This window comes from Eucyclogobius newberryi, unplaced genomic scaffold (genome assembly GCF_026437365.1).
Source record: "Eucyclogobius newberryi isolate DKJ021-1_F unplaced genomic scaffold, fEucNew1.0.hap1 SCAF_9, whole genome shotgun sequence".
Classification (NCBI taxonomy): domain Eukaryota; kingdom Metazoa; phylum Chordata; class Actinopteri; order Gobiiformes; family Gobiidae; genus Eucyclogobius; species Eucyclogobius newberryi.
The window spans coordinates 24,803,819-24,947,997 of NW_027316532.1; the positions used below are offsets into that span (position 1 = coordinate 24,803,819).

General features: G+C 40.5%; 5 protein-coding genes across 8 annotated transcripts in view; 2 read left to right on the top strand and 3 right to left on the bottom strand.

Annotated features, from left to right (window-relative positions):
- The window catches only part of syde2 (synapse defective 1, Rho GTPase, homolog 2 (C. elegans)), a 75,913-nt gene extending 70,012 nt beyond the window's left edge, over positions 1–5,901 (top strand). The window contains exon 9 of the mRNA XM_072438060.1: positions 3,592–5,901. Within this exon, the coding sequence (XP_072294161.1) occupies positions 3,592–4,277 (686 nt within the window). The 3' untranslated portion in view covers positions 4,278–5,901. The remainder of the gene's footprint in view (positions 1–3,591) is intronic.
- A 20,949-nt stretch (positions 5,902–26,850) lies between these two features.
- dnai3 (dynein axonemal intermediate chain 3) lies at positions 26,851–45,770 on the bottom strand. Its single transcript, XM_072438474.1, has 21 exons — positions 45,708–45,770; positions 42,613–42,797; positions 41,608–41,712; positions 41,340–41,468; positions 40,566–40,765; positions 38,947–39,063; positions 38,689–38,882; positions 38,506–38,612; positions 36,641–36,730; positions 36,426–36,515; positions 34,818–34,937; positions 34,348–34,421; positions 34,127–34,265; positions 33,895–33,991; positions 30,220–30,338; positions 30,076–30,136; positions 29,313–29,443; positions 28,559–28,766; positions 27,547–27,638; positions 27,344–27,457; positions 26,851–26,973 (listed from the first exon to the last, which is right to left on the bottom strand). The coding sequence occupies exons 1-21, from the start codon at positions 45,721–45,723 to the stop codon at positions 26,851–26,853; spliced, it is 2,511 nt and encodes an 836-aa protein (XP_072294575.1). The 5' UTR covers positions 45,724–45,770.
- A 205-nt stretch (positions 45,771–45,975) lies between these two features.
- mcoln3b (mucolipin TRP cation channel 3b) lies at positions 45,976–57,318 on the top strand. The gene is made up of 14 exons (XM_072438205.1): positions 45,976–46,046; positions 47,616–47,833; positions 47,907–48,074; positions 48,292–48,445; positions 48,551–48,623; positions 48,698–48,794; positions 49,588–49,687; positions 49,758–49,870; positions 50,813–50,962; positions 51,035–51,136; positions 54,822–54,944; positions 55,512–55,718; positions 56,376–56,512; positions 56,742–57,318. Exons 2-14 carry the CDS (start codon positions 47,642–47,644, stop codon positions 56,779–56,781), a joined length of 1,656 nt encoding a protein of 551 aa, XP_072294306.1. The 5' UTR covers positions 45,976–46,046; positions 47,616–47,641; the 3' UTR covers positions 56,782–57,318.
- Positions 56,648–75,871, bottom strand: LOC140353585 (G-protein-signaling modulator 2-like). Of its 4 annotated transcripts, none has more exons than XM_072438203.1 (15): positions 75,601–75,871; positions 65,868–66,089; positions 65,648–65,783; positions 65,276–65,415; positions 64,448–64,571; positions 64,246–64,361; positions 63,229–63,384; positions 62,192–62,300; positions 61,848–62,016; positions 61,595–61,692; positions 61,027–61,206; positions 60,584–60,740; positions 59,190–59,372; positions 58,618–58,733; positions 56,648–57,796 (listed from the first exon to the last, which is right to left on the bottom strand). In XM_072438203.1, the coding sequence occupies exons 2-15, from the start codon at positions 66,086–66,088 to the stop codon at positions 57,626–57,628; spliced, it is 2,076 nt and encodes a 691-aa protein (XP_072294304.1). In that variant the 5' UTR covers position 66,089; positions 75,601–75,871; the 3' UTR covers positions 56,648–57,625. The 4 variants fall into 4 exon arrangements, with proteins under 4 accessions (XP_072294304.1, XP_072294303.1, XP_072294305.1 ...); XM_072438202.1 differs by lacking the exon at positions 75,601–75,871 and adding an exon at positions 69,682–69,816; XM_072438204.1 differs by lacking the exon at positions 75,601–75,871 and adding an exon at positions 67,564–67,976 and having other exon boundaries at positions 60,661–60,740.
- Positions 75,872–77,007: 1,136 nt separating this feature from the next.
- Positions 77,008–87,917, bottom strand: LOC140354166 (alpha-2-HS-glycoprotein). The gene is made up of 7 exons (XM_072439087.1): positions 87,635–87,917; positions 86,059–86,169; positions 85,427–85,514; positions 84,172–84,338; positions 83,383–83,490; positions 82,789–82,875; positions 77,008–77,585 (listed from the first exon to the last, which is right to left on the bottom strand). The coding sequence occupies exons 1-7, from the start codon at positions 87,857–87,859 to the stop codon at positions 77,037–77,039; spliced, it is 1,335 nt and encodes a 444-aa protein (XP_072295188.1). The 5' UTR covers positions 87,860–87,917; the 3' UTR covers positions 77,008–77,036.
- Positions 87,918–144,179: the final 56,262 nt, after the last annotated feature.

Sequence of the window (144,179 nt, forward strand, 5' to 3'; positions counted from 1 at the left end):
AGACGAAACCCTCCGCCGAGCGCTTTATCGCCGGGCGCATTAATCCAGTCGCAGTGTAAACCAAACTGCGGGGCGTGGCGCTGACCGTGTCTCAGGATAAATCCACCGGCTTCATTCAACACTGGTCATTTGTCTGCCCGTCCCGTCTGTCCAGCTGCTGGCACCGACTGCAGCTGTCCCCTCTCACTGACAAATGGAGAGAGGGACAGAGACTGGACTGGGGATCCTGCCTGTCCAGATAGATCACGGAAACAAAGTGGGCTCCTGACAGCTGCATAATCCGTTATATTAATGTGTGCGCTTCAATCGTTAGGGATCCCGCTGACAAATGAGTTCTAAAGCTACACATAACAAACAGAGGCCGCTAATTAGAGATGCAAGACGTCACCACAATTTGAAGACTTCTATTATAAACGATTAAGTCCTTTGCAAACGACAAAATGTCTTATTCTTGTGTTAGTTTAACAGCTCATACATCAGTCTTCCCTCTTTTTACACCGTAACATGTTTAAAATGAATGAACTTTGAACATAATCCAGCTAATAAAACTTAACTGGTATTTTGTCTTTGTTGTCGTTCAGCCCTATAACTACCGGTAATTGTATAAAAGTAGATAATCTTAGGTTAAAACTTTATTGATATGGAAGGAAATGACTTACACAGTGGCTCTCAGATTACAACATTGTTACCATACAATAACATTAATAAGACCATCAAACCCTTTTATTTAAAAGAACCATATTGTAAATAAAACATGAGCTGCATCACGTGAATAGCACAATGAAACGACAATGGGTCATAGTTCTGTTAATTATTCAAGACAAAGTTCTACAAAGTATAAATACAGGTGCATGTGATAAAATGTTGAGCACCAAAAAAATAAACCAAAAATTGCACATTGTTTGTTCATTTTGTTCATCGACAATGACAATAAAGTCTTTTGATTTATGTTTCTTTCATTCTGAACTGTAAATTATTCCGCCCCGCCCACTTTTGGCATGTCCGGTGTGAGCGGGAACGTGTGGCATGTCTTAATTGTGCATTTCATTTGACCATTTAAAACACCATTGAAAGAAGAAAATGTATGGACAAAAGTGCTGAGCTAGATTTTCCAGAATACGTTCCAAATAAAAGACTCTCAAGTCGTTTTGCAGAACATCTCGCCGCGCCACAATAGACGGACTTTATCCCCAAATCTCGCTGCTAATCCCTGTAACTTGGAACCTTAACCAGATCTGCTGAATGTTGTCTGGAGGAGCTCTGACTCTGTGTCTGGCCTGCTGTTTTCTAAATTTAACTGCATCCTCCCGCTCCCACATGCGGCCAAACCACCGCCGGCCTCGGGCATCCACCCCTCTCCGTTACATCCAGTGAAACAAGGGAGATGACGCGAGGGCGGCGGCTGAACGAGGCTGTTGTAAAGCCCATAAGTGCGGACAGCTCAATCAAGTGCAAGTGGTGCTTAAAACGATGATTGTGAGTGACTTCCAAAAGCAGACAATTGTGGTTCATAACGTTGTAGAGTTGTCAAAGCGATCGATATCCCGACACTGGATCGATAAAACTAGATGCAATTCAGTCCAACTTAATTTTCTATAAACGTGATGCTAAAGTACTGCACATAACAACAATGTGTCTGTTTTGTATTGTTTTTATGTGTTATATTTAGCTCTAGATGTCAGCTACGTTTCCAACAAATAAAACAAATACACTAAATCATAATATCGATACTCATTTGGTTTTGATTCTAAAAAATCTCACATGAACAGGACAAATTGGAACTTTTTCTTTACTAGTTAGAAAGAAATCAGTAATATTAAAGAACATACTAAAAATGTTGTGTCTTTTGTCTAAAAAAAAGTATATTTTTCATATATTTGTATTATAAAAATTGAATCAAGCCTTTTCCTTGATATTGAAATCTAGTTTAAAATGTTATATTGTATTATATTGCAGTTGATGTTTATAGGAAATTCCCGCATTAACCTCGACAAAACGTATGTCCAGGTTTAGTCTGTTTACCATTTTCTGACATCTTTCCTGTGTCGTCTTGGGTTTGCAGTGTAGGACTCTTGGACTATAATTAAAGCATTCCAGACTTAACCTTAGCCCTGAGGCCCCAAAGCTTCACCCTAGCATTTCACAACCATTACGGGATATTTTCAGCGGCCTCTTCACACCTCTCACACGCACACGGCCGCACTTACACTGCATTGTCGTCTTTTAACCTCAAGAGTGCCAAAATGTTCAGGCAAAAATACTCAAAATACTCAAAAAGTAGAAGCACCAATGGAGCTGAACAGTGACCGTCCAACACACGGGTCCAAACATGAACTTCCCATTCATTGATCAACTTTTTTTTTAGGTAAAATGTAAAAGATAAATATACATGCTTGGTGCTATAATCTGCTATGTGCTAATTAATAAATATTGAATTTATAATATTAATAATTAAGCCTATTTCTGAAACTTTTGAAACCCCAACGTTAGAAAGATTTAGCAACATTTTAAGTCATCAATGTGTTTTTTGGACTAAAAATAATCACGTCATATATTACAGTTACCACATTATGTACCGTATTTTCCGGACTATAAGTCGCACCAGCCAAAAAATGCATAATAGAGAAGAAAAGAACATATATAATTTGCACTGGAGAATGAAATAAGGTTGCAAGTGTGAAAATAACAAATAATATCACATATAAGTCGCTCCGGAGTATAAGTATATAAATATAAGTCGTACCCCGGCCAAAACTATGAAAAAAGATGCGACTTATTGTCCGGAAAATACGGTAGCTGGTTTGCCTATGTGAATTTTACAAAAAAGTCCATGGGAAATATTAATCGTAAATGTACTTTTGGAGTCTTGACGTTCTTTGAAAAGATTGTAGGACTGTCAAAATTCATATAGCGACATCAAATCTACAGCTTTAGCGTAATGTAAGTAAGGATGGCTGATATGGACACTAAATCATGTCTTAATATGCTCACCTCTACTAGAATCTGCACATAAACGCCACTTTGTCTAAACTAACAGAACGTCCTGCATTGTCTTCGGGCACAGCTAATAATTAAAGCCGTCACTGAATCATGTCTAGAATGAAATAACATAGTGTCTGTTTATAAGGATTTCTCTTGTTTGTTTTAGTTGATGAGTGTTTCGGTTTATGACCTCTTTACAGTACGACTACCTTTGTTTTGTATTGTTTTGTATGTTTGGAGTCACCTTTTTTGTCTATAACTGTTTTATCCTTTTCTAATACAGTCAGAGTGCGATAACCATGTCAACAAGTGTAGTTTCACAGACAGGTAACAGACAGTGTGGGTTGGACTGAGTGTTTCATATATCTTAACAAGGAAAGATTCAAGTTTATTCTTAAGTAGTCAGTATGTGAAAAGGAGACGTATAACCTTTGATTTTTGAAGCTGGTTTGGTGTGGTTTAAGCATGACTTTTGGCATGTGTATTGAAGTTACAACTTATAATTCAGTTACACGTTTAAAAAGCATGGTTTCTTATGTCTTTCCCTCTATAAAAGTGAATGATTTAAGTCTTCATAATCCTGTTTCTTTTGTTTCTTCTCTTGTCTAGTTGTGGACCCTCAAGCCCAGTCAGCTCAGCCCTCTGCAGAGACCGTGAGCTCCTTGGACCTGCTGTCTGCTCCTCCAATAAGGCGGAGGAAAGAGCGCCCCCAGGTGTTGAATTTCACAGAAGCAGAGATGGCAGGCGTATTGCGGCCCAAGCCCGGTCGACTGGACAGTCCCAGTAACCGTTACGCTGGCGACTGGAGCGGCTGTGGGGAGAACTACTTCCCCGTGGAGATGATGCCTCCTGCGTGTCGAGGGGAGGCAGACTACGACGATGTGGCCTCAGAGGATAATGACGGCCGAGCAGAAGAGGAAAGTGAGGACATAAACAATACGAAAGGGTCCGATGAGAGCTCTGAGTTTGTGGAGCAAGAACAACCTCTCAATCTGGAGCCAGAGGCAGAGCAGGTGAAGGAAGAGGAGCAGAGCCAGACTGAGGCAGACATCTCAGAGCCGGAGCAGCCCCCCGAGAAGCAGCAGGAGCGGCTGTGTGAGCACATCCTGCCCCTGCGCCCCAAAGAGCACAAAGAGCACAAAGAGCACGCGTACCAGGCCTACATGAAGATCCAGGACATCAGCCCTGTGCTGAGCAACAGAGTCAACCTGAGGGACCTGCAGGAGAGCATCGACACGCTCATAGGAAACCTGGAACGAGAGCTCAACAAGAACAAGCTCAATGTGGGATACTGACTCATCAGCTCAGAGCTAAAGACAGGCCTCTGCTGGTGGTCCAGGTGCTGGAGGATAAAGCCACATGTTACCATGGAGACAGAGGCAGTGTGGTGTAGGAGGTGCTGCTTCAAAAACATGAGAACGAGACTCTTCTGTATCCGACCCATTGACATTCCAAATGTTTATTCAGTGTGAGCTTTGTTGTGTTTGTGTTCCATGTTATTGTCGCTCTTCTTATTAGAAGAACCCATTGACCCCTCAGGGGTTTAAAAGGTGCCTTAATTGTGTAAAGGTGGTACGTCGGGGGGAAAATCACCCTAAAACATCATCATCTCCTTTAAAACCAAACAAATTACTTGGCAACTCTAGTTATTTATAAGCTCTATTATTCAATATCGCTTCAAATTCATCCGTGTGGAAAATCTATTTCCATTTACTCAAATTGTCAGCAACAAAAAATATCCCTCGTCTCTATGTCTTCTATAGTCACATTTTATTGAGAGCAGTGGTAATCCTGTTTTCCATCATTGTGATGGGACAATCCGATGGGGAAGAGTTGTGTTTTTGGGGTGAGTTTCCTCTGAAAAGAAGCAGAGCTTTTTTAGTGAGGTTTGAAACAGTAAATAATGTTCAACAATGATGCACTTATGAGGCAGACAGCAGTGTAGGTTATGATTATGGCGGAAGTACAAGAGAAACAGCTGCTGCCATGAAAGAGATCTATAACGTAAGATTATTTCACAAAGACCCTTCAAAAAGACTCACATTTCAGACACGACTGCATAATTCCAGGAAGTGTTGTATAAGAGCGTACGTCTGTAATCTAGAGTCGCCTTTAAGCTTCTCACAGCTTTTGGCTCGACCATCAAAAAAACAAAATGTGAAGCACAATTATTAAATGATGAGGTATTTCTTGCTGCCTAAAAATACATTTCAGCAATCCAGGGATTCAGAATGATCAGTATTTAACCTATGTATATGTACATAGTTATATAAATGTATTTGGAGTATATAATTTTTACGGTTTATTAACGCAATTGTGTATTTAAGTACCTTTGTTGACCTCGTAGTGTTAGCGTTAGCCGCTTTTTGCTCCTGTTAAGCTACATGTATATCAGTGTGTTCAAGTATGCTAGCTGTAAAATAAGTTATGCGGAAAAAAAGTTGATATTTTTGTTATTTTCTGTATATATTCAATGTACTTTTTGTTTATGGTGTTATGAAAAAGGTACAGTACGGAACCTTGCATGGTCAAAAGCTTTACTGACGCAAAAGGCCATTTCTCAGCCTTTATAATTGATATTTATATGTAAAGAAACACATTTTTTTTATTTTACTTTATTCGTATTGCAGTTATCGGAAACTTGACAAAAAATATTGTCTCTCCAACGTCGTGTCGCTTTATTTCGACGTTTTCTAAACCTGGTTTGTAATTGTTTGAATGTGAATTTTGTGTCATCCAATCAAAAAGCTATACATTCCACTGCTGCTTTGTCCTTTTGCAGAAGCTACACTTGTCCATGTTGTGTCCTTTGTGTTCTCTGGAGAATAAAAAGCCACATGAAAATTGCATTGCTCAACATAAAAACGCTTTGTATTGATCTCGTACGGTCATAATAAAGTATATTATTTTACATTGAAACATGAGCTCTCCCTGTGTTTGTTCATTTCCTAGGTCAAGGGTCACCACTGCAGTCCTTCAAATAACCCGCCTTTATAGCAATTGCTTTATTCTTTTTTTGCATGCCTTATTTTTTTACTATTATTACACTATTTTTTATTTTGTTCAGTCACTGACAATGGCAATAAGGTGTTTTCTGATTCTGATACCAGATATTGCTCTGGGACAACACATTTTCAGTAATCAAGCCACATCGGAACTAAATACTGATGATTTTTAAGTCTTTAAGCAATTATTTTGAATGTACACGTTAGACCGTTCAGTTCTAATACAAAGAAATAAAAACAACTGTTTTTGAAAGACAGAAAAAAGTACAAAAGGGACTACTACTCTTTTTGTTTTGTCATGTTGCTCTCTATGTCTTGTTCTGTTGTCCTGTGTTTTAAAAAATAAATATATTATTTTCTAGCATCAAAGTTCTATTGCGCTTCACACAAAAGTAAAACATCTTGTAAAATGTGTTATACATCTGTAGATAAAATGAAAAACAACAACAACTAAATAGCAGGTGTCATAATCTCCTATTAAATAAACAAATAATGCAAAATACAATAGTAAATGTCCTTAAACCAGGCGCTGATATCACTTACATGAGTCTGAGTGGTTTTCATCTGTCAAAACCCCCTTGATTTTTCATATTGTATCATATTCTGAGGTTAATCCCAGTTTCTCTGTTGAAATCACATTATGTTCTACTTCACTTTTGCCTCTGGTTGTCCCTGTCAGGAATTTTTAGAATGCTTTTGGTTACAAACCTTTAAAGGATCTACACAGGGTGAATAAATAATGCAATGTAAAGTGCTTTGGGAGTCTTGAAAGTCACAAAATACTGTAAATCCAGAGCATTATTATTATTATCACTATGATTATGTCACAAAATACACCATCAGGTCATTTTATTTATACTCATGGATAGAATAGATCTATAGTTACTTCTAGAGATAAATTATACAAAGCATAAATTGACGTACAATTGTTGTAACAAACGAAAAGTGCTGATTAAGAAAAGACGCATAAAACAATAAAAAGAGCCAATTAATAGCCATACGATGTTTAATTTTATTCCTTCAACCACTAAAACTTTCACAGAAGATGATCGTTTTGCAGAGTCCATCAAGTAAAGAGCAGGAATATATATTTTGAAGTGCATTGAGACCAAATTGTGCCAAGTTCCAACCAAACGCTTGAACACGGACACAGTTTGAAAAGGATGCAATATAGGATTAAAGAAGCGTGACTCACTCCTGTGCCTGGCCATCGTTTTGCACATCCTGACATTACAGTAAAGGGATTAGTCCTCTTCCTCCTCCTCCTCCTCCTCCTTCTCCTCCGCGCTCTTTGAAGTTCCCTTAACCAGAAGTAATCGACGGGCCGAGAATGAGGCGATGCAAACCTTGTTCTTGACCTACATTGTGCAGCTAATTCATTCAAATGCATTATTTTTAACGGTGATTAACGCGCAGGGAAACGGGTGGAAGATACATCCGAAACATGTAGTCCGCTGTTCCAGAGACAAAGTAAATGTACATAAAGGTACTGTAAATGGCTCTCATATTACTACTGCTCTGATACTATTACTACTGCTACGGCTTCTACTACTACGGGTACTACTACTACTACTTGTGTACAAGGGTTCAGCAGCTGCTTCATACGCTACTAACTACAAATCCTGCATTCTAGAGACAAAGTAAATGTACATAAAAGTATTGTAAATGGCTACTACCACTACTGCTCTGATACTATTACTACTGCTAGTAGAAAAAGCTTCAGTTGTAGTCATCTGGACTCAGTTTGAAAAAATAGACGTTTCGACTCTCATCCAAGAGTCATTGTCAATAAAAGAATTTAGATCGAGAACTCCGATATTAATACTGTTCTGTGGTAAGACCCGCCCATTGGGAGGAGCCTTCCTGAAGTAGAAAGAGTTGTTTGTTTCAACAGAAACTCCCCCCTTTTCCTTCAAGAAACAGTATGTGTCAATTCTAATGTATGGTAAAAAACGTCTGGTACTGAAACAAAAGTCATCCACAAGATGCAACAAGCACAGGTAGATTATAAAGTTCTCTTCAAATACAGTGCTGCAGAAAGTCTATATATATATACAATTACAACAAGGGGGGAGTTTCTGTTGAAACAAACAACTCTTTCTACTTCAGGAAGGCTCCTCCCAATGGGCGGGTCTTACCACAGAACAGTATTAATATCGGAGTTCTCGATCTAAATTCTTTTATTGACAATGACTCTTGGATGAGAGTCGAAACGTCTATTTTTTCAAACTGAGTCCAGATGACTACAACTGAAGCTTTTTCTACTATGGAACACGCCTGGACGAATGAGGGATTACACCGACATTACTACTGCTACTTCTACTATTACTTGTGTACAAGGGTTCAGCCGCTGCTTCATACGCTACTAACTACAAATCCTGCATTCCAGAGACAAAGTAAATGTACATAAAAGTACTGTAAATTGCTAATACCACTACAGCTCTGATACTATTACTACTGCTATGACTACTACTACTACTACTACGGCTACTACTTGTGTACAAGGGCTTCAGCAACTGCTTCATGGGCTACTAAATACAAATCCTTGTATAGTCCAGGTTTTGTTCCCGGTTCAGTCCCAATTTTGATGTAACAAAAGTGCAAATGTGAAGTCACTTTTTCTCAGATTCTAAAAAACACACATTGTTAGGAGCTTATTAGGAGCTACATTTCCACCACGCGTTTTATTCTAATCTTACTTCTGCCCACACAAAGCAAAACACCGACTTTTTCACATCTTCTCACGCCCACCAGAATAACTTCACCCATGAACAAATATTTTATCCACCCACATCTCGTGTTTATGTCCTGATCCTTATCTCTCCCGTTACAACATCTCAGCTCCTACAAACGTCCATTTGTTTTCATTAATGGCACTTTTAATTTGGGGGGGAACTGGATTATGGAGCTCACACTGCAGATAAATAAATCTGGGGAATTTGTGGGAATCTCCCGGAATGACTTTGTGCTGGAGGGACATTCCCGAGGAGCAGATGGATCTAGCCGACCAATAAAATCCACCGGCTGCGTTTTCTCTGTGGGCCACAAAACCAGCGCTGCCACCAGGCTCGGGTTGTAAAGATCCATTCTCAGACGACCACGGCACGGTTTCTCACTGCCTCGTACTCGGCAACGAAATCAATAAGTACATTAAGTATAAGTATATTAACTATATAAGAAACATTAGTCAAGTGGTGTCAAAGAGTCTTTTACAGTCAGTTAATTTCTGATTTGAAGAGTTGGGTAAAGCCTAAGTACAGTTATACTAAGTACAGTTACACTAAGTACAGTTACACTAAGTACAGTTGACAAGTTAAGTACATTTGCTTGAGTAACTTTTTGCTGTATTTCTCTCAATACATTTTTTTCATATTTTTACTCACTTGACAAAGTTTTGGGTATCAATGAATAATCAACTAATCTTGACTAGTTGATAATGTAATCTGGACTATACAGACTCTAAAACACATACAAAAAGACCCTTTATAACAAAGACTGCTGCATTATTAAATCAAAAAGATCTATGTCTGATTTTCAACAATAAAACACTTAATTTGTAAATATACTGTATAGAAGACATAAAGTGTGTATAACAAGTTTTTACAATTTTCTAATTTTGACAGTTGTGCAGATAAATAGTTTTACACCAATCGAGTAGCTATTTGTGGAGAAAACGTTAAAACATTTGTGGAAAATGACAGGAAATGACATCACACTAGCAACACTCATTCCAGTTTATGCATAATTTACACAAAGAAACAACTTTTTTAACTCTCGAAACATCAATTCAACAACGTAAAAACTCCTCTCATATATTTTCATTTGTCAAATTGAAAAATTGTGACATTAGATGAGTTTTTGCCCATGAGTGTTTGCCAGGTAATTTCTTAGTGTGATGTCATCAATTACAAACAGGAAGTGAAATTATAAACCTAAAAGATGTGCTATTCTGTGATAACATGTTTATATTTTTTTTAGCAAAATTCTAAATATATTTATCTCAACTGCATTTTAGTTCAATGAGTGGTCCAACCTGTCAGAGGCACTTTAAGTCACCGCATTTCAACCTTTATGTGGCTGATAACGATAAAAAAGACTCACTGTGCAAGAAATAATTGTTTGATTTGTCGACTAATGAAAAAAACAAATTGCTCACGAATCGACGACCAAAAGAATTGTCAGTTTTGTCCCTGGATGACAAAGTAAAATCACTTGAACATTTGTGTTTCTTGCACTGCTCCTTCACATACAACGTAGTTTCACAATATTCTATGCACAATCCTTTCAAAATACCACAATCGTTTCATTTGTTTTCTGTCCAATCACACTTACTCAGATGTTCTGCTCCTTACATATACAATACTTTTCCACTATTCCACTTGCATCACTAGTTTTCCTTGTACTTATATCATATTATTTTAACATTACTTGAGTGCAATTGTCAGTCTTTGGCTTTGCTCTGGTTTGGTCTGGATTCTGGATTAGACCTGTTCTGTTTGGCTTGGTTCTGGTTTAATCCTAGTTCAGCCCCATATTGTGAAATGTTTTTTTCAAGACCATCACCAACATTGTCCATTAAATAGTAGAAAAAGCTTCAGTTGTAGTCATCTGGACTCAGTTAGAAAAAATAGACGTTTCGACTCTCATCCAAGAGTCATTGTCAATAAAAGAATTTAGATCGAGAACTCCGATATTAATACTGTTCTGTGGTAAGACCCACCCATTGGGCGGAGCCTTCCTGAAGTAGAAGGAGTTGTTTGTTTCAACAGAAACTCCCCCCTTGTATCTACCGAGCTAGCCTATTCAGAATTGTAATGGAAGGGAAAAAAGATGGTTTGAAAGAGGAGTCAAGGAAGCTATTTTTGTTAAAAAAAAAAAAAAAAAAAGACCTTCTTTCAACAGAAATGGAGGGCTAAGATTCAATCTTCCTGTTATTTATAATGGTATACTGAACCCCTGGAAAGGTAGAGGACCAGGACCAGGCCATTTAGATGCTAATCAGGTACTCAGGGTGGTTGAGCCAGGGTCTCACAAAGACAAAGAGGATTCTAATAGCCCATTAGTCGAAACAGAGTCGAAACGTCTATTTTTTCTAACTGAGTCCAGATGACTACAACTGAAGCTTTTTCTACTATGGAACACGCCTGGACGAATGAGGGATTACACCGACATTGTCCATTAAAAGTATTCAGTCAAATATTTAACTACACTGTGGCGCAGACTTCGATAAATCAAAGGCCGGTCTGGCAAAAGCAATCGTCTACTTCTTATTAGACCTTGATTTAGTCTTTGTCTTGGCGTTCCCCTTTTTAAAACAATATCGTGTGTGATAAATGGTGATTTTTTTATACATTCCCCCCCAAATAAAAGCTCTAAACTGATACTCATCTCTGGCACTGCTCGTGAGAACACCGAGCAGCCTTTCAGCACTTGGACTAAATGGTTTTCAGTCTCGTTTGACGTCTCCGCTGTTCCTGCAGATCGTTTTTTTACTTTTTAGTGTTTTTTTTACAGCCGCCGTGGAAAGATTTGCGTCGTCTTTAGGGTACAGAATGTTCTCGATCCAGCCTTCTTCCCCGCGGCGCTGTTTTATGTGCATTACTGACAAACCTCTGGCGAACGAGAAGAAATGCCTCTCTTGAACGTGAGCCAAATACTTCTGTAACGGTTTAAAAATGTATATAATTTCAACAGACAGACTATAATGTTCTCGTCTGTCAGCCCAGGTTTAAGTGTGGATGGAAAATACATTTGTCTTTTTAAAGTCTACCTTGAATGAGGTCTATTTTTGTGATACGTCTCAAACTTGGAAGAGAAATGACCAGCTGCAAAGACACAGCAAAGAAAACCAAACTTTTATTCATACTGATTATTATGTTTCTTTTGTCAGTGTTGGCAGTGTTTACGTATTTCAATAACGTCTTGTCTAATCTTATGCTTGATTAAAATGAGATGTATTCATGTTCTTTTCCTGTTATGTAAAGCACTCTGAGTTGCTTTCTGCAGCAATTGTGCTCTGCAAATATTAAAAATACCCCAAATAAACCTTGGGAGACATTGAAAATCGGATTTCTGTTGTTTCAAATGCAAATATGATAAGAATGATATGAATATAAGTCTCTCGTCATCGTCCAATGGCAAAATCAAATTCCAGCAGATTTTTGCACCGTCATCAAAGCCAAAAAATCAAATTAAGTCAAACTTTTCTGCTTTCACAGTACGGCTTTGAATCAACAAGCCAAGTTACAGAGCAGGTCTGTGGAGAGGCGACACCACTCATAGAAAGAATGCATGTTTCCCAAGGTCGTTAGTAAGAAAAACAGTAAATGTAATTGATTAAATGCAAGATAGAGAGGTTTAATGCTGTGCAATAAAAGCAGGCGTTGGACTCGCAATGAGAAACGTATTGCACCTTCAATTTGAGCTTTATTTGGTGGGAAAGTGCCTTTGTTAAACTCTTTTACTCGTGTCACATCGACGTTTGTGAAGACAAGTTGAGGGGGGGAAGTTGCAATTCACTGGAGCGTTGAATTCTAAAAGATAATCCTTCCATCTTTGTCATCATTTTCAAAAAAAGGAACACGTTTTTCTGCCAGTTTAAACACTTGTCGTTTTCTGGTTTGTAAAATCATAACTCCTGTGTAAATTAGACACGTTTTGGCCCTTGTTTATGCGGTTACTGCTGTGTCACATCTGCTGCTCATGTCCAACCAGGAAGTACAATTATTAACTTCACCAAAATGGTCAAACTGGGGTTAAAATGGGTTCATATTTCTGAACAATCTTACATATAATCAATCTCACTACGTTTTAGTGAAATGTGCAGTTGAACCATAGACCACATGAAGCTGAAATAATAAGTTTAACTCCAAACTATAAAGAGTTCATTCTTAGAGCTTTTCACTGGTCTGTAGATTTGCCTATAGTCCATCACCTCCAAACCATTCCTATAAATGCACTCTCTGCACTCTCTAAGCTACATTACTACTCAGATTTCCAGCCCCTTCTTTTTTATCCATTCAAAAAACTGTTACCGTATTTTCCGGACTATAAGTCGCACTGGCGTATAAGTCTTACCAGCCAAAAAATGCATAATAGAGAAGAAAAAAACATATTCGCACTGGAGTATGAAATAAGGTCGCGAAAAGTGTGAAAAAAACAAATGATATCACATATAAGTCGAGTATAAGTATAAGTTTATAAGTATAAATAAGTATAAGTTGCACCCCGGCCAAAACTATGAAAAAGGGAAATATGGTACTTGTGTCTTAATTTGTCATAATCTATTTATGTTTCCAGGCTGAACTAACAATTTTAAGGTAAAGTCGTGTATGAGATTGTGTTAGACTTGCACCCTGGAGCGAAACCACATTTGAAGACGGCGCAGACATAATAAGACTTGTGTTTGGACCGCCAGGGTCGTCGCGCTGGGATATTGGGCGTCTGCTGCTCCGGCGAACTCCGCTGAACCTTTGTGCATTTCTAATTCTGGACCGGAGCGAGATATGAGTCACTTTAGTTAAACATCCTTGACAGCCACCTGCCCGTGAAAGCCCCCCGTCCTCCCGTGTGTGTGTGTGTGTGTCCCTGTAATCTACCCTGACCTTTGATTTGATTCACTCGCTGCGCACACACGGCCTTTGTTTGGGGCCGAGCCGCAGAGTCAACCGCGACAGTAAGATATCACTTCAGAGAGTTTAGTTTGTGGAGGTAAAGTTTAAAAAGCTGCAGCTGAGTTCTAAAAAAATACATAAAAAAATCCCATGACATTAATGCACAAAAATGTATGCAAATGGAACACACTTAAAACGTGTAAACTGTCAAAAGGGGAAACAGTTGACAGTATTGTTGCTTGGTAACAGCTGCTGCAGGTGAAAAGGTAAGATTCTAAAATTGTAGGGACAACCAGATAAGAGCTTAATGCAAAAGTATGTGATAGTGAAAAGAGTAGTCTCACCTATCCTAAGCACTTTTGTATGATGTTTCCAAAGACGTGTATTTCTCAACACAAGAAGCCGAAATGTATTCTCTTTATCAATTGGATCGTTCCACAAAAACAGTGCTCTTTCAACTTTTAACACTTTTAAAATAAAGTTATTGGAATTAGCTTGACAGTGACAGGGATGACAGTGACGACAGTGACAGGGTTGACAGTGACAGGAGTAACAGTGACAGGGATGACAGTGACAGGGATGACAGTGACAGGGATGACAGTGACAGGGATGACAGTGACGACAGTGACAGCGTTGACAGTGACAGGGATGACAGTAACAGGGATGACAGTGACAGGGATGACAGTGACAGGGATGACCGTAACAGGGATGACAGTGACAGGAGTAACCGTAACAGGGATGACAGTGACAGGAGTAACAGTAACAGGGATGACAGTGACAGGGGTGACAGTAACAGGGATGACAGTGACAGGGATGACAGTGACAGGGATGACCGTAACAGGGATGACAGTGACAGGAGTAACAGTAACAGGGATGACAGTGACAGGGGTGACAGTGACAGGGATGACAGTGACAGGGATGACCGTAACAGGGATGACAGTGACAGGAGTAACAGTAACAGGGATGACAGTGACAGGGATGACAGTGACAGGGATGACAGTGACAGGGATGACAGTGACAGGGATGACAGTGACGACAGTGACAGCGTTGACAGTGACAGGGATGACAGTGACAGGGATGACCGTAACAGGGATGACAGTGACAGGAGTAACAGTAACAGGGATGACAGTGACAGGGATGACAGTGACAGGGGTGACAGTGACAGGGATGACAGTGACAGGGATGACAGTAACAGGGATGACAGTGACAGGGATGACAGTGACAGGGATGACAGTGACAGGGGTGACAGTGACAGGGATGACAGTGACAGGGATGACAGTGACAGGGATGACCGTAACAGGGATGACAGTGACAGGAGTAACAGTAACAGGGATGACAGTGACAGGGGTGACAGTGACAGGGATGACAGTGACAGGGATGACCGTAACAGGGATGACAGTGACAGGAGTAACAGTAACAGGGATGACAGTGACAGGGATGACAGTGACAGGGATGACAGTGACAGGGATGACAGTGACAGGGATGACAGTGACGACAGTGACAGCGTTGACAGTGACAGGGATGACAGTGACAGGGATGACCGTAACAGGGATGACAGTGACAGGAGTAACAGTAACAGGGATGACAGTGACAGGGATGACAGTGACAGGGGTGACAGTGACAGGGATGACAGTGACAGGGATGACAGTAACAGGGATGACAGTGACAGGGATGACAGTGACAGGGATGACAGTGACAGGGGTGACAGTGACAGGGATGACAGTGACAGGGATGACAGTGACAGGGATGACAGTAACAGGGATGACAGTGACAGGGGTGACAGGGATGACAGTGACAGGGATGACAGTAACAGGGATGACAGTGACAGGGGTGACAGGGATGACAGTGACAGGGATGACAGTGACAGGGATGACAGTGACAGGGATGACAGTGACAGGGGTGACAGTGACAGGGATGACAGTGACAGGGATGACAGTAACAGGGATGACAGTGACAGGGATGACAGTGACAGGGATGACAGTGACAGGGATGACAGTGACAGGGGTGACAGTGACAGGGATGACAGTGACAGGGATGACAGTGACAGGGATGACAGTAACAGGGATGACAGTGACAGGGGTGACAGGGATGACAGTGACAGGGATGACAGTAACAGGGATGACAGTGACAGGGGTGACAGGGATGACAGTGACAGGGATGACAGTGACAGGGATGACAGTAACAGGGATGACAGTGACAGGGATGACAGTGACAGGGATGACAGTGACAGGGATGACAGTAACAGGGATGACAGTGACAGGGGTGACAGGGATGACAGTGACAGGGATGACAGTGACAGGGATGACAGTAACAGGGATGACAGTGACAGGGATGACAGTGACAGGGATGACAGTGACAGGGATGACAGTAACAGGGATGACAGTGACAGGGATGACAGTAACAGGGGTGACAGGGATGACAGTGACAGGGATGACAGTGACAGGGGTGACAGTGATGACAGTGACAGGGATGACAGTGACAGGGGTGACGGGATGACAGTGACAGGGGTGACAGTGACAGGGATGACAGTGACAGGGATGACAGTGACAGGGGTGACAGTGATGACAGTGACAGGGATGACAGTAACAGGGATGACAGTGACAGGGATGACAGTGACAGGGATGACAGTGACAGGGGTGACAGTGATGACAGTGACAGGGATGACAGTAACAGGGATGACAGTGACAGGGATGACAGTGACAGGGGTGACAGTGATGACAGTGACAGGGATGACAGTAACAGGGATGACAGTGACAGGGATGACAGTGACAGGGGTGACAGTGATGACAGTGACAGGGATGACAGTAACAGGGATGACAGTGACAGGGATGACAGTGACAGGGGTGACAGTGATGACAGTGACAGGGATGACAGTAACAGGGATGACAGTGACAGGGGTGACAGGGATGACAGTGACAGGGATGACAGTGACAGGGATGACAGTAACAGGGATGACAGTGACAGGGATGACAGTGACAGGGATGACAGTGACAGGGGTGACAGTGATGACAGTGACAGGGATGACAGTAACAGGGATGACAGTGACAGGGATGACAGTGACAGGGATGACAGTGACAGGGGTGACAGTGATGACAGTGACAGGGATGACAGTAACAGGGATGACAGTGACAGGGATGACAGTGACAGGGGTGACAGTGATGACAGTGACAGGGATGACAGTAACAGGGATGACAGTGACAGGGATGACAGTGACAGGGGTGACAGTGATGACAGTGACAGGGATGACAGTAACAGGGATGACAGTGACAGGGGTGACAGGGATGACAGTGACAGGGATGACAGTGACAGGGATGACAGTGACAGGGATGACAGTGACAGGGATGACAGTGACAGGGATGACAGTAACAGGGATGACAGTGACAGGGATGACAGTGACAGGGGTGACAGTGATGACAGTGACAGGGATGACAGTAACAGGGATGACAGTGACAGGGATGACAGTGACAGGGATGACAGTGACAGGGATGACAGTGACAGGGGTGACAGTGATGACAGTGACAGTGATGACAGTGACAGGGATGACAGTAACAGGGATGACAGTGACAGGGATGACAGTAACAGGGATGACAGTGACAGGGATGACAGTGACAGGGGTGACAGTGATGACAGTGACAGGGATGACAGTGACAGGGATGACAGTGACAGGGATGACAGTGACAGGGCTGACAGTGATGACAGTGACAGGGATGACAGTGACAGGGATGACAGTGACAGGGATGACAGTGACAGGGATGACAGTGACAGGGATGACAGTAACAGGGATGACAGTGACAGGGATGACAGTGACAGGGATGACAGTGACAGGGGTGACAGTGATGACAGTGACAGGGATGACAGTAACAGGGATGACAGTGACAGGGATGACAGTGACAGGGATGACAGTGACAGAACTGTTTTGCCATAGTTCATACAGGGCCACATGTTGTACATACTGAAATTAAATTGCAGTACTTGTAGATATTAATCAAGTGTGAAGAAGAAAACATTTAGATGCATGCATTATATTCTGTATAAATAAAGGTTATAATAATGCATGCTTTAAAAATCTGTAGCAGGAATGACGTGACAAAAATGCCCTTCTGTACAAAGATTCCAAAACATGTCAAGGTGAGATATTGAAGGGAAAGCTCGGGTCATGGGAAAGGCTCTCCTGAATCTAACTGTTCCTTGTTACTGATGTCACTGCAAAGTTTGGGGAGATTTTGAGTGATGGTACAGGAATGACCAAACACTTGACGCTTATAACATGATCAATATGAAACCTTGTGAAACAATATCACACTGAGAGCAATAAGCAATGCTTGAATAGTATTGAAATAGGTTGAAAATGACCGAATACATCAGAAATAGTCATAATTCATATTGATATTTTATGACTGTTCATGATTCTGAGACACAAAGTTGACACTGATTTTGTGAAAAGCCCCCCGATGAATGAATAGGTGGTTGTCTTATATCAGAGAAGCTGAAGGTTCCCAGTTCAGACCATTGCAACAAATGTGTGTCCTTAGGCAAGACACTCATCCTTGTCTATGTGAGTGATTGGAGGTTGGACGGGTCGTTAGCACAGATTGGCAGCCACATTTTTGTCAGTCACCTCCGGGGCAGCTTTGGCCATGGCTTGTAAAGCACAAGACGCGTGTAAATAGTTATGACATTGTTATCATTCAAAGGGCTTCAGAAAAGACAGTCAAACAACACTCAAAAATGCTATTTATCTCCCATCAATCCAAAGTGTATACGAAAGATGGCTTATGAAGAGGTGCAACACTTAATTTACACACTATGAATACTTTGACAAACTGGATAGCAACACTGTCAGAAAAGTGCGTTCCTTGCATCAATATACACATAAATTGTGTGTATTGATGATATGGACAGAGGGATTTCCTTTTTATAAGTCGTCGCTACTTCCTATCATTTTAAATATTCTTTTAAAGCTTTCTTAACAAATTACCTGGTGTAAAACAATGACATACACACACAATCCCACCAGATGCGAAACACTCATACGCCACCAATGGTCATAGAGTAATTCCTTCACCCATCATGTGACACAGGTTTTTACTCCAGATGCCCCTCTTTAAATGGGACAAAAAGGTGCGCGTTGTATAATAAATGCTGCGGTTCGTTCTGCCTAGTTCATTATTTTCGAACCTTTTGAATGAAATCATGAGGTAAAACTCCATAGAACCTCAAGTGCTGAGACCACATATCACATTTCCCTCTATAAAGCCCGGCATTACTGTGGCTTTTCAACAGCAACAACTGACTTCTGACATTTGTTGTAGTTGGATCCTCGAGGCTGTGGAATAAAATAACTTCCTCTGTGTTATTCTTGGCCTGGTCGGCGTGCCAAGTGTGTCTTACCTTATGAAACGTTTAGCGAATTTAAAGTTCAAATCTTTGGCTTAAAGGAGCAGCAGTAGCTCAGTTGGTACAGGTAGTTCAGTATTGCTAACTGACATTAATGATTGTCAACGGGCTTTAAATTGCAATTATTTATTCACACAAGTAATCGTAAGCAACTTCACTCACACAAGATCTTTGAATTGAACTGCTTCCGATTATAAGACGAGAGGAAAGTTACAAATACTCATAATTGATGAGACTTTTTGGGTAGTTGTACTTTTTCGGTAGCATTTTTAAACCTGTACTTGCTACATTTAAAACCACAATCATCCTAATGTACAGCACTCTCATTACTCTTTCTGTTCCACGTAACTGTACTTTTATTTTCCAGTTCTCTTTCCACCATTGAAAACTGTTTATATCATTGGACTACTTTTTTTTTTTACAATTCAGCTGATATGGAACTCATCACCTTGAAGCCCACTGAGGTAAAAAATACCAATACATTTCTTTAATAGACTTAAAAAACATTAAAAAAAGCTAAACGTTTAAAGGCACAACAGCAAATACGCAACTACAACTACTACTTTTAGTCCAGAAAACCTAAAACTGTCCAAAAGTCTTTCAAAATTTGCAGTTTCATGATTACAAACGGCTTATAAATGTTTGTTTATTAGTATTTTGTTTCGTTTTTCATGCTTCCAGGACCGGCGCGGTGGGCAGGTCTGTTGCTCTTCATTGGCATTGCCCTAAAACGTAGATATTACTTTGCACTCTCTTATTTTCTGCCCCGATCACACACTCCACACACTCATCCATCTACACTGCACACAATTTACCAGGGTCCTGAACTTTTTCCTGGTTTATTTTGGAGACTCTTTTGTTCCCATGCGGTCCTCGCAGCCCCCGTAGTTGGCAGCCCATCTGAGAGGCGCAGGATGCTGACAGATCGGCCTGTTTTGCACTGGCCCAAATGATTACGATGGGGGCAGGGTCGGGTACGGGAGGGGCCCGAGGGACATGGAAAGGTGAAAGTGAAGAATGGCGGCGCGTCTGATCCTCAAACAAGCCCCTCTGCCCATTGCTCTGTCACTCAGGACTAGACTGTTTGGTTTTAATAAGGCTAATCCGTCCCACAGGTATAAGCTGCTCATCACCTCGGCGCGCTCCAGAACGAGAGTGAAATCTCCTTTGAGGCGCAGACAGGGATTTCTACGCTTGATAGGAGGCGAAAAATGTGAAAGGTGACACTGAATACTGGCAGACAACAGCTGTGGTCCGCGGGGGATAGCGAGGCATTCTGCAGGTGGCACACTTTTGCTGGGCGTTTATACGTGAGAGCGGCTGAGCGCGCTGACGACAACTGTGTTTACAGGCAAGTGGTAGACGCCTCGTTCGTTCAAATGTTGGTGAATCAGAATGACTCCCTGGTTTTGGCTTGTAAGTCATGAGGAGGATACGCATGACATACTCGGATGCTTAAATAATGCAAGCTTAACTGATGTTTCGAGACTAAACTGAGCTAATTTGCAATTCCTATTTTGATCCAACCTTTATTTTAGTGCTTTGAGCTGAATCTTTGAGGTGAAGAGAAACATCTGGTCTTCCCAGTTCCACCAGATTTGACCAGTCTCAGTTATAAAGCAGAGTCCCAACTTACAAACAATTCCTCTAACTTGCTGACTGCTCATCACACAAGACTTCTTCCTCGTCTCTGAAAATCCCCGTGCACAATTTTGGTGTTTTTTGGACCGGTATTGAGCTCATTTACACGCCAATTTGTCTTTGTAGCGATCACAAACTTATCTAAAATGTGTCTATGTACGCACGCATGTCAGGTCTAAACTAGGGCTGAAATATCGGTACACTACACTGTTGCTTCAGAAGTTCTAAACAACGGCTCTGACAGAAGTGTTTGTTTTTCCTTCCAAAAAAGATTAACCATAATTGAATTGATTTTTAGCTTAACAGCAAACCGCCTCTGCCATAGCATGTCTCCACCACACAAGTCAAGTTTGATTGGAGAATAATGTGAAAATGTCAACCGAGGAAAGGAACCACACGTTATTACCGGAATTAAACTAAAGATACAGAAAAACGCAGGAGCTAAATGTAAATGAGCCTCTTCCGGATGGCACAGCTGTCTTCTGTCATAGCAGTAATCCGTCAATAGTAAACTTCATAAACAAACCAAAACAGCCTTCGCTTAGTCATCTCCGCTTTAACTGTTATTAGGCTGACGATGTGCAGAGGAACTATCATTTCAATGGGGTAAGGAAAAACATTTGAAGGGCTTTCCATTCCGCTATCTGATCCAGCTCAGACGAGTGATGGATCGCCGTGGTTTTGAATGCCGAGGGCTCTGGAGAAGAAGTTGCAGATGGACTGAAATTCTAGCATTTATTCAAACCCAAATACCCCTGATAGCAAAACAGTCAGAGTTTCCAAAGGGAGCGGATTGAAGTGGTTCAGTGTGAGGAAAGTAAGGAACAGTAAGTGGGGGAACAGGGAAGAATCTACTTTATAAAGGAATCATTTTTGGAACGTTTTAGAGAGTGCTGAATGTACAGTTTATTTGCAAGTGCACTTAGGGTTATGAATATAAAGGCAAAACGATGAATGATCTTTGAATCTGACTTTTCTTTCTGTTTTGTAAACTAGGAATTACACTAAAAAGTTACACAAAATTAGGGTTTTAAAAAAGATCTATTCCCAAAAGCGAATCTATACTAAAACTAATACTCAAAATATATTCTGAAGAGGGAAAAGTACTTACAAAACATGACAAACTTTGACCTTCCTCAGATAGTTTTAGAAACATCTGGATCTAACAAGTGTGAAACCACATAAAGATATAAAGAAACTATAATTTGGTATCAAAAATAGCATTTTACTGTTGAAAAATGCCTGTTTTATTATCATTGTAGTTTGAAAGGTCAGTCTCATGACACTCGTCCAAAGTTAGAATAAATGTAAATGGATATTCAAAGAGAAGCGATCTGCCATTACAGCAAAACTCTCAAAGGAAAATATTTGGCCTTCTAAGTACCGCCAGATCTAAACCAGAAATAAAACAGAACTATTCCAGGTCTAAACCAAGTCTAACTGGACTATACAATTGCACATTTTACATTTACTATTCCAAACAAGTACTACCACCAAGGAGTTCAAAATTATATAGGAATAAAGTCATAGTCCGTTTTATGGCATTGCTAAAGTTGTTTTATTGTGTTTATGCTTTGGGTGTTTAGAAAAGCACTGATAAATACAATGTAATATGTATTAAATGTGGTTATTATTTTGAACTGCAGAGGAATCCATCTGTGTAGCACCTGAAGAAGGAGGTTTTAACCCATTAAAACATGATCACATTAGCCATTAGCAAATCTACATGCTTGGAAATTACAATTCTATCTGGTTAATTCCTTCATGTACGATTCCCTATGGGATTTTAAGCAGTTTTGTGACATTCCTGGTTGCGCTGCACGTCTTATCGAACCCTTAAGGACACAGCGAGGCAATTTACCTTTGGAATCCGTTAAAAAGGCTGTCATTTTGGCATCCCTGAAATCATAACTCAGCCGACAAACCCTCCTAAATGTACGTCTTCCCAAATTCAACCGTGAAGTATGCGGCACTATATAACTCCGACAAAGACGCACAAACACCGGGGCGGTATGCTATTTGGGAGGGGGCCGCTAAAATGACAAGAATCCCAACTGTCGAGAGCTTTGAAATTAGAAAATGAAAAGGAGTCAAGAGGGAACATTCCTAAGCAGCGCCCTGGTCACCTGATCTCCTATAAGGTCAAAGTTCAACTAATGAAATTTACCGGCGGCCTCTTCTGGCTTTTTTATGAAAAGAGAAACAGCTTGCGGTTTACGGCGACGAAACTTACAGTCGATTTTACTGCGAATATTTTTAGCTACACTTGAGTTTTACACGGTCGGAGTGACTTTTTGAAATGAAAGCTGATGGAATAACAGAAGAGAGGGGTCGTAATTCAAGCGGTCAATGTATAAGCGCCTTTTGATGTGTGAAATACACCGTGTCTGGGCCCCGTGTCAGCAGACTCGGTTCGCCCCCCCCTAGCACTGCCCAGTCGGAGCGGCGAAGAGGCCGGACTGAACAATGCCGAGGAAATGGCTTAATTCGCTAGGCCAGATTTACGGCCCCTCCCGCACAGCACCTGCTCACATTGTTTCCCAGGATTTAACTGGAAAACATTTAAGGAGTGAACATTCAAAGTGTGGCGCGGGGCGATGCCTCCTGCGGACGCGCCGTTGTTTGAGGGAAAAGCTCCTTGAACTTGGACTTAGATGAAGAAATCAAGCGAGGTTATTTGTGATGTGGGGGATTATCGCGTGTTATGAGACAAGACTGTGGTTGTTTACACTGAAATGTTTGATTATTGTCTGATTTCTGGGGTTATGCGATTATTGGGATGTAATAAAAACAGTTCTGTGCATGTTTTGGTGAGGAAAAGTGTGCAAAAAAGGGTAAACTAATGTGGTAAAAACAAAAATGAGGGGGAAAATATGAAAAAGACTGAAATATTATTACTCTTATTTCCATTAATTATACTTTGTTTTCCAAATACAATATTAGCTCTTAAAATATATCAATTAACTGAGCATATTTCTCTTGTGCATTATAAATGTCATCATTGTTGTTACCGCTAAATCTGATTTTTACTGTTGATTTTGTCACAGTTTCAGTAATTTTTTGCTAAACAGAAATACATGAAAAATACAAAAGTAAGTGGGGATAACTAAAAGTACAGATATTTTCATCAACAAATTACACTAAACAAAACATAATGAAGACTAGATTCAAACTCTCAGAAACATTTGAATGTAATATTCTATTACAGAGGTCCAAACTAGACCACTATTATCATTTGAATACAAATATATACTTTTCAGCATGAGATTTTGTTGACTACTACTAGACAAAACTGAAAAGTACAGTACTCTCCCTTACAAACAAAGAAACATGCAAGAAACACACTTACTCAAGTAAAAGTACAGATACTGCACAAGATTCAAGTAAAGTAAAATAATTATATACAAATCTACTGAAATTGTTGCTGTTCAAAGTTTGTGCCTGAAAGCATAAAACCTTCAGGCACAATGTCTTCATGAACATGCTAAAACAATAACCCCTTCAGAAGGTCTCAAACATTTTAAAATATGTAATAAAAAGCATCCACTGTAAAATGGTCTGTGAAAAACCTTTGCTTTTGTCATTTGTGGCACATGTGGCTTGAGTAACAGAAATCCCTTCCCATGCCCTGACTGTTTACCGTTATGCAACATCCTCCACATCCGTTACAGCACAATAATAGCAAACCCAACACGAGGACATTCCCAGTGCGAGTTGTCGCGTTCCCAAAAGGCACATTCCTAAGTGTTCTCGGAGAAAGTGAGAGGCGAGTGAGAGGCCCAGGCTGGTGGACGGAGGAATTCCCAGGCACAGAGTGTTTTTGGAGGAAGTGGACAAGTGCAGGGGGGCCCCTTTTGTCACCCGGGCCCCGTCGCGAGCCTCTGGGCCCACATGCGCTCGGCTCTGTGCGTCCTCACATCAGCTCATTCTTCGGTGACAGGACAGGGCCCGCGTCAATGAGTCATGGCAGCGGCGTTCGCCAACTCCTCTCCACCGCACAATTCCGCTCCATTTGTTCACCCATCGTCCATATTCTTCCCTTGTAAGGCGTCTCGCACACTGTGAAACCAGCCACCGGACAGCTGCCCCCCCCCACACACAGTATAATACACAGCAGCCCCCTCCCTCACTGCCCCAGTCCCGTTTTCTGAGCAGGACACTGCAGCTGTCACTGGTGAATACAGGTTGGCTGAGCCGCTCTTGACCTGAGGCAGACCGCGGCTCCTCAGAGGGCCCGTTTCTATCGAGTGATGAAGCGAGACTAATGAAGCCGAGAGGACCTGGAAACACACACTAAACGCTGCGCTCTCATAGTACAACTACTCACTGTGCAAACTGACATTGGGCAGATTTGTACATTCATAAATAGTAAAGAGGTATTCATATATGTTGCTGTTTGTATTTGGGCTGTCTACATGGATTACTACATTTTGCACTTGGACTTTCAAAATCAAAGTGGTGCACATAGACACAAGGGCAATGAATGTTTATCTACTCTTCTACTGCAACCATTTGGACACATTTTCCTACTGGAACATAATGAAGTGCACCTTAACCTTTGTATATGTCGACTTACATAGATAAGATGTAAGAGTAACATTACTCAATAACAAAATATAAGTCGCACCAGCCAAATAATGCCAAGTAGAGAAGAAAAAAAGTATAATTTGCATTTTTGGGGGAAATTTATCACTAGATCCATTGAATTCTTCTTCCTCTGTGTCACCTCTAAACAACTCCACAAACTCCGGAGGTAGAGGAAGTGCAGATTCTTCTTCTGTGTCGCTTAGAGCCTAGAGCGCCCTCTTGTGGTTGTCAGTGTGAAAATAACGAATAATATCATATAAGTCGCACCCCGGCCAAAACTATGAAAAAAGGTGCGACTTATAGTCCGCAAAATACCGTAACTAACATTACTGCTGCATATTGCTTTACAAATGATCATTGCAGGTTATTTGTGCCAGTCCTAAGTCCTGATAAACGGGCAGTAATTCATAAAGGCGTCACTGGACACACTTGCCGAGACTTGGGACAGATGGGACCTACAGTACACATCTGTCCCAAAAAAAACCTGAAATAGTTTTGGTTTGTTTATACTTTGGGCTCTTTTTGATTTTGTCTTTTATATAATTGAAATAATTATGCCCTTTCACTAAACGTAAAGGTTAACCTCAAACTATTTATTGTTCCAAACTTAGATTGAGCACAAAACCTCAGAGGGCTTTTTGTAGCCGTGTCTTACCTGATTATATGTACACTGCTAAGCAACTCCCACCCGCTGCCCCGAGCCCACTCACTGAGGCTGAAGAGGAAGAGGAAGAGGACAGTGGTGCTTTAGACACAATCTGACACAGATGGAAAAAACACATGACGGTGGTTCACAGCACACCTGGTTTCCATGCTCTGTTACGACGAGAAAAGGATCCTTTGCTCAATTATTACAGTTGTGTTTCCATATTTTGCTCTGCATTTGTGACACAGCGTATGAACATCGCTTTTTTACATATTGTTCTTTTTTGTACCTATTTTTAGTTTAGAAAAACTACAAATGAGGACCGTTGTAATCGCAATTAACAATTTAAAAAGCTGTTATTGCTTTAGAAAGAGTAAAAAGTCCTCAACATGTTGCATATACCGTATTCTCCGGACTATAAGTCATAGTTTTGGCCGGGGTGCGACTTAAACTTATATTTATACTTATACCCTGGAGCGACTTATATGTGATATTATTTGTTATTTTCACACTTGCAACCTTATCTCACACTCCAGTGGAACTTACATATGTTTTTTATCTTTTCTATTATGCATTTTTTGGCTGGTGCGACTTATACTCCGGAAAATACGGTAACAGGAGGCTGAAAAAAATAGCCTTTAAACAAAAACACGTTCCACTGAAATGTGAAGTCAGTGAATGTACCACAGATCTGTAAAGCAACAGACAAACATCGAGACATTAAAGATCCATGAAATGACTTTGTGCCAAGGTCAGTTCCTTCAGTGCATCCTGTGGGAGCGGCTGAGAAGAGGCCACAACTGCCTGGTAATTGGATCTGTGGAGAAGGGTCCAGCCCCGCCCCATGGCTTAAATTATTAAATGGACAATTAGAGGTTGTTTTCCTTGTAAAAAAGTGTCATGTTTATTATTCAAAAATAGTGATGTGGCCTTTACAAAACAATCCTATGACAAAGTCGTGCTGTATAAACTAGAAGAGTTACTGCTTTTGAGCTGGCAGCAGACCCATGCTCTTTAGGACGCTCTCCTCCATGTTCTTATAAGCATCATACACCTTCTCTTCCTCACTCTCCTCCCGGACTTTAACGGACTTTTCAGGCTCCTGCAGGCAAAAGCACACAAGAAAGAGATATTACATTGTGTGTAAAATATAACCCTAAAATAATAATTGTAAATCTACAATTTAGCTGACGTTCCAATTGAGCTTATTGAAATGTAAAGAAATCTTTTACTACGGTTAAGAAGTAAAAGATTTAGTCCGGACAAACTGCCAAGAACTGTCAATATAGTTGTGCAGTGAGCAGTTTTCATCTATTTCAAGCTTTTTAACTCAATAAAATGTGATGTATTTTATTGCCGAGACATCTGCTGTGAGCACGCTGTCAATCAAATTGCACGGTAAAACTGTCAAGCACTTTTCTTGACTTTATTCCCCAGGACAGATTGAAAATGTCCAAAATATCTCATCTCACCGCCTTCTTCTTCAGCTCGTCCCCTCCCTTGTGGTTCGTCCATGTCTCTTCCTTTGCCATCAGATCCTTTATCCTGTTTTGTTCCAGCTCAAAGTATTTCCGCATACTTACACTCTGTCAATACAAAACAGCCAAAGTTAGGCATTCGCCGTGACGTTTCACCGCCCTCCGTTGTATTCGAACTATGCAGCGAGATGTGTTACCTCGTGCTTTATCGGTGCGTAGAAAGCCCTTGGGATTTCAAAAACACGAATCATTCCGAGGTCGTCGCACACTGCCAGGAAGTGCTGTTTGGCTACGGAGAAAAGTACAGTCTGACCAAGAACGCACGGCCAATCTTCCACTCACGTCGTTGCAAAGAAGGAATTCACAAAGATGATAATAATCTATTCATAGTCATTTTCATACTACTCGGAACAATCGCTATATAGTCAGTGTCGGAGTCGGTATCGATGCAAACAGACTTCCTTGTTTGAAAGGCCTTTGACGCTTAAAATGGTCAAGCATTTAACCCCGGACATTCCATTGTGATATGAGACCGATGCTTTATCAAACCTTTTCAAACACTTTTCGTAAACAAGGACACGCTAAATCCTAGTCCGTGGTTGTTTCCCATTAAAAAAAAAGAACGTTTTCACCTTGTTGCATTCACTTTTATGTAATTAATAAATAATACATAATAAATGAATGAGCAATTATATTATTTTAGATGTACTGAGACCTAGTATTGTGCTTTTTATGGATAAATAAAGCTTATCAAGGTGAAAATATTCATGGGTGCGTGTATATATATATTTATTAAAAACTAAGATTTCTGCCATAACGATCACCAATTCAAAACAAAATATTATAAAAGTCGCACTGGAGTATAAGTCGCACCAGCCCAAAAAATGCATAATAGAGAAGAAAAAAAAGTCGCACTGGAGTATGAGTATAAGTAAATAAGTATAAATATAAGTATAAGTTGCACCCCAGCAAAAACTATGAAACTTATGGTAGACTTAGAAAATACTTTTGGTCAAACGTCCTCAAAACGGCAAATAGAAACAGGAAAATTAAATGAATTTACATTTACATTGTTTTGTACGTCACACGGAAACTAAACTAAACACAAAACGATGTGGTCCTCTTTTCTCCCCGTGTAAACCAGAACAGCTTCCCAAATCTGGCCCGACGTGCAGCGTTGCCCTGACGAGTTGAAGGGCTTACACTTACAGGATGCGTGCCACGCCTTGATGCGGTTGATCTTGGCGTTGATGACGTGAGCCAGGGTCTGTGTGGGCTCACTGGTTTTCTCCAGCAGGTTCCACAGCTCGATGCCGCCGTCCTCTCTGCCCACGAAGAAGACAGCCGGTCGGGACAGAGACCAGCATCCCACTGTGTACAGCTGCTCTGAACAGGCTGACTGGAAGATAGGTGTGTCCTGAAGGGCGAAAAGAAAATATACTGCACATAAAAATGGTAAAATTATGCTCGTAATACATAAGATTCTGGACTAAGTTTAGCAGTTCATATATAAGTCTCTTGAATGTTTTTGTAAATTTAAATGTAAAATGAAATGCAAATTTGGTCACAAGGATTTTTTTCTGTACAAACAAAGACTTAATTCATGATGAACAGATAGTTTATTAAGGATGATTCATGCTTTATTAAGGCTAATTAAGGTCGAGTCATTATGAAGTGGTGCCCAAAATTGTGCAGCCCTAATTTGAGCATAATTATTTCATTTTTCAAAATTTCAAACATAAAACAACAAAATCGAAGAAGAGAAGAAAATAAGTAAAAAGTAAAATTCAAAAAAAGTGAAGGAGAGAGGGGGCATCCAAAGAAAAGAAAATTTAGGCACAAAAAGTCCAAAATAGGAGTCCCATTTAGGAGACCCAATATCTGTCAAATTTTGAGCGTTCAGTATAAAGTTATAGTAGTAGTACAGTTGTTCTGAAACATGTGAAACTGCACGTATACCTACCATAACTCCCTCCTTCCAGATGGCAAAGTTCCAGCCTCCTATTGTCAAGATGATATCCTTGAAGAACGGCGAGCGCTGCACCGTGTTGACAAACCAGTGATGAACGCTCAGGCAACGAAGAGGCTTTCCACCTGGAACAAGGAAACACATTATAACACATATGACCATACATCCTGTAATTTAGCAGCAATTAAGTGATGAAAATGACTGAATAATCAACATACTTATATTTTTCATTCGCTAACACGTGTTAACAATATTATTACACTGCACAGAAACAGTGGGAGCAATTGGTGTCAAGGTCATTCGTGCATACCGTATTTTCCGGACTATAAGTAGCACCTTTTTTCATAGTTTTGGCCTTTATATTATACTTATATACTTCGGAGCGACTTATATCTGATATAATTTGTTATTTTCACACTTCCAACCGCATTTCATACCCCAGTGCGACTTATATATGGTTTTTTTGGCTTATTATACTCCGGTGCGACTTATAGTCTGGAAAATACGGTAGTTCTTTTCTGTATATTTTGGCTTCAGTAGGATCGTGGGCTTGATTGAGGTACATAACTGTTGCCTGCATGGTGCCTCACAACAAGAACGCAACTGCAGTTCATTCATTTCACTCTTTTACACTTGTTTTTGTAGCGCTCTGTGGTAATGAATGATAGATTTGAAAACACAAGCGGAGTTTCAAGACGTTTGATACAAGGCTGCGAGTTCAAACGTCCTTTTATTTTCACAGGCAAAAGTGACATACTCTGTAGTCGACCCTGCTCATCCTTTTCCATTTTCCAGTCAGTGTAAACGATCTCTCCATCCTAGCAATGAGCGCGACAAAACAGAACAAAACGTCAGGCTTTAAAGTTTGTGCTATTGTCGTTTGAAAAGGTCAAAAGTTCACCTCTGTTCCAATGTAGAGCTTCGTGTTGACGTGGTTAAGTGCGGTGAGTGTTCTAGCTGATGGTATTCTGAGCTCGCTGTAATCTGGTATGACTTTTGAGCTCTCATCTCCATCGTCATCTGTGACAGAAAATGCAAAAAATACTGAAGCCTTCGTTGGAAAATAATAGTAACAGAAGCAGGGAGGAAAGAGATTCTCAACAAAGACTTTCAATAAATGTCCAGTTAGTGTAAAAGCGAACCAAAAGACCAGAAAGTAACATATATAAGTTCAAACTTGTTCCACGACTTTTGCTTATTGCTTTCCATATCTTTAGACGGGTTAGTGTTAAATAGTGTTGAATCAAATTACTAATGATATCTTGAATGTTGTTTCCCGAAAAAGTGCTGATTAAACATAAAAACATGATATTACTGCACTATTTCACATTCATCGAAACTTAAACCTCCGATAATAAATGTAGAGACACTTCATAGCCCATTTCTTACAGGCGCTACTACAAATGAAAAGGGTAACGCAGATAACGAGAAAAAGGAAAGCGCAAGGACTGAGGAGATGAGGCCTTTCCCCACACAAAAGCCTGACTTTATGGGAGACGGTGCAGCTTGATCTGTTCACAGCCTTTTATCAGCAAACCGCTCCCAGTCAAGCCCATGTCCCGGTTAAATTAGCTCGCAGAGGGAAGAAGATCACACATCCTACGAGGTTTCTTATCAAGACGGGCGTAAAGATAGCCAAGCAAAAAGATAACATCCCTCCTTAAGCAGACAGTCGCGTTCAGCAGCTCTGACTAAACGTTTGACACTGGAAAAAGAGTGCAGATTGACGACCAAAATAGGAAAAAAGATTGCTGTAATAAAATACCTTTAAATGGCAAAACATAATGAATGACAGGTCTGGTTAATGACTTCTTACATTTATGATATTTGTATTCGCAGGATTGTCGATGTACTTTTCAGGAGCTGGACAGTACACCTGGAAATTGCATTTACACTAAGACTTTCTTTCATTATGGGTCAATCCAAACTGTAATAAATCCCAAATCATAATGACAGTGTCTCGCTAAAGATGCAGGAAAAAACAACGAGTAGTCGATTTACTGCCGTGGTTAGCGAGCGTATTCGTTCTACGACCCTCCAGTGGCCGAAGCTGTGTTTACAGAGGCGGCCTTTTCACCGGACAAAGACAGGTTTCTTCTTGACCAGTCGGGACTCACACCATCATCTTCTGAAGCATAAAGAGAAGGAGCGGCATATTGCAAAGAGCTGACAGTCAGTAAGGCTAATGCGCCGTGACTATGAGGGCCTTGTTTTGGACGTATCACTTAATATAGGCCTATGAAACTGGAGGAGAGATCAGGAAGACAAAGGGGGAGATGCAGGGGGGGACGCAGGGGGGGACGCAGGGGGTGATGCAGGGGGGGACGCAGGGGGGGACGCAGGGGGAGATGCAGGGGGAGATGCAGGGGTGGACGCAGGGGGAGATGCAGGGGGGAGATGCAGGGGGGAGACGCAGGGGGGGTGATGCAGGGGGGAGACGCAGGGGGAGATGCAGGGGGAGACGCAGGGGGGGTGATGCAGGGGGGAGACGCAGGGGGAGACGCAGGGGGGAGATGCAGGGGGGGTGATGCAGGGGGGGTGATGCAGGGGGGGGACGCAGGGGAGAGATGCAGGGGGAGATGCAGGGGGGGTGATGCAGGGGGGAGATGCAGAGGGGAGATGCAGGGGGGGTGATGCAGGGGGGAGACGCAGGGGGGAGATGTAGAGGGGAGATGCAGGGGGAGATGCAGGGGGGAGATGCAGGGGGGAGATGCAGGGGGGAGATGCAGGGGGGAGATGCAGGGGGAGATGCAGGGGGAGATGCAGGGGGGAGATGCAGGGGGGAGATGCAGGGGGGAGATGCAGGGGGGAGACGCAGGGGGAGACGCAGGGGGGAGACGCAGGGGGAGATGCAGGGGGAGATGCAGGGGGAGATGCAGGGGGTGATGCAGGGGGGAGATGCAGGGGGAGATGCAGGGGGGAGATGCAGGGGGAGACGCAGGGGGAGATGCAGGGGGGAGAAGCAGGGGGTGATGCAGGGGGGAGATGCAGGGGGAGATGCAGAGGGGAGATGCAGGGGGAGATGCAGGGGGAGATGCAGGGGGGAGATGCAGGGGGGAGATGCAGGGGGAGATGCAGGGGGAGACGCAGGGGGAGATGCAGGGGGGAGATGCAGGGGGAGATGCAGGGGGGAGATGCAGGGGGGAGATGCAGGGGGGAGACGCAGGGGGAGACGCAGGGGGGAGACGCAGGGGGAGACGCAGGGGGAGATGCAGGGGGAGAAGCAGGGGGTGATGCAGGGGGGAGATGCAGGGGGAGATGCAGGGGGGAGATGCAGGGGGAGACGCAGGGGGAGATGCAGGGGGGAGATGCAGGGGGAGATGCAGGGGGAGATGCAGGGGGGAGACGCAGGGGGGAGATGCAGGGGGGAGACGCAGGGGGAGACGCAGGGGGGAGATGCAGGGGGAGACGCAGGGGGGAGATGCAGGGGGGAGACGCAGGGGGAGACGCAGGGGGGAGATGCAGGGGGAGATGCAGGGGGGAGATGCAGGGGGGAGACGCAGGGGGAGACGCAGGGGGGAGATGCAGGGGGAGATGCAGGGGGGAGATGCAGGGGGAGATGCAGGGGGGAGATGCAGGGGGTGATGCAGGGGGGAGATGCAGGGGGGAGACGCAGGGGGAGATGCAGGGGGTGATGCAGGGGGAGACATGGGGGAGATGCAGGGGGGAGATGCAGGGGGAGATGCAGGGGGAGATGCAGGGGGAGATGCAGGGGGTGATGCAGGGGGGAGATGCAGGGGGGAGATGCAGGGGGGAGATGCAGGGGGGAGATGCAGGGGGGAGATGCAGGGGGGAGATGCAGGGGGGAGATGCAGGGGGAGACATGGGGGAGAGAGAGAGTATGTGGGTGCAGTAAGAGAGAATATTTTTTTAAACTTCATTGATTATTTTACTCCCTGTTTAATATTTCAGTTCAGACTCATTTGTTTCTTTATCACTTCTATGTTATTTTTCTGGTCCTCCACCTGATTGTCTCCATGGAGATGTTATTATTTTGTTTGCAATACCCGCAAACTAAAATAAATACCCGCAATTTAATAAATGCCAAATATACGTTTAATGCCATACTGTGGAGCATTGCAGTGAAAGCAATCCCATCCTGTAGAAAAGTCTTTTCAAAGCTTAAATATGTAACGTGTATCTTTTGTAATGACATTTAGGGCTGTACTCAAAATGTCAATGTGGCAATACGCATAGTGATACATACTTTAAAATAGTGAAACACACTTTAAAATAGTGATACATACTTTTAAACAACATAAATAGCAGAGTTGTACATTTAATAACCTGCTGACTACTGCATTTGGCTGAATCTGTTGGGCTGAAAATGTGACTAATTCATGGGACAATTGTATTCTGATATTAAAATCTCTGATATCAAATTTGCAATGCATTTTCTAAAGTACTAATTGCCATTACATATCGTGATTCATTTAATTATTGTAACATAGTGCAATATATTGTTCCATGGTGCTTAGTCTGCCACCATCATCACATTTGAATGATATATTTCTCATTTACTGACTGTTTTTTGGAGGATTAACAAGAGTCGACGTCAGAAGTCAGAACTCCTCACCTGCTTGCTTCCCTCTCTTACTGTTACAGGTGTACTCTTCAAAGCACAACTTCAAAGGTGCGTACTCTCCACTGGCTTCGATCTTTGGCAAAGACACCTGACACATGACAGAGCAGAGGAAGAACCCTGATCAAATCTAAAGGCCAGGCAGGTTTTTATTAAAAATCTAATTAAGCAACAAGCATCTTTGTGTTGTGGTTTGATATCACAGGCCGTAATCAGGCGGAATTACCCGGAACAGTGGAGTCCATGTCCGGTCCAGGTGTTTGAATGTTTCAGGGGCACTGTAGGGTGACGTTTCAGCCCCTCTCGGCTTTTTGTCAGTGGCCGGTTGCAGGGTGGAGACGCGGATGTCCCAGAAGAACACGTAACTGGGCAGGTAGAGCATAAAGATTAAGAATAATAAGCACTTTAACGCGGTATAGATGTTCAGGTCGGTTCGGGTCGGCTCACCAGTCGGGAGAGCAAGTGACAATCTGAACTGAAACGTTATGCTTGTTCTCCACGGGTAATCCTGCTTTCGTCACCTAATCAGAGAGAGAGGGTTGCAAAGTCAATTACCGTCAAACCCGGCTTAATAACACTGAAAAGAGCAACGTGATCATTATTGTCCACAGAGCACTTTCAGAATTGGCTGATTTATCTAATCCAAATACATTTTACATTATAGTGAGTGACAAATACACATATGACGTAAACGCATTAAAAAATATATCTGGAAATTCCCACTTGTCAGTTTAGCACATTCTGAAAATATTGTAACCTAGGAAACAATGCGATATTATGCATAGTGTTGCTCGTATCAAGTCTGTCCACAATGAAATAATATGAACTCCTGTTATCTGGGAAACTATGCACCAGTGTAGATTAGATGTGATATCTAATTAAGACGTCTAAAAGTCTTTCCCTGGGCTCAAATGTACCTCAAATGTTTGTGGCAGCCACTGTACGTCGGTGACGGGTGCTTTGTGACTGTTCTCTAAGGCAGACAGGGCACAGTAGCGCACGACAGGCGTCTCATTCTCTTTGATGTTGTCCAGGTCCTGGAGGGAGTCGGACACACGGGGCACAGTCAGTGAAAGGAAGGGAATTGAACCAGACACCATTATCATGTGAGAATCCTCTTCTGCATCATTCATTCCATTTAATTAGGCAAAGTTGCATCTGGCCAAAATGTGTCTCACACGTGTCCTTCTGTTACAGGCTGTACAAACAGTTCATAAAGCACACGATTTGATGTTAAATGTAATTCTTCAACCTTGACATGGATGCTAATTTGACCATTGCTTTATTTGTATGATCATTGTACTGGATGAACAGAGCCTCTCTGCAGGGACAGATTGTAATTGCTCGTTTCCCTGATAAGCTTGCAACAGGTGCTTGGCGAGCGAGGCTTTCTCAGCTCGATGCGTCAATGTTAAAAGCTTTTAGCCGATAGCGCCGGCTGAAGTTTACAGTGCAAACACAAAGCTGAACTGATTTCCATGTGTGCTATCAAGGGTTTGTGTAACAGCTGTGTGAGTCCATGCTGTTGACTCTGGAGAATGAAGCACAAACAGGACAAAGAGAATAGAGGGAGGTCCAAAGGGTGGGAGAGGAAGGCCACAGAGGAGGAAGTATAGAGCTGAGTGGGAGCGGGACAGCTGCTCCACTGTAGAGCCCATAAAACACACAAAGCAAATGCGGGCTGGATGATAGAGGCATATGTGCCCGTTTCAATTAGGCAGCCCAATAGAGGGTGTCACAGGGGGTCAGGCTTTGTACTGGGGTGATAAAACACTAAAGACTGGTGCTCTGGAGATGGGTACTAAAAACATTTTTAATGTTTTGGTTTCAGAACAAAGAGGATTTGTACTTGGCCTTGTAACTTTGTAAAGAACATCTACAAGAACAGTTCTGTAAACTTGTAGAGAAGTGGTATTCAGATGGTTGGTTGGGACTATGCTGTGGTTCAGAAGGTGTGTAAGGCATATTATTATTCAAATTAAATGTCATTTACACACTTTTTAGCTGAAGCTCTCCTGAGACACAGCGCTCTAATGTGAAATGAAGTCTGGTGCACACTTAGGTCTCTCCTTGGTTTGAGAGAACGGGCAGTAAAAGCAAAATAAGTGACCCCTTGTGTAATTACTTTGCTATTATAACTAGCTGTACGGCCACCTGTACGGCCACTTCATTTCGCTTTTACATGTGCAGTGCAGTTGGCATAAGATCATTTTGAGTTTTGATTTGACAGTTTATTACAGCTTGCAGATGTTAAAAAGCAGCATTAGGGTCTCATATTCAGATTTAATGACAGAGTAGGGATGCAAGTCAACATGTACACGCACAAGTCAACATATCATCATCTGGCCCTGTCTTATTGAGCACCGCTTGTCCAAAAATACCCAACTATGCCTCTCTTATTTGAATAAACCACAGTGACATCATCGGCCGCCGCCACAGGACCTCGCGAGTAACTGAGAACACATGTACACTTCTAAATGACACAAAATGATCCTACACTTTTGAGACCGGATACTTTTACTTACAAAAGCTTTAGTGCTGACAGACCCCTTTCTCTCACCGGGCTGTATTCCTTGTAAATGTGTGACGTACGCAGAGATGTCCCATAAAACCACCTGAAAGGGACGCATAGTTCAGACGAACACCGGATGCACCGTGACATAACAGCGTAACACAATAGCAGCGGTAAAGTATGACTGAAATGTACGTAGAAGGGAAAAAGTAAAAGTTGAACCATTACCTGGCCATTTACACAGCCACCGGCCATAACGTTAGGATCAGACGGGGAAAATGCAAATGCTAATATGTTGTCGGGGCATTCTAGTAACAACTGTAAAACAAGAACCAGCAATTTAAAACACACGATTCAATACAAATACAAAGATCCTGGAGGTCAAGACAACTAAATATTGCATTAATTAGACTACCTATGTTCACATGTTCCATCAAATAGCAATTATGTTATGAGGTTTTATTCACAATTACAGAAATATTTAAAATTATGTTAAAAACGGTTTGAATTGTGTGTGTTTGTTCGCATGACAATTTCAGCCAATCATATAACAGATTGAGCTTCATATTGGGGTTTGCAGAGACTAAAACCAGTTTATTATACACCACAAAAGGCTCTCATTAATTTGCCTGTAAAGTCAAGAGTGAGATTTCTCTGTGTTTTTCATGCAGATCCATATTAGTCTGGTCACCGTGTTGTTCTGACCAATGAATGAGCTCCTTTGTTTCACAGAAATAAACACATTTGACAGTAGTGTTTGAGTTTGACTCGAGCGGCGACGGCGGGCGGTGATGAGCAGACTCCCTCTTCGTAAAGAATTGGAAAAGAGTGTTTTTTAGATCGCAGGAAATACAATATGCAGTGTCCGTGTACTGGAATTTCATATTCACAATGTTAATATCAGAAAAACACAACTGTCATTACATTATCAGCAAATCATCAAACTCAGCCTTGATGTAGATTCAGAAGTGCACAACTCTGTAATTTATAATGACTTTATGCTGTTTAAAAGTATCACGATGCGCATCACTTTATCGACACGCAAGAAGTTCGTCACAATACATCACGAAATATATATATATATATATATATTTGGAGTACAGCCCTAGTGTGTCCACAGTTTATGACAGCGAAAAGCAGCCTAAGATACCAGTATAAAACCCGTATGTTGCAGCTGTTTCCTTTATGTTTCTTTTTGTACGTATTGTATTGCTACCCAAATTTCAAAAGCGTGTGTTCCGGATAGTACTTTATTTTGTTATTCGACTCCACCAGACAGCAGTGAAACCAAAGCATGACTAATAAGCCTTGCGTCATGCAGAACTCGCGTTACCTCTGAGTGATTTAGCAGATCAGTTTTATTGATTAAGTGCCTGGGTCAAATCAATTCAATGTCTCAAATTCTCCTGGAGCAAATAGTCCTATCGGATGACAAAGCACACGTTTCAGCAAGAAGCATTAGAATTTGCTTTAATAATCACAGCAAAAATGACTGTGTATTATTCAAAATCTTTGCGGCCACCACACATCTGCATTAACTCAAACAACAGTGTAAAATGCTCTTTCTGATATATCGATACTGTTTCGTGTATGCATTTTATATGTATTATTGTATTTATAAGTATTATGTGTGTGTACAGTTTTACCTTGAGTCTGCAAACTCAGCTTCAATTGCAAAGTAGGGTTGTCAAAATTAGATACGGCGCTAAATTTAAACTAAAAACTTAAACATAAACTAAAACGAGTGTGGAAATTAGATACTATTTTGAGCAATTATTGATACTAAAACAAATTTTAAAACAAAATTTGACCTCTCCTGAACAGTTTTAGAATGATCTTGAGCTTTTCAGAACTAGTTTAATACCAAGTAAAACAAATCAAGTGCTAGTATTTTGTCTTAATATTTACCATCTATAGTCTGAAAAAAACTGCATTTTAAACATATACTTGTGCATTTCTTATAATTACTTAAATCAGATCTGTCCCCAACATGTCATTTTTCCTAACTAAACTGTCCTACAACACTAGTTCACTGCCTTTCAACCAAGCAGATGTACAACATGTATATAATTGTATTTGAATCACGATGATACCTGAGGAGTACAAGGATCTGCAAAGCTGTAGAAGAGGATGAAAGAGGGCGTCGCTGCTTTTCGACCCTCCTTCTCTGCACTTCCTGTTACAGAGACAGCCACAACACCTGAAAAGAAACACTCTTTTATCATGCACAAAATCTGATTAAAACCCAGCATCTATGAACCAAGCATGGCGTTTACCGTAGATAGTCGGGTGCCAGTTTAAGCAGCTGATTTGCTTGTCCTTCATGTGCTTCTGGTCTGTGAACGTCTGATAAAGCATTAAGCCTTCTGTGGCCTTCACGGACCAATCGCCTTCGTCCTCTGTGCCCTGGTCTTTCCAGTCGTCACAGAACACGTTCATTATAGTTTCCTGCTGAAGAACGCGGATGACCCTGAGAGAAGATGCAATTTTAGCGTGCACATATGTATTTCTTCCAATGTATTGCTTTTAATTACCTCGGAGTGACTAAATCCAAGAAGTTCTTGACGTGTTCAGACTGAAGGAGCTGTTTGCGTTCCTCGTCTGGTAAAAGTTCAGGCTCGTACTGCGTGCACATGTTTTTCTGACGCTTCCTGTAGAGATAACGAGTAATTAGCGTTCCTGTCACGATAACTACGATAGCAACTTCCAAATATGACAGATGAACAATATTTCAGGCTCAATATTTCAGGCTCAATATTTATAGCGTGTACCTTTCAGTGACATTAGTGGGACAATTTGTCTTAACTTTATGTAGATCTTTCATGCGAGTTGTAGATGATCAAATAATTAACATCCCTGACACATTATAGATACTTATTACTTAAAGGTGGTATGGACGATTTTTTTCACCAATTTTTTTTTATCATATTTCCTCGTGGCGTGGATAAATCATTTGTCCTGCCACGTAGCAATCATAAAACGCACCTATCGCTCACCTGCAGCCGCGTCAGGCTCTTCCCCACGTTTCCGCGTGCCTAAGCGCATGGATCTATCATAATATAGTTCCCTCAGTGTACGGGGCAAAATGAAGACGGAGAAAGACAGTTCGAGCTGACGCAGAAGTGGACAGAAATCTACGGGAGACGAGAGATGCGATGCGCTCCGTTGCGCTAATAAACAAACAAACGCACGTGTGTGTTGTATCGGTCCACACGGGGGAGTGCGCATGCGCACTTCCGCCTGCGTTCTCAAATCGCCGGAAAATCGTCCATATCGCCTTTAAGTGTTTCAATGTGTATTAATTGCTAGCCACATTTTTTGTACAATATGATTCACCTGGAAAATAATTGACTGGGATTGTGTTATAAAAGAGTGTCAGTGTTATTCGTCTATTGTGATATTTCCTGTAATACATCAGGTTTAGTAATAAGATCAATAGTTTGCATGTTAAACTATGTAAATGGGGTGGGGATTAAACAGACAAATATATTAAATATATGAATATAGGTTATCACTATACTAAAACTTGTATGCTCGATCCTCGATGCGGATTTCAGTACCACAATTATAACAAACAACGATAAAAAACGCTCCTTTTTGAGACAATTGATTCATTTTTCACTGTGGCCCTCAGAGGCAACCGTTGTTGTGATTTTGGGCGTTACAAAAATAAATTGAATTGAACAATAGACTTTCAGTTTCAAAACAAAATCATAATAACATAAGCCTTTATTTGTCCACACAATGGGGAAATTTCATTGTAACTTATTTACGTTACCGTGTGTTCTTATACTAGTTCTGATAAAGCTCATGATTATTTCAAAACTGTTCAGGAACGGTCACATTGTGTAATATTTTAATAACATTGATACTTCTAATGTTGTTCAAATGAGTTTCGATTGTAGTTTTGGTCTTTCTCGTAATGTGAAGCTAGGAATTTAATTATAACTATCCACAATATTAAAATTAATCGTTGTATTGCTGTAACTTCTAACACTGTAAATGATCAATAATGCGTTCTGCAGTGTTCTGGAAAGCTTATTGTGGCAAACAACAGCGCATGCATATTTAAAGGTACAAATAGCACAAGTTTAATTCTCTCTTTTGCCCACATGTTTAGCTCCTCCACACACATTCTAATCCGTTTGCCCACCACAGTGTCTGAGCGCTGCTGCTGCGGAGCCATGACGCCGCCTGCACCCCTGAGTCCCTCTGCCTCAGTCCAATGCTGAATCTGCTGTCCTGATACGACGCGCACTCCAGGTAGCCGTCTTTCACATCGGCAGCGCTGCGGTCGGAGAAACACGGGGCCGCGCCAAACTTTCGCCGCATCCGGGAAAATTTGAACCGGAGCTGGCAACACAGAAAGGAGACGGGAATAAGAGGAGGCATACCACGCTTTGAGTTAATACCGTATTTTCCGCACTATAAGGCGCGCTGGATTATAAGGCGCACTGTCAATGAATGGTTTATTTTCGATCATTTTTCACATACCGTATTTTCCGGACTATAAGTCGTTTGTTCATAGTTTTGGCCGGGGTGCGACTTATACTTATATTTATACTTATATACTTATACTCCGGAGCGACTTATATGTGATATTATTTGTTATTTTCACACTTGCAACCACATTTCATACTCCAGTGCAACTTATATATGTTTTTTTCTTCTCTATTATGCATTTTTTGGCTGGTGCGACTTGTACTCCGGTGCGACTTATAGTCCGGAAAATACGGTATAAGGCGCACCGGAGTATAAGACATATTAAGCGAAACAAAACGTGTATCACACATCGCTTTGAGGTAAGTAAGCACAACCAGAATTAATCTATATCTATATATCGTTTTTGGAGAAAATTTAAGGCTTTTATGTGCGCCTTATAGTGCAGAAAATACGGTAATGTGATTTGTGAACACTGTTGCAGTACCTTTTCTCTTGTATTCCTGACAGATTCTTCCTCTATCTCTAATTCACTGCCCAGGGAGATCCAGGGTTTAGCTTCTGGAGTTCTACATATTTCGATAACAGACTCCACCGGTGTAGGAGGTTTCGGAGGCTGCAGATGACAAACAGGGATGATTCATTTCGGCACATGTTTCATCTTTTTCAGTGCTGGAGTCGGTGAGAATGTGGGAAAAAATATAATAAACATGAAGAAAATAAACACGACACAAAACAACAAAGCGAAATCTCACATGGAGTAATTTGTCCTTGGCTTCTGGTGTGAGAACCAGATAGAAGCTCTGGCCGTGGGTGAAGTCTCTGTCATAGACCAGCAGGAGCTCATCTTCTGGGTAATCCTGACGAAAGGAATAAGACACTATTAGGATGTAATTTTTTTATATTGTTGAGTTAGCCAACATTTGTCATTTGAGTTTATTCAAGAAATGTCTTCCTTCAAGTGGACGATGATTTGCTTCTTGATTTGTAATGAGCTTTACATTTAATCTATGTAATTGCATATTAATCTACAGACAACTTTTCAATATCATTTGGGCTTTCCCACAATTCAAACTGAAGCTGTTCCTAAATACTTTGGAGTATAAACAATTGGCTGGACTGGAAATGGAGACTCTGTAGTGTTGGCTCTCTTCTCTGATTTACTTTCATTATAAGTGGAAACAAGCTCTGCATAGATTTAAGATCTGTTCTCAAAAAAATTTGATTTTCCACACAAAATATTGGTTCCATGTGGTCTTATAATGCTTTTGATATAGACCAAGATCATCTTAAAAACTCCAAATCTGTCCCTTTTTAAATATTTTTTAATGTTTGTTTCAAGCTAAAATGGATGGATTATGATATATCATTATTATATTATTAAATTAAAATATAAAAAGAGATTTTCAATTTCAGATTTTCATAAATAATAATGATAATAATAATTATACACTTTAAAAAAAAAAATCTCCACCTAGAAGACATCTGCTCTCATATTTCAGACTTTATTGGTTGAGGACATATCTAAAAAGTCTTAATGTAAAAAAATAATCACTGACTCGTCAACTACAAGAGATGTTAGTTACAGCTCTTTTACACCCAATTAGTTGAATGGAGGGCGGAGTCACTATTGTGGCCTCCTTTTTGGTTTAACCGGTTGCAGTTCCCACAATTCACTAAATCTGGTGGTCTGTGCGGTGACGTGGCAGTATCCTGAGGTCACTATCTGTCAGATTCACATGACAAAAGCCCATCCTCACCAAAACGAGCTTCTTCACGGGGCTGAAATCGGACACAGCCGCTCTGTTCCTGATGTCCTGCACGATGTCGTCCTTCTGCAGCAGCTTGTAGGGACTGTCTCCAGTGACATCCTCGTCAGCCACACAGTCAAACAGCTCCTGGGTCATGGACGTCAACACCAGCGGGAAGATGTCCCCAGGGTGTTCTTGGAGGGGGACAGAGGGATTTGACTTACAATAGTTTCCATATTATAAAAAGTAAATAAAGTAGCTAAGAACAATGATGAAAGCAGATGAGAGCCAAACGTGAAGTACTGGAAAAATATTATATAAAATGTGTCTAAATAGTTTGTACCAAGTTAATGTGGGTGTAATTTACAGGTGGCAACATTTTTTATTTTTTTTTTTTTTGATATATATATCCAGATAACTAAAGTCAGACAATTGTATGTCACTCGAACATAACTGTGATAAAACATGTATTCAAATGTGTTAGTTAAGTGATATTTTTGTAATTTTTTTACTATAATATAGTAAAAAATGTTATATTTATATATATGCTATATATGTTATATTATACTATTCTAAACGTTGATATATTTCCCACATCTGGACTCATGTTATACCACAATTTGGTCTTGATAAAAATGTTTTATGTTCAATCTAATATGACATGACTGTAATATTTGAAATAAAATTGTCCTAATATTTAAAAATATGCAAAATATGTGCCTGCATTATAAAAAAGTCCAATTAGTGTTTAGCACTAGCAAATAGAATGAGAAGAAACCCACAGTGCACATTCCAACTAGCTTCAGCAATAAATGAAATAATAACATTCATTGATTTTGTATAGGTTGTTTTATCATTGTTCATTGTTTTATGCTGCACCGTATCACCAAAGCAAGTTCTTATATTTGTGAATTCTGTTCATTGGCAATGGCAATAAACCTATTTTTGATTCTGATTCACAAAACCCAAACTAGCAGCATCTCCAAAAACACCATGCCTTACTCGAAGAAACACACATCCCATACAATGTTTTTGCAGCATTGTACAGTACGAAACGTGATTACGCCCCCGCCGTCTGATCATCAAAGCACTGCACCTCTGATCTTTCAAAGCCCCTCCCTGTAGTCTGGACCACCGCGGTATCAGCAAGATGAAACGCACTGCCAAAGTACACACTGTCCAAAAAAACCACAAATGAAGGACGCTGCAGTCGCTTAACATCCAACCGCCAACCCGACTCACAGCGGCTGTTTCTCCACCGATCTATACTCCAGAACACAAGATCCCTGAGTACTTTAGTAACCACGATTGTACGTAATGAATGCTTGTGGTGGAGCTCTTCAAAGCCCCTTCAGCAGGTTGCAGAGGGGACACCGGGTGGACTCAAGTGCAGCTTAAGTAACCACTTCCAGCTGGGTGTGTCGACTGTGCCCCGCTCACGCCACTTAGGCCTCGTGCCAAATCATTGTAGTGGAAACTCACACCCCTCATTTCACCCGGCCATGTGTCAACTGTACGCGGGAAGTAATTCATGGGAAGTATTTGCTGTAGAGACAAACGGCGTGATGTGCAATGTTCCATACAACTCTCAAGAATGTAATTAGCGGCGAGCGTGTCGAAAGATATTTTTATTCTGTGTCTGCACGTTTTCCGGTTGAGAAAGACATTAAAAGTTGGCATTTTGACCACGGGTTTATGACATGTTACAACCTTGTTATTGCAAGTGACATATTGTGGTTTTATTGGTGTTTAGAGAGTATGAGTTTATGGTTTGTTCATGGTGAATCACAATATTGACCCACAATGATTTAAGGATGTATTGGACTGGTTGATCCTACACTACACCTCAACAAAAGAAGGAATGCTGAGTGGAAATTATTTAAAATGTATAGTCAGAATAACTAAAACACTATCATAGAAAGGCAGTGGTGCTACTTATCAATTAGCTTTGTCTCACCCTTTGACTATCCCTTAACTCATGTTTACTATTGTAATATATTGTCAATCATTTATATTACATTAACTTGTTTTAAACTAAACTGAACATTATGACGTAATATTTTATACAAAGGACATTTTATTCAAATACTACTCGATTTCATCTTCTTTTTGAACATAAAACCATTGAAAGTAACCCCTGCTAAGTGCTCGAGTACCTCTGTGTGTGTTACACCAGGTAACACTATAAACTAAGTAGTTACTAAGCCTGAATCATGCTTAATAAACAATCTGTTCATTATAAATAAAGTCTTTGTTCATGCTTTGAGGTAAAGGTGCAGTTATTGTAAAGCGGTGCCCTAATCTTTTTAATTACATGCATTACACGTTGTTTGCTCTTGTAAATAATAATCATGTGTCATCAATGCAAATTTAAACAGGTATACAACTGAAAAAAATAGGTTAATTTAGTGTTAAATAGCTTTGATTGACATTTGGAGTAATAATGAAATGACACGGGGTTACCTACCATATTTATTTTTCTCTAAATGCAAAATCCATTGGATTAGCTTTCCTAAGTCACTACCCAGTATTATGTAATCACATTTAGCAAACGCTGAGTGCTTGTATCATCACTGACACTGACCTTTCACCTTTCTACCTGCTTTACCCAAGGCTTACTTGGAGGTATGAGGTAATAAAAGAGGAAAAGAGGAGGAACTGTCTACAATAGCCTTCCTGAAAAACCTCTAACGACAAAGATGAATGTATGAGCACTAATATACCTTCAAATAAATAGATAAATACAAGTGAACACAGATCGAGTGGTTAAAGGAGAAATCTCTGTGCAGATAGTGACATCTGCTGGTCACGTAGAGAAACAACACAACTGTATAGTTATTTCCGTTGACTATGAAGACTAGTTTAATACTTCACATTAGCCAACTGCTAATGTGCTAACTGTGAGGTAAAACTATATTTATATCACATCATGAAAGCAACATAACATAAGAAAGAAGCGGCTATATAGGATCATTTAAGCCAGCAACGCATAGGTATAAAAACAACAACAAAACACACACAAAACACGATTTAAAACATGAAATTAAGTCAGTGTAAATCTGAAAATGCATCATAATTAGCGCACAAAAAAGCAAAGTTTGTACCGGTATTATGACCCATAGTTTGTTGTTGAACTCCACACTTCCTACTTCACGACGCTGCAGCACGTTTGTTTGGTTGCCACGGGTTACGAAGGCGGTGTTAGATTTGATCGACACGTCTGGCAGCCAATCAAAGACCGGCCGTAAACTGACGTACCGCGTCACCTGCCCGAGCTGTTTCTGTTCAGGACTTCCCGGACCGCGTTCCTTCACAGAGCAGAGTTGTAGAAGTCTTGAAAGAATGCGCGATATAAACCAGAAATAGAAGTGAATTCGTCAGATATGATTTATAATTAATTATTTGACGCGCGTGGATACAAGTTCTCCTATTGTCCATTGCAAGTAGGTGATATTTAGCTTTTTATTTTACTCTTGTAATCTGTTGAAAGGCCTTTATCTAAACTGATTTATTAAACGAATTTGTGAATAAGTGCGTATCATGTTATTTTATTTGCGGTTGTGGAAGGAGCTGGAGGTTTCAGTATCTTCCTTGGCCTGTAAATAATTAAACACAGGTACAGCCACACACCTGACTGGGTTATTGAGCAGTCAGGTGTGCGTTCTTATTCCCACTGTTTTACTCCTGTTTCCTAGAAAATCAAAACTAACAAGAAAGCAGTTGCATGTTATGTGTGATTGATTTTGAAACTAAAGCCTTGTCAAACCAGGTGCTTCAGAAGAACACACCCAAAACAAATCCTGTCTGACACGCAGTTTCCAAACCTTGTGACCACATACACTGTTTTGTCATGTTTCCCTTTTCCAATGCTCTAAAAAAGAACATATGTTTCCACTCATGCTCTGGATAGAATGAGCCTAATGTTGTTAAGATGTTATTATCATTCTTTAATTTGCTGCATGACTTGGTTATTACGCTAAATCATAACACTATAACATACTGCAACTCAACCTGAAAGTATAAGTATGTCTTTCTGAGCAGTATTTGTGGCTCTCTCTTTCTCTTTCTCTCTATTTCTCTCTCTCCTGCAACAACAACAACAACAACAACAACAACAACAACAACAACAACAACAACAAAGTGAAAGTATTCAAAGTATTCAGAAAACTGTACAGATTAGACAAAGTAATGTTGAATCAGACACGACAGGTATACTGAATATACCTAAATCAAAATACATTTGAATGCCGGTATTCAGTATCGTGTAATGAAATACATGTTGAAAGTATTCGTCCCTTGTGTCTTTGGAGACTCTGAATACTTGGGCATAGGAGGAAAGGCAGTAGCTGAAACCTTGAGAAAACTCTCACTCTTCATACATTTTTCAACACGACGTTTCTGTGCCTCTGACCTTCATCAGGTTTCTCAAGTTTTCTAAGTTTTTTTGCCAACACTGAGTTATTTTAATGAATCACTGTGATATTATATAACCAAAATATGCCGGTCAACCAGTTTCCTGTTCCTCGGCTTTCTCGTGTGCCAAATCTCACTGTGTGTCGTATAATGTTGATGTTTTGTGTGTCGTATAATGTTGATGTTTTGTGTGTCGTATAATGTTGATGTTTTGTGTGTCGTATAATGTTGATGTTTTGTGTGTCGTATAATGTTGATGTTTTGTGTGTCGTATAAAGTTGATGTTTTGTGTGTCGTATAATGTTGATGTTTTGTGTGTCGTATAATGTTGATGTTTTGTGTGTCGTATAAAGTTGATGTTTTGTGTGTCGTATAATGTTGATGTTTTGTGTGTCGTATAATGTTGATGTTTTGTGTGTCGTATAAAGTTGATGTTTTGTGTGTCGTATAATGTTGATGTTTTGTGTGTTGTATAATGTTGATGTTTTGTGTGTCGTATAATGTTGATGTTTTGTGTGTCGTATAATGTTGATGTTTTGTGTGTCGTATAATGTTGATGTTTTGTGTGTCGTATAATGTTGATGTTTTGTCTGATATAGGGAACGTCACCTTCAGATCCGTTGCCATGGAGGAGTCCACAGACCCATATGAAGACTACACTGCCAACGGCGGCACGTGGGCACAGCAAAAGCAACAGTCGCTCCGAAGAAAAATCAAATATTATTTCATGAACCCTTGCGAAAAGTTCTACGCTCGCGGTCGAAAACCCTGGAAACTCTGCTTACAGCTCATCAAAATCGTCATCATCACGATTCAGGTGGGTTTGAGTTACTGTCATGTCCATACACAGCAACTGCAAGGGGGTTTTAACGGTTCTTATTGGTGTCTAGCTGGTCTCATTTGGACTCAGTAACCAGATGGTGGTCACTTTTAAAGAAGAAAACCTGCAAACGTTCAAGCACCTTTTTCTTAAGGATTACGTGGATGGAAGTATGAACACGCACGCCGTTTACCGAAAGGCAGACACGTACGAGCACCTCGATTATGTCATCGAACAGGTACTTTTTCTGTACGCAGTGTGAATATTCTACGCACATGCTCTTTACTTCCGTATTTTCCGAACTATAAGTTGCACCTTTTTTCATAGTTTTGGCCAGGGTGCGACTTATACTTATATTCGTACTTATACTCCGGAGCGACTTATATGTGATATTATTTGTTATTTTCACACTTGTCATGGCCTGGCTAATAACGAAAATACACCTGTTTTTGTAGTATAGACTGTTGCACAACATAACAGCTGGAAACCATGAGTATGAGAAGAATGGCACTCACTACACGTCACTGGAGTTGTGTCAAGCCTATTACAGGAACGGCACTATATATCCCGGCAACGAGACTTTTGAAATAGACGCAGAAGTGCAAAATGGTGAGCGACGTTATTCCTCAGACCTCCTGTAAACCGGTGTTCACATCGCGTACTGAGAATAAGTTGTGTGTGAATATTAATGTTGTGTTTTCATCGCCGTTACAGACTGCTATGATTTGTATCCGATGCATCAAAATGTGCACGATATTCTCCCTAACATTGAGCTGCATTTTAAAAGGTAGGTAAAACAGTTTTGTACTCCATATAATATTATGTCGTGAGAAATAACTGTGCAGCTTACGTTCGTTTCAGAATGCTCTGGGTCAACATTAAATTTGTTCTTAAGGCGATTAATTTACAGACCATGCGACAAAGGGAGCTGCCTGACTGCTATGACTTCACCGTTTTGGTAAGTAACAACAAGTGACCTCTCTGTGCATTTGTGTATGTGAACAGTACCGTACAGTACAGTAGGAATTAGGTGTATTTTTATTTATATTTTCCGTACTATTGGGCGCACTGGATTAACAGTTGTTTTTTGAGAAAATAAAAAGGCTTTTAAGTGCGCCTTATAGTCCGGAAAATACGGTATAAATAAATCAACGTCACTCACATACCGTATTTTCCAGACTATAAATAGCACCTAGTTTTGGCCGGGGTGCAACTTATATTTATATTTATACTTATGTACGTATACTTATACTTATACTCCGGAGCAACTTATATTTGATATTATTTGTTATTTTCACACTTGCAACCGCATTTCATACTCCAGTGCGACTTATATATGTTTTTTTCTTCTCTATTATGCATTTTTTGGCTCGTGCGATTTATACTCCGGTGCGCCTTATAGTCCGGAAAATACGGTAGTTGGTTTAGTTTGCTTGGACAGTACAGTTTTGTCACAATAAGACAATATGTTTTAATCGCGATACATGTGTCACAGTATTGATTGATTTGGATACATTTTTGACCTTAGAATAACAAATACAAACGTTTCCTCTTTTATTTTCATGCCAATTATAATTAAACTATTATCTCCCTGTACCTCAAAAGTACTGACACGCTTAACTCTTTTCTTCCTGTGCCAAATGTTGCTGGAGTAACGCAACGTAGCGCGTATTGTTCCGCGTGTGTTGTGATGGTCGTTTTGATTGTCCGCGTTAAATATATATCACCGTAAAAAACATTATTATTTGCAGATAAAGTTCGATAACCAAGCTCACAGCGGGCGGATAAAGATCGACCTCGATACAGATGTGGAAATCAAAGAATGCAGGGACTGGAAAGTGACCGGCGCCAGTGAGTTTGTTGCGGCAGGATTGGCCCCCGCGCGCTTTAGATTGAAAGGTGACACTGTGTTCTCCCCCAGCCGCGAGAAACATGACCCTGACGGTGCTGTTCGACTGCCTCATTATTATTACATGCAGCACTTCCTTCTGCCTGTGCCTCCGCTCCGTTCTCACTGGGATTCGACTGCAAAAGGTTAGATGGTTCCGGCGATGTCGTAGGGAAAGAGTGAGGTTACAGCGCAGTCATTAGCATCGTATTAATTAGGCAAAAACGTGAATACATTTCCCCCTTTGGCTACTCTGAAATGAAGCAAAGGCATTATGGTCCATGTAGGGTAGTGCAGTTAATTCATGAAAAACATATTGTATTAAAAAAACTACAAAGCCACTTTACTTTTTGTAAATATATATATATTAAAATATATATATACAGTACAAATATAAAACAGTTAACATGGCCAGAGAGCTAAATAAAAATAATAATAAAAAAATAAATAAATACATAAAATAAAATAAATAACTAAGTAAATAAATAAATAAATAAAGTAAGTATGCACAATGACAACATAAATAAAATGACGGCATAACAATTCTAACATTGAAGTGCCATTTAGGCCAAAGCTGATCAAATTTGTCCACTTTTCAAATGTACATAGGCTTTTAAAACAAAAGTGTCACAAAATATTACCAATTTATTTGACAGGGACCTTAAAAATATATTAGGTCAAAGGTTTCTCTATAGGTCAAATTTGACTGTAATTTTTTGTAATAATTGTGATTTCAATTATAATATCAAGCCGTCCTATGTAGTTGCTAACTTATTCATCTAGTCCCGGGGTCTGATTTATAAAGCATGTGTATGTACCAAAAATGTTGCGTACTTGAGCACGTACTTGACATGAAAATGAGCCAGAAATGGTCCAAATACTCTGATTTGTACCTTGAGGGTTTCAGAAATGAGGCAACAGATGATCTGAGCTAAATTAAATGAGAAGTTTGTACGTACATTTTAAGTAAGATTTCTATGTAAAGTTTTAGTGTTTGCAATTCAGTGTCATGTAAAAGTCTTCATTTGTTACAAGTCCATATCTCAATTTCTTAACATATTAATACAGTTGTTTTTCATTTCACACAGGAGTACAACCAATACTGCAAAAGCTACACCCTGAGCGAGGTCCCCTGGTCTGACAAGATGGAGTTTATAAATGGGTGGTACATTCTCATCATTGTCAGTGACACATTGGCGACAATTGGCTCCATCCTTAAAATTGAGATACAGACCAAGGTAAAAGGCCTAAACCGACTTGCAACATTCTGTATCATGCCGTGTCACCTGACTTTCCGTGCGTTATTCTAGGTCCTTACCAACTACGACATCTGCAGCATCTTCCTCGGAACAGGAACCATGTTTGTGTGGATTGGTGTTATTCGCTACCTGGGATACTTCAGGAAGTATAATGTAACTCATACCACTAAATCTAATGTATTAAGTATTTATATTGATATTCAGGCTTTGTACTTTACTTATATAAACAAAAACAACTTCATATGTATTGATATTGATATTCAGGCTTTGTAGTGTACAACTTCATATGTATTTATATTGATATTCAGGCTTTGTACTTTACTTATATAAACAAAAACAACTTCATATGTACTTATATTGATATTCAGGCTTTGTACTTTACTTATATAAACAAAAACAACTTCATATGTACTTATATTGATATTCAGGCTTCGTAGTGTACAACTTCATATGTATTTATATTGATATTCAGGCTTCGTAGTGTACAACTTCATATGTACTTATATTGATATTCAGACTTCGTAGTGTACAACTTCATATGTACTTATATTGATATTCAGGCTTCGTAGTGTACAACTTCATATGTACTTATATTGATATTCAGGCTTCGTAGTGTACAACTTCATATGTACTTATATTGATATTCAGACTTTGTAGTGTACAACTTTATATGTATTTATATTGATATTCAGACTTCGTAGTGTACAACTTCATATATTGATATTCAGACTTCGTAGTGTACAACTTCATATGTACTTATATTGATATTCAGGCTTCGAAGTGTACAACTTCATATGTATTTATATTGATATTCAGACTTTGTAGTGTACAACTTCATATGTACTTATATTGATATTCTGGCTTCGTAGTGTACAACTTCATATGTACTTATATTGATATTCAGACTTCGTAGTGTACAACTTCATATGTACTTATATTGATATTCAGACTTCGTAGTGTACAACTTCATATGTACTTATATTGATATTCAGGCTTCATAGTGTACAACTTCATATGTACTTATATTGATATTCAGACTTCGTAGTGTACAACTTTATATGTACTTATATTGATATTCAGGCTTCGTAGTGTACAACTTCATATGTATTTATATTGATATTCAGGCTTCGTAGTGTACAACTTCATATGTACTTATATTGATATTCAGGCTTCGTAGTGTACAACTTCATATGTACTTATATTGATATTCAGACTTTGTAGTGTACAACTTTATATGTATTTATATTGATATTCAGACTTCGTAGTGTACAACTTCATATATTGATATTCAGACTTCGTAGTGTACAACTTCATATGTACTTATATTGATATTCAGGCTTCGAAGTGTACAACTTCATATGTATTTATATTGATATTCAGACTTTGTAGTGTACAACTTCATATGTACTTATATTGATATTCTGGCTTCGTAGTGTACAACTTCATATGTACTTATATTGATATTCAGACTTCGTAGTGTACAACTTCATATGTACTTATATTGATATTCAGGCTTCATAGTGTACAACTTCATATGTACTTATATTGATATTCAGACTTCGTAGTGTACAACTTTATATGTACTTATATTGATATTCTGGCTTCGTAGTGTACAACTTCATATGTACTTATATTGATATTCAGACTTCGTAGTGTACAACTTTATATGTATTTATATTGATATTCAGGCTTCGTAGTGTACAACTTCATATATTGATATTCAGACTTCGTAGTGTACAACTTCATATGTACTTATATTGATATTCAGGCTTCGTAGTGTACAACTTCATATATTGATATTCAGACTTCGTAGTGTACAACTTCATATGTACTTATATTGATATTCAGACTTCGTAGTGTACAACTTTATATGTACTTATATTGATATTCTGGCTTCGTAGTGTACAACTTCATATGTACTTATATTGATATTCAGACTTCGTAGTGTACAACTTCATATGTATTTATATTGATATTCAGGCTTCGTAGTGTACAACTTCATATGTACTTATATTGATATTCAGACTTTGTAGTGTACATCTTTATATGTATTTATATTGATATTCAGACTTCGTAGTGTACAACTTCATATATTGATATTCAGACTTCGTAGTGTACAACTTCATATGTACTTATATTGATATTCAGGCTTCGTAGTGTACAACTTCATATGTACTTATATTGATTTTCAGACTTCGTAGTGTACAACTTCATATGTACTTATATTGATATTCAGGCTTCATAGTGTACAACTTCATATGTACTTATATTGATATTCAGACTTCGTAGTGTACAACTTTATATGTACTTATATTGATATTCTGGCTTCGTAGTGTACAACTTCATATGTACTTATATTGATATTCAGACTTTGTAGTGTACAACTTCATATGTACTTATATTGATATTCAGGCTTCATAGTGTACAACTTCATATGTACTTATATTGATATTCAGACTTCGTAGTGTACAACTTCATATGTACTTATATTATTGATATTGATATTCAGGCTTCGTAGTGTACAACTTCATATATTGATATTCAGACTTCGTAGTGTACAACTTCATATGTACTTATATTGATATTCTGGCTTCGTAGTGTACAACTTCATATGTACTTATATTGATATTCAGACTTCGTAGTGTACAACGTCATATGTACTTATATTTATATTCAGACTTCGTAGTGTACAACTTCATATGTACTTATATTGATATTCAGGCTTCATAGTGTACAACTTCATATGTACTTATATTGATATTCAGACTTCGTAGTGTACAACTTCATATGTACTTATATTGATATTCAGACTTTGTAGTGTACAACTTCATATGTACTTATATTTCACCCTGGAGAGACTCAGACACAAAAGCAGAAAAGATGTTTTAGCGAACTTTATTGCAAAGTTTATTTGGCGCTCAGACCCCGGTGGAAGGCGTAGCGATCATGGGCACTCCATGATCTGATTGAATTAGATACCTTCCCCCCGGAGCCTGGAGACTGGTGGTGGAGAGAAGGTAGAGAGAATAATAGATGCAGAGGAGGAGCAGGGGAGGTGGTGGGTCGCAGATACGGTTTGAAGCGACTGAGCCATCAGCCTGAGCGCTTAAATGCCGCCGCCTGTGCGTTGATTGGAGCGGGGAGGAGTGACTGAGAGCGTTGATTCGGGATGAGGAGCAGGTGTAGGGGCCATGACGCGGACGTCCCCCGTCCCTTTTACCATCCTTCTTGGCCGGGAAAAACTGCATAACCTCTTTGGGATAAGCGCAGAAACCTGGAAGAGTCCATGGTGAAGTGAGGGATCTGACTCTCACAGACGGACAGGCGGACGCCCGCTTGAGTGCGATGATGGCGCTGGGGAGAGGGGTCCTTCCACGGAGGCCGACGCAGATTTAGGTTAGGTCTTCCAGGTGAACTTACGCAGGCTTCCTTATTGATATTGATATTCAGGCTTCGTAGTGCACAACTTCATATGTAAGGCTTGAAGTAGTTAATTAGACTTTAATCAAACAGTTTCTTGTCCATCCATGAGTTGAGAGAGGTGCTGAGAGGTTTTATGACTTGGCAAAAAACTACTTGCGTCAATAAGACACAAGAAACGTGTAGCTACATTTGGAATTATTGATGAAAAACCCATTTTGTGTGTAAATACACTCCACCGGGATGGCCTCAGGCAGCCTCACTTTAGCTTCTTCTGGATCAAATGTAATACAAATCTCATATTTACAGGGCTTTTGCAATCTAATGACTCATCGGTAATGTTTAAAAAAAGCCAGATCAATCGATTGGAAAGACTATCATTCGTTGGCGCCCTGTTCATATGTCTGTTTGTTTTCAGATTCTCATCCTGACACTGCGGGCAGCCTTCCCGAACGTAATCCGGTTCATCTGTTGCGCTGGGATAATCTACATCAGTTACTGCTTCTGTGGTTGGATTGTCCTTGGCCCATATCATGAAAAGGTGATACTTATTCCCACATTTGTTTTTCAAATCAAACTCGAGGTGAACTTTTTGAGGGAAACTTTTTGAACTATAACCCGATAATACAAAGAATCCCATGCATTTCGGAACATGTTTGTAGAGGCATAAACTGCAGGTAGGACACAATTATTTCTACAAAAAGAGGACAAAACATTCTGTGATTTAATTTTAATTACGACATATTGTGCAGTGCTTAGTCGTTACTGAAGAATAGGCTCAATACTCAAAATAGAAAAGTTGATGCCATAATGACAAATGCTCCTTTTCTTTTTAATAGACATCAGTCGTTTAAAACTAAATAATAGTACTTTCTTTAAGTTAGCATTTGGTCTTATTCTATTATAAAAGGTCTAAATCATTCTAACACTCTTCACGAAAGGTTCAATTTTGTCCCGTCTGTGATTTTGTTTTGCTTCGATACTTCTTCAAACCAATATCTAGAATCGACACTAGTTTATGCGTCGATTAGCACCCGATTTCTGACACTTTTGATAGCCCTACCTGCAAAGCGACACGAACCTGACCCGATGTCGCTCTCCCCGTCAGTTCCGCACGCTGAACACGGTGTCGGAGTGCCTGTTCTCTCTGATCAACGGAGACGACATGTACCCCACCTTCAAGGGCATGGGCCAGAAGAGCAGTCTGGTGTGGATCTTCAGCAGGGTCTACCTCTACACCTTTGTGTCACTGTTCATCTACATGGTGCTCAGCCTCTTCATCACCATCATCACCGACACGTACGACACCATCAAGGTAGAAGACCATTCACGCCGTTAACGTTGCATTTTTGTGCTCGATTAAGGGTGTGATGGTTCGCTAAAATCACAAACTGTGTTAAGTTTTATGGTGCTATGTAATTGTGGTACACTTTTGGTAAAGAAATAGGTTGAAAAATGTATTCTACCCAATATAAAATATAGCATGCTGGCTGAGAATGTGTATAAAATGAATATGACCCATTCATTCTGACAAAAATACTACCATACCGATGTTTTTTGTCCCGATCGATGCAGTTTGTTTAGAATTCAGATTCATTGGATACTTTTGGACCGACATATTACAGATAACGGTTATTTTCCCCAAGTTATGTATTTGAATTTACTGCAAACTAAGGATAAGAAAGCAGTAAAGTCACATGTTGTGCTGTGCTCTCTTCACACTCTTCCAATAAAACTTTATGCATATTCTTTATGCAGCTGGTTGGTCCAATTAAAAAAAGCCAATACACTAAAAAGTGCAATTATCTGCCCAACACATCCACCAATCAATATATCAAGCTGACAGTCCCGAAGATATTCTACCCCTGTAACAAATAAACTTGATCCCCTGTAGTAGCCTGCAAGTTACAAACACATAACTACGGTAAAACCATATAAAATTAAATTATGTTTGTTTGTTTTTATTTTTTAGCAACAGCAAAATGGAGTTCCGACATCCGACCTTCAAAAGTTCTTGTCCGAGTGCAACGATTTGCCAAACTCGGGTGTATACCGACTTGAAGAGAACAAACAATGCTTCGTGAACTGCTGCAGTGATCCCAGACTCTGGTAAATGCAGATTTTTTTTCCATCAAGCTTAACCGCTTTCCTCGTTTTTGTCTACGATTTTGTTTTCGGGATAACTCTGTGCAAGTTGTAGATCATCAAGGCCTGTTGGATTTTGCAAAAAAAGTTCTACATGACGAGTCAAATAGTCTTTATCAAACGTTTCTGTTGAAAAAGACGTTTACTGAAGAGAGTTACGTAACATTTTTGCCCCTTTTTTTCCTCTTTCTAGGTTCAGAAATCCACTGGAGCCGTTGGTGTCGGACACGTAACGGTTCTTTGTCATGGGAACAATTTGCACATCATGTCAATGGTTACGGAATCAACCCCATTACCCTTGTTATAATAATGTGTCTTGATCATTTTATGTCAACTTCTGGGGTTAAATACTGTTTGACGCACTGACAAACTGCTGAGTGTATATAACTGCACATATCGCTTCTTAAACTGTATATATTTAAATAAATAAAATGTAAACAAATGAGTTTTATTTCTCCAAAATGTGGAGAAGTAAATCAATATAAAAGCTACAATAAAAAATCTTTTGTTTTGGTTAACACTAGCTGTTCTTTAACATCTTACAAGGAAAAATCCCATCGTTGTTGGAAGGCATTTTACAAATACTAAAAAAACTTTACGTTAAACAGTTCAAAAACATAGGCAGACAGTTTCACAGGGACATTTCTCCCCCGCAGACTGTCAACATGAGATGAGTCACATATTTCCAGTCAAAATGTAGCTTGTGTCACTCCTCAATTTAGAAGATCCTTATACAGTTTTAATAATAAAGTGAGTATAATGATGAAAAACAGCCACATCTTTGGTTTGGTTCCTCGTGCTGGGCTTTTCTGTATGGTTTGCCATCAGAGCCTGGTTTCCGGAGGCGGCAGACAGGGAACCACAGCTACAGAAAGTCATCTATTCCCAGAAGAGATGATGCAACAGAATAAAAGTCAAATCCAAAATGACTTGACTGAAACATTTCGCGACCATTTTCTCGCCGTTTCCCTTTTTTGTGCAGTACATCCTGTTATTTTAGGTCCCAAAATAGTTCAGAGCAGTGTTTGGAATTCTTCATACTTCATCCATATGGGGTCAATATGTTGCTCCTTCGAGTCAGTCTGGTTTGGGTTGTGAGACAGCAGGGGGCGCCACAACACGTTGCTCTTCCATCCGGTTGGACTGAGACCGCATGATCAGACTGAAAAAGTCCTCATCTGGAACAGTGGGGCCCTTGCTCTTGGAGGAGGAAGGCGCGGCACACCTCTGGTCGTTCAGCCTGGAGCCCTGAACACAACGTAATATACTGAATGTACTTAATACATGTACATTTGTGACAAGCAAAACAAGACACTGAGTCATGTGTTCCTCGTGAGTCATTAAAAGCTCCTTGTTATGCAATATTATGAACCGGAAGGACCAAACATTTACAGCAGGACACAGGAGAGTCTTTTAATGTTGACAGTTTATTAGTTGGTTTTAAGGGTTCAGAACTGTCTGAACCATATAGTTAAAAGTGTGTGGTAATCATTGGTGTTCTGATGGAAGACCTGGGCTCTGTTTGGTGGTTACAAGTCTTGAGCTTGTGTTTGTGCAAATGCCCTCTGTGAGGCAACAACAAAGGACCAACTGCTATGCAAATCATTTTATTCCTTTCAAATCGACCTTTTAAACTGAACTGAAAAGTCAGCTTTGCTCTTGTGTTCCCTGATAGTTTGGTGTTGTATGTTTCTATATTTTTGGTGATTTTATTATTGCTACGTTGACATGGCCAGAGCGATGCAAACTTAATTGCCCTTTTGACATAAATAGAGCTGTGATTGATCACATATTTTTATCTGCTTTTTTCTGCTCTCAACTATTAGTTATGATGTTGTTCCTTCAATAAAACATATCTGGAGGAAGTAACCCTGTAATAAGAGGACTAATTTAGATCATTTCAGATTTTAAACATATACAAATATGAAGCTTATCTCTATCATCCATAGCAATACATCATTAGAAGAGGGCATTTGATATTTAAAGCTATAGTTATAAAATACAGGTTCAATTCCCCTTTTAAAGGCTATAAAAAAGCAAACTATAGGCCATATGAAATGTTTTCTCACCTGGCACTTGACTAGCATGTCGAAGAAGACTTCATCAGTCTCAGGCTGATCAGCACTGGCCTCGAGATGATCGTATAGAGAACGTGTTTGAGGGACCTCTGCACGGGAGCTGGGGACTGGGGAGGACAACAGAACATACGTCAGTTTAAGATTATGGGTATATGTATGTATGTATGGGATTGTTTTTATATACCTTTGACAACTCTATTTCTCTTCTTTCGTTAGATTTGATTAATTATTGCACCTTTTTATAAATTATTGCAAAATCTTTCAAGAAATTTTGGATCGCGAAGCCCCCTCTCAGGATCCGTATAATGAACATGTATATATCTATTTAATCACACAATGAAGCACAAAAAGGCAGAGATGGCACTTTATACCCCTGTGATTACACTCAAAGTTTCGATCTCTTTGAAGTGGTTGTGAATAGTTTTAAATATATACAAAATACTTGATATTCTAAGTTTGCCTATCTCTAAATCAACTGTTCTATTCTATTCTATCTATCTACCTCAGTCTAGAGTAGTGTCAGATATTGATATTATTTAGATGTATGTGTCATGAGGCCTCACCATGTGCTGGCGCTGGTTCTGCTGAGGTGTCCGGTGTATGAAGCGGGCTGGAGGTGCTGAGACGTAAGCCGGGAAAATGGCTCAGGCTGGCTCGCTGGTCGTCCAGACGACGGGCCTGGGAGCTGGCCACCAGCTCCAGGAAATGACCGGGATCCTGAGATGAGGCTTCGCGATCCAAAATAGCTAGAACGATTTTGTGAAATAATTTATATAAAAAAGGTGCAATAACTCATCGAATCCAACAAAAAAATAGAAGTAGAGTTGTCAAAAGTATTTATAAAAACAACCTGATACTAAACTAATTTGAAAAGTAGACACTCTTTTGAGCAAATATTGATTAGAAAAAATGTAATCCCATGAGGCTGAGCAAAATAATAATGTCTGTTTGCCGTAACCCGACCGACCCGGTATGAAACTAGCCGACTGGAAAAAAAAAAAAAAATCAGCATTTTGTTAACAAACGTCAAAATCTCAAAAATTATTTGCCGACTCACCGACCGGTCTTTCCTAAAATGCCGTGTTGAATATTTTTATCACGTTGGTAAACCTATCTTTCATCCCAAAGAACTGATAACGCATTGCACGACGCATGTATGTCTTCATATTCAGTTCTATACATGCGTCTGTAACAGAACAGGGTGCGCATTAGTGTCGATATATTGCCTTTTACAAGTTAGTATGCCTCTATCGGCGCCACTGAAATGTCCATAGTACATGTCATGCTCTATCACGGTGTGAAATCTGACTTACGCAATGCATTCTGGGATTGAAACACGCCCAGCAGTGTCATCACAACAAACATGGCGGCACCCGTGACCCCGCATGTTCCCCCCGCTCGCCTTCGCTACCAAAATAAAGGATGACGGCGTACAAAAGTCGATTGAAATATCTTAAAATCGTGAGATTTAGTCTCCCGATCAGGTTGATAGACGTTTTCTCTCATGGACTGTTGAAGCCTGACCCCTGGTGGTCACTCCGACTCAAAAAATGGCAAAATTTGGATCTTTTTTAGTAAAAGTAAAAAAAATAAGAATTTGCCTACCGTCCGACCCTCTTAAAAAATGTTGACTCGGGTTACAACAAACAGACAATTTATTTGGGGTAGCCTAAACAGGATGAATTTTGACATTTCCTGAACATTTTTAGAATAATCTTGAGCTTTTTCAGTTCTAGTACACGGACATATGGTAACATAACATCACAAAAGTACTATTACTTTCTAAATAGATTTTTTTAAATTTGACAACACTACAACAGACCAGCAACAACAGACATGGACAAACTATATTCACATGATAAAAAGAAGGGAAACTCCTAGATTGCGAGATGTGGAACAAAACCATTCAGTTTGAAATGGCGTTGAACACAGACCAAACACAAGGGGGGACACTCACATTTATTTTCTGCTACAGGTGGGGTGGAAAAGGGGGAGGACTGGACAGGGGGGGGGCTCTGGCCATCCAGAGTGCACCTTTGGTCATCCATTCTGCTGCCCTGGAAACGGTAGAGCAGGTCAAAGAAGCCGTCCTCGCCAATCGTGTCCCGTGAGCTCTGAAACAAGAGGCGCGTTATTCAGGACAAAAGCCAAATGTGTATTAAGCAAGAATACTCATTTTTGGGGTAATCTCAAGGGCAATAGTATAATTATATTCGAGCAATATATCAAATAGATCCTTTTTTGATTTATTTTTTTAGTATAGATGTTTTACTTTTGCATCTCTCTGAAACAACTACTGCAATACTATCCATCACACACCTCTAATTCAAAATAGTATTCAAAATTCTACTCAATACAACAGAAAGTAGTGTGTTTGTATTAGCTGGACTCTCCTTGTACCTTTGTTATGACTGGTGTGCCCGTCTCAGAAGGCGAGCGCTCCACCCTGATTTCTGGTTCACCTTTCACAGGCGATTTGTTGTTTTTCTGCTTTTTGCTTTTTAACCGGTGAAAGAGGAACAGCTTTGTGGACGCTTTGATGGTGTTCGCTTTGGAGGGCTTTGGGAAAACATCTTCATCCTGTAAATGTAAAACATGTGAAAGTATGATTTTAAGTTATTTAAAGTTGGGATATCTCACAGATTGGGATGTCTCATAGATTATATTGTAAAAGCAGCACTTGATGACAAAATCAGACCACTGCTTGTTGTCTGGATCTAACTGCAAAGCCAGCATAAAGAGCTCGATAAGTAGCTAAAATAAGTTTTGGGATAAGAGCGGGTTGGCTGCTTCGCTTTGCCATCCGATTAAGCTGTTCTATTAATGTGCACGCGCATGAATACTAGCCCATGTGCTGAAGGGTTTGTGAAAGGTAAGAAAGATAAGAGCCAGTTAGACAGATTTGAATGTCCACCTCCTCCATTCACAGTATGAAAATCAGCTTCAGACTAAATGAATAAATACTTACCGAGTGTTCAGATGAGTTCTCAGTTAAAGCTTTTACTGGAGTATGGTTGGAATTGGCGTTTTCTGTGCCTTCTTTACTTTTTTCAGGACTCTTCACCCCTTGAATAAAGAAACCAATTTCATGTTTGATTTTGAGTGTACCGGTATATAAAAAGGTATAAATGGTAGGAGATACAGTTTCTTAATAAAATAAATAAAATAAATAAAATAAATAAAATAAATAAAATAAATAAAATAAATAAAATAATAAATACCTGGGATATTAGTGTAATCCGAGTAAAGCGGAGGTAGTGCGGAGCTATTTGTATTCGCATTTGAATGGTAGATGTTCAATTTATTGTTGGAATTTGACTTGAGGCCCACAACTAGTCGCAGGTCAGACAGGTTCATCCTCGCAGTCACCTCGCTGCTTTTGTCTCCAGTCTGCCAAAAATAAATACACAAAAGAAAATTGGATATACGCTTGAAAGTTTCCAATTGAACAAGTGAATGTGGTGTGTTTTTGGAGTTCGTCTCGTGTCCAGCAGATGGCGGTGTGCCCTCAGTGGAAAATGAACGTTTGAACACGCTGTCAAAAGGTAAACATGTAAACAATCACCTCTTTGGCGATTTCCAAGTGCTTCTCAGCAAAAAACATGGCTTGCTCGTGATTCCCCAGGGCCGTGTGGGCATTTCCGAGACTCCAGTAAGCTCTTCCTTCACCCACTCTGCAACAGACAATGACGGGCTGAGCAGAGATTCATGCAAATGGAAGGGCTGCAAGATTATGAGGGGGAAAAAACATCATCATAATTGACATGACAATTATTCAAAGGATTATTAAATATCATGGTGCATCAGCAGACTTAACTGATGAAAGTAAAAGACTAACCTAGCACAAAAAGGCTGTTATGAGCGTTTCTGCGAGTAAAAATGCTCAAACTTTTATACACAGAAACAAATGTGCGCATGAAGAGAGTGAATTATATTTTTATGTCCATATGCTATTTTGTGATCTTAGGTTAATATGTTATTTTTGATTAATCACAGAGCTCAGTTGCAGTATTGCATTGAAAATACCAAAACCACATTAAACTTTCACCCCAAATATTTGTTTTGCAAGTACCATCAGACCTTTAAACCAGGTCTAAAACTGGATTAGATTACAAGAGTTGTTTTTAACAAGGAATAATATGCATAAAATGTACTTTAAATTAAATACTAGACCTTGATTACAACTAGAAGAAGCCATCAACAGTTTGAGAGTGTATAAAAGTGTATAAAAGTGAATTTGTACTAGTGGACAATGGTAAAGACAATATCTCTTTTCATTAGTTTCCTTTGAAATTAAAATATGACGGAATTATCTTTGTTGTCTATCGAGGTAGATACTCATCTTTACCACCACATAAAAAAGAGCACAAAGACAAAATAGCACATAGACAAAATAGCACAAAGACAAAATAGCACATAGACAAAATAGCACAAAGACAAAATACAAATCTGCAGTTTACTTAAGCCTAAGGGCACCAACTGCCAACTACAACAAGTAATTTGGCTAAGGCCCACCCATTACTTCAACAACACACACTCATTAACTTCAAAGTGACTCGAGGGGGGAGAAGCGGACAACAAATGTCACGTCGGCCCAGTTACCGGTCGTTAAGGTCCTGTGCTATGACCAGATGCTTGAGGTGGTAGTCAATGGCCCTCTCGTAGTCGTGCAGCAGCGTGTAGGTGTTTCCCAGGCTGTAGCAGGCTTGGGCCTCCACTGCCCTGTCCTTCAGAAGCCTGGCCAGCTGCAGCGTCCTCCTGGGGGCAAAGCGGAGGAGGAAGAGGGTCAAACCAGAGTCGTGAATGGGTGTAGAACAAGGATGATGCTAGTCCAAAGACCCGTGGAGCAGCAATTACAACTTTAGTGTGTGAACTGCTTCTTAACAAATCCCATCATGTAATAAATTCAGCTTGTATTTTGATATGAGTATTTTAAACTTGACACTTAAGATTTTCCCTTCCTTTCCCCCCTTATTTCAAATGAATAATTACTTATGTTTTACCTTTAACAAGATAGTTTTCGCATATATAATTAAATATTTGTTCCGTTTACATGTTTACTAGTCATGCAGAGCTGTCAACTTATTAAGGAGGCTATGCGTGAGATTTTACTAAAGTAAGACAGGCTATGAGTGAGATCCTCCTACGCATTTTTAAGCACTGTGTACATAGGAAGAATTGAGCAATTTTTGACCCCCCTCCTCCCCTAGATGCGTGCATACTAAATGGATTTTGACATTTATTTTTTAGCGTAAGAAAAGGCCATCAGCGCGTGAGAGCGTGAGGCAGGTCATAAATGCGTGAGAGTTGACAGGTCTGGTCATATGGTCTCCCAATAAATACTTTTTAAATATGTTTTTAGTATTTTCATCAAATCTCAAAATAAATCCCCTGATACTACAGTAACTTGTGATGTCATCAGGAAGCAAACTTAAAATGAAAACTTCAAGTCAAGGCAGAATATTGAGTCTCTACTTCAGCTATAGGAGAGTGGGAATGAGTCATATTTTTTTTAAAAAGGAAGATTCAAAAGAAATGTTAATGGAAAGTAAAACAGCAACTGGAAAAGACAATGAAGACATGACTTTATTACTTAAAATGCTGATATCACATCCTTACTTGTAATGACTAGCTGCCACATCAAACTGGTTGAGAAATATGTGAGCGTTGCCAAGATTACAGTGCGCTCTCCTCTCCGCAGACCTGTCTCCAAACTCCTTCGCAATGAGCAGCCGCTATAAAAAAAAGAAAAAAGATTTATATATTTAAACAAAAATCTGCATCTTTGAGTCTTGGTTTGGTAATGAAATTTGTCACTTACTTTTTCATGAGCTGCTACGGCTGCTTTAAAGTCTCCCAGCAGATAGTAGGTGTTACCTAGGTTACCGTAAGTCCGACCCTGGGCCGATCGGTCGCCCAGTTCCTTCACCGAGGTTAAATTTGACCTGCGTTTGAAGAGCACAGACAGGAATTGATTCAGTAAATACATTTGAGTTTATAATGTGCTTGTTTTAAACCCTTTTTGCATCATTGTTTTTAGGTGTAAAGTTACTTGTTCCAGTGACATTTACTTTAATTGCATGCACAGTAACTTAATAGTAAAAAGGTATACTTTTTGGTTACTTTCTATTTAGATGACTAAGATGATGTGTCAAAACAGCAAGTTTGGATTAACTTAAGAACTCTTTATAACCCGTCATTAACCTTTAGCTTGACATTAGAGATCCACAAATATGGATTTCTTCACGGCCGTTGTTGATAGTTTGAATCAAGAGAAAAGAGGGAACGTCAGCACTGCTCATGTATTTAGGCCAATAAGTATGGTACATTTTGAACGCATCCATAGCTCTATTCTTCAAAAAACTGGAAAAGTGGGCACATTTTTATGCACTTATTCTTTAGGCAGCTGGTTGGCCCAAACTAAATATCAGCATATGTTGGCTGATTTAAGGTCGATGCATAATGCTAAAAATGACAAACGTAGGCCTGATATATTGTCAATCTGTGTGCAAACTAAACGAACAGTGAAAATAGTATTATTGAAGCTAGTAAAATGACATCCATGTCGAGAATAGTGAGAATAGTGCATGAAAAAGACAGTACATAAAAACACAGTACATAAAAGCACAGTACAAACAGGTGAGCTCACTCGTAGTACTGTGCAGCTTTCTTCAGAGCCGCTCGCGCCTCCTCAGGAAACTCTCCCGGCTCTGCTCCACTCCAGCAGATGCTCTTCCCTTTGGCATGGTACACATTCCCAAAATTATACAGCGCCCGAGCCTGGCCAACCTGCACAGCAGACGGAAACCAGAGTGACCAGTGTTGTAATTACATGCCTAAAATACACTGACAGCAGACTTGTTTTCTTGTGGCCTGACAAACTTTTTCTAATGTTGGTGGTACATCTGTTCAGAACCAACTGCACGTAACCAAAGTGTGGTTTCAGCGCATGCCGGCCATATGTGACTAAAAATGCATTCTACTACAGACAAGACGATATTACAGCGTTTCTATAACTCACCTTGTCGTACATGGCTCTGGTGATGTCCAAATGTCTCTGGCAACAAACCACCGCTTCGTCGTAACGCCCCAGAAGCTTCAGAGTATTCCCAAGGTTTCCACTGGCTTTGGCTTCACCGAGTTCATCTCCGATTGTCCTGAAAAGTAAAGCAAACAGTGCACGGGTTATTTACTGATTCCTATTAAACAAGTGTGCTTTTGTTGAAGGCTGAGCACATTACCTTGTGAGAGTGAGGTCATGGCGGTGATATTCCAGAGCTTTGTTATATTCCTGAAGGTGAAAGTAAGCGTTGCCCAGCTGACTGTAAATGGCACTGAGGATCTGAAGGTCCTCCGTTCCCACTTGGATGGCAGATTCGAAGAAGGACACTCCCGCTCTGTAGTCTCCCGATTTGCACAGCCGCTCTCCCTCTAGAGCCAGGTCCAGACAAGACTTCTCCATTCTGCAGGAAACGTGAAAATATTAGCACAACACATTCGGCGCAACTGCCAAAAAGTAAGCACACTGGCAGCGGTCTTTAGGTGCGCCATGTCATGTACACGCAGCGGGGGCCGGGCCAAACAGTGCTATCTTTGGTGTGTACGGGTCAATTAATCTGTGAGCTCACCTACTCTTGGTTAAACGCACTGTCCACATTCAGAGGGACAAGTGTGTTTTGTAGTATTAGTAGTAACATAGTACCGTATTTTCCAGACTAGAAGTTGCACCAGCCAAAAAATGCATAATAGAGAAGAAAAAAACAGACATAAGTTGCACTGGAGTATGAAATACGGTTGCAAGTGTAAATAACAAATAATATCGCATATAAGTCGCCCTGAAGTATAAGTATAAATATAAGTATAAGTCGCACCCCGGCCAAAACTATGAAAAAAGACTGCGACTTATAGTCCGGAAAATACGGTAGTAGTGATCGCAGTAACAGCAAAGTTTAGGTCCACATTGTAACGTTTCTAGTTATTTCCACAGATATGTTATCACTTTTTTTTACTGAATATTCAACAGTATGCTATCAAAACGCGTATCTTGACCCTTGACCTGGCCCTGCTGCGGTCACCTACTTGAAGATGAAGAAGTTTAATGTCATACAGTCAATCTTTACAGAAGAAGCAACAACATCTGGACAGGAGTAGGCGCATGAACGACACTGCATAAACTTTTACGAACAAAAATGTGGCACCGAGAATATCCTGCCAAAGCGAAAACCCCAAATAAACCTCAGCGTTTCCTGCCCCGAGCACTGAGGCCTGGAACTCCAAAATTAGTCAGGAATGAAAATGTGTGCAGTGCATTTGACCATGAATACAGGGTTAAGTCTGTGTCTGTGGTAAAGCGTAGAATCTCATGCCACCAACAGTCAGCCACTAGTACAGGAAAAAACTCATTAGCTCTATTACGTCACATATCTATAAGAAAATAAACATGATGACATGACACATTTGATATTTAAAGCTCAATAGCGTACCAATAGTAATAGAGTTTGATTTTAATAAGGATACATAAACAGAAGACTTAAAAAAAACTGAACTTAGAATGCAAAAACTGAACTTAGAATGCATTTTACTCACAAAAATGGTTACACACAGAAAGCATTGTATTATGTAAGAAACAATAACCAAAAGCAGCTATGTGTGATTGTGTGTCAACCTTGGAGTGCCCCTCGAAGACACTTTTTGTCTCTCACGCACAGCACACTTCCTCTGTCTGCTGCACTTTAAGTCCACTAATGAGTAGGGTTATGGAAGAGGGCACAGCTCTGTCCCATCATTACATAGGCCAGGGGTCGATGTAATTACTGTGCTTATAAGGAACAGATTTAGTCTAAGTAACTTACCTCATCTCTAACTTGATTTCAAACAGTACAGCTTATATACACGCTGATGCCTACACAGATGACACCCGCGGCTATCATGACGTACCTGTTGCCTTTCCTCATTCTGATGCACTTCAGGCACTTGGGCAGGTAGATGGACATTTTGAGCCTGTAGATTATTCTCTGAAGTAAACAGAGGTCCGTTAGCGTGTCAAACGTCACCCTGCGCTCCCTCCTGTACATACACATAACGCACCGCGCCACAGAGTCCAAGTCTGACAGATGAAAAGGCTGCTTTCTATTGCCTCCAATATGCTTTCCCTGACCGACGCTAGCAGCGAAACAAAAGGTTTAATCCGCTCTGGTGAATGCGTCCTCAGCAGCCTGTGTCCAGAACAACAGTTTAGATGAATGCAGAGTCAATCCAAGTGGTTACCGGGCAAAAACACTGCAAAGTAACAACAGAAGTGTCCAAGCGTCTCCCTTTAGCCGATAGCTACAGCTCTGTCCCTTAGCCATTGGTAACCCATGTCTCTAAGCCACCTGATGGTGTGTCACTTTCAATTAGTCCAGGCCTCAGTGGTAATTATAGTCACTATAAGTGGCTCCCGTGAACTCTAAAGCCATTTGCTTAACACTCCATGAAATAATCATTTGGAAGCAGGTTTGATGGACGCCTAGTGTGACCTTTATTGAAGAAAATGATTGGAAATTAATCTATTTTTTAATTATTATTTTTTTCAAGGCATTTATAACTATCTTGTTTGCAGATGATATACTGTTCACTGTTGTTTTGTAATATAATAAACAGACAACTCAAGATTTAGGCTTTTTGTCATTCATAATTAGTGGCTGGTCCAGGTAAATCCACTTGCCTGACATTAACTAAAGTGTGGGCAGTTCCAAAGTGCCCTCTGGGTGAATAAGCCTGGTACCCTGGTCACATAACCTCAAAGCTCCGCCCTCAGCTGACCAAATCTCATTCGATTGTCGTGAGATTAGTAAAACTATCCCAGTGATTGCATCTACTTTTCAGAGGGCAGTATATTTGTAGCAGTGAATGGTATTTAATAGCTTCCGTGGAATGTCCGACACTTTTGTTTGGTCACATTCTTCACACAAAACCTGTTGTTTAACTTCCTGTCTGAAACTACAATGAAACGTTTATTATAGCCTTTCCTATGAAGTAAGTGAAGACTTGACTGTTGGCTGTCAATGTGTGAACCGAGGACTTTCACTGACTTGACAAGGCTTGTTTGCAATGCCTCACATTACAAAGAAGTGAAGCAATCTCTACCACATAATAACAGCATCCTGCAACCTGCAATCAAGCCTTATCCTCACGTGTGTTTTGGTTGTGATGTGAAATATTTAAATGGGGCCGCTTTAGGCCTCCTGCACAGCATCATTAACCCTGGGACAACATGGTTTCACGTTACAGATACAAAGAGCAAAGGCCCAGCAAGTCCATCGTTTGCTTGACATTTAAATGCTCACACATGAGGAAGCATTCGTAAAAACAGCAAAGAGGAAGGAAATTGTCCCATATTATCCCAAAGTTCAGTAACTATTGCTCTTTAAGTGGACTGTGCAACTTAGTCATGTCTTTAAAGTTTTGAAAAGCAACAAATGACATTTACACATTCAGCAAAAAATGAAGGAGAAGATTGAGTTTTGGATCTAGTCAGGTTAAGACTCCCATTTCACAAAAATAGTGATTCTGTGTTATATTTGAGAATAAAAAAATATACATATATATAATCAACGAAGTATTAACTGGTCAGACAGTAATTATTTGTGAGAACAATTTACAATAGTATAATAATAAAGCCTTACACTTGTGGCAGGTGTGGCCACATAATGTTGTGGTCATTATTCGGTCAGTGCGCACTCTGTGGTGTTAAGTTATAAACCAGCAGCCCTGGGGCAAACTGACAGAAGCGAGGCTGCCAATCTGCGCCATCTGCCCTGCCAACAACCAGCAACACACACAACTTTCACACTAGGCAAGGTGGCTAAGTGTCTTTCCTGATGACACGACGACAGCACTAGGTCTAAGCGGGAATCCAACCTCCGACCTTCGTGTGGGTGGACGAGGGCTCTGAGCCACTGTGGCCCAAACACATTTCCACCGCAATTTTACTGTCCCAAAAACATGGCTTTAAATTAGACCACCATATTTTAAAAATCCTTAACAAATATTTGCACGTCTTTGTGAGCCTACCTGCGCCTTATTCGCATTAAAAGCTCCTTGTCCAGCGCACAGTGCAGCAGGACTATCCCGAACATGACGTGGGCGCCTCAGTCCACAGCTCCAGGACCACAGAGAAGGCGAAGGCAACATTTTCCAATAACGGATAACCTCAACATCCCTCTACTTCATTATCAGGAAACACCGAGCGAAGCCATGCCTGGATGGTGACTAACAATGAAGGAATCCAGACGTTACGCTATCTGCGGCGCTCTTATCTGTGAAACTGGAGGAGTGGAGCGAGCGTAAACATGGATGCTCACTATCGTATGTACACAAGAGGCATCCCGTTCTCAAGCGGGAGCAGGCGACAGGAACAGGTGAGCACTTGGATACACTTCGAACCAGGAACATGGATCATGTTCAGTTTCAACTGTCGCTTGAGAAAGAAAATGCATAAACATAAGCAAAGCAGGTTTTTTACACATCCCCTTGAAACTAGGGTTGTCTAAGTGTTGATACCCAGAAGCTACAAGATACTGATTTCAAGTATTGAAACCAACAAAAATGTATATTAATTCAGAATGAATAAGATACACAGGAAGTAAATTTATCATATTTTAGCAAAAATAACAATGTACATTTTTGTTGCTGTATGTTTAATAAAAAATAAATAGAAAAAAAGAAGAAATAATTTGGCCTGAACCATTGTCTGACAAAAAATTCAGTATTCTCACAACTAAGGGTGCAACGAATGATTATTTTACTGGTCAAACTCAACTTAGATCGAGCTAAAACTAAACAAAGGGTCAAACCAAAAACTAAACCAGGATTTTGACCCTTTGAACTCATTGGTTAACATATTCATAATGATTTATCCTTTATTGAGTTTTGCATAGTCTGAAGAGAAAAGTGAAATAAAAATAAAATAAAGCTTGACATATCCATCTTGTCCTAGTGCACTGTAAAAACGTCTCCTTGAATCTCTTCCGTTTATCGCTGCTGTAATACGTACATGAGTCATGGGAGCAAAACTACAACAGAACCCCATTGTAAGACAAGGAGAGTGGGAAATTCTGGGGTGGGACATTTCTTTAGGGAAAAAAAGAAAAATTCTGTGAGTTTCCGCAGTCGTGTGTTTTGAAGGGTGGTTGTGAAGTTACGAGTATGAACGGCACATTTTCAGTTTGGAATATGTCAAAAATAAATCAGCACGGTCCCTCAAACATAGTGGGTGAGTAAATAAATAAATAAATAAATAGGGATGTTAAGACTGTTCAGTTACTTGTGAATATTCAGGTTGCAATCTAATCTAAAAATAGAAGAATTAAGTTTCTTCAATTCAATCTATTCTGCAGAAAAGTAAACGTTAATGTGATGTGCTCTTTAATCTGGCTGTTTATTAGGGATGTATTGATCTCCAAATCTCTCTGTACCATATTCTGCCAGCCAAAGTCTTCACTTATTCCAACAAAATAAGATGTAAAGTGATTCCTTGAGGTTATCTGCACTGAAACGGAGCAAAGGATCATGGTCTATGTAGTTCCATCGATTTCTAGGAACAAAACAATGCATTTAAATAAAGGAGTTTATAAGTAGATATATTGTGACAGCTCGTGATATTATTGCGAGACTTCTCACAATACGATATCACAATAATCCGGTTATTGTCACATTGCTGTACGGTTTATGTCACGTTCAGTATGATAATTTGACGTCCTTTTCGTAACAAAGGTGTTTTCTTAGAAGAGATAAATAATAATAATGATCATTTCTAGTCAAAAAATTATTGCTATTGTAAAATTTAACCAAAGAAAAGGTTGAAATGTGGCGACTGAAGGCTTCTAGAAAGATAATATTTACAAAATAAGTTTATTATCAATGAAAATTATTTCTTCTTTTTTTTCATTTTGATTTATTAATGCACCATGTTTGTTATGAAATAAAGTGTTTTAGGGTCTGTATAGCCCAAATAACAATGATCAAAATTTGTCAATAGCTCGTTGCAGCCTTTATTAGAGGAAACACCTTTTAAAAGCTGTTCAAAGTCTCACTGAGCGTCTCACTGAGCGTCTCACTGAGCGTCTCACTGAGCGTCTCACTGAGCGTCTCACTGAGCGTCTCACTGAGCGTCTCACTGAGCGTCTCTGCTTGTAAAACTTCACTTGAACGACTCTGGCAGAGGGTGAGGAAGATTTTCCGGTGACCGCACTCGCGCGGACCGGTCAGCTCCCGCTCGTGTGATGTGGTCGGATTGCGTCAGATTGCAAAAAACCTGTTCGAAAAGAGCGGCGATCGAGCGAGCGCGCGCACACGCCCCGGGGGAACAGCTGTTTGTGGAGTTGGGACATCACCGTCTGGCAGAGGTTCTCACCAACTCGCAACGCAATTTGAAACGAGAAGTTCAAACCACAGAGCGTTTACTCATTTCTTGCTCAGCTAAACCGCATGACGAGTAAGACAAAACAGGGTAAGACAGAAGGTAAACAAATACTAAAGGTACGTGGTCAAAGGAAGGGCGATATGGACCAAATATAATAATCATACAATATCCAAGCCATGGATATTGTCTTGGTTGAGATTAAAGTATTGTAAAAGAGAACATAAATCACAAAATCAATATAATAACCCTTGTTTGAGCGATTCCTTTGTGTTTAATACTTTTTCTAACGTACTTTTATTGCTTGCAAACCTGAAACTGCACAGACCTCCACCAAGGCAAGATGTAAAAAAATTTATAAAACCACACACACAATAAGTACCTGTTGTACCTGTGATAAATTAGTAGTGTTGCTCAATACCAATTTTGATACCACAATGATACAGTAAAAATGCTCTATAACGGACTGCCATTTTATAATAACAGCACGTTCTTTAAGTTACGATGTGATTTTGAGTCCAATAATGTGCAAGATCATGCTACAAATGTCCTGTTTATGGGATTATTTTGTCTCATACTTGCTTTTTTTGTTAGATTGTATTTGGCCTTTTCAAAAGCAAAGTAAAATTGGCTAGTAATGATTTTATGAACATAAACTATACAGACAGATTCAATATTCGATTCTGATATTGACTTTATTATATACACCGCTCTCCTTACAAAATACAACAAATATACTGATCACAAATACATTAATTATCCTAAAATGCACAAGAACTACTAAAGGTAATTAAACACTCATTTTGAAGAGCAAATATCACAATAAATATTTTTTTACCACCGACCCTAAAAAAAGGCCTGATAATACAAGTAAAACCTTTTCTAAATGAACAATATTTTTAAAAAGAAACCTGAGCCGCAATCAATGAAAAGTAGAATGTAAACATTTTAAGGAGTTTATATCTATAGAGTAATTTACATATTTAAATAAACTCTCTACAGCTCAAGTCTTATGCCGCAAAAACGTTATGAAAATGTGTCCACTCATGCAAAGAAAAAAGGTACTATCATAAAAATACAACATAAATCTGTTCAAATCATATATACAGTCCATGGTTTAAATGCTTTGACCACAGCTACAGTGTAAACGTATATAAAAAGGCTATTCTGATCATATAAACAATAGTAAGTCATGAAAGTTCACCTGGTTCCATAGTTTAGCTTGTGCTGCTTAATAAACGGCCCACATAAAATCCTACTGTTACATATTAAACACACATTTGATGAATTAACCAAACAATCAAAACCCAATTACCCAAAACAAACCCAAAATGTACTTGTGAAAAGCATAATAGTAATTTAAAAACCCTCGCCTTGCCATACGCTGCAAGAAAAGTGCTTTCCTTGGAGTGAAAATGACAACATCTGGTCATCATAAAAGCCTCGACATGGTGTCTGAACGCAGAGCTAACCCAGAATGTAAACGCCCTGCAGCCTCTCCCTCCCAGTACAATTAAATAATGCGCTCCGAAGAATCTGCATTAAAAAAGAAACGCATAGCAAACCACTGCCAGGACTTAATGTGAAGTCATTTAAAGAGAGCCCCATGTGGAAAAACTATAAGAATGAGCCGCGCTGTCGTCATTACGTTCAGTACCCAGTGTGTATGTGTCTGTATTCCGTGTGTCGTTTGGTCCTTTTTTGGGTTTATTTAATTGCAAAATGTAGAGGAGAAAACAACTCGATCATTCTCCAAACCCGTTTTCTTGTGACAGTCGAGACCTCACCAAACTGCCTGTAGCGTTGCACATTTTTCTTACTCTGGCCCAAAACCGTTTTAGTTGAACAATGTGTAGCAGAAATTATAATGACATTGCACTTTCTGAGTAGTTTTCGAAATACACACTTTTACTTTACGAGTAATATCTAGTTTGAAGTAACAGAATTCTTAAAAGTTTAGGTTTCTTCTTCACATTGTGACAAAATCTGTAGTGAAAAAAGCTTTATGTTGACAATATTACATGCGTTTCTTCAAATGCAATTAAGTTTTCCGGTCTAACCTTTAAAATTATCAGATTTTGTGCATTATTTAATCTTCAAATTGTAAATCAGAACCAAGTTGTACTCACGATACTAAAATGTCAAACTTCGATACCAATTTCGATACCACAATGACAATGAAAATAGCTGTTTTTGGGACATAAAATAACAGTACTTTCTTTATGTTGCTATGTGGTTTTAAACTAGTTCTGATAACGCTTAAGATCATTCTAAAAGTGTTCAGGAAAGATCACATTTTGTACAGTTGAAGTGATTTTTTGTATGAAGACTTTTGTATCAAGACCCACTGTTTCAACCCTAGCTTTAGTATCAGATAGTATCGGATTTCTCGATACTTTTGACTCTTATGAGCAAGTCTTTTATTTTACTTCTACTTGAGTAATATTATTTTAAAGTAACGTTACTTAAATACATTTTGGCTGCTTTAGGTCTTTCAAGAAGGAATGTCACGGTTTCTAATTTTAGTGTAACAATTATTGTGAGGGAAAACACGACCAAAACAACAATTAAGTCCAGCATTTTCTTCTCCTTCTTGTTTTCTTAACAGATTAGCGCTTCTCAAGATGTGACCTGCTTTATCGAAATAAAACATTCTGAATGATCAATTTGACAAAATACAAAAGCACTTTACATTTAGATTTACTTTTGTTTGAGGAAAAGCTGAGCAGAAAGGACATCATTGTACTTCTAAAACCGTCATACTGCTTTTAACTGAACTAAAGAAGGACCTAATTCAGTTTAAAAAGTTGTCGCTTTTCGATAAATTGAAAACACTCAATTTATTATCTTAAAATGTCACAATTATCTTTATTAATGTGTCCTCAGGATTATATTGTAACCTAATAATCACAATTATTCATTAGCCTAATAATCTTGGCATCCCTACTTTACTGTCAAGTCCTAAACATCACACTTTAATAAGAAAGCCAAAAGCCAAATATTGCCTTTAGTAACAACCCATTTCAATTAAAAGAGATCCTTCCGGCAATAAAACTAACATAAACTCAATTATAACATCATGTAATTACATAATCCAACTGTCATTTCCCTTTCATGCAGTAGCCAAGAACTACAGGAGGCTTCCGTAGAAACACTGCATCCACTGAATTGATCTTTCCCAACGTGGATAAAATAAAATAAATTCAAAATAATAGTGTTTTTTTTTTCATTGAACAGACCTGGGGGATTTTTTTCTCTCGCAACAATGACAAGTCACGATAAATATTTACAAATGAGTCAAGAAGAGACAAGCCAACACACGATCTTGCTCAACAGGATGCCAGATGGTGGGAATATTACATTTGTATTGGCACCTTCCCGTGTAAACGTAGCGTACACTTAGGACAAGCTTGCAAAAATAAATATAAAATAAATAAAAGAATTAACGACAAAAAGCTGGGTTTGACACTTGACTGGCCAAAGTTATTAAGCTCAAAAAACTAAAGACGCAAAAACACAGCGAGGAAAACAAGCCTGACAGACAAACGTTTGGGTAAATTTTTCGGACTCACCTTAGAAAACACGGGAGTTCGGTCAATCCACAAACATGTCCGACGCTTTTTGAAGACTTTTAAATGACTCCTGCAGCTCTTTCACAACCGCTTTTATTCGTTTGCTTGTTTGTTGCTCTGTTCCAGCTGTTGCTTCACGCTCGGGAGGCGGACGAATGCGCCTGGCTCTGGCTCCGGAGCGCACAAGAGCGGAACAGAAGCCACTCCTCGTCGTCCCGCGTCCAAAAGTCTGCCTCCAATTAGGATTCCACGGTTCGTTTGCGCCTTCAAAACGTCGAAATCTGGCTTTGTGCTGCAAATCGAGGACATAACGCACAGATGAGGCAAGGATAGTCGTGAAGAACAAAAAGGAAAGGCACTGGGGACAATCTGTAACTTGTTTTATTGACCACATGTGCGAAAAGTAGCGCCGTGAACCGCCATCAGTGTTCCTGTGGCGCCCCCTGTTGAATGGGTCGTGTAAGTGGAAGACTATGTAATGGAGAATAACGTAGGGAAGCAAAATAAGTCACTAAAAATGTTGTAAGAATAATGTGTGTTTTACTCAAGCAGAAGTACAAAGGAGTGGTCCAAGAAATTGGTAAAATAAGAGAAAAAAAATAAATGTTTTGGGGGAAACTGCAACTCAAGTATTATACCTAGTAATTGTACCTTAAGTAGTAGTTATAATTTGAAGTTGATTTAAGTATAAGGACAAAACATGACAATAATGCACAGAATCTGGTGTTTTCAAATGACAAAACACTAAAATGAGAGGAACTAAGTTGCATCTGAGCGGTGTAAGTAGTTAAAATGTTCAAACTACTTAAAATTGTCACTTAAATTAACTTTTAGGCTTCTTCACTGTGAAAAGAATAGCTAAAACCTGCCCAAGTAAGAGTGCTGTTGCTACCAAACTAAATATTGCTCAAGTAAGAGTAAAAGTCTGAATTATACTCCAAAGAAGTACAATTTCCTTTAAATCCCTTGCTCTGATCGATGATTGTTGGAGAGAATTAAGTAGTAATAACATTTTCCTGCAAAGACGATTTCACCAAACTGGAAAAAGGAACGCACCGGCAGTCCTGGATAGTTAGAAACTCACATTGAGCATTACATTTCTGGATTAGAAGTAGCAGTACTAACGACTTTGCCACATTTCTATATAACACATGCAATAGTTTTCTGTAGTACAAAATAAATGATTATGTAAGATATTGAATTTTCACTGCACTGAACAAACAAACAAGCAAACACTTTCTCGCTAAAGGTAATTTACAGTGTCTTTAGGCTACAGTTTCCCCTTAAAATTGCACAAATAACCTGTTATGCAATACAATAGATTCAGATTGGACTTGATTTATTGTAGCACACAAGTATTAGCTTGTCTGATTTACATTGTTCAGACACAAATACTATAATCCACTTTAGAAGTTCTATCTTTGTATTGGCTTCTCTTAAACTGTGGTGTATCTCGAAGGGCCGGGACACGAGCGGAAAGGAGAAGCACCGTCGGGAAAGTCCGTGAGGAAGACTGGGCTGTGCGTGGTGGTCATGGGCAAGGCCTGACGTCTCCTCCTGCGATCGTCCCGCCTCTTGTACCAAAAGTTGTGGGGCGGACGGAGAGCCAGGGGAGCGCCCATCTCCTCCGAGGACGAGAACATGTATGACGGGCCTGCGGGGGGCGCTGGACGAGCCAGAGCCGGAGGTCTGTACGCCAGGGTTTCGTAGGATTCGCTGGACGATGAGGTGAGCGGGTCGGACGGCAGGACGACGCGAGGTGTGGGTGGGGCCGGTGGGGCTGGTGCCGGTGGGGCTGGGTCGACGGGCACTGGGTCGACGGGCACTGGGTCGACGGGCACTGGGTCGAGGATGGGGGCAAACGTAGGCTCAACGGCGACAGGTGGCTCTGGGTCAATGATGAAGGGGACGTCGGAGGGGAAGATTGGGAATTTGGGTGTCAGGTCGTGCACCTGCGGCCGGAGCGGTGTGAGGACGTCCACGGTCTGAAAGTGAACACCACCACACTCTGATTACCACCACGTAAACAAGAGCAGTGGACTGTGAGAGGTGGGGCGTATTCATATTTTATTTTGACAATTGTACCTTTTCTGTGTTTTAACTGAGGTAGAAGGATAGACACATAAATAGATAGACAGACACATATGGATAGATGGATGCATAGATAGATGGATAGATGGATAGACACATAGATGGATAGATAGACACATAGATGGATAGATAGATAGATAGACACACAGACACACACATGCATAAACTTTGTATGCATCGCATCAGCTACAAGATTTGTTTCGTAATAGATAGATAGATAGATAGACTCATGGGTGATAGATGGATATATTAGATGGCTCAGGATAAAAGACTCCTGGAAAACGTTCTTCTAAGCCTCACACTGCTCTTTCTTCTGTCAGTCTTTTAGTGTCTTTGTAATCTATTGTTTTTCCTGTTTCTGTGTTTTAGTGTAAAGTACTGTGTGTGTGAATGTACAGGATATGATGCAGCGGCACAAGACAAATTTTACCTATGTTATAATATTTACCTTAAGTAAAACAGTAAACAGTATTATTATGAGTATTAAGTGGGGCAGAAAGCACTCGTCTAAAGAATGAAGTCTAAAGTGCCAATGCACTTGTTTTACATAATTGTATCTCAGATTGTATGTTTATATGTGTTTTAATGTATTGATTAATTTTATTGATGGTTTTATTTGTGTTTTAGTATCCTATGTTTGTTGTGTATTTTTTGTTGTGTTTTAACAGGGTACCCATGAAAAAGAGAACTTTTCTCATTGGGTTTTCCCTGTATAAATAAATAAATAAATGAAATGAAATGCAGAAGATGGCGGTAAATGCACCTTTGCAGTTGGCTGCCAGCCGCCATTAAAAGCAACAACAACAAGTATTATTAGGCCCGAGCGCCACAAGCTGGCGAGAGGCCTATTAATCTCGTAAGGCCGTGCGAAGCACGGCTGCGAAAGTGCGCACGTAGTGCGCACGAAATCGAGCGTGAAGCGCTCGCCCACTTCCAAACACTCACTAACGCACTCCTTCACTCACGCACGCCCCGTGCATACTAATTAGTAGTAGGAAAATGGAACATTACCGTTGTAAACGGGCGAAGCCCGTGCAAAAGTGCGCACTAAACGAGCACTTTACATTCGCGGTCGTCATCCCCATATAAAGCACTCATTTGCCCTAAGTAGCTCACGAATACGTTCCCCATCTCTTGCATGTTCCGTGCATATAAGCATGTAATGCAAAAATTGAACATTATTACTGTATAGAGGGCCAAAAACACAAAGTGGGCGGAGCCCACTCAAAATTAACGAAAGTACCCGTCAGTGACCAGGGACCCACACCATGAGGTAGGAAAGCGCGAGCGCTTTCCGAAAATGTATAGTTTATGATATTTGAAAAATGGGAATCATTGTTTTCGTATCGGAATATTATTCTTTCTTTCTTCTTCTTCTTTCTTTCTTTCTTCTCGGGACCAACCCCCCTATTTTTCACCCAGTGAACATTGACGAAAAGTCACAAAAATTTGCACACCAAATCGTGCCTCTCTACATTCTGGCTATTTCCCTTTTGTAAAATAAAAAAAATTGGCGCGTCAGCGCCCCCAAATGTACCAAAAATGCATTGAGAGATAGGAAATGACCCAAAAAAAATCTGATCGTAGAATCATGAAATTTGGCGCAGAGGTAGATGGTGACAAGAGAAGTAAAAAATATTAGTACGGCAACGCCGTCCACCCAACCAAATGTCGGCCATATTGGTTCAAAAATGGCTAAGCAGGACTCGGGAGTTTTTCCAAACGTCGTACTTTTACGAACTCCTCCCAGGGCGTTGGCTCTAAAAAGCTGAAATTTGGTGAAAATGCTACTGAGGAGTGGGACATCAAAAGTTATTCAAATTACATTGATACCTGTCACGGTCTCTGTGCGGCGAAGCCGCAAACTTTAGCTAGAATTTCAGAAATCTCCCAAATTTAACATTTCTGCCGTTTGCGCCGATAAAGTCCGAATTGCGCCAAATTAGAATCAGTTGTTAAACTCTTTGCGCTAAACGTACTTGAAGTGAAATAAATTAATTTGGCACCACAGCGCCCCCTACAGATTTTATATGGAGGTTAAATGTTTAGTTTTGCAAAATTTTATGAAATTTGACACACAACTCAATTTTGGCATCCCCATCAAAAAAGTCAATGAAAGACCCATGTCATAATTGTTATGGTTTTGCCGTAGCGATGACCAAAACCTCCCATGTTATTCCAATGGGGAAATCGCCAGAACATGTTTACACTTTAGACTTTCACAAACTCCTCCCAGGGCGTTAGCCCTATTAACCTGAAATTTGGTGAGACTCATCTTCAGGGGTGGACCATCAAAAGTTATTCACCTTTTTATTCAAAGAGTCACGGTGTCTGTGCGGCAAAGCAAACAAGAATTCAAAATAAAATAGCTTTTTGATGGTAAAACAAAGGGGAGAAGATGTGACAGCGTCACAGATTCAGCAGTAGGCGTAATAAAAGGACAATTGGGGCGCGTTAGCGCCCCCTCTTCTTGCGGCGTGGCGGCGGTGTGGCGAGGGCCGATCATTGCCGCTTGCGGCTATATTTATTATTATTATTATTATACAAAACGGCGTTGACCTAAATAACTAGTCAGTGCTTAATAACGAGGCACAGATTCCAATAACTGCTGTTACTATATTATTTAAATAAAAACAAGATGAAGTAAACAAACCTTAAATTAAATGTTTATTCCTCATATTAATACTACGATTACTACTACTGCTACTACTACCGCTGCTATTACTACTACTACTACTACTACTACTACTACTAATACTAATACTAATACTAATACTAATACTGCTGTTACTACTACTACTGCTACTACTACTATTAGATTTTAAGTCCTTTGTTCATTTAGCATTTTCTGGATATTATTCACTTGAATAAAAGTAACAGAAAGGTGATTTTGGCCGTAATGTATTTTTTTTATTTTGTGCTAATTTTTCATTCACACAACAGCACAATATCCTAGAAAGACAATAGTTTATATATAACATAGAAATGGAGGAATTCTTTGATAGAATTAGTTTTTTAACGGTCAAAATGCTGTTGTTGTGACTTGGTTTATGCTTCATATTGCTGACCTGACCTGTCCACATGAAACAAAAACTTGCACGAAGTTCTACATCTCATCAGCATAAATAAACAAAAATCAATACAATACATTTTTTCCTCAATAGCTTCAGAAAGTGGTGCCATCATCCAACCATAAAACAATGATTGATGTTAGTTGAAAAGGACTTTAAGACAGAAAGTTAAAATGACAAGTAATGATCAAATAACAGCGAACCAACCGCAAAGTCATACAGAACCCTGTTATTGTAGAATATCATCAAAGTCTAGACCACCAAAACAACTTATTGCTGGTCTATAAAAGGACAGCCACTTATGAGACAATTTGACAGTTCTCTCGCCTGTATTAATTTGCAGATGGGACTCCTTACGAACCACGGTGCGCTTTCCCTTGATCTTCAGCGTGTCGCATCATGTCTCTAGTATTTTCGCATTACTATTCATTTATTTGTCCTATTTTCTCCCTTCTGCCATTCATATCCGCGCAACGCCATTTTCGTTGGTCCAATACTTTTTCCTCGGCCCATGATTACAAACTCAATCTGCTCTGAGCTCGTTTCCATCACGTGACGTTACGCCGCAGATTCCCAAAGAGAGAGGAGACGGCGTAATTATAGCCGAGAGTGTGATCCAAAAACACAAGCATGCAATTTAGAAAGTGGCGCGTATACCTCCGACATACATAACGGATGAAAACGCTGGCATGACACGTGAAAGTGATGGAATAATTATATGAACTGTGACATTTATGCAAAGTGAAATCATCATCTTAAAGGTCTTCTCTTAAGATGTGGAAAATACTGAATCTCGGAAGAAGATCATATTATTTATACTTTGCCTTGATTCACAGCATATTTAAAAGGAGCACTGTGTAACCTTTCTAGTGGAGGGAATTGTTATTGATGTTGTAATGTTTCACAGTATGACATTTATCGCATTTATGCATCAAATATTATTACATTATGTACAGTTATTTATTTTATGTTTTCATTACTCAAAAATAGCATGCATTCTAACCAATGTTCCCTCTCTTTTTTCATGTGTCTGGGCAAACACACAAGCTCCCTGGGCACACCGAGGACCACTGTGAGCAACATCTGAGGTGCCCCCTGTGGCCACACACCAGTATCACGCCTGTTCAAAACCTTGCATCAAAGCAAGTTACATTAAAATAATCAAATTACAGCAGCAATTTTTATTAGTTTACTTTTATTACAAGAAATTAGGCCCACTTAAAATGAAAAATACAAAAATCCTGTTGTTCATGAGATGTATAGTACTTATATGTGAGAGTCCTGCTTTGGCCTGGCTGTGGTCCAGTGGCACAAGCCATTCCATCCTAAAAGAACTACATTTATTTTTTACTTTGGCTTGGTGAGTGGATGTGTCCCAGGCGCTGCCCGTTCGTTTCGCCATAATAAAGGGGTTGTGTCTTAACTGAGCGGGATCGCCTCTCTACAGATTCAAGATTTGTCAAATGATTGTCTTTAGTTTCAGTTTAAAGAAAACTAGACAAAAATGTGTTCTAGTCAGAACTAGACTTTTGAGTTAAGTTATTAAGAGTTCTATTAAGAGTGTGTTTTTGAAACTTCCTATAATCTGTCCTTTCCTCGTGTTTCTACTGCGTTGAAACAACAACATTTCCCCTTGTGTGGACAATAAAGGATTATCTTATCTTATTTTCGTTAAATAATAAAAATAAACATATCAGTATTTTAGTCAACGTCTGTATCATTACTTTTTATTTAGTTTTTATATAGTTTTAGTCAGCACATAACATTGTAAAAAATTAACACTGCATCACTGGCGTGTCTCCATGGAGATTGATACGTTTAATGTCACACTGTGGAATATTCTGGGCAGAGCAGTAACATCTCCACAGAGGACCTTTATAGTAGACCTTTAAATCATAGGAAAATGTGATGATGACGTGACTTTATTTCAGTTGGGTAAAGCAAATGAGTGCATGGTGCGTTCATTTCCTCACATGAAACAAAATGGGGGCCTGGTTCGTGTGTGAAATGTGAGCCGAACATTTACCTGCACTTTGAACATCTCACAGGACACATGGACTTCAGGATGGAGACTGACATCGTCCTGCACTGATCCTGAACAGAAGCCTGTAGTCTGAAAGAACAGGTCATTTTACAACTTTAAAAGAAAAATAAGAAGCAAAAAGATGACAAAGATGAAGCCAAATGCAACACAATCAGATTTAGACATTATTAATATGACTTCTCAACTACCTGTATTTTCCGGACTATATGTCGCACCTTTTCTCATAGTTTTGGCCGGGGTGCGACTTATACTTATGTTTATACTATTATACTTATACTCCAGTGCAACTTATATATGTTTTTTTCTTCTCTATTATGCATTTTTTGGCTGGTGCGACTTATACTCCGGAAAATACGGTACATTGTTCAAATACGTTTTATGAAAAGAATTTGAATATACTTCCAGTGCAATCAAAAAGCATTTCATGTGTAATATTTAAATGTTGGTTCTTAAAGCTCATGTGCATCATACTTTTGTCCTGTTAATCAAGTGAGATACAGTTATTTGGACCATTTCTAAAGACTCACTGTTCACTCTTGGCCTGTGAACAGTGGTGGGCTCGACGTGTGTGTTTACCTCTGTGTCTGAGGCAGCGGTCAGTCTTTGGCAGGTGCCTGCTTCCGTGGTTCCCTCTGGACACTGCTGGACAGTGTACTCCACAAAGCTCGCTTTCACCGGTCTAGTCTAAAGCACAACAAAAATGTAGAAAGTTTTCAGCAAACTTGGGGTGAAAATGCAAGCATAGACACTGGTAGCAATCTATTAGTCTGGAAATGATCTTATAAGCCTTTAGGGGTGGGCAATATTGACAAAAATAGTATCTCAGTATTTTTTAAGTGTATGCTGATAATAGTCATAATAGGCATTGGTTTGTCACTTGAAAAAAAATGTGTTTAGACATGTTTAATGATCATACACTTGAGAAATGTCTGTAAAATGAATCACAAAATTACTGAAATATACCCTTATACCCTTGTTTGAAAGTTTACAACAAAAAGCTTTTATTTTGTTGTTTAATCAGCTCTTTTTGTAGCATTATTCATGTATTTTTTTTACTATTAATAAAATACTCTATAATAAAATTTAGCAAATTTTAATGCATAAGTAAAGTTAATGTGACAAAGTTAATTGCATTCATGTTTACTTCTGAAATTGAAACAGTTATGACTTTTTTAGTAGTTCTTACAATCACATAGCACCGTGGCTTGTGGCTCGTAAAATCTAACCATCAGACCTACAACTGATAATATCTCGATCATACCTCTTGAGTGTCTTGAGTGGGGACTTTTATATTGGATTTCTCATAAAGCTTATCCATAAAAGGACTTATTAGGTAGTTATTCTCCCTGTTTGTTTTGATCATACCTGCTCGGCTGCTCTCAGAATCCTCTTCACGCCCAGCCCAGCGCCGAGCAGTGACTTCCTCTTATACGACTCCAGGGTGACATGAGCCGCGGCGACGGCTTGTGGGCTGTCTACGGGAAGCAGGAGGGGACAAGTGGGACAGGTCTGCTGCAGCTTCTCCGGCGCGTCTGTGTGGAGGAAATAGAAACATACTGTATTTTCTGGACTATAAGTCGCACCGGCGTATAAGTCGCACCAGCCAAAAAATGCATAATAGAGAAGAAAAAAAACATATATAAGTTGCAAGTGTGAAAATAACAAATAAGATCACATATAAATCGTTCGGGAGTATAAATATAAGTATAAGTCGCACCCCGGCCAAAACTATGAAAAAAGGTGCAACTTATAGTCTGGAAAATACGGTAATAAGTACAAAGGTGTAAAGAATTGCTTTAACGATGCATGTAAGAACAATAAATACATAAATGTTACATAGTGCATTGTTGAGTGGAGGAGTATCTAGTTTATTGTTGAACTATTAAAAATACTTCCATTATGGGCAGTGTGGGAGTTGGAGGAGAAGATATTTTGGTTGCCGCAAATGTGCAGGTGGGACTTGCGATTATTCATATTCCTGGTGCTTTTATATCATACCAAGTGTAAAGTGTTTTGTGCCAAGAGACACTTTGCTGCTAAATCCATTTTGCACAGCACCTTATTCCTCCAAGGCTTGATAAGGCTTAATTCCTTTTCAAAGACGCATCACATTTTGCACCTGTTTTCGAATAACTTTACAACATACTAGCAGCGGAAGTGCAAACGTATCTGTACCTTACTTAAGTACATTTTACCGTGGATATTTTTTACTTCACTACATTTTAGAGCAGGTATCTGTGCTTTCTACTCCACCGCATTTTGGAACTGGACAAAAAAGTCAAACGTACCTTTCTTTACTGTCCGGCTTAAATGGCTGCAGGGTTTATTTTTTAGCACGTTTATAGTTTGCGTTAACGTCCAAACTTTGAACAAACAAATATATACGAATAAAGAATAACGCTAGAAAAATTAGCGTTGAACGAAAATCAGCGCTCTAACTCTTTTGATACTTTACTTCATTACTTTTGCCTAAGTATAATTTTCACGTCATGCCTTCCTTTGTTCCTGTATTTGTACTTCAGAATTGAGTACTTCTTCCGCCGCTGCATACTAGACACGCTTTACTATTTTGAAGTATCTTTTTAGTAACTTAAACACCGATTCGTACGTCTTTTGTTACCTGGGACAAGCGTGCAGTCGTAGCTGTACAGGTAGGAGTATCCCTCTTGCGTGTGGAGGATGGTGGTGTTGCAGTTTCCAGAGATTTGCTAAACAAACACGTATACGTTAATTTCACATTGGCAGTGCTTAAAGTATTCAAAAATATGTACACTCAAATAATATTTTTTTAGATTTTTGTCATGGCTCATCTACACTTTGTACTTTCCTACAAGGTAATTGAAGTCATCCGCCTCTTCTGAACATTCACACTTCACTGTGATTGGTTAAATCCAGCTGTCATTCACTCACAATAGGGCGGACCAATAGGAGAAGTGTGTGTTTGAGCCATGGAAGTAAAACAGCATTAAATAGAGGCATATTGAATCGATGACCATAATAATACTATAATACTAGGTAACGGTTGGCCATATTGGCAAAAATATATTAATTATCAAGACAAATGTGAAAGGTATTTAAAAATGCGGAAATATTATCACCTTATTTCAACGTTTACATTATTTTTTTTTTATTTTGAATCCTCTCTTTTAGTTGCACATGTTACACATCTTCAAAGCAACACTCAACACACACACGTTTCCCAGCTCTATAACTCTATGCTATTATTTATGCTGTGAAGAGGGTTGGACGTACCGTTTCCATGAAGGGCCTGACATCGCAGCGTTTCCATGGTTTCGGGCTGCCTATGTGACACTTGGTCTCGAGGACATCCAAATCCAGGTAATAGACATTGCCTGCTGGACCCTTGCACACACACAACACACAGACACGAGGAACAAACATTTCAAATCTAAAACGTAGAAGGTGAAGGGAAAAACATTACCGTCGTCAAATTTCCCCACAACATTTTACCTGAACGGGGTTAAGTAGTTTTCCTAAAAGCCTTCAGAGCAATTTCTCCCCGTGTCTGCTCCGTTTAAGGAACAATTTGGCAGACAGGTAATTCCGTGTTGCGTATCGATTCGGCTGCTCCCACGTCGAGCAGGTGTCGGCGCCACCTTTTCTGCTTTGAGCGGCGGTCTGTGCGGCGAAGGCCCTCATTTACCAAAGCCATAGAGTTCATTATGTGTTGCGCAAGTCCCGCCTCTGCAGCCTTGCACTCAAACGACCCGCGCTTTTATTTACTGTATCTCCGGTTCGCGGCGGAACATTGATGACTCGTGATGTAAGGTAATGAGTTTGAGCTCTCAAGGTTCTGGTTGTACGTTTCTATTGATCATCCTGTCTGTTTATTGCATTTGTTTAGGCACAACACTATCTTTTACTGTCATTGTTATGATTTTCACATTAATAGTGCCAATGTTCAATGTACCGGTACATAGGTATCAAAAACATGACTCTGGGTTGAAACACAATCAGCATTTATACATAAAAAGAGAAGCATAATATTTAGTACCCTCTTGAATAATAAATCCGCCTCTAGCCTTAATATAAATGTAAATTGTTAGTTTCCACCAGTCCTTGAGTATATATGGGCCGGGTGAAGCCATTGTTGCAGCGTTCACACTTGCACAAATACCACATGAAAACTGGGACTAAACCAGAGTTAAACTAAACTGGATCAGAGCAAGACTAGCGTTCACATACATGTGCGCAGCAGAAGCATGAGTGGACCGCCATTGTAATTGATTTAATGTTACTAGGATGCAGACAGTGCACCGTGGTCTAATTTTGATGTGTTGGTTTTTTGTTATTGTTTTTAGTCCAGGTTCCCTTTCTGTTTTAGTCCCCCTTTTGACCCAATTTTGATGTGGTGAATTTGCGTGATCACAGCCATACGCAGCTTCATTCATGGATAAGTTATGGACCTGCGGATACATCATCGTAGCGGTATTCTTTCATGTTGTGGCATTAATCTACTAGAGAAATGTCATTATTATACGTTCTTAGGTAAATCCTGTCACCTGTAGTGCCTCAGCTTAGTATGATTACAATTTCACAGCAGTTCCCAAATTGTGACATTGGTTTTTGATTAGATGATTCTGTGTTCACAATCTCAGCCCAAATCTTATCAAACAGGTTCCCACTGACAGCAAGATTGGTCACAGCTGGTCAACCTCACCGCCGCGTCTCTCCTACCGGCGATGTTTTGATTTTTCCACAACCATAAATGAGAAAATAAGCTTTCCAGTCCTCTTCTCTAGTTAATCACTCATAAATCTCCCACTGATGCCCTGATTCGGTGCTTTCGGTCGGCCTGTCGACTCACCTGAGCATGAAGGTGGACGTTGGCAATTCGGTTCAGGGCAAACTTGTAACCCTCGGCTCTATCCTCATTGATATAAGTGACGGCCAGTCGCGTCAGCTTCTCCACCGCTTTGTCGTTGCACGGAATGGGAGCAAGTTCAATCGGCATCATATCCAGGCCTTCTCCGTGGACAAGTAGAACGTGGGATAAGAATAGCAGTAATAAAGGGCTCATTTGTCCGTCCATGTTGGCCGAGGTGCGGCTGGGGAATCGAGTCGGTTTGAAAGTCAACGTTTGCTCGTTCTTGTTTGCGTTTAGGCATGTCAATGACTTTTGGAATCAAAACGGGGCCAAATGTTGAAATGCAGCCAAAGGACAAAGTGTGTTTGATGGCAGAGCGCTGGCCAGCTGCAATATTTGTGAATGGAATTGGTGCGCGAGTGAACGGACGAGGGCTTGAACTCGCTCGCAATCAGAGCCAATCATACAAATAATAAGGCAGCTGAGGTCACAGTGTTATAGTATATTTCGCAAAAATGTTTTCAGGGTATTGCATTGGCTTTATAGATGTAACATGGAGGGATGGCCACTAGAGGTCACTGTGGTTCCTAGCTGCTCCACCGGAGTCAAGCCAGGTTGCTCCTGGTCCATCAGGCACCATGAACTGGGTTAATGATTCGTCATAATTACATTGAGATTTCACTTACTTTCCCAGAACATTGTGAGTTGTTTCATAGATTTGAGTTTTTCTGGGCTTGATGCTGAAGAAACAAGCAAAACAGACAAAGGTATATCGCCCTTTCCCAAAAAACATTAGCGGTCGGTGCGGTAATTAGCGGCACAGCTGCTCCACACCGGGGTCTCATTAAAAATAGATGCATAATTTAGAGGTTCGCATCAAAAAATGGGTTGTTCATTTGTGATGTGAAAGAGAACAGCAGAGTGGCAGCTCTCCGGGTGAAGGAGGGGTTCACACTTTTGGAGCAACATCAGTTTCCATTGTTCATGACGGGATCGATTAAAGGCCATGACTCCAGTGGATTCTGACTGCAACACAGCAAACCAAACTGTGACACGGTGTTCTGAAGTGAAGCCGCTTTTCGACAAGTCACACATTATAATCAAACCGGTATTGTACATCACAACAGCAACAACAGCCGCCTTTTAAAGCTATTGTGGAGATGCACTCCTGCTCTTTCTTTGTCACGCACACGTTGCACCTGTCTGTCGTCTGGTGGATCCCAAAATTAATTGTAGAGTTTGTGGCCAAGCATTTGAGCGGCATTGTCTGCATCTTATCTACTGCTAACACCATATGTTCTCATTAGTGTTACTCACTACCTAATTGGAGGTAACTTGAACATGAAATCCAGTCTTATTTGATGCCAGTAACTTTTTATTTATAGTATGAGAGTTTTGAAATGATGGGAGACCAGTATTTTCACTCTAATCGAAATAAAAAGCTAACAAATTGCAAACCAAATGTTACCCAAGTAAGTTTTATTAACTACCGTATTTTTAGGACTATAAGTCGCACCGGAGTATAAGTCGCATCAGCCAAAAAATGCATAATACAGAAGAAAAAAACATATATAGTAGTTGCAAGTGTGAAAATAACAAAAAATATAGCCGCAAGCGGCAATGATCGGCCCTCGCCACGCCGCCGCCACACCGCCGCCACGCCGCAAGAGGAGGGGGCGCTAACGCGCCCCAATTGTCCTTTTATTACGCCTACTGCTGAATCTGAATCTTCTCCCCTTTGTTTTACCATCAAAAAGCTATTTTATTTTGAATTCTTGGCAAAATGTGCGGCTTTGCCGCACAGACACCGTGACTCTTTGAATAAAAATGTGGATAACTTTTGATGGTCCACACCTGAAGATGAGTCTCACCAAATTTCAGGTTAATAGGGCTGACGCCCTGGGAGGAGTTTGTGAAAGTCTAAAGTGTAAACATGTTCTGGCGATTTCCCCATTGGAATAACATGGAAGGTTTCGGTCATCGTTATGGCAACGCCATAACAATTATGACATGGGTCTCATTGACTTTTTTGATGGGATGCTAAAATTGAGTTGTGAGTCAAATTTCATATAATTTCGCAAAACTAAACATTTAACCTCCATATAAAATCTGTAGGGGGCGCTGTAGCGCCAAATGAATTTATTTCACTTCAAGTAGGTTTAGGGCAAAGAGTTTAACAACTGATTCTAATTTGACGCAATTCGGACTTTATCCGCGCAAACGGCAGAAATTTTAAATATGGGAGATTTCTGAAATTCTAGCTACAGTTTGCGGCTTCGCCGCACAGAGACCGTGAGAGGTATCAATGTAATTTGGATAACTTTTGATGTCCCACTCCTCAGTAGCATTTTCACCAAATTTCAGCTTTTTAGGGCCAAAGCCCTGGGAGGAGTTCGTAAAAGTACGACGTTTGGAAAAACTCCAAAGTCATGTTTAGCCATTTTTGAAGCAATATGGCCGACATTTGGTTGGGCGGACGGGGTTGCCGTAATAATATTTTTTACTTCTCTTGTCACCATCTACCTCTGCGCCAAATTTCATGATTCTACGATCAGATTTTTTTTGGGTCATTTCCCATCTCTCAATGCATTTTTGGTACATTTGGGGGCGCTGACGCGCCAATTTTTTTTATTTTAGAAAAGGGAAATAGCCAGAATGTAGAGAGGCACGATTTTTAGAGGTGTGAACATTTTTGTGACTTTTCGTCAATGTTCACTGGGTGAAAAATAGGGGGGTTGGTCCCGAGAAGAAGAAAGAAAGAAAGAAAGAAAGAAAGAATAATATTCCGATGCGAAAACAATGTTTCCCATTTTTCAAATATCATAAACTATACATTTTCGGAAAGCGCGAGCGCTTTCCTACCTCATGGTGTGGGTCCCTGGTCACTGACGGGTACTTTCGTTAATTTTGAGTGGGCTCCGCCCACTTTGTGTTTTTGGCCCTCTATACAGTAATAATGTTCAATTTTTGCATTACATGCTTATATGCACGGAACATGCAAGAGATGGGGAACGTATTCGTGAGCTACTTAGCGCAAATGAGTGCTTTATATGGGGATGACGACCGCTTCGCGGTCGTCATCTCAATGTAAAGTGCTCGTTTAGTGCGCACTTTTGCACGGGCTTCGCCCGTTTACAACGGTAATGTTCCATTTTCCTACTACTAATTAGTATGCACGGGGCGTGCATGAGTGAAGGAGTGCGTTAGTGAGTGTTTGGAAGTGGGCGAGCGCTTCGCGCTCGATTTCGTGCGCACTACGTGCGCACTTTCGCAGCCGTGCTTCGCACGGCCTTACGAGATTAATAGGCCTCTCGCCAGCTTGTGGCGCTCGGGCCTAAATATCACATATAAGTCGCTCCAGAGTATAAGTATAAGTATGTAAGTATAAATATAAGTATAAGTCGCACCCGGGCCAAAACTTTGAAAAAAGGTGCGAGTTATAGTCCGGAAAATATGGTATAATAGTTAAACTACTGTCATAAAAATAACACATTTTGCCCAAATCTTTCAGCCCTATACTATACTGACTCACTCTACCTATGACAACATGTGACTCACTTTATTCACTTCCTTTCACTTCACTATAAAGGTGCCAAAACATATAAGTAGTCGGTGTCTTCTGTTTGCAAGCTTTATTCCGGGGATTATCATTTAATCCATTTCAAATATCCAGCGAAGCAGGTTGAGCTCTCGACAGTGGCGGGAGGCGGGCGGCACGCGCTCTTCCAGCAGAACCAATTCTCCTAAAACGTGTTTGTGTGTCTCCAGACCAGACTGCCGCTGCGTGCCCGTACATTTTGCCCGCTCGCCGCCCGCCTCTTCTGTGTTCGCGGAGCCAGTGGTGTTGCGGTCTGCTGGGGGAGATAAGAATGGCGAAGCTGCTCTGAGGAGTCGCTCTCGCCGCACTACGCCAGGCCCGAGTTAGAAAACCTCCTTTTGATGTGAAGAAGACACAGCTAATCTCCCCCTTCTGCCGCGCCGTAGAGATGGGCACGCGATAGTTCTGCAACCCGATGCCATGCGAACTCCCCGCTGTTCACTTTGTACAGTCATGCTTAATGGGCCCCGAGGAACAAGAGAAAAAGAGGTGGATTTCATGTGACACGCTCTTAACAACTGTTTCATTGGACCCTCTTGCAATAGGAAGTGAGGGTCTGACACGGTTTAAACTGTGTTGCAGCAAAATTACTATTGTTTTCAAAGCCAAACATTGCTCTCCGCCGTGCCAACACTTTTCTCTTTTTTTTTGAACGTTTCTGCAAGAAGGGCTGGCAGTAGTTTCCTCCTGTGTCACATTTGTTGCCAGGGAGTTAGGTGAAATTGCCCAACAATGAAAAATATGTTGAGGGAAGCTATTTCTTGTATTGTTTTTGTGATTGGTGACTATTTTCTTTGCAGTGAGGGCCGTTGGAAAGAGCCCAAGAGAGGGAAATTAAGCTCGCAGGTAAAGAAGGCATCTTTGCTCACAGTAAGAGTGCATGTTGTTTCAAGGTACTTCTGAAGTACAAATACCAGGAATAGAATAGAATAAACAAACATTCAACAGTAAAGATATTGTATAAAGTCATTCTTAAGACAAGAGGTTTCGTTTCGAGCAAAGATAATTTTGGTAAGAAAAATAAAAATGATTTGTTAGTTTTGTTAATGCTTGAAATAAATGAAAAATGAATGAGTGACGTGAAAAATGTGACAACAACAAGAATATGCATGTGATGGTAAAGTGCATCATGCTTGTTTAAGTCATTTAGAGCTCAGTTTAATCGATGTTGGGCTAAAAGACGGTAACATGTTGGATGTTGAGGGTCTGTCATCAATAACGCTGGATATCTAAGTTTTATGCTGTACTGTGGAACAATCCAGGCAAAGCAACAACATCTTCAATACTACGGGAAACGTTGAGACCAGTAATGTTGCTTTATTGCAGTCATGCTCATTTGTGCATTTAGATGTTTGCAATGATCTGCAATTTGTTCTTGAGCAATAACAATAGTCTTAATCTGCATTAGTGTCTTATCTGTTGCTGCCTTATGTATTTTTTAATAGTTTTACACTACATTCTCCATTGTGAGACCTGTAATGTTTAATCTTAGACATTGGCAGTGCAGTGTTTTAGTTTGTATGGATAATCTAGTGGCACAAACAATATACGTAAGTTTGAATCTTTTTATGTAATACTATTTATGGAGTATAGGTGTCACTCATTGCATCTGTACTGATCAAAAAGCCTTAATTACAGATTAACTATAGTTACCTCTATGTGCACGAAATAGAATGGATTTGACTAAGATTGTGTTCAGTTTGTTTTGTTTTTAGACTATTGGGGCAAGCATTAGGCTTCGGGGGGCGTCATCGTTTCCTCTAATAATGGCAAACACTAACCTTGAGAATCCATCCTGTTCGACTCCCGCGGATTCGTTTGTAGTTCGCTAAGTGGTTTAATAGGCCAATCACATGACATTTAGGGCTCACGGGCGGGACTGGAACCAATCACAGAGCAGCATTGTGGTTTGATCGGAAATCAAAATAACCCGAACCAAAACGAACATGGCAGCGCGGACGGCTGCACTTCGGTATACTTTAGGAGAAATACAAACTATTTCATTTTTCAAAAGTGGGCACACAATGATACTTTGTACATTTGTGGATGAGAAAGAGGACTGTGCTTTTCTCTCCACTGGATTCAACACAAGTTAGATTTTTCTACTTCCGTTGTTGTGACGCTTCGACCAATAAACTTTCGGCGAGAGCCTTTCCAGATTGATTCATGTGAAGAACTTAATTCAGAGGGAGACACAGATCAATCTGGCATGAGCCAAGTTACTCTGCAGTGGGGAGAAAAATACAGCAGAAAAACAGTTTTTTTGAGTTGAAGATGTTGCAGATGTGAGCTGACATTTTGGGAATTACAAGGACATACAAGATGGACTTCTTTTATTGGATGTTTGGACAGTTTGCGAGGCTAGATTTATACGGTCAGTGGTCATGTACAGAGGAATGGTAAATGCAGAAGTCGGGAAAAAAACAGGACGGAGGGACTTCATGTTGTGAAAAAAGGCATCAAATTATATCACATATGACATTGTTTGTATTGACTTTGTGGCAGGCAGTATTTTTTTTTGCAACTGTTGTCTCCATTCTATAAATAACTTTCAAATGTTTTACCATTGTTTCATGACTCTTGTATTCCCATCATACTTTGCTGCTTGCTAATGTTGCACTCTGGACATTACCACGAGTTAGATTGGGTCATTCCTTCTTTGTAATTGGTTGCAGACTTTTGCCCTGATCCCGAAGAGCTCATCACAGTTGTTTCCAAATTGTGGACATTGATACTAAAGCCCATTAAAGTCCTGCCCAGGCTGGAGACGGCAGAGGATTCACAGATGACTGACACCTTCTGCAACGTGCTCATAACACTGTAATTTTCTGCACACAAAATGGCAGCTTTAGCCTTCTAATTTGCACATAATCGCCTCAGTGTTACTTAAAGTCAGTGACGGAAATGACTAAGAATTTCATCCTCGTTGCAAGTTGATGTTGCCCTGAGACTTTTGTGTGGCAGAGTTAGATATATTCAAATGGCAATGGCAATTTGTAGAGTTCTATTGTTTCTATTACTAAATATTCTGAGAGTTTGATGTTTTTGCTGTTTTGTAGCAATCAAGGAAATGATGAATAAACTGCACAACTTTTCAGTATCTGTGTATCCACTGCGGGAAGAAAACAAACAAAGTCACTGCCGTTAAATCTGCCCAACCTTTATTTATCGTTATTACCGTTCAGCATAATGGAAGAATACAAGCTTTAGAGAGGTTGCTGTAAGAACGCCGGATTGTAGCCATGGGCCGTTGTCCCGTCTCACTCTCCCAAACACACTCTCATTCAGACACCAGCAACTTCAACCTGGCAGGACTTGCTGTCGGCAAATGTGAGGTGGACATCATGAGTCGCAGTGCTGTGGCAATTTTTGAGGTTCTGGAAAAGCCCTGGGGCACTCAGAACTGCACTCTGGTGGATATGAAGTTTGAGTGTAAAAACTTTTGCCCCACAATCCTTTAGTTTTTCATACACATGCATATGACCTGGCGACATAATGTAGACGCTGTTCTGCATTTGATTAGGGACAATTGGAGCCTCCATATTGAATTGAAGGAAACGTTTGCAGATTAATTTAAGTGGGCTGTATTATGTTTTAGTATTGATTACAAACCAGTCTATTCATGTCTAGAGCATCAGCAGGGCCGGCCCAGCCTATAAGCGAACTAAGCAGCCGCGTAGGGCCCCGAGGCTTTAATAGGGCCCCCAATCTGGCAACCCGTCTTATGCGAAGTGCAAGCGCAGCGTGCGCCACTAGTGTAGTAGCGCTGCTGGCGCGGCAGCGCACACAGCGGTAACATATAACGCACAAACCACATTTATTTGTAATGACAATCTGGCAACCAAGACACCAAACCTGCGCTGATTGGGCAACTTCAATGTGCGCGAGGAGCTCGAGAGCAAAACATAAACACAACAGAACGTGGTCCCTGCGTGGTCCTCATGTCCAGAGGAAAATATCCCCCCGATGCCAAAAAACGAAAGAAGAAACTTCTTGACGATGTAAAGAAACTCCAAACTCAACAACACTCTCCAGGTATTGAACTTCTCTTACAAAGAGACGGTTAATGCTGCTGTTTGAAACAACACGATTCTGTCACGTTAGTTCGCTCAGGCTGGAGGAGACGAGAGCTCTGCACCGTGCATAATATGTGTCTGAATGAAACCAGCCTGGTCGTGTCAGCTGCAGGTGAGGCCGGTGAGGTGGCATCTATGCCCCGGGTCACTAAGAGGCGGAGATCCGGTTCGGACGAGCGCCGTCTCGTCCAGAACCTCTGACGTGAAACTTTGGAGTAAACAGTGTGCGGCCCCTGTCCCGGGCCCCTGTCCCGGGCCCCTGTGCAGCCTCAGTTAGAGATGAGCGGGTTTGAGTTTGCGTCCCCGTGATCCCGTGATGTCTGTTTTACTTCTTAACGTGGAATAAGAGGAACGTAAAGGTTTATGCATGTAAGGTCACATGCGAAGGATCACATCGCAGCATTGTTTCATGCAGGAGTCCAGTGTGTGATGTTCTGATCAGAACAAACATTTATATTGTAATTCACTTTTAATAGAGCAATAAAACATTTAAATTTATTTAAAAAGCATCATTAGACTATTTGTTATAAATGATAATAAACTGATAGTGAAAAATAACCAGACATATTATGATTACGTCTGTTATAGAATAATACTATATATTTTTATACAAAAGTGGCAAAGTTGCAGAAACGCAGTCTCTTCACTATAGCGAGGTTTGGACCTTCACTTCTCGTTCTGTTCATTCTCTGGGAATAACATGTTTGCACTGTTTTATCAGTGTTAATTGTTAATCAAGCAATGCTTATGCCATTTGTTTAATTTAATATAACTTGTTTTGTCACTTTAGCAAGAAGGAACAGTTGGGAGCTGTAAAAGATAAATTAGTAAGGATAACGATTACTTTTACATTTTCAGTTAAAATGAATCAACTTGACCATAAGTATTTTTCATAGCCAATATTGTATTGAGTAATTAAGTACACTAATGTATTAATAACTGGCTTTAATCATTTTCTCCTGGCACAGTTTCATCACATCATCATTTTATAGCATTACAACCTGAACATTTTACTCATACTTTAGCCGGCTGGACCACATTAAAATGCAACAGAAGACCCAAAAAAGTTCTGAAAATCTCTGGGGGAGGGCCCCCAGACCCCCCCCTGTTCATTAATTTAAACTGCTAATGTGCTAATGTGGCTGTCGACCCTTAACGCCCACAAATACGCCCAAAAACATATCTGGGATGTGTGTTATTTGTACAGGGAGTAGAGGTGATATCAGCGGAATACCAAGTTGCATTGTGGAATTTAAGTTATCAATATTTGAGCTTGTGAGGTGTTGAAAATAAACTAACTGGCAAACGGATGCCCTGGAGTTTTGGTGCGCTTTGTTAGCGTTGAAGAAAGTTCCCATATGTGAATTGTTCACTGACAATGGCAATAAAACTGATTCTGATGACGTGGTGAGGGGCCCCCAAAAATGTTTTCGCTTAGGGCCCCCTGAAGGCTTGGGCCGGCCCTGAGCATCAGTCACTTTTTAAAACCGCATTTGACCAAAATTATACATTATATACGAATTCTGTACTGCTGCTGGGAACACAAGCCAGGTAAGGGAGTTCAGCTCTTTTCTGAAATCAATCTCTCGTTGGATGAATAGATTGGACAAGATATTTAGATATATAGATATTTTGCTGAATAATATTTGCTTCCTGGATTAGAGTTTGTGTCAGAGGTTTGTGAAACTGAACGAAGTTCAACGTTTGAAAATATAGAATTACTCAAACAGAAGTGAAATGAAAACCTGAACGATTTTCCATGACATAACACATTGGAGCAGCAGCATCACAGAGAGGGAGAGGAAGAAGCTGGACAAAGTCATTAGGAAGTCCAGCTCCGTCCTGGGCTGCGCTCTGGACTCGGTGCAGGAGGTGGGGGACAGAAGGGTCCTGGCTAAATTCACATCTATGCTGGACCATGAGTCTCACCCCCTGCAGGACACTCTGTCCGCTCTGGAGAGCAGCTTCAGTGAGAGACTGATCCACCCTCGCTGTGTGAAGGAGAGGTTTCAAAGGTCTTTCCTTCCTGCTGCTGTCAGACTTTATAACAAACACTGCTAGCCCTGAACATGTGCAATACTGACTGACTTAATCATGTGCAAGACCGTCATTTTTATGTGCAATACTGTCATACTCACAAGCAATTAAGGCCATTCATGTGCATATAACTGATGTAAATAAGAGTGTTTACTTGCCATTAGTATTAGTATTATTTAGTCTTATGCTAGCTATTTTTACTTTACTTTATTTTATTATTATTTTATTTCTATCTTTTTTATTTAATTTTATTTTTCCCTCCATTCCCTATTAAGATATGAGAGGAGTTTTGTTAAGAGTTTTTTGTTTTGTTTATAAGACTTCTTCTATTAAGAGTGTTTTTTTCAAAGTTCCTAAAAGTTATCTGTCCTTTCCCCCTGTATCTACTGCGTTGTAACACCGAAATTTCCCCATGTGTGGACAATAAAGGATTATCGTATCTTATCTTATCTTATCATTACTTGTGGTGGGAAAGAGTACTGAAAATGTGTACTGCAGTAAAAGTTCAGTGACATGGTTTAACAATTACAGCTGCCAGAATTATGCTACTGTACTACCAAAATTGTTGCAGTATATTAGTCTTGTTTCCTTCTCACACGGTGGTGCCAATATGTAATGCATATTCTCTGTTACACCGTGAACACCACTTGTAGGATTGTAGGTTCATTATTATTTTTAGAAGGGCACCAGCTGAATATTGTCCAGCAAAACATCACTAACCAACTTTTCTGAAGGGAAATTGACTGAGTGACTTACTCTATAATTCCCAAAACCAGAATGATTTTGTGTGGTTACACTGGTATTGAAAAGTAAGATTTTATTAATTCTCTAATAAATCAAAGGGGAAACTCAACTACTATTATTGCCAGACTCTGCAGGTTTCAGCCATGTTTTGGATCAGTCTTATGTGTGAGATGGAAGGCTCAGATGTGGATCAAGATCCTGGGTCAAGTCCTCCTCTGAGCTCTTTGGGTCCTTAGAGCCGAACTTTGTGCAGGGTTTGGTGGTCAAAGATGTTGGAGACTCCAGCGAAGCAGCAGGTGAGGTGTTTTTATGAGCAGATTTTGAGATCCGCTGACTTGTGTATTCTTTTTTGATGAAAATGGCATTGCCTGAATGCAGAAGTGGGAGACATAGGAACCCACTCCCGGGTGGGAGAGCACCTGGAGGTCACCAACCTTTGTCTGGCCATGAGCTGCAGTTTAATGTAGGAGTGACTTAAGGCTGGCTTTAACTCGCAATCAGTCTTATTGTTTCTAATTTGGAATTTTGGACCAGCACAATGACATATGTAACCACAACCAATTATTACAACATTGTCGATTAATACACACATCCTCAGCAGGTAATGAGTTAGATCACATAGTGAAACTTTCTTTGATAAACTTTTCCAACAAGCAAAATAAAGAGATTTTGCCTACAGTGGGACAATTTCACTTCTCCTTGGAGCCATTTGGGAGGGTCCTCTGTCCTCTATGTTGTTATCGCAGAGGTGTTGTAAAGGCAGTGTTGCCTCATGGGGGGATGGGTCACATTCTATCCAGACCTTTTGCTTTGTTCTGCAACAGTGACGTCAGTATCACTGTTGTTTTGAATTAAGAGATCTTTTGGGATGTACAGATACTACATTGTTCTATATTTAACTTGTTGACAGTGATATTGTGCTGTCATGTGTGTGTGTTAGGTGTGTGTTTTAGGTGTAGAGAGGAGCAGATCCAGTGGCGAGATGGCAGTGCACTGCGATGACTGAGACTTGTGCTGTACTCAGATAATCAAGTACATGTTTAAACATCTTAAAAAGTACAATTAGACAAAAATTATGCATAAGAACTTGAATATTTGTAATGAGTTCCACTTCTGGATATTACTTCCTAAAAATGCAATAACTTATAAGCATAAAAATTTGGATGATACAGCCCAATCCAACAACAGAACCCACCGTCATATTTGGCACGGCTTTGAGACCTTGAGGTTTGTCACTGAAAGAACTACACCATAGTGGTTGTTATTCAATGATTTTCAAAAAGAGATAATGCTCCGAATCAAACTCTGTGTCTATAGCAATAGGTCTAATGTAAATGTGCTCCATATTGGGCCCATGTGGGAGACAGTGGCGCATACATGCATGCAAATGTGACAGCTTATTTATAGCATTTGGGTTTTGACGTTCCCATCCAGGGAGAATCAGCCCACGGAGCCCGGCTGACGGCTAACACACATATACCACGCACACACACACACACACACACACACACACCTGTAGGATCAGTGCAATCAGAGGCTCTCCCTTTCCTGTTCCAATCCGGTTTTGTCAGGCCTTTCCTGGGGTTGCTCACATGCCGCGCAGCTCTTCACACCTCCTCTTTCCCCAGTTCTGAGCACCACTGATCTGATGTGCTGGAGAGAGAGAGAGAGAGAGAGAGAGAGAGAGAGAGAGAGAGAGAGAGAGAGAGAGAGAGAGAGAGAGAGAGAGAGAGAGAGAGAGGAGAGGAGAGAGAGAGAGAGAGAGAGAGAGAGAGAGAGAGAGAGAGAGGAGAGAGAGAGAGAGAGAGGAGAGAGAGAGAGAGAGAGAGAGAGAGAGAGAGAGAGAGAGAGAGAGAGAGAGAGAGAGAGAGAGAGAGAGAGAGAGAGAGAGAGGAGAGAGAGAGAGAGAGAGAGAGGAGAGAGAGAGAGAGAGAGAGAGAGAGAGAGGAGAGAGAGAGAGAGAGAGAGAGAGAGAGAGAGAGAGAGAGAGAGAGAGACACAATAAGAGTGAGAGAGAAGAGATACAACTGATTTCTTTTCTACAATGGAACACTCCCGGACGAATGAGGGATTATACCGACCTGAGGGGAGTGAGTGATGAGTGACACAGTGGCAAGAGAGAAAGAGAGAGCGATTGAAAGGGTGAGAGGGTAAGGGAGATGGGGGAAATCTAGAGAGACAGGAGGAGGGAGAGAGTGAGAAAAGGAGAGAGGGAGACTGAGAGAAAAGATACAGACGGTGGGGCGAGAGAGGGAGAAGAAAAGAAGGAGACAGAGAGGGGGAAACAAACGATAGAGAGCTGGGAAGAGAGAGATATAGATTGAGAAAGAAAGAAGGAAAGGGAGGGTTATGTAAGTAGAGAGCGGATGGAATCAGGAGGATAGTGGGTCAGAAGGCAACCAGGGCCAGACCGGAGAAGCAAAGAGACAGACTGTGACTCGAGCTTGGAACAGAGTCTTTCAGTTTGTCCTGACAAGTCGTAATTCCCTTTTCAAACAGGATATGCAGATTAGCTTTGTGGCTGGAGATCAAAGTTTGGGAGAAAATTATAACACAATAATTTAAAGGATGACAACGTTCCTTTTCTGGTGGAGGGACATTTTGGGAATGTGTCCATCCTATCAAATGATGTAGAAGTTTCTAAATAGCTTGATGGCTCCATCTTAAGATAAGATAAGATATTCCTTTATTGTCCCACATGGGGAAATTTCATTGGTGCAACGCAGGTAGATACAGAGGTAGATACAGAAGAACAGATCACTTATAGGAAGTCTGAAAAACACTTTCAGTAGAAGATCTCCTATAAATAAATAAAAACTCCCATAGACAAATGAATAAATAAATACATAAATACCATTGCATGTGATCACGACAGTAATTGCACATGAATATGTGTCACGACAGCACATAGATTGCACATGAATTTCATAGTAATTGCACATGAATTGCACATGAATTCCAACAGCAATTGCACATATGACAGAATTGCACATGGTTAGGTCAGTATTGCGAGTGTTCAGTACTAACAGTTTTTGTTATAAAGTCTGACAGCAGCAGGTAGGAAAGACCTACGGAACCTTTCCTTCACACATCGAGGGTGGATCAGTCTCTCACTGAAGCTGCTCTCCAGAGCGGAGAGAGTGTCCTGCAGGGGGTGACACTCATGGTCCAGCATAGATGTGAATCTAGCCAGGACCCTCCTGTCCCCCACCTCCTGCACCGAGTCCAGAGCACAGCCCAGGACGGAGCTGGACTTCTTGATGACTCTGTCCAGCTTCCTCCTCTCCCTCTCTGTGATGCTGCTGCTCCAGCAGGCCACACCATACAGGAGGGCTGATGCCACCACAGAGTCGTAGAAGGTCTTCAGGAGTGGCCCTGTCACTCCAAAAGACCTGAGTCTCCTCAGGAGGTAGAGCCGACTCTGGCTCTTCCTGTACAGTACGTCTGTGTTATGAGTCCAGTCCAGTTTGTGGTTCAGATGAACACCCAGGTACTTGTATGAGTCCACTCTCTCAATGTCCCGTCCCTGGATGTTCACTGGTGAGGGGGCAGTGGGGTGGCGTCTGCGGAAATCCACCACCATCTCCTTGGTCTTCCCCGCGTTGATGAGGAGGTGGTTCCGCTGACACCAGTCCACAAAGTCCTGCGCCAGTCCTCTGTACTCCGCGTCATCGTCGTCCGTGATGAGTCCGATGATGGCAGAGTCGTCAGAGAACTTCTGCAGGACACAGCTGTCCGTCTCATGTCTGAAGTCTGCAGTGTAAAGGGTGAAGAGAAAGGGCGCGAGGACAGTGCCCTGGGGCGCCCCCACACTGCAGGTCCGAGTGTCAGACACACAGTTCCGGGCTCTCACAAACTGGGGTCGGTCTGTGAGGTAGTCCAGGATCCACTCTGCCAGGTCATACTCCACACCAGCCGTCTCCAGCTTGTCCCTCAGGAGCAGCAGCTGGATGGTGTTGAAGGCGCTGGAAAGATCGAAGAACAGAATCCTCACAGAGCTGCCAGGCTTTTCCAGGTGAGAGAGAGAGCGGTGCAGCAGGGAGATGACGGCGTCCTCCACTCCGATGCCAGACCGATATGCAAACTGCAGCGGGTCCATGGCTGACCTCACGGTGGAGCGGAGGTGGTCCAGGACTAGCCGCTCCAGTGTCTTCATCAGGTGGGACGTGAGAGCCACTGGCCTGAAGCTGTTGAGGTCTTTGGGGCGCGGTGTCTTAGGCACAGGTACCAGACAGGAGGTCTTCCAGACCTGTGGTACCACCCTCAGCTTCAGGCTCATGTTGAAGACATGCTCCATAACTCCACACAGTTCATCTGCGCAGGACTTAAGGAGCCTGGGGCTGATGCCATCAGGTCCTGCTGCCTTCCTCACTTTAATCCTCTTCAGCTCACTCCTCACCTGTGCTGCTGTGACAGTCAGTGGTTGGCAGGGGGACCGTGTGCTGGGGGGATGGGTGAGTCCAGGCGAAGTGGGGAGCTGATGGTCCGGGGCAGATAAGCGAAGAGGAACAGATGCAGGGCATTGTCCAGCTGTGGAAGAGGGAGCATGCAGCTGTTCAGGGGGAGGGGCGGGTGACCGATCAAACCTCAAGAAGTGAGCATTTAAATCATTCACCCACTGTAGATCCCCCTCTGTCTGGGCAGGGGGGATTTTGAAGCCCGAGATGGTTTTCAGGCTCCTCCACACTCCCTGAATGTTCTTTTGCTGCAGCTGCTCCTCCATCCTCCTCTTGTAGCCGGCCTCAGCCTGCCTGATCTTCCTCCTCAGCTCCTTCTGCACAGTCCTCAGCTCCTCCTTGTTCCCTGACCTGAAGGCTCTCTTCTTCTCCTTCAGCAGAGCCTTCAGTTCACGGTTAATCCATGGCTTGTTGTTTGGAAAACACCGCACCGTCCGGGAGGGAACAATGTTCTCAAAACAGAAGTTGATGTAGTCCGTGATGCACTCTGTGATGGTGTTGATGTCCTCCCCATGTGGGTCATAAAGCTCAGTCCAGACAGTGGTGCTGAAGCAGTCCCTCAGAGCGTCCTCGCTCTCAGCAGACCACATCCTCACCTCACGGGACACCACAGGCTGCCTGCGCACGATGGGTTCATACACAGGCCTCAGATGTACAAGGTTGTGGTCCGAGCTGCCCAGGGGAGGGAGGGGGGAAGAAGAATAAGCCTCCTTGGTGTTGGCAAAAAACAAGTCCAATGTTCTATTCTCTCTGGTGGGGCAGGTGACATACTGGGTGTATGTTGGTAGAACAGAAGAGGGAGAAGCGTGGTTAAAGTCACCAGAGATGAGGAAGAGAGCCTGTGGATGCTGTGTTTGCAGCCTACAAGTGCAGGAGAGCAGTGCTTCACAAGCATTTTCAGCATTGGCAGACGGGGCCACATAGACTGCGATCAAAATCACATGTGAGAACTCCCGGGGCAGATAATATGGCCTCATGCCAATAGCCAATAGTTCAATATCCTTGTTACATAGCTGCTCCCTCACTGTGCAGTGTTCGGGTTTGGACCAGCTCGTGTTCACATACACCGCCAGACCTCCACCTCTTTTCTTCAAGCATTCTTTCGTTCTGTCCGCCCGCAGCAGATGAAAATTGTCCAAACCTACAATAGAGTCTGGCATTTCTGCTGTTAACCAGTTAACAAGTGATACATGGAATATCTTATCTTATCTTATCTTGTTCAAGTACAGATAGGATTCCATACATAGTGAAATTGCTTCCTTTCAACTCAAGTTGATTACGCAACCTGAGTTTCTCACATTTAATCAAAGGCTTGTAATTAGTAGACTCAATAGTGAAGCCAATGAAGTGCCTTGAGGTAATGACATCAATCAGTTGTTTCTCTACTTGTTAATAAGGGATGGTAATTGATTAGATTGTATCAATACATTGATATTATCAATCTGGGTCCTTAACGATTCTCTAATTTCTTATAAATATGTGTTGTATAAATATCTATTAGAAGGCTATATTGTATATCATTGTAATAATGGTAAAATAATGGTAGAGTACATAATGCCTCAAACTAATATGTAAAACATTAGTAAAAGACCTGTGGCCAAACGCAAGATTTAACCGGTAGATCTATTGCACAGGCAGAACGGGCTTTTATCATGGATTTATCAAAATAACTGGCTTGGGTATTGCTAGATTAAACCTGTAGCAATCGTCACTATTGTTCAGTGGAAGCATTTTCCTACACGCTCACGTGGGTGAAGAGCACTACTGGGCACTGTTGGTGGGCTGCACAGCCACTGGATCAATGAACATTGGTTTGATTTGAACACCATGATGCAACCTTGGGGCTTGGCTTTTCTGTTATCTATTTCCTATTCCTGATCCTAATTTATGATTGTAATTTCCATAAACAGGAATACTCCTGAAAGTCTCTTATGAAGAACAACAACAACTCATGTTCTTCACTGATTCAAATTCGGATACAGAGTCTTTAAATTGAATTTGACTCTAGAATGAATGGGAAAAAAAATGTTGCATAACAAATATATATTGGCAGACCTGGGGTATTAGTCAATGTAGCATATGTGAGAATATGCCACTGGGCTAGATCAGAAGGTTCGACTCAGGGAGGTGCATGTAAGCAATGATACACAAACCAGCAAATCAAAGTGCGGCTGTGCCTTATATATTTACAGTGACCAACATACCAATATTTACAATATATACAATCTGCAGATTTCCAATGGTATACTGAAACGTATTACAATTTCTGGTGGTATCAATAACAATCCAAGTTTCAATAATGTTCAGTGCAAGACATCCACGGTAGAAAGCACACACACTCATAGTAACACTTGCACATCTCAATGAAAATAGTACAAATGTCCATAAAAGAAGCAACCGAGTTCTTGTATTGTCCAAAAATATAGCGCTGTGACTGAGGGGAGAGTTCGCAAGGTGTGTGGTGTCTTTCGGGTGGGATTGGACGGCTGAATCAGCCCCTACCATACCGCAGGTGGCTCATGTTGGAAAGTTTGTAGTTTTGTAATGTTCAGTGTTCAGTTCTGGTTCTGGGTCCAGGCTGGTCTCAGCTCGCCATCAAGTTAATCCTTCGTTCTGGTACCCCACTGGGCACACCTGGCCTGCGATCAATAAACAGGTCCATCAGTGTAATACCCAACATTTAGCTAGCTTCTAGGTTCATCTCTTTAAATTACAAGTAATGCAGTAAATACTTATTACATTCAGTTGTACAAATACATTTAAATAAACACTTGAATAAATACCTGTTTAGATAAATAATCTGTTGGCACGGCAATGAATATATATATATATATCAATAATCAAAGCAATATGCATCACAACAAGAAGACACAGACAGACAACTCAGACAGACTCACCAAATTCCACGTTTTCCTGCGCGAGTCCAGCATCAGCGGCGGTTGATAAAACGTCTATTAACATACACGAGTTTAAAACCGGCGACATTTAAGATGATTAAAAAGCGGGTGTTTGTTGCGAAGCGTACCTGGTTCAGCCGTCCTGTCGCCTCTCCCAACCCCGTGCCCGGAGAGGCACACAGGAAGCTGATATTGAACCGGCAAGTGCGTGATTGGCTAAAGTGACGCAGTGCGTGCGTGACGCGCAACATACGTAAACCACGTGACAAGCAGAAGTATTGGGAGTTGTAGTTTTTTTTTCCTATTTGCAATAAAAGTACGTGGGTTACATCAATACTTAGTGTTTATCATCTGTATGCAAAAGTGAAAGAAACAAACAAACTTACTTGTAAAGGTCCGACTCAAACTTTGCTCTCCTGTGTGAAGTCTGAGACCTCTAAAAAGACCTTTATTAGAAGCTGCTGTCCGCTCTGGTTGTAAAAGCAAAGAACAATCAAGCTTCCTGCAGGATTGCCCAATGGCCTGTAGAGGCCACTAAAAGACACCATGACTTCAGCCAAGCTTCAGCAGCAGAAGTGAGGGGAAAACAGGCTTATGTGGATATTTCAGAACAAGGTTTATATAGTTGTGGCACACATAAATTTGAGATTTAGAGTATTGTATGCCTTGATTGCCAGATCTGTCAGAGTTGAGAGTTTGGTGGAAGAAATTTGACTTTTTTGTTAAATGGCAATGATTAACAACATGTCTTCTTTATGATCTGGAACTCAATATGGTAAGCCATTTTTTTTACTGGACTAAGCGGAAAGGAAAAATATTTTTTTAGTTTTTTGTTTTTTCTTGGTCATTTCACCAGCCCTATTATCATTCTACTTTGATATCAATTTGAGCCATCTGAAAATGTGCTGGACCAAAACTGTGAGAAAACAACACCAACACTGCCACAGCATTCGGATGATTCACCCATTACCGAGCAGCAGGGGACACAGACAGAACCCGCCGCCTTGCCTTACATTTCCAACTTCCTACTCCGTCTGTCTCAAGTCTGCAGATGAGTGGATGCTACAGAGCCAAGGGAGCGACATGTTGGAGCTTAAATGTCAGCGAGACTCGAGGGAAGGACAAAAAAAACATGGTCGGGGTTCAGTCAAGCATCCAGGTCACATGAGCAACAGATAGAGCCCTCTCTGGGAACACTTCACAGCCGGCTATTTTAGGCTCTGGCACAATGCAGAGAGTTTAAAACGGCTCCTGGCAGAAGGCAGACGCCAAGACTTCGAACAAGATACAAATGCTTCAGGAATGTACTAACTAAAAGATTTTTGTATAATGTTTTGTCTCCTCATTTGTGACCAAGTATCTAAAAATATCTCGGGTCTCAAAAAGCTGCAGTGTATCCTAACTTCGCTCTAAGAATTCAACTACTACAAACCACGCTGCCATCCTAAAGCCTTAAATTCATATTGGAAAGAACATTCTATTAGTTTAGTGTTTTATGCAGGTAATTTACACTATACCATACATACTTTGTTCATAGATGCAATGTAACAAGTCTTTGAAATCCCAAATCTTTTTGAATTTTGTTTCTAGGAAATGCATGAAATATAACTGTCCCAATCAAAAATCATGCCCCTGTCGTGATTTTATGTACATTAGAAATGTATTGTCTCTCACAACCTCCACAACATAAAGTCACATAAAGAAAGGACAAAAACAGAAACTAAAAACTAAAAACAAAATTCAATGGTTCGATTCTGCCTTTTCTTGTTGCACAGAGTCAACGAACTTTGAAATGCTAAGTGATTTTCAAAGCCTGGACTGAGACTAAGGTGGATAGCAGTAAGATTAAAAGATTACTCAGGAGAAAGTGAAGGCGTGAGATAATTGAAATGGCCCGCTGCCAGGGCTCTTCCAGACATGTGCAACACCAGGAAAACAGTAAGCAGACCAGCGCGCTTACAATACGTCCACTCCACCACAATAAAACGACTCCAAAATACATAAAGATCTTTGGTATTTGCCTATGAAGAAGGCCACTGGTTGCTTTTGTTTCATTCATTTCACACGTCACTGCTCTCCATCATCATGTTGTAAACCATGAAGCTCATTTGTGTTTTTGGTGTTGCTTCTTTTTCACCAATCTAGTTCTGATCATTTCAGTGCACAAATTGCTTCCATCAATCAGCTTAACCTGTGAACCACAAGCTTTGTTTTTAGCTTGTTACAATATGCTTTTCTTTTTTTGCTCTCTCTTTGATTTTTCTGTATTTTGCACTGCTGCAGTTTGTCTGTCCATATAATTTGTATGCATAATTAATAAACACATAAAAACAAACGCAGTGAAAGACAAACAAGACCACGAGAACAGGCATGAATCAAAAACTGTAGATATCCAACAAAAGAAAAGAAAAAAGTGAAAATCATTGCCTAACCCTAAACCCAAGTCTGTCAAATTTATGCATTTTCAAATTATATTGGATTTATTTGAAATTATATGTCTTTTTCGGCTACTGAAACTACCACTACTACAACTTGTTATATCTTGCACCAATTTATTAAAATACATTCCTCGATTTTGTTCACTGACAATGGCAATAAAGCTTTTTCTGATGATAAAAACGTATTAAGGCTTATTTTTATTAAAGTTCTTTAAAATGCAACGTTGTGCACAAAAATAGAAAAATAGCAATTTCTACATTCACTCGTGCCCAAACCCAGCCGCATCCGCACACACGAGCATGCAAACCAGAGCATCCGCAGTGTGCCAGGCAGCTTCTCCAGGGTTGGGAGTTAGTGATGCTTTTAAGTGCCGACATCAAAGGGCTGTATAAGGAGGCTTAGGGGGCTGAGGGGGGGGGGAAAAGTTTGGCTTGTCATGAGTTTGTTACCCAGCCGGTTAGACAAGGTCACGCATTGACTCAGTGACTCCTCACTAACCTCTGTCTCTCTGCGCTCGCTCACTACAGACGGACACTAAAACCTGCTGCAAACCTGAGGGAAGGAGCAGCCAAAGACACTGTAAAAAGGAAAATGAAAAGAGTTACATAGGACAATGCTTTTAGTACCGGGAACTTTTTCCGGTGGATGTTTTTGTCTACCTCAAATGTCCAGTTTAGTATTCTGAATACTTAGAATACTTTCCCTTTAAATTGCATGATGAATGAATACATTATAGTGTGAAACGAAACATAGGATAAAACCAGCTTATGCTTGTTATGCATTAATTTATCACTGACAAGAGAAGGAACAATTGCACACACTCACCACCACAAGGGCAGTGTTTTCAATTTTTCTCACTAATACCATGGAGTTTGAAGCCTAACTTTCATGCTCAAGTATTGCAATATGTATATTTGATTTTAGACATTTAAAATGTGTAGTCTGAATATGTATTTACTTCCCAACACTGTCCATCTCAAGCAGGTGACACTAGGGGTGTTTGAGTATCACCATATTTTGGTGAATCGATTTTTTTCTCAGTTACTTGTATCAATACTCCAATATCGCGATATTTTGACGATGTCATTCATATTAATGAGGTTGCATTGTTGCCTGGAATTGCATGTCAATATTGGCTAAAATTGGCCAATTCTGCCGGTAGAGGGCGCCACTGAGCCTCTAAGCACACATTCTGTCAAAGTATTGATGACAACTTTAAATGAAGTGACAAGTGATTTCCCAGTAAATTACCACAACAATGCCTGGTAAAATACCAGAAATTATGTTCTGGTTGGTTAATATCCCCATCATGCGTCGCAAACTACGCCAAATAACCAGAACGATAATTTCAGGTATATTGCAATGGGAACATTTCTGCAAGAAGTCAATATTCCCCTTAATGCATTGCAAATGACGGTTACTAAGCATATTTTTCCAGTGTATACAATAATAATACTGTCAAGCCAGCATTACGTGCTATGGACGTGGAGACTCCAATTTCAGGATTTGTGTGGCGCTGGAGGAAATTTAGATGAGAGCCATGTGTCTCGAGTTGAACTGCTCTGACCCAGGACTATCCCATCTAAGGAATATAATCTGGGACCATAAGCCAAAATACATGACAATAAACAAACAATATTTGTAATACAGACCAGTTATTCTTCTGGTTTGTTCTCATGGTACCAAAACCAAATCTTACATGTCTTTTATAAAGTGACCATTTCTTTTCTGTCCCGCCAGTAAAATCTTGTCCTGAAGTCTGTGGCGTGCCCAGCTCTGAGCGCCAGTCAACACTGAAGAGGCTTCTGTCATTTCACTGAGCTACAGCATGTACGGACACAGTAAGTAACACATGTATTTGTACCTCATACTACTGTTATAGACAGCCTGATGTCAGCTGTAAAAATAAATAAGTGTTACAGACACTATTTTGCCCCAGGGCTTAGCGTTAACAGGAGCCTTTTCCAGGGGGACATTAACGCTGGCGCAAAGAGGCAGGACTTGGCCGCTGGAGTGAGATGGTGCCAGTCCATTTATGTGATAGTGTTTGAACCAATATCTGATAAATGTGGAATTCAGAAGCTCCATCCGTGTGGATGAGCGATACAATTTTTCATATTTTCCAATTTTCAATTTGTTTCCAAAATTGAATAAATAAATGAAATTAAATATTGAACATTAAGTCTATATAGTGACAGTCCACTGTAATATCACAAGGTTTAGTCCAATATTGCACCATTTCTAACCCTCTAAAGGCTTAATATCTTTTACACTTTCATCACAAATGCAGTAGATCCAGAGGGATATTGTGAGACAGGTGATGGGGTGATGGGCAGAGTGACACAAGTTCAATTGTCCATAGTGTTAAAATAAGAAGAGGACGATGCATCAGGAGCAAGAGCAGCTTGTGGTACTTCAATCACATCCAGTGATTGAGGCTCAGTGTGCGTCATCTCTAGCACTGGCTCCATAATATCTCTGACATGACCACTCTGATTGTCTCAGAGAACCGAACTGCCGCTCTCCGCAGAATCATGATGAGTTTGACAGAGTGGTTTTTGGACTTATTTTTGGGTCATTACCAGTATGTTTTTGCATGATTGGAAAATCCACATGAGGAGTGGAATAGAAAAAAAAAGTTTCTGGTGTGTATTTGTTTGGTTTATGGACAGATATCTTGTCCAATTGAGAGGATTTTATATTTATTTATATATAATATTTATTCTATTTATATATAGCGCAGAGCTGGGGAAATCTGCGTTACACAGATGTTTTGAGCAACAGAAAAACGGGCAGTGCCAACTCTAAATACGAGAGAGCAGCCTGCCCCTGCGCCCCTCACACACATCTGCCGCTGGTTTAGAACGGCTTCTATCTTTGGCTTCTATATGCGCAATATTCTGTCCCTCCTCTGTCCCTCCTCTGTCCCTCTGCTCACCTCTGTTCCTCCTCTGTCCCTCTGCGCATCTCTGTTCCTCCTCTGTTCCTCTGCGCACCTCTGTTCCTCCTCTGTTCCTCTGCGCACCTCTGTTCCTCCTCTGTTCCTCTGCGCACCTCTGTCCCTCCTCTGTCCCTCTGTGCACCTCAGTCCCTCCTCTGTTCCTCTGCGCACCTCTGTTCCTCTGCGCACCTCTGTTCCTCCTCTGTTCCTCTGCGCACCTCTGTTCCTCCTCTGTCCCTCTGCTCACCTCTATCCCTTCTCTTCCTCTGCGCACCTCTGTTCCTCCTCTGTCCCTCTGCTCACCTCTATCCCTTCTCTGTTCCTCTGCGCACCTCTGTTCCTCCTCTGTCCCTCTGCGCACCTCTGTTCCTCCTCTGTCCCTCTGCTCACCTTTGTTCCTCCTCTGTCCCTCTGCGCACCTCTGTTCCTCTGCGCACCTCTGTCCCTCCTCTGTCCCTCTGTGCACCTCAGTCCCTCCTCTGTCCCTTTGCCCACCTCTGTCCCTCCTCTGTCCCTCTGCTCACCTCTGTCCCTCTGTGCGCCACTGTCCTTTCACAAACCTCTGTCCCTTCTCTGTCCCTCCTGTCCCTCTGTATGCCTCTGTCCCTCTGCCCACCTATGTCCCTCTACGCGCCTCTGTTCCCCCTCTGTCCCTCTGTGCGCCTCTGTCCTTTCATCATCCTCTGTCCCTTTGCCCACCTGTCCCTCTGTGCGCCACTGTACTTTCACAAACCTCTGTCCCTTCTCTGTCCCTCTGCCCACCTATATCCCTCTACGCGCCTCTGTTCCTCCTCTGTCCCTCTGTACGCCTGTCCTTTCATCAACCTCTGTCCCTCCTCTGTCCCTCTGCGCAGTTCTCATAGAAGCAGTGATCATTTTCAGAGGTGCATGAGATCAATGAAGGAGCCCAGGAGTAAAATCGGACTCTATTATTATTATTTTAACATAAAAAGAAAATGCAGAACCATATATCATCCATTGATTTCAACCAATAAAAACATATGTGAATATCTAGAATCAGTTTTCATACACAGTACCATGTTTTAGGTTGGTATGCCGGAGTCAAAAGAAATCCCACCCAGACACAGGAAGAACACGCAAACCCCTCTCAGAACCTTTTTGCTTGAAAATGTTGCTACACCTCAGAAACATTTTGGTTAATACACTCTTTTGTTAATTGAATCGACTTAAATGCAGATAAAATGTTTAAACAGGACTAGCACTCAGCTGCTCTTAGTACAAAGCAACCTGAGAACCACTGCAGACTTTAATTAAATTTCTAATCTTTGAACATTGAAAATAGTACAATTAATATTTTAAACCATTTCTGTGGTCAATGTGCCACCAAATTATTGTTCATTTTTGTGCTCAGTAACACAAACCGCAGCGATCATTTCAGCATGTACACCGACAGACTTCTCGGCCTTCTGTCAGTGATATTGCGGATTTGTGGATAAGAAAATAAGCCTGCTCAAACCACACATTAACACACACACACACAGGCTTCAGTGCGTCCTCAGCGGAACAGCTTTATCAGGCCACACATATAAAGCGTTCTGTGGCGTTAAAAAGAATTACGTGCCGAGCATGCGGGCCCCCGGTGCTGGTCAGGAGATAGAGAGGCACAAAACAAGACCTGTGTAATCCTAATTAACCCTTGCTTTCAACTTCCAACAGCCCCCTACTTCAGAGGCTCAGCGCAGGGCGTTTTTGGTTGATGTTGTTCCAAGGCTAAAGTGGAGGTGAACATAAAACACTCCTGTCCAAAGCAAAGGAGGCATTGATTGTTTGGTGTCGCTTTATAGATCAACATGAAAAAACACATGAAAAAACACATGCAAAAACACATGAAAAAACACATGAAATGCACGGTCTCAGGCTGCCTGGTGTTTTTGCCGACATGGGCAAATATACAATAATGTAAGGGGAGGCTGCCATTTTGCGCCAATCACTTAGTTACATACCGCATTCATACTAGGCAAGTTGAGTGAAGAGTTTTGCCTTAGGACACAACCACAGTTTGCAATAGAGCCACTGCCGCCCCACTGTGGCTCCGGGTATTCCCAGTCGTTTCCCATCCAAGTACTAACCAGACCCAACCCTGCTTGGATACCGTATTTTCCGGACTATAAGTCTTTTTTCATAGTTTTACTTATATTTATACTTATATACTTATACTTACAATTCGGAGCGACTAATATGTGATATTAATTTTGTTATCACACTTGCAACCGCATTTCATACTCCAGTGCAACTTATAAATGTTTTTTCTTCTCTATTATGCATTTTTTGGCTGGTGCAACTTATACTCTGGAAAATACGGTAGGGCTTGGATAGTTATTTTACCTAATTTAACTAACATAATCTTTTTAAATTGAGATAAATGTATATTTTTTGTAAATTATGGTGTGTTTGTTGTAATTTAGGGTGTCTACCCACTTGCACATTTACCACATCAAAATAAGGACTAAACCAGAAACTAAACCTGGAGTAGACCAGGACTAAACAAGAACTAGAACAGGATCAAACCAAGTCTACATCAGGAATAAAATCGATACATTTTCACAGTTTATCCTTGCAATTATAATTGCAAAAAAAAAAGCATTAAACAACGTGGAACCGTGCATTAAGCAGTTTTAACGCCCAATGGAAGTGCACTGAAACGGTTTGCAACTTAAACACTGTCTGTTGTCCCAAGGTAAATTCATGATCATCAATGCCACAGGAGCAAGAGTGTTTGTGTGTTAGAGTCATACTTTTTCTGCCATTGTATTTCATTTAACCAACTTTTGTAACATAAGTAAAATGCAGCAATAATGAAATAAGAAACTTCCCCAACCTATATTCTAAAATGGTTACATCAATTTCAATTTTCTTTCAAAATCACAACAAAATATACAATTCTCAACGCTTAAATACATTCCTATGCATCTCAAGGCGTCCTCAAACTTTCGCAGCAGCAATGGTTTCTTACAAGTTAGTTACAAATAAATTGATTTAACCACCTTTCCTCGAGACTGTTGCCATTCTTAAACAAAGTATGACTTTAATTTTCTCACAACCTCACCTGAGATTGCTAGAAGGACATTTCGGAGGATTACTTTTTCAGGTAGAAGGCTGAGAGCTATTCCCATTGGACTGCACAAACCAAACCAGAACACGATTTTCTGCTTAATATTCACAGAGGCGAGCACGCAGCAGAGTGTAATGTTGTTTTTGTTGTTTTTTAAAATATACGGTTCGGGGTACAAATGTATAGGGCCGTCTCAGCATGTGTTCAGTCGTCGTTGGTGATTAACAAAGGTGTAATGAGCTCCAGCCATGTTGTTTGCGTGTTTATAAAAGAGTGAGAATAATGCCAGTGAACCTTGTGGGCATCTCCCCCTGCGGGGCTGTGTTGGGCCCCTGGGCTTTTACACGGGGGGGCCTTTGAAGTGGCAGGTGTGCCCACTGCCCGCCTCACAAAGACAAAAATGTGTGGACTCAGGCATGATTATTGATGTTGTTAATAGTGAATTAAAGATGCACTGTGCAACTTTCTTTCTATAGGGGGGTTCACCTAAAGCTTGTCTAGTCTCCATGGAGATGTTGTTGCTTTGCCTGGAATGTTAAACTTAAAGGGGCTGTACCTTTTCATGTAAATCTGTCTTGCCCCAGTACAAATATATCATATAAGCAGCTCTTTGTGTGAAAATGTGTGTGCGCTGTCTGTGTAATTATAAACCTTTCTAACATGCTAGCTGTTGTTAGCTTTACCGTCACAGCAAAACTCTCTGGAAGTAGTGAAAAGCACTTATACACTTGTTGCTCATCTAATTTATTATGCTAATATTTAATTGTGATGGTACAATACACTGCTAAATTATTATTACTTTTGTGTGTTGGATTGTACATTTATCATGGAGCACTTGAATTAGGGTACACGTCCATGAAAGGGGCTGTACCTGGACGCCGTGTGGAGTTAAAAGTAGGTCAGCCACGCCTATTTATTGTGTTGAGTGTGGCCCAGGTGTGTTCTGGGTGTTGTACCCCTGCGTGCCTCAAATGTGTGTATTCTGAACCGTGGACTTATTAAAAGTTGCAAAACGGAATGTATCGTCGTGTCATTCGAGGGTGCAACACACTCATTACGGTGAATAATCAGTAATAATAACGCATAACATTTCCTGATCAGGTACAGCACCTTTAAACTATTATTCGATTACAGATGTTTTTATTGCTTAAACATATATTCTCACTGTGAGCCTTAGTGCCTGCCTTTCTGGATCTAGAGTGTTTATTTCAATATAAGAACATCTCCGTAGAGACAAGTAGGTTGCATATTATTACATAGTGCACCTTTAAGAAGCTTTGATGCGTTACAATGACCAAATCACACGTTTTAGATTTGAACTCTGAAAAACTCATAATAATCATTTGTCGGTCCAAGAAATATGGAAGGCATTACGTTTGGACACGTTTTCTTTCCCCGTCCTATTTTATTTATGTAAAACAATGAATTACAAAATTCACAGGTTTGATGGAATATGTTGTGGTGGTCTATTTTGGTGCCGTTTGTGTTTAATCCGCGTCAATTCTTGTAGATTACTGGGATTTGTCCAAATCTGTAAAAATACAACAGCATTGCAATAAACAAACGTGTTCAGGGAGTTCAGCGATAGGTCAAGGGAAAATGATTGTCCCTTAATTCCAATCAGAGACACCATCTGTATCAAGGCCTTGGTATTTTGAAATGTTACTTGCCAAATCCTCAAATAAGAGCTCGATAAAGGCATCTGTATTGTTGAGTTTTATTTAAGTAACCCCTTTTTAACTATTGTATTGCATAAAGCCATAATGTTTATACTGCATTTGTGTGATCAGTTTTTTTTGTAGCAAATAATGTGTCTCCCACCCAAAGCATCTGAAAAGAATTTTAAAAAATGCTCATGCAACTTACAATTAATTTAGTAGTTGACCAGTCAGCGATTATTTTATTTGTTTGATTTGTTTGATTGCACTTTTTGTTTTTATATAGTTTGAAATTTAACCCTGCGACGAGCTGGCCCCTGTCCTGGTTGTACCCCATCTAAAGCTCAAAGTCACTGGGATAGGCTCCAGTCACCCATGACCCCTGACGGGAACAAGCGGTAGAAATTGAATTAATGAATGAATAGATCAAATTAAATCACGGTGCATATTGTCCAATAAAAGCGCCCTTTTTAGTCCAAAGTTTGTGAAATTTGTCCATTTTCAAATTGAGTCTTTTTCTTTTGTATTATTATGTCAGACCAGTCCTTGATCGTTGTGATGGCCTTTTCCCCTGCAGCCAAAGGTATTCATTTTTTTTTCATTCATCCAGTATTTCTGAGCAACAGGACAGGCCCAAAACACACGGTAATGATGGGCCACTTTGCAACCACCATTTCTCCAGCTGTTAGCATTTCTTTGTCAAGACAAAATGAACCTCTCTTTCCCATTTGTTTTTAATATCAGTAGTAGAATGGTTATTTATTGGTAGATTATTAAAGCATTTATATAATTTAGCGATTGAAAGTTCTGATTTATATGTCTCGATAACAGAATCAGTCAGCAGGGTTAAAGTGGTCATTGTTTTCTATTGGTTGGTTGTAGTAACTAAATAACTATAAAAGTCCTGTTTCCACAAGCCAAAGGATTCTCTCAACATAACAAAGCTTTTCATTTGATTTCTTTTACAACATGGTAGAAAACCTTTATACCTTTGTGGTTTTCCAGACCTTGAATCTCAAGTTAGTGCTATGTGGATTAAAAAAACTTGGTCATAAGTAATATTTTAACATCTTTGTTTAGTTTGTATGGTTTGACTAGCTCTTTCCAGGTTGTAAGCACATATTTTAGCCAGGGATTCTCCACTTCCTCCAAATAACTCAGCTGTTTATCATCTGTCAGTAAGGCCTGTACAGGAACCTCTGGCATCACATTACACTTCATTTTTAAACAAGGCTGTGGTGACCAAAGTACAGAGAATATGTCAATGCCGCTGTCTTTTATGTGTCTTATGTGTCTTTTGTGTCTTTTGGCATTGGTTTAGAGTCAATGATTATTTATGAGATTATTCCGTTGAATTGTTGCAGCTCCACTTGTTATTGACCTTACTGAAACAAAATTAAATGCCCTTTTCGTTGCATGCATAAGCCATTCATTCATTATTAAAGACACTAAATCTTGCTTCACCACACACTGACCTTAAGTTGTATTTTTTTGTTATTTATTTGCAGATCCATTGTTCTTTCACCTACCAAAAATAAATGCATTGAAAACATGAAATAAATCATATTGACGGTTCTGTTTATAGCTATAGCCAAAAGTTTACTGCCCACTTTTTTCTTTTTTCATTTGGCCTCTCAGTGACCCTTTAGTAAATACTCTAAAATATTTATGCTTTGAGTAAACACTAAGGCCCAGTGTGCTCTCAATATAGAGTCCAGTTGGAGCTTTTTTGTACGTGCAAAATTGAATGTACACTGCTAAGGTTATGTGTATTTAATGCACCAATGATAAAAAAAAAAAAAAAACTATCTTGGGTGTGGTAAAATAATAATGAATAATAAGTAATGTGTCTCCCATCCCAAGTGCATCTGAAGAAGAGGACATCAGTACATGTTTATGAAACAGAGGCGTTTAAAAAAGCTAGATAATCAGATTATTACATTGTCAAAGTTAATTTAGTCTTTATCCGAAAGTATTGAACCCGTCCACGTCCGGGTCATGCTGGGTGCTGCCTCCTGTGGGTCACACTAGAGCCCTGCCCATGAGTCCTTGTGCTCCGGTCATGACCATGGCTCTGCTGTGTAAAGCTCTTATTGTGTACCTGGTGGATTGATAAACTCCACGCTCAACTCACTGTCCACTGCTTGGTCGGTTTTCCGTCATATGTACTGGATACTTGGTGTCAAGCCCATGGATTGTGAGTCGCGGTGTGTCTCAGAGCGTTGATGTGGCGGTCCTGCATGTGGCTTCGCGTGAGCTGCTTCGTCTCTCTCTTTTCACGTTTAATGGGTTCTGAATGTACTCAACTGTGAATGAATTGCAGCCTACTGGAACAATATTTTAACTGACTTAATTCTACCTGAAAAGAAGGAAATAAAGTCACTACAGTAACTTAACTTAAGTATTTATATAATTAGAACCAAGTGAGTAAACCTGTATAATAAAGATTTTAAGATGCGGACGTAGTCTTTATTTTAGCAGTGTTAGTCCCAGTACAGTGGAGTCGATATAATACATCTAAATTAATTGGATGTCATTAAAGTATAACGTTTTAACATTATATATCCACAGTCTACAACATGTATTTTAGAAGGTGTGAGGTGTCCTGGTTGTCTTTCTGTGCTGCCAAAACTGTTAGCAGCTGATGGTTTTGGTTGGTTTTAATCCAGTTATTTTGAGTGTTTGAGCATTCTTTTTATTATTATTATTTCAACTTTATTGGTTTATTAATGTGAAATGTTACTGTATGTGACCCATCCCCATCAGGAAATAGTTGTTGTTTTGTCCTTTCCTATCATTGACATTCAAAAGGTTTACCCAAAGCCACCATGACTTCTCCAAAATACATTTCTGCTCTTCTCGTGTGATCGTTCCTGACATGCGCTTTGAGGAAACCATATTTGGGTCACTAGTAAAAAAACCCCATCAGTTTCCTCTCAAGTTTGTGGCTTATTGACAAAAACATAATTTGAATGTTGGCACAGTCAGCAGGAGTCCTCTCACTCGGACTGTGAATCTAAACAACACCAACAAACAGGGCTCCCAATTGCTCCAGAGGGGGCGCACATCGTTACCCACTCTGCTGCCGGCTGAATCAAAGCATCTTCTGAAGCTTTGATGAAAAGAAGGGCCGACGGACCATTCTGGGGGGCTGGAGTCTGGGTTAACCCGCGAGGAACTGGGCTGGCGATAAACTTCAGATGAACCCAGTGGGCAAAAAAGCTTTCACATCTAAAGTCTTTTTAATAAGAAACGTTGTGCAACTTTTGGACATTATTCAAAAGCTAGTAACAAAAATGTTGTTGTCATTGTTGTCCGGAATGATGTTGAATGTTTGATGTGGGATTGGTTGGAGTTGTTTTGATTCTGAAAGCAGGTAGAGCACAGCCAAGGTTATGGCCCGGGGGCTAAATGCGGCTCCCAGACCAATTTTTGTTGACCCTCCTCAGTCTTCCTGATAAATTGGCCCTTAATAATACTTTTTTTACAGTGAAATAATGTAACTTCTAATAATAGGATTCTGTTCAAAGTTCAAAGACTGAATTAGGCCCATGACAAATTAATAATCACATGTATTTCAGATGTATTCAGACACTTTTATGCAGAATAAAGCAGGACATTTTGTTGTTTGTGGAGGAAATTTGGGTGTTTCAAAAAAGAATTGTAACCTTTGCGATTTTCTAATTGTCCATTCAAAGCAGAGAGCCTGGCATATGTGCTGCTGCTTAGACCCCACGACCACCTGCCCCTATAGTCTCATTTTCAACATTATTTACATCTGCAAAGTATTGTTTCTTTTAGCTCATGATATCAAGACTTTACATTTTGCCCTGTGTCCACTGTCTACAGATCGATTCCTGACTCTTCACCCCTCTTTCTGATTATTCTGTCTTGGCCAATATTACTTTGGACAAAGAAATACATGCAATACTGTCATATTCATGTGCAATACTGAATTAACCATGTGCAATATCGTCATATTCATGTGCAATTACTGTCGTACTCACAAGCAATTAAGGCCATATTCATGTGCATACAACTGATGTAAATAAGAGTATTTTATTTTGTTTACTTACTCACTATTAATATTATTTAGTCTTATGCTAGCTATTTTTACTTTACTTTATTTTATTATTATTATTGTATTATTATCTTATTTTTATTTTTATCTTTTCATTTTATTTATCTATTTTATTTTAATTCCCTATTAAGATAGGAGAGGAGTTTTGTTTATAAGAGTTTTTTTGTTTTGTTCATAAGAGTTCTTCTATAATCTGTCCTTTCCCCCTGTATCTACTGTGTTGTAACAACGAAATTTCCCCATGTGTGGACAATAAAGGATTATCTTATCTGAAATATTGGCTAAATAATGACATTTTTCCACATCAGAATTGGCCCATTACATAGCTTCTGTGCGATTTTCATTTAAAAACCAAAAGAAGCAAAACATCTCCCCTTTTTACGCTGTACAGTAGTGAACAAATATGATCTCCGCACAGCCCACAAACAAAAACAGAGTGTGTTGGCTCAGACATGGCTAATCAATAATCAATCACATGGAGCAGAGCAGTGAGAGGCCGCAGCAGGAGGCAGCACCGAGTGTTCAGCCACAGGAAAAACAATTATTGTGTTCAATTAAAATGCCCAAAATAAACCCCACCTGGTGAGAGGCGTCACATTAAATTATAACCTAATTATTGATCGTAAAATCAATTATCAATAACATCTACAGGAACAGGTGGATTATGGGAGGTGAGGGAAACAGTGGTAATTGCAGCGTAAATAAGACCAGCTTAATTAATCATACATAGAATAGTCTGTTGTCGGTTTGCAAAACATGCCAATAAGTATTTGTTCAGTGTTACTTCTTTAATTACTTAAAACTAGCCCAAAAAATACAAACTACAATATTGCATTAAGGTCGTTCTCACACACCGCACTCTATATTTAGCTCTGTTGTCTCCACAAATCTACAACTCTTTCAAGGCTTTGCGGGTCAAATGGACGATTTGAAATACTGTAGGTCTATAGTTTACCAACAGGTCAGGATCATGATTAGGCTTTTTCAAAAGTGGTGTGATTACTGCTTGTTTGAAGGACCATGGAACATAACCACTTTCTAATGAGGCATGAGGTATTTATTGAGGTATGTATTAAGAATAGAATCAATAATTAGGGGGAGAATGTATTTGAGTAGTCTGCTTGGATTCGGGTCTAGGACACAAGTTGAGCTTTTAGAGGACATAATGGCTGAAGATATCTCTGCTTGATCAACAGCAGTGAACCTTTTTAGTGTTACTAGAATTTATATGCAACACTAGTTTTACAGATGTCGTTCAGGGCTACTCGTGGGAGTCATTTCATTTAGTTTATCTCTAATTGTTGTGATTTTATTGTTACAAAATCATCATCATTCTATCAAATTTGATCTTACGCAGAGCCTCAGAGCCATCTCAACCACTTGTGTTGGATCTTCTCAACTTCCCACTGGAAATTATATTATAGACTTTGAATTAGCAAATCTAATTCTCGTGTACTCGTCAGAACTGGAAGAGAAAAATGATTAGTCTGAGACGGACTGCGGTAATTTCTCAGTCAATTCGCCACCGTCACATGACTCATGCGCCGCCGCGCTCAAGTCATCTGTACTTGCCCTTTTGTGTGAGCAACAACGAATCAAATCTTGTATTTCCTGGTTATATTATAATCCTACGGTCAAGAATTACAGTGAGAGAGACGGAGTGGAGTTTGAACAGGCTGAGCTAATTACATATTGGACTGGAACAGTGTGTAAAAAAGCCTTTTAGACCATTATGTAACGGTGCAGATGGAAACGGATCGACAGATTTTTGTTGTTTGTTTCATATCTCTATAATCACGGTTGAGGTGCATTATTCATGGAGGAGAAAACAAATGACATATGCTTATTGTATGTATACTTCAGTAAGTGATGTACCTGTTCTGATCACATAGCGAGAACATAATGCTAACTGCTAACTATAGATACACACTTTGCTGCTTTGTACTAGACTAAGACTTTCTGCACCTTACGTATTAATTGATTATGTGTATTCAATTGTATATATACATGCAATTGTGATGCAAAAGTATCCATGCAGAATGATCTCTATATATTGCTACTAAATGTTGACGTTACAAACTACAAAATATGAATGTTTATGTGGGTATCTGTATCATGATGCAGGGGGCCAATCAAGTGCCTCAGACTGGTGGTTAATACAGTGAATTGTTCAGATTTGGTGCGATGAACAAGTCGGACCGAGCCACCACGCCTTTGTTCAGGTTTGGAACTTTTAGGAAAAAAGTTTTACATCAAAATGTTTAAAAAAAGGGGGACATATTATGCAAAATCACGCTTAATGAGCTTTTAACCTTGTTATTGCAGTGTTTCCTCATCATTACCTCAGTGTTTTATTTTGATTAATTCCCTCATGTTTGAGTTAATCCTGTATTGTCCTGCAACTGTGGCTCGGGTGCTCAGAAAATTCCTGTCCTCACCTACACTTGTAGTAAAATGCACTCATTATTATAGGAGAAGTGGCGACAGCAGATCCCTAGAAAAACATCAGACATTTCAGTCCAGAAAAAGTGCGGTGCAGGAACAGCAAAGATACTGAGCAGAACCCTCAAGCTCCCAGGCCTCTGGTAGAGGACCCGAGCTTAGAAAAAGGGAGCAGGCCACCCGCGTGAGAAGGGAATTACATATATTTATTTTTTTGAAGCAAATAGGTCATTGTTGTGCAGAAACAGGTCCAGATGAAAAGGCCTTTGTGTCTCCACAGCCCACATCTCTTTCAGCCTCTTTTCCCAATAACCCACTTTGAATCCTTAGGCTGGACTTTGTAAAACTCATTAAAACATTAGAATGGTGTGAGTATGCAAGGTGTCACCGGGTAAAATGAACAAATCCTTTTCACTTTTGTCTGAAATGTAACCTTTTTGGACGGCGCATTGGTGCTGGCGCTTTGGCAGACGGTATAGGTGTGCTAATCAAACAGGAGCTTTCGGTCGGGGACACACTTTCTCATTACTGACTTGGCTTTTAGCGTTGAGTCATTTGTACATTGAGATCTGCCCCTGTCTGCTGAGTCAGAGCATGACGGAGGGAGCCAATGATTAAGAGACAAACGAGCTGTGCAAATGGACGCGCTCGCAGTGTGGGCATTACCAAGCAGCACATTTTCTTTTGAAATATTCCTGTCAAGGTTTTTGTATTCGCAAATGAATTAAATGTGCACTGTGTAACTTGAAGATGTTATTGCTTTATCTGGAATTCAGTTTTTACGGCTCAAAAACTCCTTGATAAACGTAAATTCTTACCATGAGCCTCTCAACAGATCCGACTAGTAACTTGGCCCTTCTATACACAGTACTAACATCTCCATGGAGACAAGAGGGTGTGCCATAAAAGTTACGCAGTATACCTTTAACATGTACTAATTTGTCATAATACTTCGCACATTGTTCACATAATTATTCAATGCTTTAAATAAAAAATATATAAGGAAATTTAAATGTTTTACCGTTACAATATAGGTTTTATGTCAATACCAGTAATTTTATGATGTTATATATACAGTGTTGACAATCAGGCAAATCATTTTTTTTGCAGTAGTAAGTAAATAAAATGATAATAACAAAAAAAAGGGTTGAAGCAAGAACTTGTCAAAAGATTGAAGCGCAGCTGAATTGACAGTTACAACAATAAACTCTCAACTCAATCAAATCTTCACACGTCCCTTTAGCCGTGCTCACTGTGAAAAATAAAAAGTGTCAAGTTTTAGTGAGCTAGCCGCTATCGGGCTGCTAATGTCGTCTTACTCAATCTAACTTGTCAAACTGAAGTGTTCGTATTGTAATTGTCACGAAATAAAAAGTAATCTGTGTCACTCCAATGCACTCTCCAAAAACAATAACAACAATTAGATCAAATGCTCGCTGTTCTTCTTAACAATCTCTTTGTAAGTCGAGTGTTATTTGGACATTGGACGTTATTGATCAGAAATATGACAAGGAGATCTGAGTCTTTTATTAATGGCTACACAAGTTCCTCTGAATCAGGGCAGACATTACACATGTACACAACACATACAACAGCTATTTAAACAGTTTACTACATTATTTTGTTTTCATCCTTTTAGCAAATCTCACAATGTAGCATCATTCTTTTCTCAACTTTTACATAAGAATTAACATTTTTCTTCTTAGGCTCTGTGTTTGATGAACCCTGACCTTAATGTTATTAGTATGGAGGTAGAACTGGATTATACTTGTAACATTGGTGGAGGTCTGCACTCCGATTTGTAGAAACTCTTTTTTACGTGTTATCATGGATCACTGAGCAGCATGACTATTTGTATGTTTGTTTGCAGAGGTGGGTAGTGCTACATTTACCTAACTTTACTCCTACATGAGTTATATATTGTTTGAAGTAACAAAACTTTCTCCTTTTTTTTGCAACTCTTCCCACCTGTTTGTTTTTGTTTTACAATACGGTACATTCCATTTGATTTTGTTGAGATAATGTCAATCGCCCTAATCCAGGCATGTCCAAACTAGGGCCCGGGGGCCAAATGCGGCCCTCAAACCAATTTTTGTTGGCCCTCCAGTTTCCTGCTATGTTGGCCCAAACAACAAAAAGTTGTACTTTTGCTGTGAAATTGGGAAAATTCAGGGATATTGATGTTATACCAACCTAATATTAATATTCTAGGTCTAATTAAAGGTGTGGAGGCTCATCGCAATGACGTCAAATTCAAAATTTCAAATTATTCACTTTGTCATTCAACAAATTCGACATTGTCAAGTTGTTTGTGGCCCTCTGCCCCGTTTAAGTTTCAAAATGCGGCCCTTGGTGAAAAAAGTTTGGACACCCCTGCCCTAATCAATAATAATGACTATGATGAATTATCTTGATGATTTAATTTAATCATTTTAATAACTGTTAAATTCTGTCTCATAAGAGGCATTTTCATTTATTGTTATACTTAGTGCTACCACATGACCATATTTATCACTATTCACTCATTACTACTGCCTCACTCACTGCTGCTTAAAAATCATTAGCCAAACTGAATGTATCAAAGTATTTCTCAAAGGTTTCTGTGCACAGACAGCAAATACATTTCTTCTTCAGAAAGTTTAAGTTCATAAATCTACTTGGCAGGACAGATCATGTATTGCGACAGAATCATAACATCTTCCGTCAATAACCACAGCGTTAACAACTTTAGTGATACTATCCCTGGCGTGACTGACACTTTATCACAACTTTCCGTAAAGCTATTAGCAGAAGACGTGCACGCTCCCACTCTCCCCGCACGCCACACACCGACGTCCCGCGGTGCCAACTTTTAAACCAGTCCTTCCTTTTCGCAGCCCGTGCCTAAAACCCGTTGTAGTTAACCCCCGCTGCTCTTCTGTGAAATTATTTGCAATCTCGCCGTAATAACGCCGTCCGCTTTCAGGTAATGGGACTTTTTCAATGACTGTTGCGCCATACACACGGCTCTATCTATCGGGCGCGTAATCCTCTAGCGTCGGTGCATCCTTATCTTCACGCTGCAGTCGGGATTTACTTTTGCCCGGCTGTACCTGCGGGAGACCAGCAGCGGTGATGTAACGTCGAATTTGAATGGAATTGGATACCACGGGTACTATCTATTTTTTTGCTTCTTCTTCCCCATCCTGCCAGGCACATGCAAGTCCCCCGCAATCACATCTGACAAATATTTTCAGAAAGGTCAAAGTTTTTTTCTTTTGTAGACGGAAAGCGGGGTGACTCACGGGACGGGCATCACACGCAATCAGAAAAAGGAATAGCCGCGCCACCACGGCCTCACATCGGGCACAGCGGGTGTCACTTCCAGTTAATTTCAACAGTTTCCACGCGCCGGCCAAATAAGCAATCACAAACGTTCAACTGACTCCTCGAAACCTAATGATGTTGTGGAATTAGACCGTTTGTTGTTGGAATTAGACCATTTTGTATGAATATTGTGTGTTGGTAAGAGAGGTGCCGTGGCTTCCCAAAAGATATCATTATTTTTCACTTGAAATCTCTGATCTCAGCGTGAGAGCAAAGGTTTTTTATTATTCTGTGTGTGATGGGGGGCTGCACATGTGAGGTTCAGTGGAGGGTGAAAAAGGCTTCGGTTCATATTGTGCTGCAGCTTTTTACGGCGTTGTGAGGGTGAAATTGATTTTTTTATTCAACTAGCCATTATTTACGTACCGGTAGTTGACTCTAACGATTATTTCTATTGTACTTTGAGTGTTTTGGAATTGTTTTTTAACCTAATAAAGGTTAAGATATGCTGACTGAAGGCTTCTAGTTAGAGAATATTTACGAATAAAATGTATTATTGATGAACACTTTAAATAGTTTATTCCTTTTTGACTTTTTTATCTGCCACTGTCTTTGTTGTAAAGGGTCTTTTGACTTGTGTGTCAGAGTCCAGATAAAGATTCAAAATATTTTAGCAAACCTTACGTAACTTGCTTGTGCATTATTATTATTATATTAAGAATACCCAAAAATAACAATCACAAACATGCAGAAATATAACATTGCACACCAGATTACATTGATAATACTGCAGGTTTGGTCTGTTTTAATTTGTATTTACCGGTCATTTTAGTATTTACTATTTGCAACTCCCACTAAATGTTTCAATTTCTCCCACCTCTGTTTACAGATATAACGCTATCGGAAAAAGTTCATAATTAATCAGATAATCAAATAATTATCTGTTTTACATACCTGGGTGGGCCATAGCTGACTAATAAAACACTTTTGCCCATAAAATGAATATTCAAAATCTGCTCTAGTAGTGTGTCCTTGGTCAAAACACTCAATGTCTGTGTACAATAATGTGTGTGTGTTTGTATTTAAGAGACAATCATGGACAGAAATGATCCTTATAGGTTTTAATTTGACATGTTAAAATGCTTATGTCTCATGTCTCTCTATCAACATGCTCTGGCACCACTAAAGTAAACAATTGTACCTTCAAAATATAAAAAATATTCCATTCATCGTGTTTCCTTTGTCTATAGATTTTTACAACACAGATTGGTTGCCTCACAGTCTGTGTAAACATAACATTCAAAAAGCTCGCGTGATGGACTTGGCCTTCAGGCTCGCGACGTCGCAGCACGTGACATCGTTGATCATACGTGGCTTCAGTGTTGCATCATGGGCCGTCAGACCGAAGGGATCAAAGTCATCAGAACACCACACCCCTCCCTCCAACGACTCCATACAGCTCATGCAACGCCCCCCACTGAGATATACAATATTTGCGTCGACTTGACTAACCCCTGCAGTTCTCCAATTGTGATTCATTTGTGATTTTGTTTTTGGGGCCATCCTCCTGACAAAGTGTTTAGATACTGTAAGAGGGCGATCAATCAAGCTTGTCATTTAACCTGATGTCAGAAATGCTGGTTTAAGAAATACATCATTTGTCAATTGTTGAAAAATGTAGCTTTATGATGAAAAAAATGGCCAACAATACGGACAGCTTTACAGATTTCCTTACACATGTTTATCAAGGGTGGCAAAATGCAAGACATTGTTATTAATCTCAGACATTTCATACACAATGTAATCAAAAGAAGACAGGAGTACAGCTTTTAATAAATACATAGTGACATACAAAGAAATTCAATCAAGTTTTTAGATTGCTTACATATTACTGAGCACTATATGTTTGCTCATAAGTGGTGAATTAAATGTATTGATGTTTTGGCATGTTGTTATGCTGATGATGGGGAATATTCTCTTTGTATAGCTCTAATAGTGCACGGCTCTGTAAAAACACTCCATCAGTTTCCATCACAAAAGCCAAAAGTGGAGGAAAAATCGCATTTCCTCTTAATTCCCCCAGAAAAGGCTCGCTGCGTCAAGTGTCGGGGGGAAACGCTTCAAGTCTCCGGCACAAATACAATCTTTTCATCTGCTTCTTGGGCGTAGGGTTTTGAATTAACTGACCGTGTGACAGGAGCAAAGACGGGGCCCCTGGGTGACGCTGCCTCACCCCGAGAGAAGAGACGTGGCGCCATCAATTACATCAGCAGAAAAGCCTGGCAGAAGGTGCTAACTGGGGCTTTTGTGTGGCACCTGTAGGAAGTGAAGCGACACGCAACCGCTGTCAGCACCTAGGAAAGATGCTGGAAATAAGCAAAGGAATGAAAAAAACAACAAAACGAAAAGGAAGTACATGTACACAACTTATCATAGCCATAGAAGATTTTACAGTACATATCTGATTTGTACAGAGTTTTTTGCTCTGGGAAAGCTGTGGCTGTGGTCTAGAAATTACATTCAGTATTGGCAATATTCCCTTGATGAGTGTCAAAGCCATTATGTTAGTTTTACATTCAGGTTACATTAAGGTTGAGGTATTACTTTATTGTCCCCGGAGAGAAATGTGACCCATCCTTCAGTGCCTCTGGAGCCTCTCCTCAGAAGCAGTGCCCGTGGACCCATCTCCAGATCTTAGCTAGACTTGGTCAGGACCACCGTAGCTAAAAGATTTGAGCTATTTTGGACGGCAAGTCGAGTTGTATTTTGAAAGGGAAAGTTGACAGAAATGTTTAAAAATGCAGAAAGCAGAGTTCTAAAGAAGCCTTCTATCTTTATCGTCTATCCACAACATTCCATTCAAATTGCAAGAAAATTACATGATTTTATTTCATTTTATTATTAATTTGTAGTCTAACTTGTCATGAACTTCAATGTTAAGTTAATCAAAGAGAAAACATCTGTAATCATGTTTCATTTGTATTTTTTGTCCATATTCTTTGCATAGTAAGCATGGGTGATGCATACGACAGATACATCTGAGGTTAAAATGATATCAGACTGTCTTACATGTCGTTTTAACTGATGAGGTTTTTGCGGTCGTCTGCATATCTTTCCAGAATCCACCAACAACGAGCAGTCAGGTCTTGAATGCCGGCAGAGTCAGACCCATGTGAGCGAGCTCCACAAGTCTGTTATCTCGCGGCTTATACTGTAAAGCTGCCGTTTCAGCTCTTTGTTGTGGAATTGATCGGACAGTGGTTCAGTGCGTAGCGTTTCTTGTGTTGTAAGACCAGAAGAGTGGAACATATCCCGTTTGAGCTCAATATTGATCTAAAATACCACTGTTGCCACATACAACACAAAAGGATTTATGATTGATCTGTGGGCTGTTACTTTGTTCATTGTTCAAATACATATTGCAAGGCTTTCATAGACACTTAATAGATAGATAGATAGATACTTAATAGGTTCTCCAAATATAATACCAAAAAACAGCAATATTACTGGAATTTTCCCATTGTTGGACAAATAAAGGGTTGATCCTTCATATCAAAAGCAGTAGAAACTATACAGACCATAATCCTTTGCTCCGTTTTTGTGTGATCTGCATCAAAAACAATAAAACCGATATTATGTCCAATATCCACAAACGACTCAGGTGATACTATTCAACAGGAATCAGACTTGAACTAGAGCAGAACAGAGAACAGCAGCAGATCTAGAACTAGACCAGGTCCTGAACCAAGACTAAACATATCGTAGGACATGTTACGCTTAAACAACATCTTGAACGGGGCTAGATCCCAGAATCTGAACCAGGACTAGATCCCAAAATCTGAACCAGGTCTAGACTTTAGAATCTGAACCAGGACTAGACCCCAGAATCTGAACCAGGACTAGACCTTAGAATCTGAACCAGGACTAGACTCCAGAATCTGAACCAGGTCTAGACCATAGAATCTGAACCAGGACTAGACTCCAGAATCTGAACCAGGACTAGACCATAGAATCTGAGCCAGGACTAGACTCCAGAATCTGAACCAGGACTAGACTCCAGAATCTGAACCAGGACTAGACCATAGAATCTGAACCAGGACTAGACTCCAGAATCTTAACCTGGTCTAGACCATAGAATCTGAACCAGGACTAGACTCCAGAATCTGAACCAGGACAAGACCATAGAATCTGAACCAGGACTAGACTCCAGAATCTTAACCAGGTCTAGACCATAGAATCTGAACCAGGACTAGACCATAGAATCTGAACCAGGACTAGACCCCAGAATCTGAACCAGGTCTAGACCATAGAATCTGAACCAGGACTAGACTCCAGAATCTGAACCAGGACAAGACTATAGAATCTGAACCAGGACTAGACTCCAGAATCTTAACCAGGTCTAGACCATAGAATCTGAACCAGGACTAGACCCCAGAATCTGAACCAGGTCTAGACCATAGAATCTGAACCAGGACTAGACTCCAGAATCTGAACCAGGACTAGACCATAGAATCTGAACCAGGACTAGACTCCAGAATCTGAACCAGGACTAGACCCCAGAATCTGAACCAGGACTAGACCATAGAATCTGAGCCAGGACTAGACTCCAGAATCTGAACCAGGACTAGACTCCAGAATCTGAACCAGGACTAAACCATAGAATCTGAACCAGGACTAGACTCCAGAATCTGAACCAGGACTAGACCATAGAATCTGAGCCAGGACTAGACTCCAGAATCTGAACCAGGACTAGACTCCAGAATCTGAACCAGGACTAGACCATAGAATCTGAACCAGGACTAGACTCCAGAATCTTAACCAGGTCTAGACCATATAATCTGAACCAGGACTAGACTCCAGAATCTGAACCAGGACAAGACCATAGAATCGAACCAGGACTAGACTCCAGAATCTTAACCTGGTCTAGACCATAGAATCTGAACCAGGACTAGACTCCAGAATCTGAACCAGGACTAGACTCCAGAATCTGAACCAGGACTAGACCATAGAATCTGAACCAGGACTAGACTCCAGAATCTGAACCAGGTCTAGACCATAGAATCTGAACCAGGACTAGACTCCAGAATCTGAACCAGGACTAGACCATAGAATCTGAACCAGGACTAGACCCAAAATCTGAACCAGGACTAGACTCCAGAATCTGAACCAGGACTAGACTCCAGAATCTGAACCAGGACTAGACCCTAGAATCTGAATCAGGTCTAGACCATAGAATCTGAACGAGGACTAGACTCCAGAATCTGAACCAGGACTAGACTCCAGAATCTTAACCAGGTCTAGACCATATAATCTGAACCAGGACTAGACTCCAGAATCTGAACCAGGACAAGACCATAGAATCGAACCAGGACTAGACTCCAGAATCTTAACCTGGTCTAGACCATAGAATCTGAACCAGGACTAGACTCCAGAATCTGAACCAGGACTAGACTCCAGAATCTGAACCAGGACTAGACCATAGAATCTGAACCAGGACTAGACTCCAGAATCTGAACCAGGTCTAGACCATAGAATCTGAACCAGGACTAGACTCCAGAATCTGAACCAGGACTAGACCATAGAATCTGAACCAGGACTAGACCCAAAATCTGAACCAGGACTAGACTCCAGAATCTGAACCAGGACTAGACTCCAGAATCTGAACCAGGACTAGACCCTAGAATCTGAATCAGGTCTAGACCATAGAATCTGAACGAGGACTAGACTCCAGAATCTGAACCAGGACTAGACTCCAGAATCTGAACCAGGTCTAGACCATAGAATCTGAACCAGGACTAGACTCCAGAATCTGAACCAGGACTAGACCATAGAATCTGAGCCAGGACTAGACTCCAAAATCTGAACCAGGACTAGACTCCAGAATCTGAACCAGGACTAGACCATAGAATCTGAACCAGGACTAGACTCCAGAATCTTAACCAGGTCTAGACCATAGAATCTGAACCAGGACTAGACTCCAGAATCTGAACCAGGACTAGACTCCAGAATCTGAACCAGGACTAGACCATAGAATCTGAACCAGGACTAGACTCCAGAATCTGAACCAGGACTAGACTCCAGAATCTTAACCAGGTCCAGACCATAGAATCTGAACCAGGACTAGACTCCAGAATCTTAACCAGGTCTAGACCATAGAATCTGAACCAGGACTAGACCCCAGAATCTGAACCAGGTCTAGACCATAGAATCTGAACCAGGACTAGACTCCAGAATCTGAACCAGGACTAGACCATAGAATCTGAACCAGGACTAGACCCAAAATCTGAACCAGGACTAGACTCCAGAATCTGAACCAGGACTAGACTCCAGAATCTGAACCAGGACTAGACCCTAGAATCTGAATCAGGTCTAGACCATAGAATCTGAACGAGGACTAGACTCCAGAATCTGAACCAGGACTAGACTCCAGAATCTGAACCAGGTCTAGACCATAGAATCTGAACCAGGACTAGACTCCAGAATCTCAACCAGGACTAGACCATAGAATCTGAGCCAGGACTAGACTCCAAAATCTGAACCAGGACTAGACTCCAGAATCTGAACCAGGACTAGACCATAGAATCTGAACCAGGACTAGACTTCAGAATTTGAACCAGGACAAGACCATAGAATCTGAACCAGGACTAGACTCCAGAATCTTAACCAGGTCTAGACCATAGAATCTGAACCAGGACTAGACTCCAGAATCTGAACCAGGACTAGACTCCAGAATCTGAACCAGGACTAGACCATAGAATCTGAACCAGGACTAGACTCCAGAATCTGAACCAGGACTAGACTCCAGAATCTTAACCAGGTCCAGACCATAGAATCTGAACCAGGACTAGACCATAGAATCTGAGCCAGGACTAGACTCCAGAATCTGAACCAGGACTAGACTCCAGAATCTGAACCAGGACTAGACCATAGAATCTGAACCAGGACTAGACTCCAGAATCTTAACCTGGTCTAGACCATATAATCTGAACCAGGACTAGACTCCAGAATCTGAACCAGGACAAGACCATAGAATCTGAACCAGGACTAGACTCCAGAATCTTAACCAGGTCTAGACCATAGAATCTGAACCAGGACTAGACTTCAGAATCTGAACCAGGACTAGACCCCAGAATCTGAACCAGGACTAGACCATAGAATCTGAGCCAGGACTAGACTCCAGAATCTGAACCAGGACTTGACTCCAGAATCTGAACCAGGAGTAAATATTTGAAATATAAATGGCATTAACATCTGATTCAACTGTTAAAAGCATATAGTATACTGAATAACTGAGCTAACATTGTGCAGTATGGTCCCAAATTGCTTAGAGGACTGGATTTGCTCCTAGTTGAATTGTACTATGCAGGATAAAACCAGCCTTACTTGTTTGTGGAATGAAATTACATGAGAAATGTAATAGTGTATTTTTGTATTCATAATTTACTGATGTAAGGTGTTTCAAAACTTCTCTTGATAGAAGTATTCCTCCTTAATTGAACTCTCTCCTCATCCTCTACTTTCACAAAAAGCTGCATATTTATCTGAGCCATAGTCAAATCAGCTTCATTAGCGTCCTTGTTATTCCGACGGCTAAGAGGTAGGCTACAATCAGTGTTTTCATTGTTTTTTAGAGAAAGGTGCTTCATTAGACTGGATTATTGCTGCGTTGTTTACTCAGGTTATTTTAAAACAACTACTTTCCACTGATTGGTGCCTGAACCACTTTTTCTTTTGTGATACAATGCAACTCTTTGGAGGAAATCAAAACCTCTCCGAAGACAATAACTGTTGAATCCTGTATTAAAGGATCATGTAATAAAGTTAGTTTTCCCATACTACAGATTTAATGTAAGGGCCTCTTATCTCTTAAGGTGAAAGATGTGCACGCTCCGCATCTAATTACAGAGCATTTTAGCATGTTAGCATGTCATGTTCTTGTTAGCGTTACTGCGATGGCAAAAGACCTCAGAGCAATTCATGTGGACTGATTCAAAGAGTTTAAAATTAACTAGTTGGCCACTGCTTTTAACTATTTTAAGACAGTAAAATTCAGCTACAGCACTTAAATTAAATAAATAATAGACAAATTGTGAACTGAGGCTCTTGACTGATAACATTTTTAAGTCGGTGTAATACCTCATTCGTCCAGGAGTATTTTTAACCATTTCTGACGAATAAAAATATGAAAATATATGTATGTGTACGGTTAATTAAAAGTGTAGCATGCATGATTGATGTAAATTTGGTAATTGACTCAAATTGGACAGACAAACAAGATATTATATCTTGCACAGTTCTTAAAGTATCACCAAACCTCCAGCCAGGTACACCTCATGAACGCTCCCGACAGACACTGAAGAATGGGTCAAATGCAGAGGTTAGGTTTGACGACAATTACCTGTTCCCTTTACACCCAATCTCACCATCTTTAGCTTTCCATTGCGACAGCTAAATTACTCCAAAAAAATAAAAATCCCCAAAAAGTTTTTATCGCAGATCCAGTCCATCCACTTTCTTCTTCAAAGCGTCTCTCTCAAGTGCGCTCCGAGACAGAAAGATGCGACGCTGCCGGGCTCGAGATCAGATAAAAAAAAAGAGCTCGGAGAAAGGTAGAAAGGTAGAAAGGTAGAAAGGTAGACAAAACCTGGGGAAAGGAGTGGGTAATGAGCAGAGAAAGAGCAGGACACCTCTCGCCTCATATTTCATCTCACCGTGAGATTTAAACCCTGGGCACGGACTGGCAGCCTCAGTATCAGTCATGTTTTCCTCGGCGGCTCTACCACTGTAGACCTCGCTCTAAATGACGGCGATAAATCCTCCCTAAATCTACAGCCCTCCTGCCAAATTTGAGTTGACGGCCAATTATTTGTGCAACTACAGTGTATTAATTCACACTGCATAATCAAATCATTGGACCTATTAATCCTGTGCGGCCTGGTGTTTGAGTAAAGGGCGGTAGAGCGTCATTCAGCAGCTGTGAGTGAGGAAGAAGAAGAAGAAGAAGACGTAAGAAGAAGACAGAAGACTGAAGAATAAGAGACAGAAGAAGAAGAAGAAGAAGAAGAGGAAGAGGAAGAGGAAGAGGAAGAGGAAGAAGAAGAAGAAGAAGAAGAAGAAGAAGAAGAAGAAGAAGAAGAAGAAGAAGAAGAAGAAGAAGAAGAAGAAGAAGAAGAAGAAGAAGAAGAAGAAGAAGAAGAAGAAGAAGAAGAAGACAGGAGAAGACAGGAGAAGACAGAAGGAGACAGAAGACAGAATACAGAAGAAAGGAGACAGAAGAAGGAGACAGAAGACGGAAGAAGAAGACAGAAGACTGAAGAATAAGAGACAGAAGAAGAAGAAGAAGAGGAAGAGGAAGAGGAAGAGGAAGAGGAAGAGGAAGAAGAAGAAGAAGAAGAAGAAGAAGAAGAAGAAGAAGAAGAAGAAGAAGAAGAAGAAGAAGAAGAAGAAGAAGAAGAAGAAGAAGAAGAAGAAGAAGAAGAAGAAGAAGAAGAAGAAGAAGAAGAAGGAGACAGAAGACAGAATACAGAAGAAAGGAGACAGAAGAAGGAGACAGAAGACAGAAGAAGGAGACAGAAGAAGGAGACAGAAGACAGAAGACAGAAGAAGGAGACAGAAGACAGAAGAAGGAGACAGAAGACAGAAGAAGGAGACAGAAGACAGAAGACAGAAGAAGGAGACAGAAGACAGAAGAAGGAGACAGAAGAAGGAGACAGAAGACAGAAGAAGGAGACAGAAGAAGGAGACAGAAGAAGGAGACAGAAGACAGAAGGAGACAGAAGACAGAAGAAGGAGACAGAAGAAGGAGACAGAAGACAGAAGAAGGAGACAGAAGAAGGAGACAGAAGAAGGAGACAGAAGACAGAAGAAGGAGACAGAAGAAGGAGACAGAAGACAGAAGGAGACAGAAGACAGAAGAAGGAGACAGAAGAAGGAGACAGAAGACAGAAGAAGGAGACAGAAGAAGGAGACAGAAGACAGAAGAAGGAGACAGAAGAAGGAGACAGAAGACAGAAGGAGACAGAAGACAGACGAAGGAGACAGAAGACAGAAGAAGGAGACAGAAGAAGGAGACAGAAGACAGAAGAAGGAGACAGAAGAAGGAGACAGAAGACAGAAGAAGGAGACAGAAGAAGGAGACAGAAGACAGAAGAAGGAGACAGAAGACAGAAGAAGGAGACAGAAGAATGAGACAGAAGAAGAAGACAGAAGGACCCTGCCACTTCTTCATGGAAATGTTATTGCTTTAAACATATCTATTGTGTGTATATTTGCAATTATGCAGTGACGTTCAACTGAATGGCAGAACTGATAAGATGTGTTTGTTTTGTTGTTTTTTTGCCTAATTTTACTTTACCTTTCCACGACAAAATGGATTCTCAGACGTCTGATGAAATGGAGACCTTCATACTGTATTTGTCATTAGATTGTAACGGCTCTTTCGCATTTAAGTTGTGTTTTGAGCTCTTACCGGAGAAGATGTCATTACTCATCGTTGACTCTCGTTTTTGCCGCTCCGCTAAAATACAGAATGCTGTGAGCAAGGTCGCCGCTCCACAAACCTGCTCTGTAACTTGTCTCCATGCAGATAGATCAATGCAATACAGGGTAATATAGTGGAATATTCCAGGAGAAATAGCAATAACTCCAAAGACTAGACTGATTTCAGGTCAAACCATTTGCATTTAAAGATTTTGAAAGCATGTTCTAGAGTCAAAATCAGAATGGTAAAGTGAAATATTATAGTCTAATTGTTTCTTGTTTTAGATTTTCTGATTAATAGAATAGATGAATAGAGAGAAGAATTAAAGCCCTCACATTTCTGTAAACGTCCGTCATTAATAACTCAGCAGTGATTATGATGATGACCGTCTGCATGACCTTTGACCTCCGCTGCGCCGCTCCCTCGACTCCTCATTAGATTTTGCTGCAGCGGCACGTTTCAAATCTGGTACTTCAGAAATACAGCGTGAACTTTGAACAGCTTTGTGTGCCACATTCTCCCCGTTTGTTGTACGTTTGAATATATTGTGTAAATTAAGTCTATATAACAATGTGTAGGTCTTCCCCGGTTCCTCTTCAAGGACGTGTATGATATTAAGTTAATATATAGTCGTCTTTTGAGGTTTTATTATTCCAAACTTTTTTTCATCCAGTAAAATATAAATCCATCATCTATTCAAAGATGTTTTTAGAACCAAAAGCAGTTCATAATCTTTTATTTTAATCTAGAGTGCAACATTAAGTTTTTATGAACTTTTAAATAATTTAATTTAAATTAAACAATTAAATCCTAATTTTTCTGTTTAAATTTTTTATTTTTTTATTTTAAAGATTATGGACCTCTTCTTGGCACCATATAGTGTATTTTGCACTAATTTTATAATATAAATTGGCTAAATAAAGTGAATAAGTTAATATATATTTCATTGTAAATAAATATACATGAGGTAGAGTATGCTGAATGCTGCTGTGATTTAGTTTGCATCAATACAACTACGATGGCTAATTTTATCATTAAATCAATGCATCTAAATCTAAAACAGAACGTGTAGATGTTATTGTTACTGATTTTTACTAATTTCTTTCACAACAGATATTTAGCAACTAAGAGGTAATTTTCCATCTGTTTTCTGTCTTCGCCTCCTGCATCTGGTTTTGTCACATTGAGCCTGTAACAACCACAATCCTTCAGCCTCTGTTTAGTGTCAAACCACAAACGCTGAGGCTGAGAGACGATGTCACCTCCTCAGAGCAATTCACTTAACCTGAATGTATGTTGTTGTGGTGTTGCTTTTGAAAAAGTGCATTCACCGCCATCTACTGTAGTTGTACGTCTTCAAAGTATGTGTTTTACGCTATAACATAAACAAATTAAAATAAAAAGAGAGGAAGTTAGAGAGAGAGAGAGAATCAGTCTGGATTTAACCGTGCACGGCTAATCATTTCAAACAGGAGAGTCTTTCCATATTTTACTACCATTCAAACCAATGCATTGTCTGCATTGTCTCCTCTGCTCTTTTTGCGTGAAGTGAACTTCTGTGACCATCAGACATTCTCTTTAGATGAGCCAGAAGATCTAAATCTACAGCACATGTCCTTGAATAACAAAAGAGTATCTTGTATCTGACTTTAGAGAGGACCAATCCTCAGCATCAGCTCAACAACCCTCCTTGTTTAGAACTTCTGTAGCAAAGATGTAGTCCTATATCAGACCAGCTTTACACCCAGTCGTCCTGCTGTAGACCTAGTTTAGATCCAGGGGGATATTTCATACATTTTCTGAAGGGGCACTTAGTAAAGTTTGAGATTTCACAAAATATGCAATCACTTCACTACACCTGATGCGATCATCTGGATTTGAAATGTTAGCCAGTTTACGGACGGGGACTAAGGAGGTTTGGAGTGAGTGGTTACAATGAGACAGAGAAAAGCTCTGCTTAGCATCTGGCTTCAGACGACACCTGGAGAAAGACCAGGGGAAACAAAGCAGGATGAGGATGGAATGAGGCGAAATGCCAATAACAGAGAGACAACTCCGCCAAATTAACACAACACACGCTACACATGATTTCAGAAATAAATTATGCAAAATGTGTTTCACGTGGTATTTCAAGTCACTTTTCTCAAATACTTCTGCAGTGTAGAATAGGTCATATATCTGATTGTAATACGATACTTGTATCATATATATATTTAATGCATACTGGTGGATTTTATTCAGAGAAGAGTGTTTTCAGATGGCCAGATACAGTTGAACTCTTGTAGATTCAAGACTAATACAAATCAACGTATTAGGGCACAATGGCTTGCCTAGACTATGCGGCTAATTTGCTGCATTGTATTATAACAACTTCCCACAATATTTAAATCATATAGCGTGTGACAGCTGCTTTTCTCCTGCTCCTGCATCTGGTAAATCACATTAATGCCTGCGTATGTGTGGCATTTCTCCACACGTTGATTCCTTAATGTTGCCAGGGAGACTATTGTGTGATTTTATTGCAACTCATTTGTGCAACATTTATCATTTTGCATGGCAATGAGGTGCAGGGAATCAGGCGCCTCGCGATGGGGAGCAGCTCCAGCCCAATCAGAGGCGAGTGCAGCTGACTGGTTAGTATGGAGATTGGGAGACGGCTTCACTTTGTGCGTTGGCTTTGAACCTTGTCAAATATTAATAAGACCGAGGCCTGCACGTGGCTTTCTGGATTTAGACTTGTCGTAATGGGGAAAATGCTTGACACATTTCAGATTTCTGTTTATAGGCGCTACTTTGAGTACTTTTCAATACTCAATGGATATATTTTGTTTTGAATTGTTGATTACTACATGACAATGGTGCTAATTTTTCTTAAGCCTCATGTATTTTATGTCAGATCTTCATTATCCGGGCAGATATGAGGACAAAAAGATGTTGGTGAATTTAGACAAAAATACAATCCTCTCGGCAACTGCATTTCACACCCAGCAATAATTTGTGCCTTGTTCCTCTGTATCTTCCAAATGCATGATTATGTAATTCACTGTGAGCTCTACCTGGAATATAATAGTTAGTTTAATTGCTCGTGCTGCGTTCCAGTCCTCCTCAGAGGTCTTTTTTTCTGAGAGTCTTGTGTTCCAGTTGTCAAATCTGGAAGTATTTTACTGTGCGACAAGGAAAGTGCTTAAATCAGCCAAAAAGCAGGTCCATTTAAGGCAATGTATTGACCTGTTATTACATTTAAAGTGTATAAAACTATTTTTGAGAGTGAATTTTGCTTTTGTTTACTTTATATCGATGTTAGCAGCATCAGCATAACCGTGCATTTATAGCTGCAGAAGCTCAGAGGAGGGGACAGCGAAGCAGAGAAAGGAAAAATAACACAAGTACTATCACTAATGAAGCTGTTGGGTGTATATTTCAGCCATGTTCGATTTACTAACTCGGGCTGAGTCTAAACCAGAGCAAATGTTTATGGCCACAACCAATAAGGAGGCAACATGCTCTGGTGGGCTGTATCCAGGCCAGACAAAGACCATAAACCATTAATTCAAATGGGTAATTAGATCAAATCAAATATTACATCTAACATGCACCTGAATACAGGACATGACATGTGATGCATTCAAATTTTCTTGGGGGAGGACCCTCAACTTCCCCTTTACCTGTGTCTATTTCTAATTTTAATGGCGTTGGCCTGCTCCACTAGAGATTTCAAATCACTTTCTCCCCAGCGTTATCTTATTATAGTCCATTTTTATGTCCATTTATCTCAACATTTAATTTGTTCAGCCACAAACAAAGTCTTGTTTAGGGCCTCTAAATGCCTGGAGCCGTCCTGGTCGGGGCTAAGATCATCCAAGGACGACTGGAACACACCATTATTATCCCATTTCAACATTGCTGTCAGACAATTGTTTTTGAACAATGAACTGTGATCCTCGCTCACTTAGTTATTTCTCTCTTTGTCTAATGTTGAACCCAGATATTATCTTTGCATGCAAATTTTGAGAGTCGTGGGTTACATTTTTTGGGCTTGTTGCTCCTGAGTGTTGCTTTCACATCATAAAAGATTTGATTTTTAGCTTTTTTTCAATTCTGTTTCATGTTAATAGACACAGTGATGACTGAAATACTACCAGTTAATGTTTTAGAGCTGTTATTGATGCTATTAAAAAGAGTTAAAGGGTTTTAAAAAAAAACCTAACCCTGTCTCATTAGCACTTGTTTTGCAGCGACACACAACGTTTAAATAGCTGCTTTATCCTTGGGGCTTATTTTGTGGGACTGGTGTGGCTTGGTCTGCATTTTTTTCAAAGGCTCTGTCGCCCAATGCTCTCTGACAGGGAACCAACTGTGTGGGATAGTCACAAGCAGTTGTTTACTCATGATTATAATCCAACATAGTCTCAGATTGGATAAACTGTCTGTCCCTGGCAGCTGCTTCCCTGTGATGCTCATGTATACAGACAATGTGCTCATCCAACAAATGCAGTTTCAAATTCACAGGCAAATCATTTAAACTTGAAGGGAAAAAGGTCTGGCACAGGCACACTGCATCTACAAGGTCAGATTGTAATCTCCTGACTGATGATGAACACAAAGGCATCACTCCAAACGAACTGTAAATGAGTTTTAGAGGAGCTAATGAAGGGGTAATTAGAAAAAAAATGATCTTAAAAGTGCAAGGGATGCTTTCTGCTCTGAGTCAGTGTGAACTCAGCACTTAAGTTCATGATGCAACGTCCCGCAACCCACACAGACTGCTAAAATATGCACGGCACTCCATTAAAGTGTGTATCTCTTGTAAATTTAAAACATTCTACAATATTTGACTGTGGGGTTTCACTGTGTTTGGAGCTGGAGATGCAGTGAGTCACTCCTGATGTAGCAGAACGAGGGTCCCACGGGTCTTCCGCGATGCTCATATCAGCAGAATGCGAGTTCTAGTGACAAAGCACAAACTGGGATTCACACAGTGACAACAAGATTACAAGAGATCTGTTTACAAGACGGGGGAAATGGGGACGTGGAAGGGAAATATCTTTCTGCGTCAAACAAATCTTTTAGTGAGGCTCTGATCCGCAAAACAACTCATTATATTTTAGAATTCTCTTCATGCTTTTTTCTGTTGCGACCCTGCAGTACCGTAATGTTAAACAAGTCTTTGTGTTCCTGCAAAGTCATTTCATCATTACATTGTCATTTAATGAGGTATTGTGTACTGTGCAGTAATTTGGACAGTTTCTTTTTAAGGGTCTTTTCTCTGACCTAAAACTACTGAAAGGACATTAAAAAAAACTGTGGGTCAGGTCAGAGCTGCTCACGTAGTAATGTTGGAACGTGTATTTTTTTAATTTCTTAAGGGCTTCGCACAGAGATAAAACATTTAACAATTTCTTTACATTTAAAAATCGTTCATGGAGAGTACTTAAAGTCAAATGTACCTCATTTCTTCTGTATTATTGAACTGGTCTACTTTTGTGTAGAACTTTCTGAACTAAAACCCTGTAAATGCCAAATATGTTTGTACATTTGCACTTGTCATACAACACTTAAAACAATGCATCTGGTTTAGGCAAATGTGTTTTCTCACAATAATCCTAAGCCTTAAACGTGTCATGTACTCAAAAACGACTGTGGAAAATGGTCCATATTACACTTGTGATAAAACAAATACAATATCCTGTGGTTGACATTCTCACACAACTGCTGTGGCCTTGAGCTGGAGGTATACACAGATATCTTGAGAACGAGGGTTGTATTTGACTGCGTCGCCTCAGACAAATGATCTCATCTGATTGCCGCGCTGAAGAGTGCTATTGTGTGCGCTGAAAACGAGGCTCAGAGCAGATCTATTCTCACAGCGATGCCACTATTACTCTCGACACACACACACAACACACACACACAACACACACACACACACACACACACACACTGCTATTGTCACAGAGCCCGCCATCACTACAAAGATGAATTCAAAAGAGATTAAAAGACAGGATCCGAGAAAAGGCCATTGCTATTGGAATGCAAAATGGTCCTTTTATATGTGTGAATTTTGTCTTCTGTCATAATGGTCGAATCAGTGAATAATGAATAATTTTAGTTTATTGGTAAATTTGTTGATGAATTTCCCCCCCATTTTTATTGGATCTAGTGAAATACGGGTTGTTCAATTAATCAACTTTGAATTAATCTGTTTATGTTTATGTACTTAAAAAGAATAAAAAATCTGGTAATGCTTTAAAATAAAGTTCCTTATTAAAGTATTTATAAAACATTAACACAACACAAGTACTAGTTAGCATATGTAGCTGGCTTATATAATACCTTGTTAATAAGTAATGTTTGTAAATGTGCCACATGTGCTTATTGACGCCTTATAAATGGTTTACTAAGGAGCCTTATTTCAAAGCTTACCAAAGTTACCATAGTTACCAAAGTTAACATAAATCTGCACAAGGACAACATTTTTGATACAGTGGCCCAAAGAAATAGAAGTTAATAAAGCTGTAGGTTATTTCTTTGTGCACGTAACGCTGCGTTCTGTGTATCATGAAGGAGATAACATTATTGCAAAAGTGAATAGCCACAACATAATTAAATAGGATAAAAATCTGCGCCAAACGTCAACATGTATAAGGAGCAGACACAGCAAACACTACAATTAGAAGCCAAGAGCAGTTGACCTGAGCTGAGTTCTAAAACGTGATCTCAACTGGAGATGACAGACTGCATGGGAGGAGATGAAAGTACATTATTTTGATTGACAGTGGTCTTGACCCGTTCATGGCAATTTCACGCAAATATCTGCCCCAATATTGAACTCCATTCGATCAAATTCTTCCAAACTTCGTTGCGTCATCGTACAACCCAGGTACAGCCTTCGCAGAGACGAGCTAAGAGCATAAAAATGAGATTAGAGAAAACGTGTACAAGCGCTGAGGGCATGCCGGGAAAGCACACACGCGCTCGGAACCTTGTGTCAGGACGACTGCTAAATATACACTTCACAGACGAGGGGCGAGGGCACAACAAAGGAGGCAGGAAACGCAGGGAGAGGAAGGTAACGAGGAAGAGGAAGAGGCGCCAACGGGACCTAAGAGAAGAGAACTCAACATGAAGGACACAAATAAAGAGTTTTCTGTGACCCCAAAATTCAGGAGTATTACATTTTATCAAACTAAATCAAAATCAAATCATCATCACCAAAATGATCTGTGAAGAAGTTGATTTACAGACAGCGTGCCAGCACAAAGCAAATAGGGACAAAACACATCCATCCAAACATCATAGTAATGATCTTTATGCATGTAGGGTTTAAACGATAAATGATAGAACAAAATGAATATGACAAAATATGTGAATATGTAAAAGATTAAAAAGATAAATTACTGGACTATAAACTATGCACAATGGCCTTTGATTAAACAATTTGTGTTTTTAAAGGTGCAATATGTAACTTTTCGCTCAAATTCAGATCTTAATGTTTTCCAATCCACTTTAATTATAGGCCGTGGCTACAGAGCCGCGGTGCGGTCAAATAACCCAGCAGTTTCAGGAGCCGCGGCACGGCCATATAGCCTCATGGCTAACCCTAACCCTAACCCTAACCCTGACCCTAACCCTAACCCTAACCCTAACCCTGACCCTGACCCTGACCCTAACCTTAACCCTAACCCTAACCCTGACCCTGACCCTGACCCTAACCTTAACCCTAACCCTAACCCTGACCCTAACCCTAACCCTAACCCTAACCCTAACCCTAACCCTGACCCTGACCCTAACCTTAACCCTAACCCTAACCCTGACCCTGACCCTAACCTTAACCCTAACCCTAACCCTGACCCTAACCCTAACCCTAACCCTGACCCTGACCCTAACCTTAACCCTAACCCTAACCCTGACCCTGACCCTAACCTTAACCCTAACCCTAACCCTGACCCTAACCCTAACCCTAACCCTGACCCTAACCTTAACCTTAACCTTAACCCTAACCCTGACCCGGCGCGGTCAAATAGCCCAGTAGTTTCAGGAGCCGCGGCACAAAATAGCCTAGCAGTTTTGGCCGCGCCCCGCGGCTCTGTAGACACTCCTTAATTATATAGCACAATTTATAAACTGAAATGTTTCCAAAGTGCTGCTCTGTAACAGTGCTTATAAAAATAATACTAAACCGCACTCCCCCGTGTGGACTGATACAACACACACGTGCGTTTGTTTATTAGCGCGACGGAGCGCATCGCATCTCTCGTCTTCCGTAGATTTCTGTCCACTTCTGCGTCAGCTCGAACAGTCTTTCTCCGTCTTCAG

Bases quoted from the DNA above. Each gene is read 5' to 3' on its own strand.
- LOC140353585 (XM_072438199.1), bottom strand. From the start codon at position 67,706: ATGTGTATGTACAGGAGGGAGCGCAGGGTGACGTTTGACACGCTAACG. The intron at 62,017-62,191 runs GTGATTGTTTAC...TATTTTTGGCAG, and splicing joins ACTTGGAAATCGCCAAAGAG to ACTGGAGACAAAAGCAGCGA. The intron at 57,797-58,617 runs GTGAGAAAACAT...CGTTGTGTTCAG, and splicing joins ACATGCTAGTCAAGTGCCAG to GGCTCCAGGCTGAACGACCA.
- LOC140354166 (XM_072439087.1), bottom strand. From the start codon at position 87,859: ATGGACGGACAAATGAGCCCTTTATTACTGCTATTCTTATCCCACGTT. The intron at 83,491-84,171 runs GTATGATCAAAA...GTTGTGCTTTAG, and splicing joins TTCTGAGAGCAGCCGAGCAG to ACTAGACCGGTGAAAGCGAG. The intron at 77,586-82,788 runs GTAAATGTTCGG...GTTCACTTTCAG, and splicing joins GTGAGATGTTCAAAGTGCAG to ACCGTGGACGTCCTCACACC.
- mcoln3b (XM_072438205.1), top strand. From the start codon at position 47,642: ATGGAGGAGTCCACAGACCCATATGAAGACTACACTGCCAACGGCGGC. The intron at 47,834-47,906 runs GTGGGTTTGAGT...ATTGGTGTCTAG, and splicing joins TCGTCATCATCACGATTCAG to CTGGTCTCATTTGGACTCAG. The intron at 48,075-48,291 runs GTACTTTTTCTG...CTGTTTTTGTAG, and splicing joins TCGATTATGTCATCGAACAG to TATAGACTGTTGCACAACAT.
- dnai3 (XM_072438474.1), bottom strand. The intron at 41,713-42,612 runs GTGAGGATGGGC...TCCTTTCGTCAG, and splicing joins CCGTGAAGAAGCTCGTTTTG to GATTACCCAGAAGATGAGCT. The intron at 38,883-38,946 runs GTAATTAAAAGC...ATCTTCTCTCAG, and splicing joins TTGGATTTAGTCACTCCGAG to GGTCATCCGCGTTCTTCAGC.